Here is a 144,179-nt window from a genome sequence, read left to right on the forward strand (position 1 = left end):
CTCACAGTATAAGGTCTCACGCACATGAATTTTTAAGCATAAAATGTCCGGCACTTTCCTGTGCCCAGGGAGCCAAGTTGCTACGTACAGTCGCTTATACAAGTGATGGCTGTATGCCACCAGCTGCTTGTAAACACCAATGGGAAGAGCCTGAGTCACCAGGCAGTGACTTGGATAAACAAAGAAGGTTCCGAAATGGAAAAGCACAGGATCTGGTGCATCATATGACCATAGATTTAGGCAAGTATTGTGACACAGAGGGATTGACTTACTAAGGCAAATAGCAGTTCATTTTGCAAGAGAATTTCTCCTTAGCTTAGTGAATGAGGTGAAGTTCTGCTGACTTCTATCATCCAATCATCCAATAATGTGCAAGCAAAAATATATATATATTGTTTTTCCTAGCAAATGAATAGATATGCTTTGCAAAATAAATTTTCACCGTGTTCACTAAGCTAAAGGAAAATTCTCTTGCAAAGTAAACAGCCTGTTTGCCTTTAGTAAATCATGCCCATAATGTCACTTATTCTTTTAAATTGAGGCCTTCACACACTTCTCCTGGCTGCACTACAATATTTTTGGAAGCCCATCTTCACCCAACTACCTATGATAGGTGTTAGTGGTGTGGCAACAACAGGTCTTATTCTGCCTTGTGCATCCATATGCAATTGTAGCCAGGGTAGTGCTACAAAAGACTAGGAAGAGGTGCCTAATATTTTAAAATCCATCTAAAATCCATAAAAAAAGAAATACAATACTTATACAGCAAATGTTTTTGAGTCAAGCTATTGATTCACATTCACATAGACCGAACATGAGTAGAGTTCTGGGCCTAAAAGCTAAGAGTTAACTGAGAGATGAAATGATTTAAGTGTCTGGTCGATACTAAGTGTTTTTATATAATCCTATAATGAACTGTCTACATACTTCAGTGATTTTACAGTAATTGGCATGGCTGCTGAAATTAGTTAATAGCTCCCCCCTCCTGTACACTTTTCTTTGTGTTTTTTCTTGCAAGCAGCATTGTGCTTAGCTTTGCACCAGTTTTACAGAGAAAAAAAAAAGAGTTCTATTATAGGAAAAATACAAAACCCGTTTCTATCAAAAATTGGACATTTTTAGTTGTTATGACTTTTATGCCAATGATTGCAGGACCAGAGTAATTTATTGTTGTATAGGTATTAATTAATGTGGATACACTGGCTAGAGACACACAAAGGCCGTTCATACTTGCAGTCTTGTAAGATAAGATTTCCCAAACTGCACCAACCTTTAACCACTAGGTTTGCAAGCCAATTCCGTCATACTTGTAAAAATCTGCATTTTTTTTTTGCTTGAAAACTACTTGGAACCTCAAAACATTATACGGTATATATTTTTAAAGCCCTAGTGAATAAAATGGTTGGTGTTGCAATTTTTTATGTCACATGGTAGTTGTGCAGTGGTTTTTAAAATTTTGGGGAAAAAATACATTTTAATAAATTTTAGTGAACACAAATACATCATAATACCCAATTTTCTGTCAAATATAAAATATGATGTTACACTGAATAAATAGATACTAAACATGTCACACTTTAAAATTGTGCACGCCCGTAGAACAGCAACAAACTACGGTTCTTATCCATAGGCAACACTTTAAAAGTCTTTACAGATTACAAGTTTACATAGGAGATCTGGCCCTAGAAATACTGCTTTCCTTCTGATGTTCGTGATGATATCTCACGTGTCTACTGATCGCTCTTTACATATGTGTGCGGGATAGGCGTGTGCGTTCACCTATGCATGTGAGCACAGGCAGACGTGGGCACTTTAAAAACTTTTGATTCTATATTATTATTTATTTTATCAAATTTTGTTAATTTTACAGTGTACCTTTATTTTTGTTATCACTTTTATCGCTTATTGATTTTTTTGTCATCACAAGGGATGACCATGGGCCGTGACAGGTCCTCTTTATGGAGAGATCTGAGATCTCCCCTCTGACCTCCAAAACAGCAGATCTGCTGCTTCACAAGCCAGCAACAGCTTGTAAACAAACAAACCGCAACCGGAAATGATGAAATCCTAACTTCACACAGTGGGAGGAATAACATCAGTTCCTCTCAATGTATACGGGGAAGCCAATGCCACCAGTCGCATCCCTACTGGGTTCCCTGATCAGATGGGAGAGCCCAGTAAAGGCGGCGGCAGTGGTGGGAGGGGAGTAAGACCCCCTTCCACGGCCTCTAAAAGTAATTCAGCGGCTGTATAGCCAATAGAATTATTTTTACCATATAGGGCAGGAGTAGGCAACCTCGGCCCTCCAGTTGTGGTGAAACTACAAATCCCATCATGCCTCTGCCTCTAGGAGTCATACCTGTGATTGTCAGGGTCTTGCAATGTCTCATGGGACTTGTAGTTTCACCACAGCTGGAGGGCCGAGGTTGCCTGATATAGGGAATCGTTTGGCTCTAAAATATAATACTGGGATCGTGGTTGTAGCCTCAACCCTGATCCCGGTATAACCGCTTCAATATGAGCAATAAATGTACAGTATGTACAGCGGTATAGAAGCAATTAAACTGGCTACACATTATACAAATTTTGGACAAAATTCTGGCTAATTTCAGACAATATTTGGGTCAAAATTCGCTCAGTGTTTGGCTCTGTCAGCCACCTCCCACCTATCATGCCTTGATTGAAAAAAATCAAAGGTGCCGGGCAAACAATTGTCGCCCAACAAAGTGACTGCATCCAATCAAATGCAGCCACTGTTATGATACTTTTATAGCTGCCAGGGCCAGCTGTCAAAATACAGTAGGCACAGAGGGAGATTCTTCCATCCGTGCTGTACATCAAAGAAAAGGAATGCAGACACCACATCTATGAACTGTAAGCTGTAACGTGTTACATTTTTTGTTCTTGGGTTTCAGTGGCGACCGTTCCTTTGGGGCGCAGGGGCGCAACTCCCCTAATCCATGCGCCTGGCCCCTAATCTACATGCAGGGTGCCGGACGCATGGATTTCAATGTTTTGGTTTTTTTTGAAGCACATGATTAGAGCCTGAGGCTCTAATTGGCTTCGAAAAGGGTGGGCTCGGGGCGCAGAGCACCACACCCCAAGCCTACCCAGTTGTGTGACAATAACGAATTAATATTAATATTAATATTCGCTATTGTCTCCCTGCTTCTCCCCCCCAGCCAGGAAGTGGGTCTTAAGACTAAACTGGCCGAGAGGAGAAGCGATCATATTGGCTGGCCAGAGCAGAAGCAGGGGGAAGCCGCCAATGAGATTGGGATGGATTGGGTAAGCGAGGGGCTGGTGGGCGGACGGGCCAGCGATAGGGGAGTGGGGGTCGAGTGGTTTGTTTGCTGCTCCCCCAAAAAAGGAGCACCAGCCGCCACTGTTGGGTTTAGTTATACTTAAAGGTCCTATTTACTACAGTTTTCAGATGTGCTTGTGACTCGGGTATTGTGCATTCTTCACTCACGTGCACTGCATTTTATATGCATTTTTTGGTTAACCTTGAAAAAAAAATTCAAATCAATTCCATGTTTTGAATGCATAAAAAATGATGCAAACAATTGTGATACATTTGTTACAATGTATTTCTATAGGTTTTATTTTATTTTATAGGGATTTTATGTGAAAGTGGTACATATTTGTGAAGTGGAAAGCAAATGATAAATGGTTTTCAAAATGTTTTACAAATAAATATATGAAAAGTGTGGTGTGCATTTGTTTACAGTGCCCCTCAGTCAATACTTTGTAGAACCACCTTTTTCTGCAATTACAGCTGCAAGCCTTTGCACAGCTAGAGAGTGAAATTTTTGCCCATTCTTCTTTGCAAAATAGCTCAAGCTCTGTCATATTGGATAGAGAGCGTCTGGGAACAGCAATTTTCAAGTCTTGCCACAGATTCTCAAATGGATTTAGGTCTGGACTTTGACTGGGCCATTCTAACAGATGAATGTGCTTTGATCTAAACCAATCGATTGTACAGTGCATCTGGAAAGTATTCACAGCGCTTCACTTTTTCCAAATTTTGTTGTTACCACCTTATTCCAAAAAGGATTACATTCATTATTTTCCTTAAAATTCTACAAACAATACCCCATAATGACAACATGAATTGAAATCTTTGCAAATGTATTAAGGGTCATAAGGGTGATGTATTAAGGGCCATAAGGGTGAGTGTTCACACCACCAAAGCTCCAGCAATCACTATAGGGCATCAAAAAAGCCCACATAGGATATCCATCTAGTCGTCCATGTGGAGCTGTATAGCAACAATGGAGGAGCTATAAATTGGGTTCGGTGTACATCCCCTGGAGGGCACAGAGAACACTCACCCTTTTGGCCAACTGGCAAATCTTTGATCCTCTCCTTTGCTAGGAATTAACCCATAGTTTGGAGGTATATGGTAACAGCGGAAATATGAACTACAGAGTTTTTCTAATCATTTAAGTCTATGGAAGCCTCTTCTAAGATAGTAAGACCTTTTTTCTGTATTATTTGAAACCTGGATATGTCCTGAGGAAGTCTTTTAAACGAAACGCGTTGACGCACCAGAGCTTACATCACATATATCTACATAGATGCTTTTTACATTTTTTTGTCAATGTCTTTGTCATTTATACGTTTGTATTTAATAAAATTTACTGTATTATTATTTTGTACATGATTTTCTTGATTTGCTGTGCTTTCAAAGTCCGACCAGGGGCTCTCTGAACCACCCCTCCTCCTCCCTTCCCCACTTTTTTCTGACGGCTCTCAATAAAGCCGGTTCACACAGGTCCGGGGTGGCTGCAGTCCACATTCCAAAAGGGTCCTGTGCGTGTTTGGGTCCGGTTCAGGTGCGAATTCAGGAAAAAATTTGGACCTAATTCGCACTTGAACTGGTGAACAGGGACGCACTGGACCCCATGCTTGGAACTGCGGCCGGACATATAGTATGTGAACCCCGGCCTAAAGGACAGTAAACATGCCCTTTATTTAGAAAGTTTGGAGACCCCTGGATTAGACCATACATTTGTAACAGACCAATATTGAAGTACATATGGGTATGAAGTTCTGAAAGAGATCATAACTACTTCCCTTTTTATTTCCTACACTTTCCCTGTGATGAAGGCAGTATTAAACCCAAAAGCAAACATTTATTATATTGCAGCTTACCAATTCTTAGATGTGATGGTTGTATTAGTTTCCTTTTTTTAGGCTTTCTTTATTCTTTCTTCATCTGGTGATCTGGCCTGACAGGGGGGTCTGCGCTAATAATCAGTGCATTGATCATCAGCGCAGCCCCATCAGAGGTACCCACGCCAGATGGCAATCAGTGCCCATCACGGATACCAATCAGTGCCCATCACACATTCCAATCAGTGCCCATAACAAATGTCAATCAGTGTCCATCAATAATGCCTGTCAGTGCTGCCCATCAGTGCCATCTATCAGTGTCCATCATTGCCGCCTATCACTGCCCATCAGTGCCACCTATCAGTGCCCATCAGTGCCGCCTATCAGTGCCGCCTATTAATGCTGCATATTAGTGCCTCCTCATCAGTACTACCTTCTCAGTGTCACCTCATCAGTGTCGCCTCATCAGTGTCCATCGGTGAAGGAGAAGAAGTAATTATTTACAAAATGTTATAACATAAATGAAAAAAAGGGGGGGGTTTTCAAAAATTTCAGTATTTTTTAAATTTGTTTAGCAAAAAAAAAAAAACATTGTATTGCTCTGGTCAAAGTGTGTTAAAAATAATCGTAAAGAAAAAAAAAAAAAAAAAAGAAAAAGAAAAAACAATTGAAATTTTTTAAAATTTATTTTCGTACTGTCACCAGTCAGTGTCCCTGATCACCACCACATTAGTTATATAATTACTCTGTACTGCATTGGTGACAGTATGTAAAAAAAAAAGTGATTTATTTTTTTCTAATTTCTTCATTTTCCAAAAAATGACATCTTCAAAAACCCACGATGCCTCTTAATAAATACCCTGGACTGTCTACTTTCCAAAAAGGGGTCATTTGGGGGGTATTTGTACTGTCCTGGCATTAGGACATAGGGTCTCATGAAATGAGATAGACAGTCAGTACATCAGGATTGATCAATTTTCAGATATATACCAGTTTTGGACTTTCCCAAATATTAAACACTGATTTGAATTATCTTCACCAATGAATTGTAGCAGAATATGTTATGGCTTAAATTTATGAAGAACAATTGTTTATTTGCAAAATTTTATAACAGAGACAAAGAAAAATACATTTTATCCTCAGAATTTTCAGTCTTTTTTCGTTTATTTAGCAAAAAAAAAAAAACAAAACAGTGGTGATTAAATACCACTAAAAGAAAGCTCTATTTGTGTAAACAAAATTATAAAAAATTAGTTTGGGTACAGTGTTGTATGACCGTGCAATTGTGATTCAAAGTGCGACAGCGCTGAAAGCTGGCCTGAGGAGGAAGGGGGTAAAAGTGCTGGTATCAGGACCTGGACTTAAACCTGGGACCATGGCTGTGTCTGGCAATGAATCTTCTCACTGAGCTATTTGAGATGCTGGACAGTGCTTTGTCGGATCCTTTGGACAATCCTGCCTTGTGCCTTGATTTCTGCTGAACCTTGAACTCTTTGCTCCTCCGACAAACTTCCTGATATAAGCCATGTCTCTGCACTTCCTCTTTGCCAGAATATTGTGCTATCTCCAGCCAGTATCTCGCTCCTGTCTTCCATGCTGCTGTCCATATTTGCTACCGTTCGTTATTGACCCTTGGCTTGTTCCTCGACTACGCTTCTGCCTATGGTTGCCACCTCATCCCTTTAAACCCAAGCACATAATAATTACACAGGTTCTGTGGCTGATTAAGGTGGTAATTAAACTCACTTTGTGCCTTATCTGCATTTAATTAGCCTCAGAACCTGTGTAATTCAAAGGTGTTCAGGTTTAAAGGGATGAGGTGGCAACTCTACTTCTGCCTGATCCCAACCTGCAACGACTCGTTACCAACCTTTTTGGCTTGTTTACTGACAACGCTTCTGTTTGATCCTTACCTGCATATCCGCTACTGGACCCCAGCTTGCTCACCTCCTGGTGGGGCGATCTTAAGGACCGCGACCTGGTACTAACACGCAGCAAAATCCATCTCCACCAACAGGAGCTCTGGTGAGCATGGGTTAGCACTTACACTCCACACCTCAGGTGAGCCTGCGTTATCTGCCAGGGTGACTGCCCGTGTACCTATCATGCTGGTCGGTGGTAGTCCTGCAACTGGCCTTCGAGGCTGATCCCTGATCGTGACAGCCGGTATTGAAGTGGTTAAATGACTGTGACATCTAATTGTGTCTTTTTTTATCATATGCTCAGTTTAAATTGTTTAGGTTTGTGACAGGTTTGCTTTATGTTATCTGTCAGCTCCAGGCAACAAGTGTTTTAATACAGAGACTGCTGCCTATCACTTTAAACAAGCTTTTAGTAGGCTTCAGCAATCTTCACACAGCGGTAAATTGTTTGAAAGCCTGCAGATTTTCTAAAGACTGTTGAAAAGTACTGCCAGAAGCCCCATTATAGCTATACTCCAGGCAGATATAAATGATAGCCCTGTACTCATTAATACCTTACTACAAATTTGACTTGATAGCTGCTTCTTGAAATCCGCTATACAGCATTTACAGACAGGGAGATGAAGGGGCAGAGCTGGGAGCCAATCACAGAGCTACAGAAGCCCTGCTACTCCTAGGTAATAAAGCCCTTGGCATTAAGAAGTAAACAGTGCCCACGTGGGCCCTGTAAACACAATGGTTTTAGCTGAGTTTTCATTAGGCAGGTCAGGTAAACTTTGACACTTGTAGGAAGTGGAAATCCCCATTTCTTACACGGACTTATCCATTGCCCTTATTTTTACAAGGGAACTTCTCTGATCAATTGAAAAATGTTACAGTGCAGTTTAGATGGGGTTGGTGCAAGGATTTTTGTCTACATTTTTTGTAGGTGTAGGTGGGGGTGTGTGTGTGTGGGGGGGCTCCAAAAAATTTTTTTTTACATATTTTTTTTAATGTCTCCTTTATATGCCTAAACATTTTTGGTTTGATTTTTTTTTCTTTATTTATTTTTACATAACTTTTCTTGCTATCACATAGGGGGCTATTGATCCCCTATGTGATTGCATTTAGGTGACAGGTTCTCTTTATGGAGACACCCATGATTTATTAGACCCTGATTGTCTCATCTCTAATCCACTGCAGCTGATGGAACACAGTTCTTTCCCCAGCACTGATCCTGGAGAATGACAGCTCCGGTCCAGGAAGTGACGTCATACACGTCACTTCCTGGTCCTGCATTGAGCTCCCACCACCCTTCCCATTGACACCCACCATGACAGCCCCGGGCCCACAAGTGGGACAGCGCTTCTCCCAGGGGGTTTACTGATGCGGGGAGGAGCCACAAGCGCCGTTGGGGGACCCCAGAAGACGAGGATCAGGGCCACTCTGTGCAAAACAAACTGCACAGTGGAGGTAAGTATGATTTTTTTTTTTAAATAACGAGGGTTTACAACCCCTTTGATGATGGTTTTAATTTGGCTTTTCTGTATGTAAATCCCATTTCCTTTAGGCTTACAGTTCGGTCACAGACATTGACTTCCGTTTCTGACCATTTGTTCCTCATTTGTATTGTTATGCATTTTCTGTTTTCAATATTGCCTTTAAAGGGGTTGTAAAGGGTTTTGTTTTTTTTAATAACAAACATGTTATACTTACCTCCTCTGTGCAAGGGTTTTGCACAGAATGGCCCCGATCCTCCTCTTCTGGGGCCCCTCAGCAGCGCCCCAGGCTCCCCGCATGGAGTGCCCTCTCGGAGACCCGGGTGGGAGCTCTCCCGAGTCCTGCTGCTGCGTCCATTGACACAGACAGCAGAACCCTGCCCTGCCCCCCGTGTCACTGAATTTGATTGACAACAGTGGGAGGAAATGGCTGCACTGCTATCAATCAAATGAGGACCCTGAGACAGCAGCTGGGGCTGCTGTGCTCGTCCCCTTCAATGGAACGATCTGGTTCAGGTAAGTAAAAGGGGGGTCTGGTGGGCTACTGCACTACAGAAGGTTTTTCACCTTAATGCATAGAATTTTTTAATTCATAGATTTTCTATGCAGTGTTTTTATTTCTGCCTCTAGATGTCTTTAGTCTGTTGACCAGCCTCAATCAATCCATTCCTCTGAGCCCAGGTCATGTTGTGCCTGCCCTAGTCTGTTATTGGACAGTGAAAGGACAAGGACAGTGATAAGCTCATCTTTCTGTAAACTCTGCTTTCTCCTCCAATCAAGAGGCTTCTTGTCAGCACACAAACTGATTGGCTCCTTATACTACTTCTTCCTCTCACATTCCAGCTGAGCTATACAGGGAGGCTGATACTAAGGGTTCTATTTATGAAGCATTTTTTGGATGAATGGGTAACCATTTGTCCAGGCTGCACACATTTTCCAATATTTTCTCTAATACTATGACTTCATATGATCACCAGCTCTATTTAGTGGCCAAAATGTGGTATATGTTTTTATTAAAATGTTTATAAACCTCAGACATGAAATATGAACAAAGCACATCCTTCTTTAGTGTGTACTTGTCTCTCCAAAGCTCCAGAGTGTGATTTCTTACTGCTACCTGGTTCCTCTGTAATCAGCGTGACTCAGTTCTGGCGGCTTTTCCCTACACCAAGAGTTAAAAATGTGACGGATGGAGCTCCAGCACACAGCCTGTGACTGATATCCAAAGCTGTGCTTGTTCTCTGTACTGTGGGAAGGAGGGTGTGTCCCTTACCTCCAATCAGGCTCAGAGCTGTGTGAAGACTTCAGATCTCTGCCTCCTGCTCCTAGAATGAAGAAAAAAATCCATTCCTGTTTAAGTTTTCAGATCGATCTACAGAAGAAATGACCTCAGATACACAGATACAACTTATGTAGGAGGATTTGTTTCATTTCTGTGTACCACCTGAGGCTACTCAATTCACTGGGTATATGTGAGGGTTTGCAACCAATTTTAAGGGATTTAAGAAAAGTTTTGACAAAAAGTTTGGCAAAAAGTTTTGAGAATGACACAAATATAAATTTTCACAAAGTCTGCTGCCTCAGTTTTTATGATGGCAATTTGCATATACTCCAAAATGTTATGAAGAGTGATCAGATGAATTGCAATTAATTGCAAAGTCCCTCTTTGTGATGAAAATTAACTTTTTTCCATAAAAAAAACATTTTGACTGCATTTGTGAAGACTTTGGGGAGCCCAAGAAAGTCCAGCAAGTGCCAGGACTGCCTCCTACAGTTGATTCAGCTGCGGGATTGAGGCACCACCAGTGTAGAGCTTGCTCAGGAATGGCAGCAATTAGGTGTGAGTGCATCTGCAAGCAAAGTGAGAAGACTTTTGGAGGATAGCCTGGTGTCAAGGACAGCAAAGAAGCCACTTCTCTCCAGAAAAAACATCAGGGACAGACTGATATTCTGCAAAAGGTACAGAGATTGGACTGCTGAGGACTGGGGTAAAGTCATTTTCTCTGATGAATCCCCTTTCTGATTGTTTGGGGCATCCAGAAAAAACCCTTGTCCAGAGAAGAAAAGGTGAGCGCTACCATCAGTCCTGTGTCATGCCAACAGTAAAGCATCCTGAGACCATTCATGTGTGGGGTTGCTTCTCAGCCAAGGGAGTGGGCTTACTCACAATTGCCTAAGAACACAACCATGAATAAAGAATGGTACAAAAACATCCTCTGAGAGCAACCTCTCCCAACCATTCAAGAACAGTTTGCTGACGGACAAGGCTTTTTCCAGCATGATGGCGCACCTTACCATAAGGCAAAAGCGACAACTAAGTGGCTTGGGGAACAAAATTATCGACATTTTCCGATCCATGGCCAGGAAACTCCCCAGACCTTAATTCCATTGGAGAACTTGTGGTCAATTCTCAAAATGCAGGTAAAAAAAATAATCCCACAAATTCTGACAAACTCCAAGCCTTGATTATGCAAGAATGGGCTGCCATCAGTCAGGATGTGGCCCAGAAGTTAATTGACAGCATGCCAAGAGTGAATTGTAGAGGTCTTGAAAAAGAAGGGTCAACTCGACATTGCAAATATTGACTCTTTGCATAAACTTAATGTTATTGTCAGTAAAAGCCTTTGACACTTCTGAAATGCTTGTAATTATACTTCAGTATACCATAGTAATATCTGACAAAAAGAACTAAAAACACTGAAGCAGCAAACTTTGAAAATTAATATTTGTCATTCTCAAAACTTTTGGCTACGGTTGTATATGGAGCAGAGAATCATAGGAATGCATAGTATTATTGAAAATACGGGGCAAATTGTGCAACCTGGATGAATATTTGTGACATTCTTCCAAGAAACGTTTTATACATGCACTCCTTTGTTCAGCGCTTGCATTTAAAAGAATACCAGTAATGATGTTTTAATGATTACAACACTGCTTTAATTTGTGTCTTAAAGCTGTATTAACCGCTTCCGGACCAGCCGCCACAGTTTTACTGCGGCAGGCTGGCTTCCCTGTGCGAAATCACGTTACTGTATGTGATCTTGCGAGGTTCGGATAGCAGGCGTGTGCGCCCGCTGCACTCGGGGGGTGCCGATGCTCATGGCCGACGGTCACGATGACCGCCGGCCACGAGCGATCGTGACCAGGAGACACAGAACAGGGACGAGTTGTAAACACACACTTCCCTGTTCTGACAGGAGTGACAGATCGTTTGTTCCTATTAGCTAGGAACCATGATCTGTCACTTCCTGTAGTTAGTCCCTCCCCTTTCAGTTAGAATCACCTCCCCAGTGAAGGGGTTAACACAGTTAACCCCTTCACCGCCCCCTAGTGTTAACCCCTTCACTGCCAGTGACATTTTTACAGTAATCAATGCATTTTTAATCGCACTGATTGCTGTATTAATGCCAATGGTTCCAAAAATGTGTCAAACTTGTCTGATGTGTCCGCCATAATGTCACAATCACAATAAAAATCGCCGCCATTACTAGTAGAAAAAATAAAAAAATAAAATAAAAATGCTATAAATCTAGCCCCTATTTTTTTTTTTTACCAAAAATATGTAGAAGAATACATATCGGCCTAAACTGAGGAAAAAAATAGTTTTTTTAATATATTTTTGGGGGATATTTATTATAGAAAAAGTAAAAAATAATGTGTTTTTTTCAAAATTGTTCTTTTTTTGTTTATAGCGCAAAAAATAAAAACCGCAGAGGCGATCAAATAACACCAAAAGAAAACTCTATTTGTGGGAAAAAAAGGACGTCAATTTTGTTTGGGTACAACGTCGCAAGACCGCGCAATTGTCAGTTAAAGCGACGCAGTGCCGAATCGCAAAAAGTGCTCTGGTCAGGAAGGTGGTAAATTCTTCCAGGGCTGAAGTGGTTAAACCCATAAACAAAACTGTGATATATTGTAGCTGATCAATCCTAAAATGTGATGGCTGCATTTGTTTTTTTTAGTATTTTTTTCCCTTAATTTCATCTGGTGATCCCACCAGTAATACACTTCCTGCCTTAGAGTGTCTACATTCTGTCCAAAGCAGACACCTTTGCACAGCAGGTTTGCCAGTCTAGGGAGAGGGTAGCGCAGAATAAGATGGACCTGACAAGTTGAAGCTGAACTTCAGCTTACACTTTGTAAGCAGTTACAGCAACAATTTTATTGCTTCTGGGATAAAGGTTCTACATAAATGTATAAGGGCTGAGCATTGAAAGCACCCCTGCCAGTAGTAAATGGTTTGTCTCAACCCTGTAACTGTTATATCTGCAGATTAGCTTATTCTGTGAAAAACGTCAGGTATAATGGCCAGATCTCCAGGTGAAAAAGCCTAAAAAAACCCAAATGCAGCCATCACATCCAAAGGCCCGTATACACGATACGAAAATCGCAAGTAAAATTTTGTCCGACGAACAATCTGGCGTTTTTCAGGTCGTTAATATAGTGCTTTCAAAAGCCGATTACAGTTTTTCGTCAGACAAAAGCTAGATGTGCAGACTATAACGTTTTTGTCGTACGCCTCCTCAACGTCCAATTTTCATTTTAATTAGTATGGATTTCTTATGAAAAAAAATCGTAAGAGCAAGACTACGCATGCTCAGAAACGAAAGAATACATACAAAACTAGTCAACACATTACGTCATTTCTGAAGTTGTATTCTGTCGTACGAATATTTTCGTATGGTTAGTAGCCTCTTCACTTTAGCATGCAACAAAAAACGGACGTTTGGTCGTCTAAAAATCTGATTGTGTGTATGAGGCTTAAGAATTGTTTTTTTAATAATTTCATTTAAAATTAATATTACAATTTAATAATAATAATAAAAAAAAATATATATATATATATATATATATATATATATTATTGTTTGCTTTTGGGTTTAATACTGCGTTAATCAGGCAGACCCATACACTACATATTTTCTGGTAGATCCAAAAGGAGATTGCTGCTACTTTGTCTGGACAGCTTAGTCTGTTAAAGATTGAAAAATACCAGACTTACTGTCAGGATCACTAGGTGAAAATAAAGGAAAAAAGCATAAGAAGATAACAAATGCAGCCATCGTATTGTAAAAATTGTAAGTTCCAATTTATTACATTTTTGTGTTTGAGTTTAATACCACTTTAAGTTGTGCCTAGACTTTAACTTCAATGTAGGCTTTTAAACCCCCTCCACCAGAAACTTGGACACTTCTTCTTCATAAAAGTTTATGGACAATAAATAAACAGATCTCTAACATTCAACATCATTTAATGTATACAAATCTTGAGATTGCATAGAAAGATTTTCAATTTTTTTTTTTTTTTTTTCTCAAAATTTCGATTTTCAATGTTTCTGTGAAAAATATACAGATTTTGTTATAGGAACAATGTACAGTTCAAAATTCCATTTATCGCCTATTTTTTAAAAACACCTGCAATTTGCAAAAAAGGGAAACATGCCTTGTTATCAAAGGAAACCCAGGCCTCTTACACTGGCTGTGAACGCTTTAATTGGTATATATTAAAAAAAAAAAAAAAAAAAAAAAAAGAAGAAGAAGGTAAAAACTAGGTTACATTATTGAGTGGTTTTTCACACCCTAACATCGCCAGCAAAAGATAAGGGATGAAAATAAGAAGAACAAAGTGTATTAGAAAAGGAATACAGAAGAAATCTATACTGAAAGTGTTTTGTTAGATTTTTTTTTTTTTTTTTTTTTTAAGGCCCAAACTTTAAAGAATGGGCGTAATGGAGACCGCTCTCGGTAAGAAATGATCAGAGGTCAGCTTGATAGGGACACTTGTCTTATTGAAGTCTCTTCCTCTTAGTGTTTCGGAGGTGTAGAAAGTGGAAAGCAGCTCCTGTTCAGCTTTTTTGTGTCATAACGCCCCGGAGTTTGTACTTGAAGTGGTACAAATCCTTTTTTCCCTGCATCATCCCTCTCCTCTTAGCGGAGACTAGACGAGTTCACACTGTAGAAGAGGACCGTGCGAGCATTATCGGCTTATGCTGGTAAGCTGAGCTTCTTTCCCTTCAGAACTGGAATTGAGAAAAAAAATAAGGAGAGAATTTAAAAAATCAGCCACATTCACCTTCTTCAAAAGCAACTCATCAAGGGGTGTACTTATAAAAAATTTGCATTGCAATTTGTCCAGTAAGAGTACATTTAATTATGTGTGAATGTGGAAAAGGTGTGGAAAGAATTTTAGTAGGCTGTTTTCTGTGCTGAGTGAATGTTTTTCATTGATTTCAAATGCAAAATATTGCATTTGGCCACTAGACTGTGCTAGGTATCATAAGAATTTTTTAGGATACTTTTTGACATCTAGTGTCCAAATGCAGTATTTTGCATGTTATTTTATTAAAATGTGTATCCAGTACAGGAAAAAAAAAACTTAATAACATTCTTTTACTGGGTGAATTGCTTTGCAGAATTTTTTTTTTTCTTACAAATACACCCCTTAGCATTGTAAAGAGAATGAGTTATATGAAAATGACATGTAAAGAGTGATTTCCATTCTTGATGACAAAAACAGATCCCCTCAGAAAACTACAGAGGTTTTCCAATTAAATGCTAGGTGCATTCTTCTAAAAAAAACAAAAAAACAAATGCACATGTTTTAGCAGGAAAAAAATGTGCATTTTACCCACGATCAGTGGATGTAAGGGTAGGGTTGGTGGGCATTTGCATCATGTAAAATTTTACACCCTAAATACAGGTGTAACATGGTACAAAAGGTGAACTTAGCCTTTAACCACTTCCCATCCAGGCCAATTCGGACATTTCTCTCCTACATGTAAAATTCATCATTTTTTTGCTAGAAAATTACATAGAACCCCCAAACTTTATATATTTTTTTTAGCAAACACCCTAGAGAATACAATGGCGGTCGTTGCAACTTTTTATCTCGCACTGTATTTGCACAGCAATTTTTCGAATGCTTTTTTTTGGAAAGAAAAACAGTTTCATGCTTTAAAAAAAAAAACATTAAAGTTAGCCCAATTTTTTTGCATAATGTGAAAAATAAAGTTACGCCGTGTAAATAGATACCCAACATGTCACGCTTCAAAATTGCAAACGCTCGTGGAATGTCGCCAAACTTCGGTACCTAAAAATCCCCATAGGCGACGCTTTAAATTTTTTTACTGGTTACATGTTTTGAGTTACAGAGGAGGTCTAGGTCTAGAATTATTGCTCTCGCTCTAACTTTCGCGGCAATACCTCACATGTATGGTTTTCATACGTGGGTGGGACTTACGTATGCATTTGCTTCTGCGTGCGAGCACACGGGGACAGGGGCGCTTTAAATTTTTTTTTTTATTGTTAATTTTATTTTTTTAGTTTGACACTTAAAAAAAAAAAAAATTGATCATTTTTATTCCTATTACGGGGAATGTAAATATCCCTTGTAATAGGAATATGGCATGATCTGTCCCCTTTACAGTGAGATATGGGGTCAATAAGACCCCGCATCTCACCTCTAGGCTGGGTAGCCTGAAATAAATTTAAAAAAAAAAAATAAATAATTAACGATCACGGCTTCCCAGCCGAGGCGCCGCTATTCGTTTGAATGCAGAGGCCGGGTGTGACGTCATAACATCGCACCCAGCCTCCGAACGAACATAGAGACTCCGGCGACCATCTGATCCGCCGGAAATCTCTATGATCACCATCCGGGGCCAATGGATCCTGTCTCCGACTCACCGATTGGAAGCGGTGAGTCGGTAAAAGCACCGGAGGGTGGCGGGACGGGGGGTCATCCACTCTCGCCGCCCGTAAGAACGTTCAAGTGGCGGAACTGCCGCTATGATCATTCTTATGGTGTAGGCAATCGCCGGCACTAAAAGATGATATCTGAATGATGTCAGTAGCTGCAGACATCATTCAGATATACCCCCGCAAAGTCAAGGATGTCCCTGGACGTACCTTGGGCGGGAAGTGGTTAAGGGAGACAGTACAGTTACAATACAATCCAAGATAGGAGGGTTCAGAGGTTCCTGCTCGTGAGAGCTTGCAATCTAAATGCAGGTGGGGACCACCAAAGAAACTCCTGGATCTGCCCCAAATGGAAAAAGGGGAAAAAATAAAGTCCCCAAAGTAATTCAAACGGAAAAAATCCTGTGGAAGTACAAAGAAAAGAGTCCAGCAAAAATGCATAATCCTTCAACAATCCCACAATGGCACAGAACCCAGTGCGTGAATCCACTCAAATCCACCCATGAAGAAACCATAGAAATCAGCCGCTTATCAGAAGAAACATGACCATACTTATCCAGCAAATACTTAGTCAGCGCTAGAGGTGCACCTAATGGAAATGTTGGTCCCGAAACCGAAAATGCAGGATGCACTTCGTCAAAAACCAAAACCAAAAAATAGGATTTTTTCGTCGTACTTACCTGTAAAATCCTTTTCTTTGAGTACATTATGGGACACAGAGTCAGGCTAATATTCATTACCTGCTGGGTGATACTCCATCTCCAGGTGAAAGGACACTGGTAGACCAAAGGTCTTTAGACAGGAAGTGATCCCCTATATAACCCCTCCCACACAGGAAGCACTTTAGTTTTGTAGCAAGCACTGAATCCTCAAAAAATCCTCAAAAAAGAGGGGAGGGATCTCTGTGTCCATGATGTACTCAAAGAAAAGGATTTTGCAGGTAAGTATGACGAAAAATCCTATTTTCTTTTTCATACATCATGGGACACAGAGTCAGGTTAATATTCATTACCTGCTGGGACGTCCCAGAGCAATAGCCTTGAGGGGAGGGAGACACCCTGCCAAACGATAGCCATCAGAACTTATACGGCAGCCCGCAGTACACTGCGGCCAAAAGCCGAATCCTCGGCTGCTACAACATACACTTGATAACATTTTGTGAACATATGCACTGAAGACCAGGTAGCAGCCTTACAAATCTGAGACACAGATACCCGACTGCGAAAAGCCCAGGAGGTTCCTACACACTATATTTCAGACCATAGGCCTGAATGATCAATTAACGGACCCAATTGGAAATGGAAGCCTTGGAAGCTGCCTGCCCCTTCTTGGGTCCTTGGTAAAACAAAAAAGGAATCTGATCCTCGGATCCCTGCAGAACTAGACAAATAAATCTTGACTGCATGGACAACGTCCAATGAATGCAGTCGTCTCTCTTCCACCAAGCGAGGCTGAGAGAAAAAAGAAGGCAAAATAATGTCCTGATTTAAATGAAAGGCCAACACCACTTTTGGCAAAAAGGATGGAACAGGTCGTAACACGACTCTGTCATGGTGAAGGATCAAGTATGATTCCCTGCACAAAAGGGCCGCCAATGCCGACACCCTTCTAGCCGAGGTGATGACCATCAGGAAGGCTAGCTTGCGTGACAACAAGTCTAATGGAATTTCCTTGATAGGTTCAAATGGTTGTTTCTGGAACACAGACAGCACCAAGTTCAAGTCCCAAGGACACATACTGTAGGTGACCTAATGGGGGCGGAAGGAAGCAAGCTGCCCCTGCATAAAGATTCGGATCAGTGAATGGGAGGCTAAAGGCCTTTGGAAGAATACTGATAGGGCCGAAACTTGACCTCTGATTGTACTCAAAGCCAATTTGATTTCCACAGCTGACTGTAGAAAAGAGAGAATTCTCCCAATCACTTATTTCCGAGGATGCCATTTTCTGGCTTCACACTAAGCAATAGAAGTCTTCCAGACATTATGATAAATTTTCCTAGTGACAGCTTTTCTAGCATCCACTAGGGTAGACACTACTGATCCCGAGCTGCCACGGTCCTTTAACACCCTGGTTCAATAACCATGCCATCAAATTTAGAGACTGTAAATTGGGGTGGAATATAGGACCTTGAGACAGTAGATCGGGGCGACGAGGAAGCGCCCATGGCCTGTCTATTTTCAGTCTCACAATCACCGGGAACCAGGGCCTTCTGGGCCAGGCTGGTGCCACCAGAATGACTGAACCCTCTCTTTCCGAATCCTGCCCAACAAATGTGGAAGGAGAGGGATCGGAGAGAAAGCATAAACCAGGGAGTACTGTCTCCATGGAACTATCAGAGCATCTGCTCCGATTGCCAGAGGATCCCTTCTTTGGGACTCAAATTGCTGTAGCTTGTTGTTGAACCTGGATGCCAATGGGCTGACCTCTGGCCTTTCCCAACGCTGGCAAATTTACTGGAACACTCCTGGGTGTAGGGACCCTGCCCTCGGGCAGATCTGCTGGCGGCTGAGATAATCTGCCTTCCAGTTCTCTACGCCCGGGATATGGACTGCCGATATAAATCGGCACATGTTCCTCTGCCCAGGCTAGTATGTGGTTCACCTCCTTCAGAGCTGAACGATTCCTGGTACCGCCTTGGTGGTTTATATAGGCCACTGCAGGTGGCATTGTCGGACTGAAACCCGATAGGGCAGTCCTGAAGCTCCATCGTCCAGGACCGTAGGGCCAGACGTACTGCCCGTAATTCCAGGACGTTGATGGGAAGGATCTGTTCTGTCCCTGACCATTTTCCCTAAGCTGTGAGCCCTTCTAGGGTCGCCCCCCGCCTGAGAGACTGGCATCTGTAGTCAGTACTCTCCAAGTTACCGGGAGAAAGGATTTTCCATTTTGCAGGTTCTGATCCTGCAACCACCAGTTTAGGCTTAAGCGTGCCCGGGGAGATAAGTACACTGGATAATCCAGGCCAACAAAATGTCTTGTTGTAAAGGCCTGGAATGGAACTGGGCATAGGGCACTGCCTCGAAGGAGGATACCATCCTCTATAGAAGATGCATACAGAGCCAAATGGAGGGTTGTCTGGTGCCCCTTATCTGATGCACCTGAACCTTCAGGGCACAGATCCTTACAGGTAACAAGAATACTCTTGCTTGAACCGTATCTAGGATCAGACCTAAATACTTTAGACTTTGAGCTGGTTTCAAGGCTGATTTTTCGGTATTTATGACCCAGCCTAAGCTTTTCAAATATTGCACCGTGCATATTATGCTCTGTTCTAGAGCCTGTAATGAGTGATTTCTGAGTAGGAGGTCGTCCAGATACCCGAGCACTAGGATCCCTTGAGCCAATAAAAGACCCAGTACTGATGCTAGGACCTTTTTCAGCCCGAAGGGTAGAGCCACAAACTGAAAAGAACGTTCCTCTACCCCAAAACGTAGAAACCACTGATGAGGCTGAAAGATAGGTATGTGTAAATATGCGTCTTTTATATCGATGGAGGCTAAAAAGTCTCCCCTCTGGAGTGAGGCTACTACTGAGCGGACAGACTTCATTGGAAAGGACTGTATCAGTAGATACTTGTTCAGCGATCTTAGGTCCAAAATGGACCTTGTGTCCCCGTTTGGTTTCTGAACAGTAAACAAGTTTGAGTAAAACCCTGTGCCTCTTTCGGATACCGGAACCTCTACAATCACTCCTTGATGCACTAGACGATGTAGTGCCTAAAGCAATAAGTTTCTTTTTGGAGAATCCGAAGGAACGCTGGATCTTAAAAACCTCTGAGGGGGAACCCCACACAACTCCAGCTTGTAACTGCGAGATATAATTGAGGTGACCCACTTGTACTGAATTATTGTTCTCCAAATGTCCGCAAAGTGCAGCAGACTTCCTCCCACTCGATGGAGTAGGGGCATCCCCTCAGAAGGAGAGCTTGGTGTTGGGTTTAGAGGAATCTTGGACCCAGGGCTTTTTCTGGCCCTGGCCCTGCGGCTTTCCCCTGGCCCTAGCGCCCTGTTGGCGGCGGTACCACCTTGACGCTGAGACATTGGAGGAAGCAGTCCCTGAGGTTTTAAACGAGGGACGTCTGGTGCTTTTCTTCACAGTAAGTAGTGAACTCTTCCCTCTGGAAATCTTTTGGATACATTTGTCCAAATGATCACCAAATAAACGTTCCCCATGAAAAGGGAAACCTGCCAATAACTTTTTTTTACAAGGAAGCTCGGCTGACCAGTTCTTTTTTTTTTTAATTCTTTATTTATCACTTTTTATGAATAACAATACAAAACCCCACGGGGATAAATCTTCATACATAACCATTTTAAATTCTTATGACCAGTTATCCCCTCCCTCCCCCCCCTCTCCCCTTCCTCCTCCCCTCAGGCCCACGCTCAGCGAGAAGATAATATATACACAGTTGTGTAGATTATGCTATTTATTTATGCTGGGCCAACGATCTCCTTCAGATAATCCCAGGTCCCTTTAAACTTAGTCCAGGCTGCCCATTTCCCTAAGTGCTCCTCCTCTTCGGATTCAACTCCTCCCTTATCTAAACGCTCAACGTTATATACTTCATTGAGGCTGTAGAACCAATCTCGAGTGCAGGGACTCGAGATGTTCAGCCAATTCGTTGATATCTGCCTTTTAGCTTCGTCTAGCATAATAGGGATCAGGGAGGTTTTGTAGTTCTTCACCGGGTCCGGGGTCCCATGGAAGAGGCAGACCCATGGGTCCTCTGCTATTACTTTCCCTGTGATAGCTTTTATCAAACTTAATATTTTTTTCCAGAAGACTTTTATAATAGGACACTCCCACCAAATGTGGGCCATAGTTCCTGGGGTAGCACAACCCCTCCAGCAAGTATTTGATTTAGTCCTATCCATTTTACTAACCCTGTCTGGGGTGGCATACCATCTCGCTAGACATTTAAAGTGGCTTTCTGATCTTCTAGAGTTGGCTGCTACATAGTGAGCCATCCTCAGGATCTTATCTGCCGCAGTTTCACTACATTGAGAACCCAGTTCCAGTTCCCACCTTTTGATATATGGGGGCACCTCCAGCTCCTCCGAGGCTCCCAGGATCTTGTATATTTGCGTTATTACTTTCCCTGCTTGTTCCTTTACACAGAGCTGTTCAAAAGGTCTGAGCTCCTCCATGCTCCTGAGAGGTTTCGGGAGACTTTCCACAAAGTGGGAGAGCTGGAGGTACCTCCATTCATTCATTACCCACAGGTGGGGTTCTATACATAATTCAGAGAAAGTGCGTATTTGCCCCTTATTTAGAAAATGTTTCAGTTGTACAGTGTCACCCTTCAACCAATTCCCTCCCACCTCCCTCCTCCCTGGTGCAAAAAAAACATTATCTTTCATGTGTATAAGTGGTGAGTTATATGACCATTTATTCTTATTGTGTATCCTATCCCAAAGTTTGAGCGTGTTAAGCGTTAATAAAGATGTGTGGGTGCTCAGTGTTCTAAATTTTGGAGGGTTCCAAAGTGCCTGTCCTAAATTCATGTTGCTCAGAAAGTGTTCAATGTGAACCCAACGTTTGTCCGTGTCTTTTTTATTCCATTCTGTGATCCTGGACAACACCACTGCGCTATAATATCTATTAAAGTCTGGTAAGGCAATACCACCCTTTCTCTTCCCCCTGCTTAATACTGTATAGGCGATGCGTGGTTTTTTGCCCCCCCAAATAGCCTCGCTTATAAGCTTCCTGAGAGCTTTTAAGTAATATCCTGGTAAAGGAATGGGCAGCATCTGGAATTTGAACAGGATCCTGGGCATTAAACTCATTTTTATCGCGTTGACTCGCCCGAACCACGATAAGGGTCTGACCTGAAGTCTTCTCGTTTCTCGCCTGATGTCATCTAACATGGGAATTAAATTTTTTGTGAATAGTCTATTAAAGGTATTGGCTAATTTAATCCCCAGATATTCCATCTCCTCCTTCCAAGGGAAGGGGAAGACAGCGGCCAAATGGTTTTTTTCCTGCTTACTTATATTAATATTCAGGCATTCAGATTTGCTGGAGTTAATTTTAAAATTCGAAACTTCTCCATATTTTTTGATAATCTGCAGTATATTGGGGAGAGTTATTCTAGGGTTTGTTATAAAGAACACCACGTCGTCGGCATAAGCCGCTAGTTTATGCTCCTCCGTTCCGACCCCTATGCCGCTGCAGTCCGAATTATTCCGAATGGCGGACAACAGTGGCTCGAGGGTCAGAACAAACAGGAGGGGGGAGAGAGGGCAACCCTGCCTTGTTCCGTTGAACATCCTGAAGGGCGTTGATGTCACCCCATTAACTCTCACCATCCCTGCCGGGTTGCTATATAGAACCCTGACCCAGGAGACAAACCTCTGCCCGAAGCCCATGGCCTCCAGAGTGTTAATCATGAACCCCCAGTCTACCCTGTCAAAAGCTTTTTCAGCATCAATTGACAGGAATAGAGCTGGGGGTCCACCTTGTTTGCATACTTCCGATAATAACACCGCTCGAACCCCATTGTCCCTACACTGTCTCCCGTTGACAAAACCGACCTGGTCTGGGTGTACCAAATTAGTCATTTTCTCTCTAAGCCTATTCGCTAAAACTTTTGCGTATAGTTTAACATCAGCGTTCAGAAGGGAGATTGGTCTATAGCTAGAACACAACCTAGAGTCTTTCCCCTCCTTCTGAATTAGGGTAATTGTGGCGGTTAAAGCTTCCCTGGACATTTCAGATCCTGGACCGAGGTCATTCCAAAATCGGCATAGCCTCGGGACCAGGATATGTTTCATTTTCTTTAAGTAGAGGGAGGTGAAGCCGTCCGGGCCTGGACTTTTCCCTTTCGGAGAATCCCTTAACGCTACCAGAATTTCTTCTTCTTCCAAGGGTCTGTCCAGTAGATCCCTCTCCTCAACTGACAGGCCCTCTAGTCCCGCCTCCTTCAGAAATTCCTTGCTCCTAGGCTGACCAGTTCTTAAACCACAAGAGTCTGCGCATATGTACAGACAAGTGAGCCAAAAGAGACACCTGCTGTATTGAATCCTTTAAGGTGTCAATAGCAAAACACAGTGCTCGAGAAATATCTGTCTTACTTTCAGGCAGATCATCCTCCTGGTTAGGCCTATGAGGCTGTTTGACCTGATCCTTTAGAGACTGGCAGATACCAATTGCTGCAACAGCTGGCTGAATAGCTGAACTGGCCAAAGAAAAGGAAGCCCTTAATAATGACTCCAATTTCTTGTCAACAGGGTCTTTAAAACCTTGTGCGTTATCAACCGGACAAGTTAAGTTCTTGTTTAAGGAAGAGACTGCTGCATCTACTGCTGGCATGCTCCATTTTTCAATGAGCTTTTCATCCATGGGATATAAAAGGGAAAACCTCTTAGGAAGAACTAAAATCAGGATGTTCCCAATCAGCATACACCGCCTGTTCCAACAGGGGGTGTAGAGGGAAAGCAGTGAAAACCATTTTGGTTAGAGTCAAGATCAAAAGCCTCTGCAACTGAGAGGCAGACATCAACTGGATATCTTCTTGTCCAGATTGCTTGGAAGCAGACTCATCTGCTGGGCCCTCCACAGCAACACTTGGTGACTCATGTGACCCAGGTAATGAAAAATGAACCGCTGCAAGTGTCTGCTCTGTGTCCCACAGCTGCCTTATGGAAGCACCGCATGCTTGGCCTACACAGCTTAAATAAGCTGGGTGTACGCTGGAAAGTGCGCACGTACGTACGTGGTCCTGGTGAATGGGCGTGGCTGTATTGGCGTATGACACGAATCGTTGTGCGCCCAGATATAAGGCTACTGCACATGTGCGGCGAAGCCGTGTGCGCCATGGCCACCAAACAAACTGCTAACTGAGCATAGCGCAACTCTTGCGAAGGCAGGTGCGCCCTGGTGAACCAAGGCGAAATGGCGCACCGTCGTGCGCCATCATACAGGTAAAAAAACAGCCAGACGCAAGCAAAAAAGGTACACCTTGCAAACACCCACAGCTAGCCCAAAACTCCCCTGTCTGGTCACTACACACAGGTGTCCAGCCTATAGCTAGCTTGACTGATTGTTATAATCACTGGGACACCCCACAATAAAAAGCAAAGGGGTTTCACTTACCCATCCAGGCGCAGGGCAACTTAGAAACTAAGAGCCCAATCTTTACACTTCACAGCGGTTTCCTGTCATTCAAGGACATTCAAGGACTGGGTACCCTTTTCATGTTTAGGGTCCACTCCCTTGGACCTGTACAGCACCCCGCAGGAATGCCTTAGCGCTGTGGTGTCCAGGATTCCACTTCGAGAGGTCCAGCACCCGGAGGCAGCATTACAGGCAAAACCTTGCAGGATCTTGAGTCTTCTTTGCAAGGCTCGGGTACCATTTATCTACGCATATATAGAGCCTGTGTCAAATGAATCCGATCGGTCAATCCCTTGATTCATTTAAGAACCGTTTGTGGGACTAAAGACCTGGAGCTCAGAGAGCTCAAACAAACCGTGCCATCCAACTTGCAGACACTGGTAAAAAACTGAAGTGCTTCCTGTGTGGGAGGGGTTATAAAGGGGATCACTTCCTGTCTAAAGACCTTTGGTCTACCAGTGTCCATTCACCTGGAGATGGAGTATCACCCAGCAGGTGTCCCACGATGTATGAAAAAGAAATGACAGTTTTTAAAATTAAAACATACACCGGTATATTTTTTATACATAATTGTATTATATTCAACATTTTAATTAATACCATGAATTTAAATGAATATGAATTTATTGTCGCCCATTATTTATTTATTGTCGCCCTTTAGCGCAATAAAAGCTCAAGAAAAATGTATCCCTTTAAATTCTATGTATCTCTTCACGCTGGTCACTTGCGCTTCCCTTGTTGTGTTAAGAATATTGCTTGCTGCATTTTTGGTCAGTTAAAAAAAAAAAAACGAACCTCCCTGTTGAAATGCATTAAAGACGCAGCAAGACGCATCAATAACATACCCATGTTACGTTTTTGATGCGGTTTTTGAGTCACATGACCTATGAAAAGCACACCATAAGCACAGTAAAAGTATGGTAAAATCGTGTGGGTCATTATCGGCAACATGCCGATAACAGCATTTTCAGCCGATATGTTTCGGCGGCTGAAATTTCAGTGCATCTCTACTAATCTAATGGGGTTAATTAAGGCCACCCTCCAGCCGATGGATCGCCACTGCTCCAGACCCTTGAGCACTTGAATGTCATCCAAAGAACAAAGAGAAGTGCTCCTCCAATCTGCTTTCAGCAGCAGTATTCAGTGTTTTTTTTCTGATGGCAAATCACTCCCATAAATGAAAAAAAAAGTTTTTACTCTGCTCCTAGAAGCTGAAGCTTCAAAAATGCTTCTAGACTAAAATAGTGTGCATGGACACATAGAATAACACGATTTGCTTCTAGAAATAGAAAAAAATGCTCAAAAGCTGCAGCTAGGAACATTTTTATAAGCTAGTGTGCATGGAGCCTTACCAGCCAGCCTGCAAAACCAAATTGGCCCTGTTTAACAGTTTGTGTTAAAAACAGAGGGCTTTGTTTGCACAAATTTGCAAAGATATGCGTAAGCCAAACTGACCACCCCAAGGGACCTCTAGAGGAAATCTAGAGTTAGGACCGCAGTATATACAGTGGTCCCTTGGTGTGGGCACTATGGCCTAAGCATATATTTGCAAATTTGTGCAAACAAAACCTTTTGTTTTTAGCACAAACAGGGTCAATTTGTTTTTTGTGCAGGCTTGGCTGGTAAGTGTGCTGGGAAATCTTTTGTTTGTAATACTACATATAGCCTCCTCTACACAACAGAGTGTTAAAGTGAAATTAAAGTGGTTCTAAAGCCTGGACATGTTTTTACTTTAATGCATTCCCTGCATTAAAGGCAAAAAATGTCCCAGTACTTGTATCGCCTCCTCGCTCCTCTATTTATTTACCCGAGTTCTGTCTAGATCCAGCGCTGTGCCCATTTGCAGCAGTTCTCTCCTCTTGCGCAGCGCTCACAGATGCAGCGGTGAGAGCCATTGGCTCCTATTGCTATCCTGTGAGCAGAGAGTGAGGGGGGCAGGGCAGAGCTAAACTATGTGTGCCAAAAGGTGCACACAGCCTGGCTCAGCATCCAGTCTGCAGGTGTTCCACCATAGGAAGCAGCACAGAGAAAAGGAGTAGCCTGGAGCACCAGCAGGGATACCAGAAGAGGAGGTTCAGGGCTGTTCTGTAAAAAAAACATTGCACAGAGCAGATAATTATAACAGGCTTGTTATTTCAGTGAAATAAAAAGGACCATGTCCAGAGCAAGCTAAAGAATGCTTATTATCCACTTGCCGAACCGTCCTATTGCAGTTTTACTGCTACAGGGCGGCTGCGCTGCGCAGGATCACACATAGATACGGCTCGCTCCCACTGTGATTCTACACAGAGGGAACTGATCAGAGGGAACCCGATGTCCGCTGGCACCTGCTGATCGGTACACAGGCAGAACGGCGATCTGTCTATGTAAACAAGGCAAATCGCCATTCTGTCAGAAAGAAAGGCATGGATCCTGTGTTCCTGCAAAGCAGGGACACAGATCTATGTCTTCCCATAGTAAAAGCACCTCCTACACCACAGTAAAACACCAGCTAGGCACACAGTTAACCCTTCGATCGCTCCAGATGTTAACCCCTTCCCAGCCAGTGTCATTAATATAGTGACAGTACAAATTTTTAGCACCGATCACTGCATTAGTGTCACTGGTCCCAAAAAAAGTGCTAGTGTCCGCCGCAATATCGCAGTCCCGCTATAAGTCGCTGATCGCAGCCATTACTAGTAAAAAATAAATACATAAAAATTCCCATAGTTTGTAGAGCAGCCCCATTCACTTGAATCGGTCGCATTTGTTGGCAGTACTGCCCAGTGAACATGACAGGGGGGTGTATTTTTTGCCATGGCCGGAAGCAAAGCTTTACAGCTGCATGATGTGTACAACCCCATCTGGCTGCCCTTGCAGCTTAAGTGAGGCCGTAAATACACAGCTCAACCACTTATTTCTACCAACCCTCAAACAAAAGTGTAAAGAAGCCATTAATGACCTAGCCAAGCTTAGATGAAGCATAACACTGACACATTCAATAAGTTCACAGAGTAATAATGATGTGCCATGTGCAGTAGTTTGCAGGAACCAAAATGTTTTTTACTTACTATAGTCAAATCAGAAATAGATGAGTTCTCATTTGTTTCTCATAAGCTGGCCATACATTATACAATTCTCTTGTACAATTTTCCTTTAGATTTACAAAAACCATATAATATGAGGCCAAACCTAAACATTTTAATTTGAATGCTATCAGGCAGGACCTTGCACTACATAGTTGAAGGTAAATCTAAAGGAAATTGAACAAGAAAATTGTATAATGTATGGCCAGCTCTAGTCAATGATAGCATGCCCATGCTCTGCACATCTTACCTTTGGTAATGTATAGATAAAAGAAGTCACAATACAGGATGGTCTGCACAAGTCCAGCAACAATTGCAATCAGATCAAAGAATCCCTCAAATTGGTAGCGCCAGATCCAGTTGAAGAGATACAAAGTACGGTAGATTCCCAAAGCAAAGAGATAATGGCTAGTTATGGTCTCTGCCTCCCCAGTCTTGCTGACCATGAACAGCTGTGGCAGGATAGCAACAGACTCCAGATAAATGGAGAAAGTCCACATGATCTGCAAAATAAATGACAAAAATCACAGCCTCGGTTAATAAATTTATTTAATTGAACTCCAGATTCAGATTTTATTGCATGAATACATTGGGTCCAGCTGGGGCCAATGTTGATATGAATATGCCATGCCTGTGGGACCGCTGTGGAAAAGCGGAGAATCGCGGTAGTAGTCGTCACTACTACAGTGATCCTCGCAGTTTTCCAGTTCCTGTGCCCTGCTGCTGCCCTGCTGCATGGTAACCACCGGGAACCATTGGCTTGGCACTGCCATCATTCACAGAACACCTTTTTCTCAATGAATAGAAGAAGAGGTGAAGAGGCTGGGCAGTGATGTCATGCTCTCCACTTTGTCCATTCAGAGAATTATTTGCATTCATGAAAAAAGATGCAAGCCTTTTTCTGAAAGGTGCCATTGCCAAGTGAGTGGCCTCTTGTGGTCACTATGCAGCAGGATAGTCACTCTGCACAGGACCTAGAAGACAGGGACGATTGTTGTATTATTGTTGAATACTAAAAGTGATTCTCTGCTTCCACAGCTGTCCCACAGGTATGGCACATGCATACTTATATTAGCCCAAGCTGAACCAATGTAACTTGGCAATGAAATCCATACCTGGCATTCAGCCTTAAAGTATCATGTAACAGATACATTCTTACATACAGTATAAGGGCCCTTTCACACGGGGGCGGTGTCGGCGGTAAAGCGCCGCTATTATAAGCGGCGCTTTACCATCGGTATTCGGCCACTAGCGAGGCGGTTTTACCCCCTGCTAGCGGCTGAGAAAGGGTTAAATACCACCGCAAAGCGCCTCTGCCGGCGGTATAGCCACGCTGTCCCATTGATTTCAATGGGCAGGAGCGGTGAAGGAGCGGTGTACACTCCGCTCCTTCAGCGCTCCGAAGATGCTGCTAGTAGGACTTTTTTTCCTGTCCTGCTAGCGCACCGCTCCAGTATGAAAGCCCTCGGGGATTTCACACTGGAGACAAAGCAGCAGCACTTTTGGGTCGGTTTGCAGGCACTATTATTAGCGCAATAGCGCCTGCAAACCGCCTCAGTGTGAAAGGGCCCTTAAAAAGGACTGTCTGTAATACACAGTAACCAAATTCTCCAGATACTCTGATACATAATTCCTGCACTGGTAACAGATTACAATCCTAGGCGACAAGGGACAGGTAGGGATATAGTTAGGAGCCATTAACAATTTGTAACTTATGCCCAATGTGAATCACAACTTGTTTACATGGAACTTCGCTTTAAGCACTCCTCGCCCCCTTACATGCCACATTTGGCATGTAATTTTTATTTTGGGGGGGGGGAGTGGGTACCTTCTTTTGAGAGGGACTTCCTGTCCCACTTCCTCCTTGCTTCTCTCGGCCGCCTTGACGACGACTCCTCTCCCCCTAGGTGGCCCCTCCCTTCCAGCAATCTTCTGGGACGTCACAGGTCCCAGAAGGTTGCTTGGCCAATAGCAGAGCGCAGCACGACTTGCGCATGCGCAGTGCGTGCCCAGTCGTGAAGCCGCAAGCTGTCATGGCCGGGTGCCCACAATTGCTATGACGGCACCACGGAGAGGAGGGAGGCCCCGGGCGGCCGCATCGCTGGACCGTGGGACAGGTGTCTGTTTATTAAAAGTCAGCAGCTACACATTTGGTAGCTGCTGACTTTTAATAAACTAAAAAATGGGTGGAACTCCACTTTAAGTGGCGACGACGTTTTAATTCACCACTTCCCGCCTTCCATATAACAGAATGACGTGCGCAAAGTGGTTAAGTTATCCTGACTGGACATCATATGACGTCCAGTAGGATAAGCCGCGATCGCACGCCCACGGGGGGCATGCAGCATGGCGATTGTTGGTGTGGTGTGTCAGTTTGACACACCGCATCACCTATCTTGGTAAAGAGCCTCTGACGTAGGCTCTTTACCATTTGATCAGCTGTGTCCAATCACAGCTGATCACAGCGTAAATCCGAAGAGCCATGTATCGGCTTTTCCTCACTTACGCTGACAGACATGAGTATAGGAGAGCCGAATGGCTGCTCTCCTGACGGGGGGGGGGTCTGGGCTGATTATCAGTGCAGCCCCCCCAGGATGCCCACCAGGGATGCCCACCCAGGACCAACAGGTATGCCCACCCATGACCACCATGGTTGCCAATCAGTGCCCATTGGAGGTGTCAATCAGTGTCCATCAGTGCCGCCTATCAGTGCCACCTTTAAGTGCGGCCCATCAGTGCTGCATATCATTGCCACCTATCAGTGCTGCATATTAGTGCCTTATCAATGCCACCTCATTAGTGCCACCTCATCATTGCCGCCTTATCAGTGTCCATCAGTGAAGGAGAAAACATACTTATTTACAAAATTTTATAACAGAAACAAAGAAAAACTTTTTTATTCTTCAAAATTTTCGGTCTTTTTTTATTTGTTTAGCAAAAAAAACAAAAAAACAAAAACACAGCAGTGATCAAATACCACCAAAAGAAAGCTCTATTTGTGAGAACAAAATGCAAAAAAAAAAATGTGTTTGGGTACAGTGTTGCATGACCGTGCAATTGTCATTTAAAATGCGACAGCGCTGAAAGCTGAAAATTGGCTTGGGCAGGAAGGGAGGAAAGTGCCCGGTATTGAAGTAGTTAATATAGTCTTAAAGCATTTCATGCTATTGTGACCTTATCTGTTTTCTGAATACATGTAACTGCATTATACTTGGGAGTGGAGTGTTGTGTCTCATCTGGATATCATGGTGGAATGGAGTAACCGGAAGATATATACACTTGCTTATCATGACCATTTACATATTGATGGTCATGGGATTCTGCTAATCCATTATTAAAAGCCTTTTGTGCACAGTGGGCATTGTTTAATATTCAGTTTTATTCATTTTTTTATTTGATTGAATATTGGGGGTAGAGCGCTGTCTTTTGTACATTTTTAGTACATTTGTAATAACTAAACATTAAAATTAGCTGCTTAACCCTTTTCTGAAGGTATTGCAAGCACAGTTTTTGCTATTATTTCTTACAGATTAATTAGTCTTTATGTTTTGGAGAAGAGAAGAAGAGGTATGATTAAGTAGGTTAGCAAAAGAACACTGGGCTTAGCTGACACCACTCCACCAAAATACTGTGTGTTGTCAGCCCACAATACACTTCAGATTTGAGTGCATTTATGGTAGGTCAACATTTATTCTTCTGCACTTGCAGAGTCTTTTATGGAATAAAACATAGAGAAATGTGCAAGTACTTGATTTTTTTTCATCTTCAGTTTGAGCTTCTCCGTGGAAGTTTATGTATCTTTATTTATGAGGCATGGTAGCTCACTGGTCAATGTTGTTTTCTTGCACAGCTAAAAGCCTAGTCTCAGCTCTTATCAGCCACATTGCATTTCTCTACTGTGTACACAGTCTCCCCTGAGTGACGTGACTTTCTCCCACAATCCAAAAATAAAATGAATACGATTCTTTAACTAATACTGTCATTGGCATGACTCATTTGACTGGTGTAGGGACATTGGACTGTACACAGTAGTGAGGGAAGGAGGATATTGAGGAAACGCATGACCTAAAAAATGCCACTAAAAGAGTCTGGACTCTACTTGCACTATAGAGCAATCATCCTCCATGCCAGGCCATCTTTCCTTTTTTTAGATGCCTTGCATACCAGGCCAAACTACTAGTTGGAAACATTGACCCAGCTTGCCAAGCCAATGCCTGTCCTTGCCCTCTTTTACATCCCACACCTAACTACTGTACTGGTTCTGTGATGGGCAGCCTCACCGGCCAACAGTTTGGTTAGGGAGGTGAATGGGGCTGAGCTTTAACAAGTTGAGCTGATATTGTGTTCACAGAGCATGATGAGATTCAGGGCACATGGGCCTCTGACGAGGAAAGAAGACCTTATGTGGAGGCACCACAGGATTCTGTGTACTGCTGGGTTTAGAAGCTGATGGGGCACTGAATTCATTGGCTTCCATACAACACTGAGTTACCAGATCTGGAAGGATATACAATTACTTACACATATCATTTTTACTTACCTCTAGAGGTGTAAAGTCATGGTTGACAAGAAAAGCCAAAATGGCAGTCGGGACAATGAGGAACTCCACTCGAAAGGTGTCATGGTTCCCATCATATGTGGCTTTGAATTTGCTGTAGATCATCCACACTGTGGCATAAGAACTTGCAACATATACAAGCTGAAAAAAAAACAAACAGAAAACCTTGTAATAAATATTTACTAAAGTTTCTTGTTGGGAATGTCTTCTCTAATGGAAGAGTGGATGAAATACATGGGTGGACTCCAGCAAGAGATATTCATAAATAGCAGAAGTAGGTTTTTCCAAGCCATTTAACCGAACCAAAACTTTCAAGTCAAAGCACTCCACCTCAATTTGTCTAGAGACAAACTGGCAACCAAAGGCATGAGAAATCAGCAATAGGGGTCGACAGATTATCGGTGTGGCCGATTATCGGCAGCCGATATTCACTTTTTTTGAGCATCGGTGTTGGTCACAAAACTTACAGATATTGCTTCAAGGGGTTGTACCAGGGTGATGCCTGCAGCTGCAGGCATCACCCTGGTACCGTTCTTTAGAGCAGACGATCAGCTTTCTTGTAAAAACAACCGATCTGGCTCAGCAGCCACTCAGCTGTTATTACAAGCAGTGGGAGGGGACACCCCCCCTCCCGCCGCCGCTTGGCCAGGGCTCTCCTGTCCCACCAGCCAGAACGTCCGCCGGCTGGCCGAAGACCCAATGCTTTATTTGTCTTGGCTCTAGTAACCTGGAAGCAATGTCATGACACCACTTCCGGATTACTGGCATCTTAAAGGCGCCAGTTTTAAAAAAAATAGAAAGTATTCAAAAATGCCAATCTTGACATTTTGAATACTTTCGAGTGTAGAGGAGGGGTTTGGGGTCTTATAGACCCCCGATCCCTCCATGAAGAGTACCTGCCACTGCTTATTACTGTCAGAAGGGATGTTTACATTCCTTTTGACAGCAATAAAAGTGATTTAAAAAAAAAATGTGTAAAAATCAAAAATTTTAAATGTACAGAATATCGGTATCGTGTCGGCCCTGAAAAAACTAGATCGGTCCATCCCTAATCTGCAAGCAGTGGAAGAAAAATGTGCTGGTAAATTATATTTAGAACGAAGAAGAGAAAAGGGCGTCTATGTGAGATAAGCTTTATTTGATGTCTGCCCCATCCGTGAGGGTCCGGTATGCCTTAGTTGGAGTTTCACGTCATTACAGACTGCAGAGAGTCCACTAGCAGAGCCCATGATGAAGACTTGTATTGAGATAGTAGTAGTACTACAGAGCACAAAGCAGATGTAAACAACATATTTGCATGCCCCATGTACACATACCCTTTATATTTATGAACTATACATAGTAAATTGAATTAATAAAATACCAATGTAATTTATGTGAAGGTGATCACTTTCACATGTATTTTAGAAACATTAATGGAGAAGTACAGTCAATGCTTGTGGATCACAGGAGTGCAATTCGTTCTGCACTCCCGTGACCAGTTTTCAGCTGAAGCCTGCTGTCGGCTGACGTCACAGAGCTTCTCCATGCTCGGGAAAGATCACGACCATATGGTCGGGATTCACCCATATGCCTGGACCGGCACCCGGCAGCTCTGCCCCCTCTACAGCCCAGCGCTCCAGTGAGCGCAGGGGCAGAGCAGACATCAGTGACTAATAGTCACCAGCTCTCTGCTCAGGGAGCCGTAGGAACCGAGTGATCACTACAGTTCTCTACTCGGGAAGTAACAGTTAGCACAGACGCAACTACATTCAAGTACTAGTCCAGCCAAAACTTTTTTTCAGTCTATGTCCTTATTTCAGGTTTTTCTCAATTTCTGATTTAGTGAAACATTTGTCAACATGACAGTAAAGGAAGGGAAATCTCTCCAATGGAGCCCTCAATAATAGCAAAAACTGAAATTATACCCCACTCTACACAAAACTAACATTAAAGAGGAGCTCCAGTCTCCCCTCAAAAAATTTAAAGTCAGCAGCAACAAATACTGTAGCTGCTGACTTTTATTATAAATACACTTACCTGCCTATCCAGAAATCCAGCGATGACCTCACCTGAGCCGATTCTTCAATCGGCTTCGGGTGCAGGCGATGGCATCTCAGGTTAGGGAAATTGGCAGTGAAGCCTTCCAGTTTTACAGCCAGTTCCCTACCGCGCATGACCGAGCCACACTGCGCTTTGTAAATAGGACGCACTCTTTTGGAACCTGTGTGTCCCCTAGAAGGCTGCAGATGGAAGGAGGAGGGCTGAACTTCTGCACATATTGCTGTGGCAATCTGACCGGAAGTGGGAGCAGGTACTTGGCAAAACCAGGTACCCGCTCCCCCCCACCCCCAAAAAGTGCCAAATGTTGCAGTGGTGGTTGGGGGGGGGGGGGGGGGGGGATGCAAACAAGCAGAATTTCACCTTTTGGGTGAGGTTCCACTTTAAAGAGGCTGTCTTGGGTTCTATTGATCATGAGGTTCTAACCAGCCACTGATCCGGCCCTGCCCACAGATACAGGATTAGTAGAAGCAAATAAAAACTTTTGGATGATGTCATGGGTTCTCCGGTACAACTAGACCCTCAGCTATGCCTATTGGGTCCTCCTGAATCTTTAGAATTAAACATTTATGTGTACATCTTTTTGCACCTATTGTTTGTGCGTAAAGAATCTGACAGCTAAGGTGTGGATCCAAGTTGGGAAGCCTACCTTACAATAAAAAGAAGAGATTAATAAAAGGCTCCTGTATAAGAAACTGATCTGTGATCACAGAGGTTGCCTGAAAAAAATTCTGAAAATTTGGGGGTTTGTTAAATCTTCTACTTGCTGTCTATTAGACACTGCCCCTACTTGATTCTGAACAGTGGTTCCTATCTGTGTATACTCATTTGTGATATTTTATGTCTAAGGCTACTAAGTTTCAAATATCTCTATAGATACACAAACACTTCTGATGCAGGTATTCATCATTTCTCATTTGATTATACACTAATTACTCTATATGGGCCTTGCTTTATTATTTTGCACTGATGCGAACAGTCTGTGATTAGGTCTCTCATTTCATTTGTATTCAGCAATTTGATAACTTGACAATTATTGATGTAATACATTTCTTCTGTGTATGCCTTATAGCTGAGTCCTTGTCTTTATCCATTTCTTTGACTGACTATGTACAAGCATAGATGCATGCCTTTGTCAGCATTGATGTTGCTATTTTAATATTATTGAAATGGGCATAAAGTATCTATTTTAAATAAAATAAAAAAAATAACAAAAAAAAGTTTTAGCTGGACATATATTTTAAAGAAAACCATTGTGGGGTCTGCCTATGCCAACCACCTTCTAAAATGCTAGTTGTCTAGCTATTACACTGACTAACTGGGTTCAATAAGGTTTGAATCACTCTATATACATGTAAAGCCAGATATTTTTTTGCATGCTTGTTCCAGCTAAAAGACACATAAAATTAGTCCCGGTTCACAACGGAATTGCACAGGAATGCATGTTGCGTTCCCAATGCGACTCCAGTATTTTGGGATTGGGCTACAAATCGCACCAGAATGAGGAAAAGTGCTGCATGCACTACTTTTAAAAGTTCGTGTTTTAAAGTACCCTGCGATTTGGCGCCAGCAAATGCACTGCTTTTGTGATCAACATTTAGGGTGCCATTATTATTACATTGACACCCGCATGCAGTACACAGAATACGCCTTTCCTGCACTGTGTTCTGGTGTGATCCAGCCCTTAAAGCAAGAGGGTAAACATAACAGTTAGGAAACTAGCATTTTCTGAATGGAAAGTAGCAATGGCAGCCTGCATGTAAAAATTCCCACCTTGCAGTGCCCCCCTCCCCTCCACACTGGAAAGGTTAAATGCTTGTTTAGTCTAGAGCAGTGGTCTCCAAACGGAGGCCCTTTATCCCACCTTTTGGGCACTATTCCTCCTATTGACACCAACAATGGAGAACTATTCCTCCCACTGACACCAACGATTGGGCAATATTCCTCCTACTAAGATCACCAATGGGGGCATAATTCTTGCCACTGACACCAACGATGGGGCACTATTCCTCCCACTGACACCAATGATGGAGCACTATTCCTCCCACTAAGCCAACCAATAGGCGTATTATTTTGCCATGGACACCAATGATTAGGTACTATTCCTCCCACTGGCACCAATGATGGATCACTAATCCTTCCACTGACACCAACGATGGAGCACTATTCCTCCCAATGACACCAACGATGGAGCACTATTCCTCCCAATGACACCAACGATGGAGCACTATTCCTCCCAATGACACCAACGATGGAGCACTATTCCTCCCACAAAAGATGGGGCATTGTTTACTCCCAATGACACCAGGGAACTTTCTACTCCCACTGGCCACAGTCCGACCCCCCTAAAGTCTGAAAGACAGTAAACTGGCCCCTTATTTGAAAAGTTTGGAGACCCCTGGTCTAGAGCAAGGGATTTAGTAGAAAACAATTACTTTACTCCCCACAACTGGTCCCCTCCTCTGTAAGCTGTGACCAGCTCAGGTCACACTCCACCCTTTTAAATGTACATAAAAGGGTATCAGGGTTAATGCCCTTGTGTTGTACTTGATGACCCCAAGGCTCAGTCCATAGACCAAAGCTTCAGGAGGAGGAGAGTGCACTGGGGCCGGTTAGAGTGGGGTATAGGATAAGTGATAGACCTCAGCTCTCTCCCAAACATTTAACTCTTGCAGTAGTGGTGGTGGCGGGATGGAGGCGTTAGACTTTAAAGTGCATCTAAAGCCATTTCTTTCAATGATAGTCTAGTAGGATATACTAGAGCAGTGTTTCTCAACCTAGGGTTCCGCAGGAAATCTATGTATACCGTCAATCATGACTACCCGGTGGTATCTCTGTAGTTCCGGCTCCTATAAGGTCAGGGGGCGGAGTAGGGGAGGAGTGCAGAGAACGGGAGCCGAAGGAGGAGGAGGTCTTACATGGCAGCGCTGACCGGGCAGGAACAAGTGGCTCGATCTGAATGTGAGCTTCTACATTGGCTCTCTGCCTCCCCTCTGCACTGTGCAATGTGCTATGATGGCTCTCTGTTTCTTCTGCACTACCACAGCTATAAGAATCTTATAGTTGCGGCAATGCAGAGTGCAGGAGGGACAGAGAGCAATCGGAGCACATTGCTGGAGGTTAAATATGGGGGGGGGGGGGGGGGTGATTGGACAGAGCTGTCAGGGGCACATGGGCACCAGTAGGCTGCGTGTCAGGGCTGGTACAAGAGCGGGGCCTAGCAGGTGCTGAGGGCAGTGCTGAGCTGTTCCTCACTGACAGAGTGATCATGATTTCACTCCTGTCACAAGGAGCAGCTTCCGACACTTGCTGGACAAAGGATTAGGCTTTCTCCTCCCTCCAGCCAGCATAGACAGCTGACAGCGATAGACAGCCGACAGACCTTCCTCTCTCCCATGATCACATGACTAGAGAGAGGAAGGCGAAGATACCTTCGATCCAGGAGAGCTGTGAGTAGGGGAGGTGGGGTGACAACTGATGGAATAGAGGACTCTGACTGGGACACCTGCTGTAAAGGGGGACTCTGACTGGGACACCTGCTGTAAAGGGGGACTCTGACTGGGACACCTGCTGTAAAGGGGGACTCTGACTGGGACACCTGCTGTAAAGGGGGACTCTGACTGGGACACCTGCTGTAAAGGGGGACTCTGACTGGGACACCTGCTGTAAAGGGGGACTCTGACTGGGACACCTGCTGTAAAGGGGGACTCTGACTGGGACACCTGCTGTAAAGGGGGACTCTGACTGGGACACCTGCTGTAAAGGGGGACTCTGACTGGGACACCTGCTGTAAAGGGGGACTCTGACTGGGACACCTGCTGTAAAAGGGGACTCTGACTGGGACACCTGCTGTAAAAGGGGACTCTGACTGGGACACCTGCTGTAAAAGGGGACTCTGACTGGGACACCTGCTGTAAAAGGGGGACTCTGACTGGGACACCTGCCGTAAAGGGGGACTCTGACTGGGACACCTGCCGTAAAGGGGGACTCTGACTGGGACACCTGCCGTAAAGGGGGACTCTGACTGGGACACCTGCCGTAAAGGGGGACTCTGACTGGGACACCTGCCGTAAAGGGGGACTCTGACTGGGACACCTGCCGTAAAGGGGGACTCTGACTGGGACACCTGCCGTAAAGGGGGACTCTGACTGGGACACCTGCCGTAAAGGGGGACTCTGACTGGGACACCTGCCGTAAAGGGGGACTCTGACTGGGACACCTGCTGTAAAGGGGGACTCTGACTGGGACACCTGCTGTAAAGGGGGACTCTGACTGGGACACCTGCTGTAAAGGGGGACTCTGACTGGGACACCTGCTGTAAAGGAGGGCTCTGACTGGGACACCTGCTGTAAAGGAGGGCTCTGACTGGGAGCGCGCATGCCCAATGTGAGCCTCGCGCATGCTCTGAAACGCGTTGTGGATCTCCCATACTCCGATGACGACCACTGGATTGCCGATCCGCACTATGGCTATTATGCACTGACCCAGGAGCTTCCCCTCCCCGTGGCTTGTCATCTGTTACTTTTATGCAACTGTGGATTGCTTGTTATGTGCCTTTATTAAATACCTGCATTCAGAGGTGCTTTTCTTTTGTGTTTTCTCCTGCTTCTACAATAGAGCTGACTTCGTCTATATGAAAAGCCTTGCCCTCAGCGCTGGTTATACTTCAGAGACGTTATCTCCTCCCAGCCGCACAGACAAATTTGTCATGCACTTTTATTTTTTTATCATCATTATCCCCAGCATTTTACCTTTACAGCTGTACTTATTTATATATCATTACCGATATTATACCCAGCATTTTGTTATCTCATGTCCTGTGCGCTGACATATGTATAAAAGTTTCACATTAAGGAGGTGTTTTTTCTTTTACAATATTTATTCTATTTGATACGGTTTCTTTATTGCTGTTATATCTACAGCTCGTTGATCAGATCCAATGTTCCGTGTGCTGTAGATCAGAATTTTTTTTTTTCAGGTGTTCCCCTCGAGATCTCAAACTTTTTGCCAAGGGTTCCCTGAAGGCAAAAAAGTTGAGAAACACTGTACTAGCAAGTGAATGGTTAGAGCCCCTGTCAGGTTTGTTTCTCTTGTGCAATATATGAATGAGGTAAATAAACATCCAGTAAAGTATAACACTAAAACGTTATATATAAATAAATAAAGTCCATGTGAATAAGTGAGTGAAGAAATCTTCTTAAAAACAAATTGAAAGAGATCCAACACCAACAGTGATAAAAAAATCCTTCTGTGAGGAGTTTATATCACTGTTGGTGTTGGATCTCTTTCAATGGGTTTTTAAGATTTCTTCACTCACCTATTCAAGTGGACTTTATTTAAATAACATTTTAGTGTTAGGCCCCTTTCACCCGGGTGGACCATTCAGGTCCGGCTGTCAGTTTTTTAGGCGGACCTGACGGGCGCTCCTTACAGGTCTATGGAGCAACGGATGTCAGCAGTGACATGTCCTGCTGACATCCGACCCGCTCCGATCCACTAAAATGTGACGGATGGAAACCCTATTTTTCCATCTGTCTGGCGGATCGGATGAAAATGGACTCTACGTTCCATCTTCATCCGATCCCTAATAGAGGAGAGTGGCGCTCTGACAGGTCGGTCCCTGCACAGTGGTCAGAGACAGACCTGTCATCTACCTGCTCACCGGGGATCGACGGAACGATCCCCTGCTGAGCAAAGCGGAGCCCGGAAACTGACACGTCTGTGTGAAAGGGCCCTTATACTTTACTGGATGTTTATTCAACTCATTCATATATTGCACAAGTGCAGCTTTGTTTTTCTTGTAATTACATTTACTATGGTTATATCACATGGTTGAGTTACTGCTCTGCAGAAATTATTTTGGACACAATACTGGCACTAGCACGGTTTCTGAATATGAGTTACAAGTTTGTTTCTCTGCCTATATCCAGTTGAGGAGATTTCCCTGCACTTCCTGTCCCAAAGGGACAGTGATAGAAAATTTCTCCAAAGTGAGGGGAATGGGTGACTTTCCCCACCTCCTGCTCAAGTGACAACAGTAAACTTTTACTTTCTGATTTCTCATGACTTCCTGTACAGTGGAATATGTTGACTAGCACAAATAGTGTAACCCTTCCCTGCTATATTCAAGACAAAAAGGAAAAAAAAAAAGTATGGGGTTCAAACACACTTTAATCCATTTTAAATACACACATGGAAAATGAATTGTAATAGGTGAGATATCTATTACCTTCATGGAGGTATTATAGAAGGAGATATAGTTAGTAAACAGATCTAGGTATCGAGCAGTGAATACAACAGCAAACAGGATTTGACTCTTCCCAGAGATACCTGAAATAAAAAAAAGTAAAAGATAAAAAAGTGAGGTCATTTCCAGCTCTACATATATTATCATTTTATATTGAAAGAAACACCAAATCACATATGCAAAAGTACAACAAATCCGTATTATCCTCTAACTGCAGTGATTTTGCTCAGCGTAATAAAAAGGAATAAAAATCTTTTGTACTTTATGGATCTTCCACATTAATTCTGTTTGCCCAACACAGAATATATTTTAGATCACTGTCAGGATGAAAGCTTTTATATGTGCTTTGCGGATTTCACGCAGACAAGAAAAAAAAAAAAAAAAAAAAAAAAAGCTTTACTAATGCTTTCATGTTTAAGAACATTTCTTTAATATCTGAAATAAAATGCAACAACCTGTCTGTCAATATAAATTTCAATTAAGACTCCTTGAAAATATTTCACTTTGTTAGTAGTGCGATCCTCTTTATCAAAGCATCTTTAGTGTTAATATCCCAAGAGCCTCCTCTTCTGCAGTTTCCTGCCCGAATACGGCCTGCGCATTTAATGGCTCGCAATACATCGATCATTATTCTGAGAACGTGTCACGAATGCCTGACTGTAAGGCATAACTAATTTATAACAAAGTACTTTCACTAAGGAGTGCATAGATCAGACAACCTGATATATGAAAAACCAACGGGCAACGATTAAAGGCAAACATCTAAGACATCTGTTTTACCTGTCAAACGATTTACATTTATTATCCATCTGGTCCTTAGATTTACAGCCAGGAGACGGATACCACTTCCTCTGCTGCAATGGGACAGCTAAGAAGCAGCATAAGACTGATGATGTTATCTCTCTGCTCACTCCTGCTGTAAGCTTGTTCCTTTCAGCATATCTGCATGCGGTTCCCCTGATATTGCCCCTACCTCTCCCAAGATGATAACCAAGACAAAAACCAAATACTTGCAATGTTTATTAAAAAAATAATTTATTAAAGCGTAGCTAAACCCAAAGACAAAAATTGATAGTATTTCAGCTTAGTTTTCTTTTTTTTCTCTTTATTTTAACCTGATTATCCTGCCATTAACACATTAGACATACGAAGTAGCATTGTCACCCTAGGACAGTGGTCTTCAAACTGCATCCCTTCCCTTGCCTTTATCCGGTCCTTGAGGCACTACTTACTGACACCAACAATGGGGGAATAATCCTTGCCGCTGACACCAACAATGGAGCACTATTCCCCCCATTGATACCAAACAATGGAGCACTATTCCTCCCACTGACACTAATAATGGGGCACTATTTCTCCCACTAACACCACCAAAAGGGGCAAAATTCTTTCCACTGACACCAACAATCAAGCACAGTTCCTCCCACTGACGCCAATGATGAGGCACTATTCCTTCCTCTTACACCAATGATGGGGCACTATTCCTTACACCGGTACCCAACGATGGAGCACAATTCCTCTCACTGACACCAACGATGGGGCACTATTCCTCACACTGACACCAACGATGGGGCATTATTCCTCACACTGACACCAATGATGGGGCATTATTCCTCACACTGACACCAACGATGGGGCACTATTCCTCACACTGAAACCAATGATGGGGCACTATTCTCACACTAAAGATGTGGCGCTGTTTACTCCCACACACACCAAGACATTTTCTACTCCCACAGTCAGCCCCCTAAAGTCTGAAGGACAGTAAACTGGACCCTTGTTTAGAAAGTTTGGAAACAAAGAACATAGCAACATAGTCAGGTTGAAAAAACACACAAGTCCATCCAGCTCAACCAATTTTTCAAAACTATTAACCTATTAACAGTCCAGAGGTAGAATATTAGAGGAAATTATCAGCTGAGAAGATTTCTGGCTGGCTGAGCAGCTATGTGTTTTTTTTTACACTTGTTGAACAGATATAACAAAACCCTTTCAATGGTATATGCAAACATGATGCAGCTAGTATCAAACCGGCAAAACCAGTCAGGCGGATCTCCTCACCTCCTAGAGCAACCACCTGGCAGGCCCTGGAGACTTTACAGACGACGTCACGTCCTGATATGTACATGCCTTAAGTTATCCTGTATACCGCTTACTACTGTATATATATATATATATATATATATATATATATATATATATATATATATATATATATATATATATATATATATATATATATATATATATATATAATGCATATAATGGAGGGTTCTAGAGATTGGACAAAAATGTTCATCTCTATTTGATAGTGTCATGGTGACACTGTGTGGGAACTTTACAGCTTCCACATTTTGCACTGCACAGTCTGGATAGTTAGCTGTGTGCATGCAGTCTTGTTCCCCATGGCTAAGCACTGGGGGGGGGGGGGCACATTGGGGGTGTGGCTTGGTGGGAGCCCAGGCTGAGGTTGTCTCTTCCACCATCATACCACATGCATGGATGTGCGGCATCGGGGATTCCTTCCTTCCTCTGCCCGCATGCAGAGCCAGTCCAGTCTTGCTGACCAAGCCCAAATGAAAGCCCAAGGGAGACCAAGACTGGACAGCAATGTCACCAATGCTTCGCATTGCTGTCCAGTCTTGGTCTCCCTTAGGCTTTCACTGGTTAGCGATTGAGTGTTTTCACTTTTCCAAATCATTTGTTTCACGGTTATATATAGGCATTAAAGATTGATGCTTAACATGCAAATTTTATTACCTTATTCATAGATTTTATGTTGTATTCCTCCTGAAGAAGCCTTCAGTAGCTGCGAAACATGTTGAAGATGATCGTGCACTGATGAAATTGAATACTCTTAGACCCCTTTCACACTGAGGCGTTTTTCAGGCGCTTTTGGGCTAAAAATAGCACCTGTACAGCACCTGAAAAATGCCTCCCCTGCAGTCCCAGTGTGAAAGTCCGAGTACTTTCACACTGGGGCGCTGCGCTGGCAGGACGTTAAAAAAAGTCCTGCAAACAGCATCTTTGGGGCGGTGGTGAATACACCGCTCCTCCACTGTTCCTGCCTATTGAAATGAATGGGCATTGCTGCCAAAGCGCCTGCAAATCGATTCGGCAGCGGCGCTTTACGGTCGCATTTAACCCTTTATTTGGCCGCTAGCGGGGGTTAAAAGAGCCCCGCTAACGGCTGAATAGTGCAGCTAAAACGACGGTATAGCACCGCTAAAACTAGCAGCGTTTTACCATCAACGCCCGCCCCAGTGTGAAAGCAGCCTCAATGTCCACCATGGAGTGTAATTGAGTACCAGTGTAATGCACAACTTTTTTAAATGCAATCATTGTATATGGATACTATTTTTTTAATTACCGTATGTACCAATAAAATTCTTATGTTTTACCTGATGACTAATCTGTCTAGGGTACCGAGAGTTCATTTTTTGTTCCCCTAACCGCTTTGGAGACTTCTCTTGGGGAGTTGTCTCCTTACATCCCATTATTCTCTATTGTCATTTGGATGATGGTACCCCTTAATATTTTTTAAATACTTATCCTTTTGGAGGGTTTTCTATTACGGAGACTTAAACCGCACTCCCTCGGCATATATAGCCATGTTTGCTATTCAAATCATTTACTATGGAATATGGTCTGTGTAGTTCATTTGTGGGTAGTCCCCCATGCCAGATGCAGGTGGTGATTTGTTATCATAACTCTTATACAATATTTTTCATCCTTTTTGTATTATTCAATTTATTATTATTAAAGGATTGGTACTTTTATGATTAGCCGATGCAATTTGGTGTGTTGATATACAGTACATGATTAATATTTAGTCTAGTAGGCAGGGTTAGAGTCTTGGCCAGGTTTTTACTTTCCTTTGTATTGATGTCATAGTTGAATACCGATGACTCCTCTGCCTATTTACTTCTGCATATGTTCAGGTATTATATAGAGGGACCTTGAGGACTTTTTAATTCAGAGGTTGCAAACATTTTAATTGGCTGGGCATTTTGTATTGTTTGCTTCTGCACATACTGTCCAGTAACAGCCACTACAGCACACATTATTTTTATTATGAGTATTTATATTGCACTGACAATTTACGCAGCACTTTACATATTTTGCATTCACATCAGTCCCTGCCCTCCAAGAGCTTTCTTTTTTTCTTTTAAGATGAAGGTTTTTGCATAAATTAATAACACTGACCACTGTAACGTCCAGTACACACTATAAGAAACTCAGACGAACGATCGTCCGGTTTTCCTTGATGTTTCATAGCAACAAAGGCATTTTTTTGTGGTTTCTGATCATGCGCAGTCTTTCGTATTATTCTTGTATGAAAATAGTACACATAAAACGAAAATCCTTAGTTCTGTTCATGTCCGAGAAAAATTTTGAAGTTTGTCTCTTGGGAAATTTAAAATTGGAAAGTCTGAATCGTATGTCGAAAGTTGTGTATACACTATACGAAAACCAAACAATCGCTCCTCGTACCGAATTTTTCTTCTGATTTTCTCATAGTGTGTAACCCCCACTTAAAGGTTTTTTTTTTTTTTTTTTTTTTTAAATAACAAACATGTCATGCTTACCTCCACTGTGCAGTTCGTTTTGCACAGAGTGGCCCCGATCCTCATCTTCTGGGGTCCCCCAACGGCGCTCGCGGCTCCTCCTTTCATCGGTAAACCCCCTCGGAGAAGCGCTCTTACCGCCGGGTTACCGTGCCGGCAGGCTCCCAAGTCCAGCATTTACGTGCATAGACACAGAATGCTGGACTCGCGCCCCGCCCCTCGCGTCATTGAATTTGATTGACAGCAGCAGGAGCCAATGGCTGCACTGCTATCAATCTATCCAATCAAGAGCCGAGAACCCGGGCCAGAGAGGTAGAGCACGCCTCTGGCGGGGGAACGAATGGGCTCAGGTGAGTAAAACAGGGGGGGGTTAGGAGCTGCTCAATGACAAAAGTTTTTTCACCTTTAAGGTGAAAAAACACGAGGGTTTACAACCCCTTTAAGAAATCCTTGTCAGTGGTAAATGGTAGGGTTGCACCGATACCGTTTTTTTATCAGTATACGAGTACCGATACTTTTGGTCAAGTACTCGCCGATACCGAATACTGATACTTTGTGGTGCGATTTGTGTCAACAAAAAATTGGAGCAAATCGTACTGCAAAGAATCGCATGTGAATTCAGTGTGTGTGTGTGTGTGTGTGTGTGTGTGTGTATATAGAAGCGCCATCTAGGGGGCAGTTTGGAGCTCACAAAATTCAGCAGAGAGAGCGCTGTTCCAGTAAGTAGGTAGAGACAGATTAGAAGTTCAAAGCAACAATCATTTACTGGAAAACTGAACAGATTGATGACATTAGGTAAATGGATCCAAAGCCCATGCAGGGAGATGGTAGTGTGCCATGAGGCACTGTGACTCACGGTTCTGTAGTTTACTCTGCTGACCCTGGTGAAATGAACGGCTGCCTCTAATCCTGGAGCTCCTGCGGGCAGGCAGTGAGTCCAATGGAGCCCGGATCAATGGACGGAGCCGGCAACAGCCGACACACCCGGAAATGACAGCTGCGGTCAGGGCTTGTCACCGCCGGCCAGGGGAAATGCCAGGAGCGGGTGGAAGTGCTCCACTATGGAAACAGTAATGTGCAGACAACCAACGAGGATGTACATCGATCCGGCATCCATTGGGCTCACCCCCCCAGGAGCTTCAGTTTTCCAGTAAATGATCGCCGCTTTAAACTTCTAACCTGTCTCTACCTACTTAATGGAACAGCGCTCTCTCTGCTGAATTTTAGGAGTTCTAAACTGCCCACTTATATGGCGCTTCTATACACACACACACAAACAGGAGAGGTGGGGAAAATTGCATGAGATTCGGACAGGAATCGCACCATGTTCCTATTCAAATTGCATGTGATTTCTTGCAGTGCAATTTGCACCCATTCACTTTGTATTGACGCAAATCGCACCTCAAAGTATCGGTTTCGGGAGCATTTGGGCGAATACCGATACTTGCTCAAATGCCTGGTATTAGCACCAATACCGATAAAGGTATAGGTGCATCCCAGGTAAATGGCTTATCTCAACCATCCAAATGCTAGACAGCTTGATCTCTTAAAGGAAGTAAAAGAAGAAAAAAAAAAAAGAAACAGATCTACTGGCCAAGTCACCAGGTTAAAATTCGAAAAAAAAAAAAAAAAATTAATGCAGCCACCACAAGTTTAAGTAAAGGTAATGCTTTTTTTTTGTTTTGTAGATAGATTACAATACCTGTCAGGTTTGTATTGCTGTCTTTGCCTTTGTTAAAGGAGATTTTCCCTCTTTATTAGTCCTGTATACCATTAGCAACGAAAATGAAAGTAAAAGAAAATCACAAATTTTGGGTTGTCACCTGAGATAGCCGAGGGAAAACCTTCCAATAGAGACACTAGTTCTGGTGACCAGATGACAACGAAGGATTCCCTCACTTCCTGATCTGGCTATGGGACAGGAAGTGAGGGGAAATCTCCCCAATGGGACACAAATGGCAACAATAAACCTTACGGGGGTTATATTCTCCCCTTAGCCTATACAAGGTTGAAAAAAAAAAATACACTGAATTGCTGCTATTGGGTTAGGCAGATATAAAAGGACACTAATAATACAATAATGTAATAATTAATATATCATTTAAGGTATTTTATTAAATGGAAACGATGTAGGTACCTAATTCTGACTTTTTAACACCTACAGTATGTAGGCTTCCTGACACCAAGAATGGGATCATGTAACTAAAACAAGGTGGTTCCACAACTTTTACACATCCTGTTCTTGGACAGCATCCATCTACATCAGCCCCTTTCTCAAACCAGGGTTCCTCCAGAGGTTGCTTGGGGTTTCTTTGGCAACAAGCAAATGTTGCCTCTCAGATGTGCAATTAATGATAACAATGATCTTTTCAGCTGTAAGGAACATGCTCCCTGGTCACCATTACAGTACTAATGTACCCTGAGCTTTAGATATAATTATTAGCAGGGGTTCCCTGAGACCCGAAAGTTAGTTCAAGGATTCCTCCAGGTTAAAAGGTTTAGAAAGCCTTATCTACACATCCCACATTCCATGATGTATGGATTAGAGTGGGAACCTGTCAACCACAGGCAGGTGACAGGTAAATCGCATGGACCTGCAAGTGCTCCTCCTCCCCCCATAATGATTGGCAGAGCAGCGCAGAGAAGGAATTTGTTTAGGTGTCTTGCCGCCTGATTTCTCAAGCTGGGAAACATTCAAAGCCAATTCTAGGCAGAGGGATTCCCCGCCTTACAGCATGCCCCCGTCATGTGTTGGCTGTTGAGTGGCAAATGCCTTTGCCAATTAGGATTTGCTGTTGGCTAGTTCAACCTCTTGTAGCCCTAAGTGCATTGATCCCCACTGGCCCTCCTCTCCAGTTCTTTCAAGTGGGTTACATTGTGTGATGAGAGGATGACTGGCTGGGTTTAGAGCACTAGAACAGGTAGCTGTGCCACAGCAGCCCTCCTGACCCTCCAGTACTGTGCCCTCCAGACCCCTGTAGCATTCCTCCAGACCCCCCTGTATCATGCCCTCCAGACAATCTTGCGCTGTATCCTCCAGTATCAGGCCCTCCTGACCCCCCTGTACTGTGCCTTCCTGACCCCCCTGTACCATGCCCTCCAGACCTCCTTGCCCTGTACCCTCCAGACCCCCCTGTGCAGTGCCCTCCAGATCCCCCTGTGCAGTGCCCTCCAGATCCCCCTGTGCAGTGCCCTCCAGATCCCCCTGTGCAGTGCCCTCCAGATCCCCCTGTGCAGTGCCCTCCAGATCCCCCTGTGCAGTGCCCTCCAGATCCCCCTGTGCAGTGCCCTCCAGATCCACCTGTGCAGTGCCCTCCAGATCCACCTGTGCAGTGCCCTCCAGACCCCCCCTGTACCATGTCCTCCAGACGCCCTTTAACATGCCCTCCAGACCCCCCTGTGCCCGTGCCCTCCAGACTCCCCTGTACTGTGCTTCCTGACCCCCCCCCCCTTTACATTGCCCTGCTGACCCCTTGTCCTTTGCCCTGTAGATGCCATGTTCTCTGCCTTGCTAGTCTCTCTCCTGCTCACCCCTGTCATCTGCCCTACTGATCTCTGAATACTGCCCTACATCCTACTGACCTCTGTATACTGCCCTACCCACTACTGACCTTTGGGGGCTTGATAGTTATCTTGAAAAAAAAAAAAAAGGCAGCATCACCCCGACGATTTTTGATCTCTTCTATGATGTCATGGTAGATCTCCACCTCTTAAAGGTTGTCTACCCCTTGATTAGAGTGTCTGTGCTATCTGTGTGGATATAAATGCGGAATATCTTCTCAACGCTCATTGGAACTGAAGAAGTGGCTTGGAGAAGCTACAAAACATCTTCAACATTACAGAACAAGTCCAGTTAAATGTGACTAACTACTACTAGCTATATCATGACCTTGATAAATGAGAACCTTCACAGAGATAATAAGGGATGTGCTCTGAATGTGAACACAGGATTACGGCCAAAGAGAAGACTCTGGCCAGCATAAGGATTTGGTGGCAATACAGTCACCTGCACAAGATAAATATCAGGATGAACATTAGAAGTAGTTAGCATGTAAGCCGTGTCGTCTGTGTGAATTTCAATGTCCACTTTGCATATCTGACTCTGGAGTACCATTTGTACTAGGATTCAGGCGTTGTGTATATAGGCCGAAGAACAGAAAAAACTGCTTCTTCCTGTGCAATGCAATGCAATGCTGGGATATACACACATCTGGGACTAAGGACAGACAATCGTGCTGGGCTACTAAACACATCTTAATGGATTTTGCTACAAACGAAAAATAAAAATAATGTTTACCAGCAAACTAAAATTAGCATAGCCACACTTCGTTGACATTTTCTAAAACATTGCAGTGTTGTTTCCTTTAGATTCCATTCACATTGGTAACCCATAATTTAACTGCACCTAATTATATTTTCCCAGGCACAGCCCAAAACCAACTTTCTAACCCACACGAGTCCAGGCATCTGAGTGCTTAAAGCACTGAAATTTAGTAAAATATTTTTTATTTGCTACAGCTTGCCTGGAATAAAGTGTTATGTGTTGCAGGCTGATGGTTCCTGAAGAAATCTTCTCTCCAGTGATGCCCGGTCCTCTTCACAGAGCTGCAGAGGTAATAGCTTCAGGTCTAATGCCGCGTACACACGATCGGATTTTCCGACGGGAAATGCCGGATGTGAACTTGTTGGCGATAAGTCCGACCGTGTGTATGCTCCACCGGACAATTGTTGTCGGACTTTTTGTTGGCTAGCATGTTCTCAAATTTTCCGCCAACAAATGCTTGTTGTCGGACTTTCCGAGCGTGTGTACACAAGTCCGTCAGACAAAAGTCCAAAGTACAAACAAGCATGTTCGGAAGCAGAAGCGGTCGGTCTTGTAAACTAGCGCTCGTAATGGAGAATAAACATTAGTGACGTGACAAATTATGAAATCTCCAAATGCAGTGCACATTCTCTTCTTTTTCAATGGGATAATAATGAACCTGCTTTGCTGGCGATACTGATGGAGTTATTGCAAACAAATTTTCAAAGTCTTTTTTTTTTTCTAGTGATATCAAGAATAATATTATTATGTTTTTTTTTTTTTATTATTGGAGCAAGTTACCACAACACCATTATCTACTAGTTTATAAGATCAAAGATACAACTATGTTGGTGTCCCTTGTCAATTTTACATTGTATTTTTTAAAACTGCCTACTCCCAAACTGTCATTTGTAAAACACATAGCCAAGTTATTCTACAGAATTTTTTTAATTGTGCATTATAAAAAAAAAAAAAAAGAAAAAAATAGACATGCTATATGCCAATAGAACTTAACCAAAAAGTGCATTTTATGCATCCAAAAATACAGAAAATATACCTAATAAAATCATTATTCATCCAAAAAAAAAAAAATGTCAAAGCAATAACTCCAAGGCCAATAATAAATAACACATTATCTCCTTCAATTCCGCAACATGTCTGGTTGACGAACAGCCGTTCAGAAACTAACTGAAAAGTGTTAAATAAAAGAAGAAAAGCGCGAATCAACGCTCACCAAACTTCTACTAACACGAAATTAGGAGAAGGAGCCCAAAGGGTGGACGAGTTTGAGCCAACACCCTTCTGACAAAATTCCACGGTTTTGTTGTCGGAAAGTCCGATCGTGTGTACGAGGCATAACAGTACATTGAAGAAAGTCCCAACGAGCACCTACCACTTTCTGTCCTCTCCTTCATTGACAAAAATCCTTACATTGTTTTCATAGACTGTAACATGTTCTATGAATGGAGAAGAGGATTTTGTCATTCATCTGCCCTCCTCCCCACCCAAGAATGTGTTACATTCTGTAAAAACAATGTAAAGACTTTGGGCAATGGAGGAGAAGACAACACCCATCAGAGACTTCAATATACTTCAATGATAGACCCAAAGCTATTAACCCCTGCAGCACTCAGAAACGTAGTTCTGTGAAGAGGACCAGACATCACTGGAGAGAAAATGATTACAGGATTCATCAGCCTGCAGGATGTGGGATACACTTTTACAGGTAAGTTAAAGGTGACAGCAACTGTCAAAAAACTCAACTTCAGCTTTAACAAATTCTATCTAGCCAGCATCAACTAATTTGAATCCCATCATGCTTAAGCCTTTTTCTGACACTTGTTGCTTACAAGTTAAAATCAGTGTTATTTGCTGGAAAATTACTTATAATCCCCAACACAGATATAATTTTTTTTGTAGCGACAGTAGAGAATAAAATGGCGATCGTTGCAATATTTTATGTCACACTGTATTTACGCAGCTGTCTTTCAAATGCAATTTTTTTGGAAGAAATACAATTTCATGAATTAAAAAAAAAAAAAAATCAGCCCAATTTTTTTGCATAGTGTAAAAGATGTTACGCCAAGTAAATAGATGCCCAGCATGTCATGCTTTAAAATTGCACACACTCTTGGAACGGCGACAAAATACAGTACTTAAAAATCTTCATAGGCGACGCTTTAAAAAAATTCTACAGGTTACTTGTTTAGAGTTACAGAAAAGGTCCAGTGCTAGCATTATTGCTCTCGCTCTAACGATCGCTTCGATACCTCACATGTGTGGTTTGAACACTGTTTACATTTGCAGGCGCGGCTTACGTATGCGTAGCATATGCGTGTGAGCACGGATGGATGGGGCGCTTAAAATTTATTTTATTTTTTTCTTATTTATTTTAAATTTTGTTTTATTTTTACACTGTCCCTTTAAATTTTTTTTATTTTTGATCATTTTTATTGCTGTCACAAGGAATGTAAAAAGCCGATTAAAGCCAATTCCGGAATTGTTTGGGTCCCCGGCCAGCCAGCGGATATGCTGGCTGGCCCTTCGGGCCTCCTGGTTGGGGGGGGGGGGGGTGGGGGGGAGGGTCCCCTCCCACTGCTTGTAATAACAGCCGAGTGTTATTACAAAAAAGCCGACCGTCGACTCTATAAAAAACGGTACCGGCAGCTGCAGGCATTACCCCGGTACAACACCTTGAAGGCCGCATATTTGTGTTACGTCGGCATGAAGGGGTTAAATAAGGAGCAAGATAGGGCAATAAATGACCCCCAAAAAAAATGCATAAACCTGGTTTTTAACTACTTCTTAAATGCAGTTGTATGCCCTGGAAGAAAAAAATAAAAACAAAAAAACATGTAAGGCAAAGGCATAATGAGCTAGTATGCACCGCATACTAGCTCATTATGAAACACTTACCTTAGAATGAAGCTCCCGCACTGCCTCCAGGTCACCGCTGAGGGAGCTGACATGTTCCCTTGGCGTTTCTTACGGGTTTGCGGCTCCGGCATTGTGAGTGGCCGGAGCTGCAATGATGTCACTCCCCATGCGTGCGGGAGTCCCCGTTCCGGCAAGGAGCTCTGAATTTCCAGCAGCATCCGCCGGACCTTCAGAATGCATGTGCCGCTGACGTCAGCGGCTGCATGTAAGGTGAATATCTCCTAAACCGTATAGGTTTAGGAGATATTCATTTTACCTACAGGTAAGCCTTATTATAAGCTTACCTGTAGATAAAAATGTGCAAGCGGGGTATACAACCTCTTTACAACTGTTGCTTTTTTAGAGGTAATCTCCAGGCTCAACTTTCTTTTGCTCCCAGGAATCGGCTGAGATTCGAACCATGTATGGGCAGGTTGAATGTAACAAATTGATCGATCAATCAACTTGGGTACAACTAGTATGCTGGGTTTTACTTGCGATTATTTCTAGCAGCTGCTATAGCCGCTAGAAATGAACAATTTTTTCTCTCGGTGGGGGCGGCTTGCCTCATCCCCACACCAGGAGAAGACAATGGCCCGGCAGGAGGGATTCCCACATCAACACCGTCGTTGTGTTGATGGGGGAATTGAGCAAATTTCTTTCCTGCAATCCGTGGTTGCAGGAAAGAAGTTCGCTCCATGTATCTCTGGCCTTAGTGGGTGGACATGGGTGGTGGACATGGGTGGTGACAGACCAGGGGATCCACTCAATAAGTCCACCCATCACAGAAAGTCTTCTAAAAACTATAGGAGGCAAGCACAAGACTTGTCACACTCATGGAAATAGAGCAGCCTAACAAGGGTTCTTTGTAGTTAGTTTACTGCAAAGATAAGGGAAGAAACCCACAAAGGACACGAGTAACAAATAAGAATAAACATGCTTTTTCTTCTTGCATTCTATCTGCTTAGCCTGGAGTTAAGATTTAAAATTCTTGGGAGCTGTAAACAGGAAGATGGGATGTCGTGCATGAGTGTGTTGATTAGGTGTAAGCATGCTTGTTTGTATGTGTAGTTATGGGTAATCATCAAACACAGAGGAATCATGGATAAAAAAATTAAGTGGTACATCGAGTGAGCTCATTTTTTTTAATTTTTATTTTTTACAGTGGGGACGGAAAGTATTCAGACCCCCTTACATTTTTCACTCTTTGTTATATTGCAGCCATTTGCTAAAATCATTTAAGTTCATTTTGTTCCTCATTAATGTACACACAGCACCCCATATTGACAGAAAAACACAGAATTGTTGACATTTTTGCAGATTTATTAAAAAAGAAAAACTGAAATATCACATGGTCGTAAGTATTCGGACCCTTTGCTGTGACACATATATTTAACTCAGGTGCTGTCCATTTCTTCTGATTATCCTTGAGATGGTTCTACACCTTCATTTGCGTCCAGCTGTGTTTGATTATACTGATTGGACTTGATTAGGAAAGCCACACACCTGTCTATATAAGACCTTACAGCTCACAGTGCATGTCAGAGCAAAATGAGAATCATGAGGTCAAAAGGAACTGCCTGAAGAGCTCAGAGACAGAATTGTGGCAAGGCACAGATCTGGCCAAGGTTACAAAAAAATTTCTGCTGCACTTAAGGTTCCTAAGAGCACAGTGGCCTCCATAATCCTTAAATGGAAGATGTTTGGGACGCCCAGAACCCTTCCTAGAGCTGGCCGTCTGGGGTATCGGGGGAGAAGAGCCTTGGTGAGAGAGGTAACGAAGTCGGTGCTTTATGGCAGAGTGGCCTCTCCTCAGTGCAAGACACATGAAAGCCCGCATGGAGTTTGCTAAAAAAAACACCTGAAGGACTCCAAGATGGTGAGAAATAAGATTCTTTGGTCTGATGATACCAAGATAGAACTTTTTGGCCTTAATTCTAAGCGGTATGTGTGGAGAAAACCAGGCACTGCTCATCACCTGTCCAATACAGTCCCAACAGTGAAGCACGGTGGTGGCAGCATCATGCTGTGGGGGTGTTTTTCAGCTGCAGGGACAGGACGACTGGTTGCAATCGAGGGAAAGATTAATGCGGCCAAGTACAGGGATATCCTGGACGAAAACCTTCTCCAGAGTGCTCAGGACCTCAGACTGGACTGAAGGTTTACCTTCCAACAAGACAATGACCCTAAGCACACAGCTAAAATAAAGGAGTGGCTTCACAACAACACCGTGACTGTTCTTGAATGGCCCAGCCAGAGCCCTGACTTAAACTCAATTGAGCATCTCTGGAGAGATCTAAAAATGGCTGTCTACCAACGTTTACCATTCAACCTGACAGAACTGGAGAGGATCTGCAAGGAGGAATGGCAGAGGATCCCCAAATCCAGGCGTGAAAACCTTGTTGCATCTTTCCCAAAAAGACTCATGGCTGTATTAGATCAAAGGGGTGCTTCTACTAAATACTGAGCAAAGGGTCTGAATACTTAGGACCATGTGATATTTCAGTTTTTCTGTTTTAATAAATCTGCAAAAATGTCAACAATTCTGTGTTTTTCCGTCAATATGGGGTGCCGTGTGCACATTAATGAGGAAAAAAAATGAACTTAAATGATTTTAGCAAATGGCTGCAATATAACAAAGAGTGAAAAATTTAAGGGGGTCTGAATACTTTCCATCCCCACTGTACATCTTTGGTCTCTGTTTAATAAGACGTTATCTAGAGTACCTTTAAAATTGAATTCCAGATATGTTTTTTTTCTTTTGCATAGTTACATTGGACCAGCTTTCTCCTGGTGAGGTTCCCTCTAAATAAAGATCTATATTGGGGAATCAGAACCTCCTTCCTTCTGCTGGGGTTCCTTCTGTATATAGATCTATATTAGGGAATCACAACCTCCTTTCTCCTGCTTGGGTTCCCTATATATATATATATAGATCTATGTCGGGGAATCAGAACCTCCTTCCTCCTGCGGTGGTTCCTTCAATATATAGATTTATATTGGAGAATCAGAACCTCCTTCCTCCTGTTGGGGTTCCCTCTATATATAGACCTATATTGGGGAATCAGAACCTCATTCCTCATGCTTTGGTTCCTTCTATTTATAGATCTATATTGGGGAATCAGAACCTCCTTCCTACTGCGGTGGTTCCTTCTATATATAGTTCCATATTGGAGAATCAGAACCTCCTTCCTCCTGTTGAGGTCCCTTCTATATATAGATATATATTGGGGAATCAAAACCTTCTTCCTCCTGCTGGGGTTCCTTCTATATAAAGATCTATATTGGGGAATCAGAACCTTCTTCCTCCTGCTGGTGTTCCCGCTATATAAAGATCTATATTGGGGAATCAGAACCTCAAAATGCAAAAATGTGCCACTACTGTGAAACCTTCCAGAAGTGTCAGGGGCTGCACTTGACCACCACCAATATAATTGAACCAGGACCTCATTCCTACTGCTGGAAATCCTTCTAGTGATGCGCCCCAGAATTTTACCTGCTTTCTTTGCTGTCAGGTCACACTTTTATTTTACAACTATCTGAACTGCGCACCCCAGATATTTTTTTTTTTTTACTGTAGTTCTGACCCCAGAAGGCTAAAAGAAAACACATCAATATTGTGCTATACACGGCACTGAGATATAAAATGAGCACAAAGGTTTTTAAAGCTGCACGGCAGGACCCCATAAAAAGGAAATCAATATCGGCTACAAATTGCATATGCTGAAATCATAGCACCGCTCATGTTTTCTTGAAGGTAGGCATTTGTTTTTTTCTTTCCAAGCCAGGATAACAAGGTCTTACGTTACACAATATACACATTGTAAAATTCCAAAGTCTGCATCATAATTATTTGTTCCTGTGCCAGTTTCAGTGTGCCGCTCTCTCTTCCTCACTCTGCCCATTTATAGGCACTGTTCTATATCTCATATATAAAATAAATGAGTACATTTAGCACCAAATTAAGCTCTAATAACTTGTTAAAGCGGTAGTAAACTCTGATGATGATGCAACATTTAAACAATATGTAAATCCAGCTAGTTGTTTGCAATCAACAAGCCACAAACACTATGCTCCAAAATGTTTCTTACTCTCATAAATAAGTCGTTTGTAAACGCTCCCTCTTGCTGTTAGCCGCCGCCATTGCTACTCTGGTCTTCCACGTCTGTCTAGTACTTTATTTCTGCCCTCAGTAGCTTTCCCTGGCCATAATCCCACGCATGCGCATTACTTGCCGTATCCAAGCCTGGTCTTCGTTTCCGGTTACCACGGAAACCTTGTGCAGCAAACTGGAGCCGATCCTATTGCTGCCTTACTCCAGAATGCGGAAGGAGTATCGCGGGATCTCGGGGCTGACGCAGACACTAGGAAACGACGCAGCCCAGCATAGACCGAGTATTCTACCGGTAGCATAAGCTTGCCGGAAAGTTAGGGCTAACAGCGCATGCGCTGGTGACGTAATTCAAAAGAAAAAGAAAGCTTAATCGTAAAGCAAGCAGGTAAGAAGAGATCAAACATTGGAACATAATAGTTTAACCTGCAATTGTTAATTTAAAGGAAAGTGAGCATAATGGGGCAACCGCTTTAAGCTATATATATATATACAAACACACACACACACACACACACACACACATGAAAATGTGATATGGTAATAAAAAAAAAAAAAAAAAATGGTGAAACTGATTCCATACTGTGCACAGTCAGGTGCTTTATATCCTTGATTGGTCAGCAATATTCACCAGGAAAGGGGAAGGGGATCAAATACATTCTCACTCTTCTGGGGAAAAGGATTGCTTGACTAAGCAATTTTACCTTATCAATTTCTTGTAATTCCTTGTTGTCTTCTGACCCTCAAAGTACCCAAAACAATGTGGTGACAGTTGCCCTATCCATCAACTTACGCAAGTGCTAAACATCAGGTCTGCACAGAGAAGTGTCAGATTATTACCCAAGTGCCATACGATGGTGCTGAACACAAGGTGTGAACAGAGGAGTGTTAGAGACTATTACCCAAGTGCCATACATATTTGTTGAACAAAAAGGTCTTCACAGAGATGTGTCAAAGAGCAATATCTAAGTGCTACGTTTTAATGACGAACACAAAGTTTGCATAGAGATATGTCAGAGACTATTACCCAAGTGCCATATGTTAGTGCCGAATACAAGGTCTGCTAAGAGGTTTGATAGAGCTTATTACTAGGGATGCACCGAAATTTCAGCCACCGAAACATATCGGCTGAAAATGGCCCTTTCGGCAAAAAGCCGAAAGAGAATTCTTGCCGATACTGGCGCCGAAAATCACGCATGTGCAGTAGAGGCGGCAGATCCAGCGGGTGACGTCACTCATTGTGTGGGCGGTGTGCACGTTCCTCACGGTTAAGATGCCGCAACGCCGCACTCGTAAGCACGTTCCCTGCTGAGACGCTGGCACCTTCCCCGTGGACGCTTCTTGTGCTTGTGAGATGCTGCTGGGAAGCGAGAGACGGTGCTGGGAAGCGAGAGACGGCTTCATAGAGGGCTGCACATAGCATACTCAAGTACAAGAGTGGGCACTGTCACTCCTGGATGGCTACCATTACTTTTCGCCGGTGAGCATTGCTGCTTTTGCCTTCTTAAACTGACAGAAACAAACTAGTCATTTTATTTCTTGATTATTTTATTATAATACTAGTACTGACCATTTAAAATGACTGTGTGTCTGCACTGCAGTACATCTGATCTGACTTGTAGCAAAAAAAATTATATAATTGAACTGACTGAGTGATTAAATATGATTTGAAATGTAATGTAATGGATTGCAAATTGAAAGCTATTTTTTTTTTTTAGCTATTCTGTAATATAGTATAAAATTCATGTGCTTGCTGTTATTGAATGTGTCACTTTGACATCGTAGTATAAGTTATACAGTACTGACATGACAACAAGTTTCACATATAATATATTAGGGGTGCAACGGATCAAAAAACATACGGCTCGGATCAGCAGTCACGGTTCGGATCATTTTCGGATCAACAAAAAAAAAATCTCCCCCACTGTAATATCCACGTGATCTCCCCCACTGTAATAATATATTAGCAGGGTATTGGCAGAGTATTGGCAGGGTATTGGCAGGGTATTGGCAGGGTATTGGCAGGGCATTGCAGAGTATTGGCAGGGTATTGCAGAGTATGGCAGGGTATTGGCAGAGTATTGCAGAGTATTGGCGGGGTATTGGCAGGGCATTGCAGAGTATTGGCAGGGCACTGCAGGGTATTGGCAGGGCATTGCAGAGTATTGGCACTGCTGCCATCTGATCTCTCGCCTCCACTGTACAGATCAGTACACAGAGGGGAGAGAGGAACAGGCATCATGACATGACGCTGGTTTGTGTACAAGTGATCGCTCCGTCATTTGACGGAGCGATCACGTGGTAAACGGCCGCCGGGTGTCCCAAGATGGCCGCCGCTCCAGAGCTCCTAGGCCGAAGCCGCGTCCTTTCCTAAGGCCGAGGCGGCGGCGCGCATCGCGGAGCGCATGTGTGCCGATCCCAACAGGCTGAACCGTTCGGATCACGGATTGGTGACGATCCGCTGCACCCCTAGTCTGCAGTGTGGAAATGTTTTAAAGTTTCTGATAAAGACCCCAAATTTGCAATTTGTACTCTTTGCTCAACAGAAATTTCAAGAGGGGGTACAGTGCCAAAGAATTTTTCAACAACAGGTTTGATATACCACCTGAAAACATGTCATCCAGTTCAGCATTCTGATTACAAAAAAACAGCGCCACTTTCAAAAAGTGCCTCAGGCTTAACACCATCTATGGCCACAGTGTTTGAAAAGGTTAAAAAATATGCAAGTGACAGTCCCAAAGCTCATGCCATTACAGCTAAAATTATGGAATTTATTGCATTAGACGACCAGCCATTCTCTGTTGTGGAGGACATTGGATTCCGTAGGCTCATGCAACATATTGAGCCACGTTACTCACTACCAAGCAGACGCTACTTTGCAGATACCAGTCTACATGAATTGTTTAGCAGTGTTAGAAAACACATTCAGGTGATCATGACTACCGACATCATACCAATCAGTTTTACTACGGACATTTGGAGTTCAGATGTAAGTCCAACGAGCATGCTCAGCCTGACAGCACAGTGGATAGATGACAAATTTCAACTGCAAAACATCCTACTTAACGCACGTGAGTTTGTTGGATCACATACTGCAGCAGCAATATCTGATGCTTTAAAAACCATGCTTGACACTTGGCACATTGAGAAGTCTAAAGTGCATTTGATTGTCTGAGATAATGCGCAGAACATGGCAAAGGCAACGGAGAACAGTGAAATTCAAAGCATACTGTGCATGGCACACACGCTACAATTGGCTGTGAATGAAGGATTGCTGAGTCAGCGCACCATATCTGATATCGTATCAAAAGGAAGAAAAATTGTGGGTCACTTTAAGCATTCTCCGCTTGCTTATTACAGATTACAAGCTTTGCAGATGCAGTTTGGAATGGCACCGAAAGGACTGTAGCAAGATGTAGCCACTCATTGGAACAGCAACTACTATATGCTACAAAGTCTTTTTGAACAAAAGCGTGTTTTAGCTGCATACATTGCAGATTACGAGCTGCCAGCAACACTGAGTGCACATCAGTGGACGTTAGCTGAAAATAGTTTGTCTCTTCTATCTCCATTTGAACAGTTAACAAAAGAAATAAGCTCAGCTAATGCTTCCATTGCTGAAGTTATCCCCTTGATTGCTGCACTGAAGCGTCTGCTTGGAAAAGAGGCAGAAACAGACCGTGGCGTAAAAACGGCTAAAACCACACTACTGGAGGCCGTTACCAACCCTCTGTACTGCATTGCAACAGTTCTAGATCCTCGATTAAATAGCATTACTTTAATGTGGTGAAAAAGCAGCGTGCACGGGAAATGATACTGGCACAAATGGAGGTGGTGGAAGCATCTAGTGAAGGAATTTCGAGGTGTCGCACAGAGGAAAGTGAGAAACGGTTGCATACAAGTGAAGAGGAACATACTCCCTCCATATGATATGTTTGAAGAAATTTTACACAAATGCATCCCAATCCATAGTGGTGCCACAACAAGTGCAGTTACCCAACAGCTGGACATTTATTTAGCTGAACAGCCTATTGCCAGAAGCAACAATCCCCTTGAGTACTGGTGCATCAACAAAGAACGTTTTCCCTTGCTTGCACAGATTGCACGCAGATATTTATCTGCCCCAAGCACCAGTACAGAGAGTGAGAGACTATTCAGTCTAGCATCTCATATTCTTGATGAGAAGAGAAACCGTCTCTCCTGTGAGAAAGCTGAACAGCTTTTGTTCTTAAAGCGAAAGCTGACACTTTTACTGAAATGGATTTAAAAATCCGTAGCATAGACCAATTAATTTACCATGTTGAACATAGTAAATGAATTGGCATTGGACTGTGCTATTGGACAATTGGAACATACAACATAGTATGACTGACTACCTAGTATGTTCCAATTGTCTAGTTGTGCCATTTGTTGGTTGTTCATTGTAGTTCTTCTACAGTTTTTTGCACTTCAATTTAAGAGAGAACTCCAGCTTTTGAACTACTGTACCATAGTTTGTTGCTGTTGGGCCAAACTATGTCTCTCTCTAAGCTGTCAGCCCGCTGCATGTGCAAATGCAAAACTGTATGTTCTGTATCTGTGGCTGTCTACATACTACAGTACTATACCGCACTATGTTCCGGGTATGGGCGGTGACCATTACTTGCTGTGATTGGCTGAGCACCGCTGCTGTAGACTGGTCTGTGTTCCACTTCCAGGATGTCTCCGCCCATACCCGGGGCTGGAACACAGTGTGGTCGATTGTATGACTATGTATCATTCTAACCTGCAGCTAAATACATACACTTTTACATCGCACATCCAGCCGCAGACACCTTAGGGAGAGCACTTGGGGAAAAAAACTACTAGTTCTCATTTAAAGTTGAAAGAAAATAATAAAATAAAAATGTTACTATAGCATAGCACTGTACTATGTTATATTTACAGAAACTGTGAAACAGAAAAATGGCCTTCTGCCATATTTCTGTTATGGTTAGTTGAGAGGGTTGTTCTTTAAAGTACTACTTACTTATACATAGTTTGTTCTGTTGTTGGGCCAAACTATGTCATTGTCTCTCCCTAAGCTGTCAGCCCGCTGCATGTGCAAAACTGTATCTGTGGCTGTCTACATACTACAGTACCGCACTGTGTTCCGGGTATGGGCGGTGACTTCCATACACACAGACTAGTCTACATTGCTTGCTGTGATTGGCTGAGCACCGCTGCTGTAGTCTGTGTTCCAGGATGTCTTCGCCCATACCCGGGGCCGGAACATAGTGCGGTCTACTGTATGACTATGTATGTAACCCGCAGCTACATACATACACTTATCGCAAATCCAGCCGCTGACACCTTAGGGAGTGAGAACTGAATTACTAGTTCTGATGTAAGTTGGAAATTAATAAAATATAAAAAAGTCAGTCTTCGGCATTTTTATATTATTATTATATTAATATTCATTATTATTATTAATATTATAAATTATTATTTATTTTATTTTTTTATGCCTGTTTTATTTGGTATGGTGGTGCAATGTGCACTGACTGCAGTCTTATTTTATTTTATTTTTATTTATGTCCACTGTCCAATTTTATGTGGGTTACTTTTTATTAAAGTACTTTTTGACATTACTGGATTGTAGTATTCTTTTCTTCATAAAATTAATGATTAAGTTGAATATAATTAATATAACGAATACGGATGTAACACAATTTTGTATATCCAATAATTTTTTTGGGTAATATATAAAAAAAGCCTATTTCAGTTTCGGTGCTGTTTCAGTATCAGTTTCGGTTTTCGGGATCAAGGAAGATTTATTTTCGGTATCGGTTTCGGCACCAAAAAACCCATTCAGTGCATCCCTACTTATTACCAAAGAGCCATATGTTAGTGGTGAACACAAGGTCTGCACAAAGTAAGTCAAAGACTAATACCCAAGTGCTATACATCGGTGTTATACTAAACACAAGCACTTCACAGAGGTATGTCAGAAACTACCCAAAGGCTATACATTGCTGCTGCATACAAGGTCTTCACAGAGGTGTTTCAAAGACCTATACCCAAGTGCCATACAATGGTGCTGAATGCAAGCTATTATTATTATTATACAGGATTTATATAGCGCTGACAGTTTACGCATCGCTTTACAACATTAGGGCAGACAGTACAATTACAATACAATTCAATACAGGAGGAATCAGAGGGCCCTGCTCTTTAACCTCCCTGGCGGTTTTCCCGAGTGTGGCTCGGGGTTAAAATTCAGGACCATTAGCGGTAACCCCGAGCCACACTCGGGATTACATCGCAGGATCCTGGTGTGGTATAATTACCTTGTCCCCGGGATCCTGCGATGTCCCCCGCTGTGTCCGTGGGCTCAGTCTTCCTCCGAAGCCTCTCTGTGCCAGGCTCTGTTCCCTGCGAGCGGCGTGACACACGGGGGCGGAGCCTGGCGGCAAATTCAAAAAAGTGTAAAATCATAACACATACAGTACTGTAATCTTACAGATTACAGTACTGTGTGAAATTATTTCACACCCCTTTTGTCCCCAGTGCTTTGTCCTATGCCCTACATGCAGTTTTATGTTATATATACTGTTCTTTCTGCCTGGAAACTGGAGATTGTCCATAGCAACCAAAAAGTGTCCCTTTACATCAAAAGTGGCTTTAGACCAGCTAGAAAACAGCGATAGTAAATTAGAACACTTGCAGAATTGAGCGATAGTAAATCGTGGGGAAATTTATTTTATTATTATTATTATTTTTTTTTAATTATTTATTTTTATTTATTATATTATAATTTATGTTTTTGTGTTTCAAACTTTATCATACCCGGGATATCTACTAAACTCTTGTTTGGACAGATTTAAGTGTGTTATTGTTAAGAATTACAGACCTACAATATAAAACGCCAAATTTCCATGCAAAATAATTGTACCGCTTTCAGCGCCTAAAATCCGAAATAATCATACCGCCAGGGAGGTTAAAGCTTACAATCTATAAGGGAGGGCCAAGTTATACAAAAGGGTAATAGCTGTGGGGGATGAGCTAATGGAGAAAATAGTGCAGTTGTTAGATGGAGGCAGGACAGGCTTCTCTGAAGAGGAAAGTTTTCAGGGATCACCTAAAAGTGGATAAATTTGGAGACAGTCTGACAGATTGGGGTAGGGAATTCCAGAGGATGGGCGAGGCTCGGGAGAAGTCCTGAAGGCGGATATGGGAGGAGGTGATGAGGGAGCTAGAAAGCAGGAGGTCTTGGGAGGAACGGAGAGGGCGATTAGGTTGGTATTTTTAGACTAGGCTAGTGATGTAGCTGGGGGCAGAGTTGTGGATGGCTTTGTAACTTATTGTTAGTATTTTGAATTTAATTCGTTGGGCGAGTGGCAGCCAATGGAGGGATTGGAAGAGAGGGGTAGCAGACACAGAGCGGTTTGTAAGGTGGATGAGTCTGGCAGCAGCATTCATGATGGACTGAAGGGGGATAGTCTATTTAAAAGGTAAGCCAATGAGGAGGGAGTTGCAGTAGTCAAGGCGAGAGATAACCAGGGAGTGAATCAGGAGCTTTGTGGTTTCATTGGTTAGAAAGGGACGTAGTTTAGAGATGTTGCGGAGGTTGAGGCGACAAGCTTTGGAAAGTGATTGGATGTGGGGCTGAAAGGAGAGTTCAGAATCCAGGCTAACACCCGGCACCCTGACATGTGGGGATGGGTGGATGGTTGTGCCATTGCTCTTGACAGACAAGTCAGGGGAAGAGGCACGTGGGGGAGGAAATATTATAAGCTCGGTTTTGGACAAGTTGAGTTTGAGGAAGTGGTGTGACATCCATACAGATATGTGGGTTAGTAAGTTAGTGTTGCGTGAGGAGACTGATGGAGCGAGTTGAGGGGTGGAGAGATAGATTTGTGTGTCATCAGCGCAGAAATGATATTGAAAGCCGTGAGAGGCTATCAGCTGACCCAGGGAAGAGGTGTAGATTGAAAATAAAAGAGGTCCAAGAACAGAAACTTTGGGGACCTTGACGGAGAAGGGAAGAGGAGTGGAGGAAGTAGAATTGTAAGTGACACCGAAGGTATGAGGTATGACCAGAGGTGTGTCAAAGACCACTACCCAAGTACCATACGTTGGTGCTGAACACAAGATCTGAACAAGGTAAGTCAAAGACCACCTTTAAAGGAAATTGGGATCTGCTTGCTGTCTTTGTGTATGTGTCTTTGGTATGAGGCCTTTTCTATCTGTTGCCCTGTGTGCATAACCATGACATTGTTTTTGTTGCTCTGGACTAGCTTACCAAAGTTTTATGTGTTGATCTTATCTTGGCGTCTTGCTATTCTGACTTTAGAAGCAAAAGGTCCACTTTGATTGTTAGGCATTCTTATATTCACTCATGATTAAGACACTTCCACCCCACCCTTATAACAGTATAAATTTGAGCATACTTAAAGTGGAGGGCCACCCTGAAAAAAAAAAAAAAAAAAAAAAAAAAAAAAACATTTTAAACTTACCTAAACCCTTGTTGCTAGGCAGTCTTCCTAATCTGCCTCTTCCTATTCCACGGCGTGTTCTGCTCCTCGGTGAGCAGCCCCGTTGTCTTCTGGGAACTGTGTGTGTTCCCAGAACACCACGGGGCCATTCACAGAGCGCCGCGTGCGCAGTAGGAAACTGGCAGTGAAGCTGCAAGGCTCCACTGCCTGTTTCCCTTACCTAGGATGGCGGTGCCGGGACCCGAGAGCCGAGGGACGGGTCGGCCTCAGACGGCTGACATCGTGGGCACCCAGGACAGGTAAGTACTTATTTAAAGTCAGCAGCTACAGTGTTTGTAGCTGCTGACTTTTAATTTTTTTTTTTTACGGCCGGAATCCCGCTTTAAGGGGTCAGCACATTGCTGGGGAAGCACATTGCAGGGGCTTCTATCTCTAAGTGATATGCACTTCAATCTCTGCACTTCAGCAATTGCACAAAGCAAACAAATATAGCAAACTGCACTGGAAAGCACCTAACAGACTGCAGGTGACCCTGTCTCTCTATTAAGCTCTCCTTCCACTCTGTAACATGCACTCTCTACCACTGCTTCTGACACTCATGTCCTCTCTCCTCAAACTCTCTTACCTTCACCCATCTTCTCCACCCCCTGCTTATACACATCACCCTGCCTTCTGTCCTCTCCCACTACTGCTCCTACCAACTCTTGCTCATTCGACATCCATATACTGATAAAACCTCCTGAGACATGAGTACTCTGACACATGCCCCTTCATATAAATCACATTCCCACATTACCTCCCTCACCCTCCTGTTTCTCCTAACCTCTGGTGACATATCCCCAAACCCTGGGCCACCATCGCCTGTCTTTGCCCAACGCTCCCATCCCCTACAACCTCTGGCAGGAGCCGCAACCCACAGAACTTGGTCTCTATTCCTCTTCTTTCCAAAACCAGCCCCCCCTTTTCCTGTGCCCTTTGGAATGCACGTTCTGTCTGTAACAAACTCACTGCCCTCCACGACCTCTTTATCACAAATTCCTTTAACCTACTTGCCACTACTGAAACCTGTCTTCATGAATCAGATACTACTTCTTCTGCTTCCCTCTCCCATGGGGGCCTTCTCTGGACTCACTCCCCCAGACCAAGTGGACAGAGGTGGAGTGGGAATCCTTCTAGCCCCATGCAGCACCTATCAGGTACTTCACCCACCTCCCGCTCTGACACTCTCCTTTTTTGAGGCACATTGCATTTGTCTATTCTCTCCCATTTCTCTAAGAATTGCTGTCATCTACCGGCCCCCTAGACCAGTATCAGCTTTCCTTTATGACTTCTCTGCCTGGCTACCCTACTTTCTCTCTTCTGAAATCCCCACAATTATTCTCGGTGACTTCAACATCCCTGTTAACACTAACACTACTATTACTTCTAAACTTCTCAGTCTAATCTCATCGATTGACCTGAAACAATGGATACAGGCTCCTACTCACTCCAACGGCAACACCCTTGACCTTGTCTTCTCCTATCTGTGCACTCCGTGCAACCTTTCCAACAATCCTCTCCCACTCTCTGATCACCACCTTATTAGTTTTGCTCTCTCTCTGTCTTCCACCTCCTCTCCCTCCAACCACCTAACAGTTACACGTAGAAACCTTCGCCACCTCAACCCTTCTCTTCTCTACTCTGCTACTGATCACCTCTATGACAAAATCTCACCCCTGTCCTGTCCCAACCTAGCCACTTTCATCTACAACAGCTCACTGTCTTCCTCCCTAGACAAGCTTGCCCCCCTCACTACACGCAGAATTAGGCCCCGACTGCTACAACCCTGGCAAACAGATGACACCAGAATTCTCAGGAAACGTAGCTGCGCTCTTGAGCGCCTGTGGCATAAGACTAAGTTCCAGGAAGACTTCACACAATATAAATCTGCCCTCCTAAAATACTATTCCTGCCTTCACACTGCCAAACAGACCTATTTTATCACACTCATTAACACCTTCTCATCCAGTCCACGTCAACTCTTCTCTACCTTCAACACTCTACTCTGTCCCCCACTGCCTGCACCAACTCACTCACTACCTAGGAGATCGCCAATCACTTCAAAACTAAGATTGATACAATTCATAAGGAGATCTCCAATGCGCAAAAACCTCCCCTATGCAACACCTCATGTCCACAGATACAATCATTACTTCCCTCATTCAACCCTGCTACTATTAATGAGGTTGCTAAACTTTTATCTAACACTCATCTAACCACCTGCCCCCTGGATCCTGCTCCCTCGCAAATGCTACGCTCACCCTCTGACTCAATTCTACACTCTCTAACTCACATTTTCAACCTCTCCCTCTCTAGTGGCATCTTCCCAAACTCTCTAAAACATGCACTAGTCATCCCCATATTTAAAAGGCCCTCATCTCCTTACTCGCCTTCTCCTCCAAACTTCTTGAAAGACTGGTCTACAACGACTAAGCAACCATCTGACCATGAACAAACTTCTTGATCCCCTTCAGTCCGGATTTCGCCCCCAAACACTCCACGGCATCTGCTCTCCTTAAACTCTCAAATGACCTACTAATGGCTAAAACCAGTGGACACTATTCTGTACTAATTCTCCTGGATCTCTCTGCTGCCTTTGACACAGTGGACCACCACCTCCACCTCAATAAACTCCACTCCTTTGGTCTCTGTGACTGTACTCTTCGCTGGTTCTCATCCTACCTATCCCAGCACTCCTTCAGTGTCACTTACAACTCTACTTCCTCCTCTCCCCCTCCTTTTTCTGTTGGGGTCCCCCAAGGTTCTGTTCTTGGACCTCTCCTTTTCTCAATTTACACCATCTTCCTGGGTCAGTTGATTGCCTCCCACGGCTTTAAATATCATCTCTACGCTGATGACACCCAAATCTATCTCCCCACCCCCCAGCTCTCTCCATCTGTTTCCTCACGCATTACCAACTTACTAGCAGACATATCAGCCTGGATGTCACATCACTTCCTCAAACTCAACCTATCTAAAACCGAGCTCATGATATTTCCTCCCTCAGGTGCCACTTCCCCTGATTTCTCTGTCAATATCAACAGCTCAACTATCAACCCATTCCCCAAGCCAAAGTCCTAGGTGTAATCCTGGACTCTGAACTAACCTTTCGGCCCCACATTCTATCACTATCCAAAATTTGCCACCTTAACCTGCGCAACATCTCCAAGATACGCCCCTTCCTAACCAATGTCACCACAAAGCTTCTAATCCACTCCCTGGTCATCTCCCGACTACTGCAACTCCCTCCTCATTGGCTTACCTCTAAATAGGCTATCCCCACTTTAGTCCATCATGAAAGCTGCTGCCAGGCTCATCCACCTTACAAACCGCTCAGTGTCTGCTATACCCCTCTGCCAATCCCTTCATTGGCTGCCACTCAGTCACCTAATTAAAGATACTAACTATAACTTACAAAGCCATCCACAACCTGGCCCCCAGCTACATCTCTAACCTAGTCTCAAAATACCAACCTAATCGTTATCTTCGCTCCTCCCAAGACCTCCTGCTCTCAAACTCCCTTGTCACCTCATCCCATGCTTGCCTTCAGGACTTCTCCAGTGCCTCTCCCATCCTCTGGAATGCTCTACCCCAATCCGTCCGATTTTCTCCTACTTTGTCCAGTTTCAGACGATCCCTGAAAACTCATCTCTTCAGAGAAGCCTATCTGGCCCCCACCTAACAACTGTATGTTTATCTTCTCAATCAGCACATCACCCACAGTTATTACCTCTTGTATCTCTTGACCTTCCCTCTTAGATTGTAAGCTCTAAGGAGCAGGGCCCTCTGATTCCTACTGTATTAAAGTGTATTGTATTTGTACTGTCTACCCTCAAGTTGTAAAGCGCTACGTAAACTGTTGGCGCTATATAAATCCTGTATAATAATAATAATAATAACAATAATACCCAAGTACTATACACTGGTGCTGAACACAAGATCTGCACAAGGAAAGTCAAAGACTAATACCCAAGTGATATACGTTGGTGTTAAACTAAACACAAGCTCTGCACATATATATGTCAGAGATTACCCAAAGGTTATACATTAGTGCTAAATACAAGGTCTGCACAGAGGTGTCTCAAAAGACCAATACCCAAGTGCCATACAATTGTGCTGAACACAAGGTCTGCAGAGAGATGTCAAAGACCACTACCCAAGTACCATACGTTGGTGCTATATGCTGGTGTTACACTAAACACAAGGTCTGCACAGAGGTATGTCAGAAACTACCCAAAGGCTATACATTAGTGGCAAATACAAGATCGGCACAGAGGTGTGTCAAAGATCAATACCCAAGTGCCATACGTGGGTGCTAAACACAAGGTTTGCACAGAAATGTATTGGGAACTATTACACAACTGCCATACGTTCGTACTGAACACAAGGATGTTCAGTGCATCAGATTGATATGGCACAAGCTTAGTGTTTGTTCCAACCAAATAGCTTGCCCTACATTTTGCTTTATTCTCCGGCGCAGGCAAAGTACACGGACATTTCAACAAAGTCTCTTCACAGGAAGATCCTGCATGAAGCCAATTTTGGTGCATTGTCTTTCAGCACATAGGAGGACACGCCAACACCAGCCTATGCTAACATATGTGTTATGCTAACAATAAGGCCTGTATTAGGGGCCATTCTGTACAATGACACAAGGACCACAAGCTAGAGGTGCATCACTAAAGAAGAGTCCATCGTAGCTTGAAGAGAATGACACAGTGGGGGAGATTTACTAAAACTGGTGCACTCAGAATCTGGTGCAGCTGTACATGGCAGCCAATCCGCTTCTAACTTCAGCTTGTTCAATTAAAATTCAGCAATACAACCTGGAAGCCGATTGGTTTCTATGCAGTGCTTTTGCAGATTTTGCATGCTCCTGTTTTAGTAAATAACCCCCAGTGCCTTTTTCACTTTGCAAACGAATAAACTTGCTCAACCCTAAAATAGACTGAATCTAAAAAATGCAATCCCCTCACACATCAAAGGGCTGTAAAAATGTAATGTATATATAGAATCTATTAACATTTTATTCTATATGCACCTCTTTTCATTTAGTAAGTCCATACTTGTGCATGTTATTGCATTTCAAATGAAAGCATGCTGCAACATGAACATAAACAGACTACAACAGAATAGGTGAGAATGGAAAAATCAATAAAATTATAAGGAAATACAAATTAAATTCCCAAACAATGAAAGATGGGTAGGAAATAAACAATGTAAAAATGGGAATACAATTCAGTATTTATCTATGGAAGTCGGAGTGGTGCCAAGAAAGTAATCATTGTTTCCCAGTCTCCTCTTTCTGCGGCTAATAAAAATTCAAGCTAGAGTTTGTGAAAAACAAAATTTGGAACCCTCTACAGTCCGTTTACATCCAAACACAATGTCAGTACAGCTGTTTTGATTGGAGTTCAGCTTTAAAATAATGAACCTCAGGCAAACAGCTAAATACACAGATGAAATACTTAAAAAGGATTTTGAATTTATTTCTTTCCAATTCTGAAATTTACACAGCAAAGCCTTATCTTGCATAGCAGATGATCCGTAATTCTCTGCTGCACTAAAGTAACAATTGGCCTGCCCCTTCCCTAGCCTCTGATTGGACAGCAGAAGGAAAAGAAGCAGAATGATGAGCTCAGCTCTCTGTCACTTTGCTGTCACTCTGTTCTCGCCTTCACCATGTTCTTGTTAGCCTATGAGCGCCAAATATGTAATTTACCAGCCCTTCCTTTTCTGAGTGAACACAGTAAGTGATCAGTACGATACCAATCACTCACTGTGTTCATTCATAATTGAAGCATAATAAACTGTGTTTACTCTGATTCTGATTATGAATGAACAAGGAGACTGCGCAGATCTCTTCCTGTTCATTCATTCTGTGCAGCTGAGGCTACAGAGATTGAGGTCTCAAAAGTAAGACATGAAGGGTCTGTTTAGACCACTGATATTTCACCAAAGCCCCCAACAGGGCTGCTAAATAAAATTGTAAAAAAATAAAAATAAAAAAATGTCACTGCCTTACTCACATGTCCACTGATACTGACACTGTTCACACGCCGTCCATTACTCCATTGACTGACACTGGCCACTTTTAACCACTTCAGCCCCGGAAGAATTTACCCCCTTCCTGACCAGAGCACTTTTTGCGATTCAGCACTGCGTCGCTTTAACGGACAATTGCGCGGTCGTGCGACGTTGCACCCACAAATAGAGCTTTCTTTTGGTGGTATTTGATCACCTCTGCGGTTTTTATTTTTTGCGCTATAAACAAAAAAATAAAAAAAGAAGAGCGACAATTTTGAAAAAAAAAAAGCAATTTTTTTTACTTTTTGCTATAATAAATATCCCCCAAAAATAAATATATATATATATATATATATAAAAAAAAAAAAGAATTTTTTTCTCAGTTCAGGCCGATATGTATTCTTTTACATATTTTTGGTAAAAAAAAAAAATATATATATATAATCTCACAATAAGCCTATATTGATTGGTTTGCGCAAAAGTTACAAAATAGGGGATAGATTTATGGCATTTTTATTTATTTTTTATTAGTATTGGCGGCAATCAAAGTCAGGTCACAAAATGTCAAGCACTTTTCTGCAGCAGAGAATGACATTTTGTGACCTGAATTTGGGGCCCCGTATCTCGGGGCCACTTAGTGCTAGGAACCCCAATTTTGGATATGTTGTAGTGTTAATTTCACTGTGTTAGCACACCTAATTTGGGGTTCCTGGCACCAAGTAGCCCTGAGATACGGGGCCCCAAATTTGGGTCGCAAAATGTCATCCTCTGCTCTGCAGACGCTTCTAGACGCAAACGCGGTAAAACGTCGCTAAACGCGGCATGCAAATGCGGCAAAAACGGGCATTTCTAAACGCCGGTTTCAGCTTTTAAAAACATGTGCAGCAGAGTTTGCACCGGCGTCTCGTGTGCATGAAGCCTTAAAGGGGTTGTAAAGGTATTTTTTTTATTTTTTAAAAATAACAAACATGTTATACTTACCTTCACTGTGCAGCTCGTTCTGCACAGAGTGGCCCCGAACCTGGTCTTCTGGGGTCCCTCGGCGGCTGTCTCAGCTCCTCCCCGCAATAATTAACCACCTTAATGCGAGCTCCCTCGCATGGTGGTTAGTTATTGCGGGCGCGCTCCCGTGATACAGCCGGCGGCTATAGCCGCTCGCTGTATCACTCGGCCCCGCCCCCCAGCACGCCGCGTCATTGGATGTGATTGACAGCAGCGCGAGCCAATGGCTGCGCTGCTTCCAATCCATCCACTGTAGCCAATCAGCGGCCAGGCTGAGCAGCGGAATCGAGGACGTGAACGAGCAGCCGAATTTCGAGGGGTCAGGTAAGTAAAACGGGGGGGGCTGGGGACGGCGGTATTGTTAGTAGTTTTTTCACCTTAATGCATAGAATGCATTAAGGTGAAAACATTTTTACCTTTACAACCCCTTTAAAGAAAGGATTCATTTTGAGGAATTCAATTATGATCAGGGTATTGTAATAATTCTTCTGCATATTAACTAAATATTAGGTTGTCATATATAGATATATTATTATTTGGTTGGAAATATGAAAAGCTCAATAAAGTATTGTTAACATAGATATATTTAATGCTATGTTTTGTGACTATCAATATTAATGTTAACTTCCATTAAGTAAAATGATCTGTTGTTACCAAACAATATGTGTAAAGGATTGAAAAAAAAAAAAAAAAAGAAAATAATCCATAAAAGAAAAAGGAAAATAATAAGTAATAAGAGTACATGGGAAGGCGGAACTTCAGGGTTCCAGAGGTCTGCCTGGTTTATATAAGCAGACCCCCGTTCTGCCTCTCCTGTCAATGACCGCTGATTCGCTCTTGCTGTATCCAATAACCCCCAGACCCAGAAGAAACAACAAAGTACAGGTACATTGTTTCACACAGCCGGGCCGCCCTGCCGCAGTAAATGTGCAGTGGGCTGTCGGGAAGCGGTTAATCAATAGGAGTTTACAACCACTTTAATCTCTTTCATATTGTTCAGGTAGATCGCAAAGGTTGCTGGGGGGAGCCCAAATGGCCTACAGGTATGACAATAAAATGAATGAACATTTTACAAAGCTGCAGTTTTTTTTTTCACTTGATTGCATAGGCTATTTTCTGAAAAAAAGGTGAACCTGGCCTTGAAGCATTAGGTGTGCTTATTCTTTCTCGCAGTCTGATCATATGGTATAGGCTTCTCAATTGTCCTCTCTCAATTAGGAAAAGTAAGGGGTTGAACATTCTGTTTGGCAAAAAAAAAAAAAATCACAAAATATCACCCTCCAACCAAAATGATATAAACAATTTAGTTGGATATCTTCTTTAATGCAATGCAGGACAATGGAACACTGATCAGAAACAGGTCATTGTATTTCTTTTAAAAAATCAACAATATAATACTAAAAGAATGGCTGATTTGAGCTGACAGCACCTTACTGCCCTTATATTTATGGTCCCAGTAAATCAGAGAAATACAATCAGCTAGTAGTACTGAAAACCTTTCATCTGTGAATAATGTCAAATTACAGCTCTCCTAGACAATCCTTGAATGACACCAGAGGGAACCTTTCTGGGAAAAATCTCATAAGATTCACAGCTGCCGTACTTCCGGCGTACATCTACTTCATAGTATGATGTACTACGAGTTGTTAAGATATTTTACGGTACACCAGCTAATGCAGAACATTTTTACTTTTGAATTCAAAGCACACAATGCGGAGCTGAGTCCCTCAACAATATAATGGACCAAGCTCTCCGGTCGTTGGTCAGATGTTTATTGGTCACAATTCTAAACTATACCATGTCTACATGCCAGCTGTCAGTCATGGAGGACTACAAGTATGACCTACATATACTCTAGTAATACAGTATATAATCCCGCAGGACAATATAAACCTGTTTTAATAAACTCTAGATCTTGCCATGGACTACCTGCTGTGTCATATAACACAAGGTGCAGGTTCGGTGGTCCCCGTTCTTCTAGCCGCTAAAGGATATTACAGCAATACTGGCATAGATCTTCCAATTAAGCAGTCTTCAGGGGGAGCTTCACCCTATCTAACACCCATGGTCCTACTGGTAGCTAATCTTTGGAATTTTTTTTTGTGCAAGTACCTTTTCTTTTTTCTTTTTTTTGTGTTTACATTTCCGCCACTTCTGACCCCTCGTCATCTCCCGTTGACTCCTGGGATATCAGCGACTTCAATCCCATGAGTCAACGGGCATCCGCATTAAGGCGATGGAAGGGAGAGTTTGGTGCCATTTTTGAAAGGTGGACTCGCTGTTGTAACTATACAGGGTACCAAGCAGTGGCAACAGCAGTAGGAGTGTGAGCGGGATTGGTAAACAGAGGTGGTTTTGGTGCTTTGTGGCATAGCACTGTGAATAGGGGCACTCAATGCTTCCGCCTTCCACTTTGTTGACAAGTTGCCATAGCTACATAACACCAGGGCGGGGACTTCCGCAGACACTGCCATTGCTATGGCAACTTCTCAACAACAATGTGCGCCGCACATGCGTGAGATCAGGATGTTCACGCTGGATAGCCAGTTGCACAAAATACAGAAAGAGAGGGCTGGCAGCTTCAGATGCCAGCAGATGATATGGCTGCCACCAGCTGTTCTAGAATCACAGTTCTGGAATGGAATTATATACACTATATTGTCAAAAGTATTGGGACACATGGCTTTACATGCATATGAACTTTAATGGCATTCCAGTCTTAGTCCATAGGGTTCAATATTACATAGTTAGTCAGGTTGAAAAAAGACACAAGTCCATCTAGTTCAACCATAAAATATTGAGTTAGCCCACCCTTTGCAGGTATAACAGCTTCAACGCTTCTGGGAAGGCTGTTTAGGAGTGTGTCTATGGGAATGTTTGACCATTCTCGCCAGAAGAGCATTTGTGAGGTCAGGCAGTGATGTTGGACGAGAAGGCCTGGCTCGCAGTTTCTGCTCTAATTCAGCCCAAAGGTGTTCTATCAGGTTGAAGCCAGGACACTGTGCAGGCCAGTCAAGTTCCTCCAACCCAAACTCGAACAACAGCATGAGTACGCCGTCCCTTCAGGGTGCATGCGTGATACGTCGGTATATCTCCTAAACAGTGCAGGTTTAGGAGATGTTCATTTTACCTACAGGTAAGCTTTATTATAAGCTTACCTGTAGGTAGAAGTAGCAGAAAATATGTTACTACCACTTTAAAGCAGAATTAACATCCCACTGTAAAAAAAACTACGAGCAGGCAGGCTTTTCTTGCAGAAGAGACATGCACGGTCTCTTCTGCAATAAAATGCACAGTGCTGGGCCGGTCTCCGAGTGCCGGGATGACAGCCTCCTGCGCAAGCGCAGAAGTGACGTCATCCCCCGCCGGCCAATGCAGAAGTCCAAAGACTGACACTCAGAAGAAGATGTCAGCACAGGACCGTTGAACAGGTAGGCATAGACACTTTAGTTCCACTTTAAAGCAGAACTCCGAGATTTTCAAAAAATCCCCCATTAGTACACCCCCCCACAAAACACTAAACAGTTATTACATTTGTGAAATTTATTACCGTTTAAGAGATATGACTGATTGAATTTTCAGGAAATCAGCTCTGTGATTCAAAATAACAGCCTGTATTCTGGCAAAGAGGAGGTGTTAGAAGAGTGATTGCATCATATCCTCTTCTCTCTCTCTAACTGTAATCAGACTACATTTCCCATGAATCCTTGGGAGAGGAGTGAATATGGAAGGGTACACTAGGCTTGTACATGTACACTTCAACATAAATCACACCCCTCATTCTGCAGCCAGCGCAAGCCATACATAACACACGCTGTGATAGGTTACAGCCTTATAAATGCAAACCAGTGCAACGTGTCAGGGACCACCAGAGCCGCGTATGAGTCCCACTAGTGCCTCATACCAGTCCCTTATGTCAGTTGAACCAGGGCCTCATACCAGTGCAGAACGGGGATTATTATCAGTAATCAGTTGTATGACACAGCGGAGATCTCCTGCTGTGTCAGTTATAGTATACGAGAACATAGATCGCTCCTGCCATTATGATTGACAGCGCACTGTGCCAATAATGGCACAATGGGCACAGTGTGCTGTCAATCATAACGGCGTGAGGCGGGGCATCAGCAATCCATGTTCTTGTATACTTTAACTGACACAATGGGAGATCACCGTTATTTATAATAATCCCCGTTCTGCACGGAGATAGCAGGCGGGGGGGGCAGAGTGGAGGGGCAGGCCACCAGGCAGGGAGGAGGAGGCAGGAGGAGAGAGAAGAAGGAGGACACCTCCTCTACGGGCGGCACAGACCGGGGGCTGCGAGACCCCCTCCACCCACTACAGGTAATAGAACTCCCTGCTTGGCTTTCAGAGGACTACAAGGAGGCTGAGCACAGGAGAGGGATAGAAGCCATCGGTCTTACAAACAGAATGTCAGCAGGCAATAATGGTTTTTCAGTAAGTTCATCAGCTTATTACAGAGGAACTACAGAGCTCAGAAGAACATGGATGGCAAAGTTGGTGAAGGTAAAAGATCAGCAACAAGGACATGGAAAAATAAAATTTGGGCGGAGTTCTGCTTTAACCACAGTTCTGGCGGCATCCTGTTCCTACATCCCAGATAGCAAGGATAACTTGCCACAAATTTGTTGCAGTGTTGAATCTTAAGTCTGTTAACTTGGTGCACATTTTCACTGGCAAGTTGTACACTTGCAGAGCACTTGAAGCACAAGTTCTAGTTCACACTTTTCCAAATTTGTAGCAAATTTGTGTGGCAAGTCTCTAGCAAGAGTAAAAATTGCAGTGGTGAGTCTACAACAAGAGCTCTGCAAGTCTACAGCATGAAAATTCAGCCACAGTGACCCCTGTGGTGGGATGACTATTGCACAATATAACTGAACGAGAACTTGCAGCAGACTTGTAGAATGTTTGCAAAGAAAGTTGATCTGGAGTAATGCAATGCAGACTTGCTGAAATTGTGCAACAAACTTATAAAGCCTGGCAAGTCTAACAATACCTTAGTCATTTTCAAACTTGCAGCTCAATTGCTTGCTATCTGGGATGCTGTTAGCCCCTATTCAATCCTATGGCTGGATCTACTCCCCTTGATGGCTGGGGCCACCACAAGTATAGAGCAAGCCATAGTAATAAATTAAGGGAGCAGTAACAATGTGCAGCACGTGTGGATGTAGATGAGACCTTGATGTGTAAAGGGTGAGAGTCTCCAGGCATGGATTGGGACCTTGTTGTGTAAAGGGTGAGAGTCTCCAGGCATGGATTGGGACCTTGTTGTGTAAAGGGTGAGAGTCTCCAGGCGTGGATAGGGCCTTGTTGTATAAAGGGTGAGAGTCTCCAGGTATGGATGGGACCTGGTGTAAAGGGTGAGAGGCTCCAGGTATGGATGGGACCTTGTTGTGTAAAGGGTGAGAGGCTCCAGGTATGGATGGGACCTTGTTGTGTAAAGGGTGAGAGGCTCCAGGTATGGATGGGACCTTGTTGTGTAAAGGGTGAGAGGCTCCAGGTATGGATGGGACCTTGTTGTGTAAAGGGTGAGAGGCTCCAGGTATGGATGGGACCTTGTTGTGTAAAGGGTGAGAGGCTCCAGGTATGGATGGGACCTTGTTGTGTAAAGGGTGAGAGGCTCCAGGTATGGATGGGACCTTGTTGTGTAAAGGGTGAGAGGCTCCAGGTATGGATGGGACCTTGTTGTGTAAAGGGTGAGAGGCTCCAGGTATGGATGGGACCTTGTTGTGTAAAGGGTGAGAGGCTCCAGGTATGGATGGGACCTTGTTGTGTAAAGGGTGAGAGGCTCCAGGTATGGATGGGACCTTGTTGTGTAAAGGGTGAGAGGCTCCAGGTATGGATGGGACCTTGTTGTGTAAAGAGTGAGTCTCCAGGTATGGATGGGACCTTGTTGTGTAAAGGGTGAGAGGCTCCAGGTATGGATGGGACCTTGTTGTGTAAAGGGTGAGAGGCTCCAGGTATGGATGGGACCTTGTTGTGTAAAGGGTGAGAGGCTCCAGGTATGGATGGGACCTTGTTGTGTAAAGGGTGAGAGGCTCCAGGTATGGATGGGACCTTGTTGTGTAAAGGGTGAGAGGCTCCAGGTATGGATGGGACCTTGTTGTGTAAAGGGTGAGAGGCTCCAGGTATGGATGGGACCTTGTTGTGTAAAGAGTGAGTCTCCAGGTATGGATGGGACCTTGTTGTGTAAAGGGTGAGAGGCTCCAGGTATGGATGGGACCTTGTTGTGTAAAGGGTGAGAGGCTCCAGGTATGGATGGGACCTTGTTGTGTAAAGGGTGAGAGGCTCCAGGTATGGATGGGACCTTGTTGTGTAAAGGGTGAGAGGCTCCAGGTATGGATGGGACCTTGTTGTGTAAAGGGTGAGAGGCTCCAGGTATGGATGGGACCTTGTTGTGTAAAGGGTGAGAGGCTCCAGGTATGGATGGGACCTTGTTGTGTAAAGGGTGAGAGGCTCCAGGTATGGATGGGACCTTGTTGTGTAAAGGGTGAGAGGCTCCAGGTATGGATGGGACCTTGTTGTGTAAAGAGTGAGTCTCCAGGTATGGATGGGACCTTGTTGTGTAAAGGGTGAGAGGCTCCAGGTATGGATGGGACCTTGTTGTGTAAAGGGTTAGAGGCTCCAGGTATGGATAGGACCTTGTTGTGTAAAGGGTGAGAGGCTCCAGGCGTGGATAGGACCTTGTTGTGTAAAGGGTGAGAGGCTCCAGGCGTGGATAGGGCCTTGTTGTGTAAAGGGTGAGAGGCTCCAGGCGTGGATGGGACCTTGCTGTGTAAAGCGTGAGAGGCTCCAGGCATGGATGGGACCTTGTTGTATAAAGGGTGAGAGGCTCCAGGCATGGATGGGACTTTGTTGTATAAAGGGTGAGAGGCTCCAGGCATGGATGGGACCTTGTTGTGTAAAGGGTGAGAGGCTCCAGGCATGGATGGGACCTTGTTGTGCAAAGAGTGATATGCTCCAGGCGTTGATGGGGCCTTGTTCTGGAACGGGTGAGAGGCTCCAGGCAGAGTCGCACTGTGATAAGTATTTGTGACTTCCATTGGGGGTCGGGGGGCTGGTGTACTTAAAAGCTTTTAATTCAGTCTGTGCAGAAAAGGCTAATGGAACAAAACAAAGGAGAGAAAAAGCCTCAATAGGTGCAGTTTCATTCACACCACTTGTGTAAAATTCTTGCTACCTAGCCATGTCATCTGACCTTACACCTCGACTTATCAAAGACTGACGCCATCAGTAACCAGTCAGGTATGATACCTACTATTTTCTCCTCCACTACCTCAAATTTTTACACATTAGCCCAACTGCCATTTATGTCCACTGAAATATTTTTTTGTTCTTTAAAGCTGAACTCTGGGGAAAATTCAAAACTAGCCTTACACTGGAGCTCCCTCCCACACTGAAATCGATTATTTTTGAGTCGGGTACCATCAAAATTAGGAGTCCTTACATTATCCCTCGCTCCTACATGCCTTCTCTTCTCCATATCACCGGTCCCCCAAAACTGCTGCTCTTTGACGCCCCATCGGTCGCATTCAGACATCATCATATATGATGCCAAGGGCCCACTCATAAAATGCAGCGTTGGAGGGAAGAATAGAATGCCAGTGGCAAGAGATTACATAGTACAAAAAGAAGCATTTAACTCCTACAGGTTGGGGGGGGGGGGCTGGGGGGGCACTTGCAAGGTTACCTGAAATTTCCCCGGAGTTCCCCTTTAACAAAACAAAAAACAAACTATATAAAACAATAATGATCTGGAACTCAAGAGGCTTTGTATTGCTTTTCCATCTTGTTTAATTAAAAAAGAGCAGTCAATTCTATCAGTAATTGTTTTTCTTACACAAGAATTCAATTATCCCTACCATTTTACTTGTTTGTATCCTGTCAAAACTGAACGTCTTGTAAAATAATTAGTTTGTATATAACAGCCCTAACAATAACACACATATCAGTCTGCATGTCTAATGATGCTACAACATGAAGAAGTACAAAACACAAAATAAAAGACTAACTACTTCTATTAATTCTGCTTTCATTACATGTAATGGATGGAGACCCCATTAATGTGCAAAGCTACCCCTATAATGTGAAATTGATCCAAAAAAAAAAAAAAAAGGGATTTAAAGCAGAGATGCTCTACGTTAAATTACAACCATCATGAGAAAAAAATATTTGGGTGGACGCTGCTGACCTTTCCTGGAAATTAGAGATACACCAAAATCCCCCCCCGTACTCGCTGTCACGTTTTAAACTCAGCGTGGCCGTACATCCGCGTCATTCCTTCACACAGCTCCATGTGTGTGGATGAACTACAAGCCCCAGCATCCCTTGTGGCTGTTGGCTTGTAGTTCATTGATTTCTTCCAGTCAGTGTCTCTGCCTGTCATTTATTATTTTATTTCTAAAAGGTGAATTTATCCTTTAAACCAAGGGTCGGCAACCAACAGCCTGCACCCGGCCGCACCGCTAGATGTCCGGCCTGACAGCGACCCCATCTCACCTGGCGATAGGGACCCCATCTCCCCTGGCGACAGGGACCCCCATCTCCCCTGGCGACAGGGACCCCCATCTCCCCTGGCGACAGGGACCCCCATCTCCCCTGGCGACAGGGACCCCCATCTCCCCTGGCGACAGGGACCCCCATCTCCCCTGGCGACAGGGACCCCCATCTCCCCTGGCGACAGGGACCCCCATCTCCCCTGGCGACAGGGACCCCATCTCCAGACCATGCTGGCTGGCAGGGCTGGCGTCACCCACCCTTGGGTGCCAGGATAGGGGAGGGGGCAGTAAAATCCAAATCCCCAGCCACATGCTCCCTCAGGGTGAACTGGCTTTATATTAGTGAAGCACCTTAAAGTGAGTTAAACCTGTACTGTTATTATTATTATCTTCTTTCATTAGCAGGTGAATGCGGCCCTCCATGCATTCACATCCATTGAATCCGGCCCTTAAGTGGAAAAAGGTTGCTGATTCCTGCTTTAAACAAACACAATAAACCTCCTAAAAAGCATTGTGCATTAAATTAAAACAATACCTAATATTAATCCTAAATATATCACAATATTTTATATCACAGTCCAGTAAAGTGCTTTGATTTTCAGAGTGCGTGTTCAGATCTTAACCACTTGCCCTTTTTACCCCCCTTCATGACCAGGTCATTTTTTGCCTCTGCGCTACTTTAATTGACAATTGTGCGGTCATGTAACACTGTACCCAAATGATTTTTTTTCCCCCTCAAATAGAGCTTTCTTTTGGTGGTATTTGATCATGTCTGCGGTTTTTATTTTTTTACGGTATAAACAAACAAAAGACTGAAGATTTAAAAAAAAACAAAAAAAAAAAAAACTCAATACTTTTTACTTTCTGCTAAAAAACATATTCAAAAAATAAAAAAAAAGGTAGGCCAATATGTATTCTGCTACATATTTTTTGTAAAACAAATCCCATTAACCATATATTGATTGGTTTGCGTGAAAGTTACCGCGTCTACAAACTGTGGGATATATACAGGAATTTTTATTTTATTTTTACTAGTAATGGCGGTGATCAGCGACTTATACAAGGACTGTGATATTGCGGCAGGCAATCTGACACTAACATTTTGTGGGAACCAGCGACACTAATACAGTGATCAGTGCTAAAAATATACAAGGTCACTGTACTAATGACACTGGCTGGGAAGGGGTTAACATCAGGGGCGATCAAAGGGTTAAACGTGTGCCTAACCAGTGCTTGGTGCATTCACTCTGTGAGGTTTTTACTAAGGGATGAGCTTTGCAGGGAAACAAAAATGGCACATCCTCGCCAGCAGGACAGAGCTTTGTGTTCTTTACCCAATTCAGCTCCAGAGCAATTTTTTTTTTCTTTGTTGCATACATGTAATAATCCACATTTTTGGCAATAAAATTACATACACCCCCAGAACATTATATATTTTCTGAAAGCAGAGGCCCTGTAGAAAAAGAAAAGTGACAGTTGCAAATTTTTGTTGCACGTGATATTTGCGCAACTGTTTTTTAAACGCATATTTCCCGGAAAAAATATGATTAAATGATTTTTAGTGCAAAATCACACCATATAATACCCATTTTTGGTTAAAATATAAAAGTTGAGGTTGCATCGAGTAAATAGATACCTAACATTCCATGTTCTAAAATTGCCCGCGACATTGCCAAAAACTATGGTGTCCAATAATCACCATACACGACACTTTAAAAGCTAATTTTGGCTCCGCTCACATCTGAGCGATCCGAATCGCGGACGGAATCGCCATGATTCCCGCCCACAATTTGAAATAGCGGCAAACCGCGGGATGCCCGTGCGATCCCCGTCACTGCTAATGGCACCCCGATCGCGGCCTGATTTTGCCGCAATTGTCACCCCGATGAATCGACATAAAATCACGCAAACAGAATTGTGGGAAGACTGTTGCCCAAAAGAAATACAAGAACTTCTTTTGGGCGTCCCGCGATTCTGTTTACACAATTTTACCGCGATTTGGTTTGCTCAGATGTGAACGGAGCCTTACAGTTAACTAGGAGCTCTTGTGCTAGAATTATTGTTCTCACTCTGACGTTCGGAATGTCATATGTGGTGTGACCGCGGTTTACATACACGTACGCACCCTGGTCGTGCGTTTGCGCAGGGCAACAGGGGTTTTGAGAATGTTTTTATATATATATATATATATATATATATATATATATATATATATATATATATATATATATATATATAAACAATTTATTTATTATCAGTTTCTTTTATTATTACTTTTTTCTTTATTTTTACATGATTGCTATCACAAGGGGTTAATAAACCCCTATGTGATAACATTTGGAGGTGACAGGCACCCCAACATCTCCCCTGCTCTTCACATCATCTAACCAATCACAGATCGGCTTGGTTAGAAGTGTCCCCTGGCTGTACTGGCCAAAAAAGGGTGCATAGTGGCGGGGGGTGCATAGGTGGTGCGATTTTCTTTCCTGAAACTATAGGTTGCAGGAAAGAAAAATCGACTGATCCCCCCAATCAATACTGAATCTCTCTCCTGGAGCTATTGTGTTCTCCCAGCGGGGGAGCGCACAGTAATTATTTCTAGTGGTTATAGCTGCTGGCAATAACTGCATGGAAAATCCAACAGACTGGTAGTGCCCAAGGGGAGTGTTAGATGTATTAGCAGATTTAGAGTGACTAATTAAAGCCAGGCTGCAGATAACACTTTTAGATGTCTTACAGTAACATTTTTTTTCCTTTTGGGAGAGAAAAAGTTTTACATCAATGTATAAATAAAAACTGATCATAGAAAGCACCCCTGTCAGTGGTAAATGGTTTTTCTCTTCCATAGAACGGTCACTTTTGCTGGACAGATTGGTCTGTTTAAGGATGTTAAAAAATAACAGATTGCTGGCCAGATCACCAGGGGAAAAAAAAAAAAAAAAAGGAAAAACGCCTGAAAAAGAAAACTAAGGCAGCTATCACTCTGGGAAGGTGTATGGAAATATATTACATTTCTGATTTCGGGTTTATTAGAGCTTCGCAGCGGAGCTCCAGACACAATAATAATTCAGCTCTCTAACCATTTTTACATACATTACTCCAATGTATTTTATTACATGCAAGTATCAGAATACTGCTGTGTCTGTACAGCAGAGCTCAGACTTGGGGGAGGAAGGAGCCAATCTGGTGTGCTGCACTACAAGGAACAGGCCAATGGGAGGAGAGAGCAGAGTGACAGAGCCCCCCAGTCTGCTGATTCTTTCCTGATCCACTCACCAGCCAGGGGAGGGACATGGCCTGTTAGTGTTATTTAACTGCAGCAGAAAATAAATCAGGTCCCCTGTCCTTATAGAGATGACTGAGCTGTGTGAATCTTGGAATTGGATGGACAGAAATCACAGCGCCCCCCCCCCCCCCCAGTATCCATACATTCATCTATATACCCCCCCAGTATCCATACAGTCATCTATATACCCCCCCCCCAGTATCCATACATTCATCTATATACCCCCCCAGTGTCCATACATTCATCTATATACCCCCCCCCAGTGTCCATACATTCATCTATATACCCCCCCCCCCAGTGTCCATACATTCATCTATATACCCCCCCCCCCCAGTGTCCATACATTCATCTATATACCCCCCCCCAGTGTCCATACATTCATCTATATACCCCCCCCCCCCGTGTCCATACATTCATCTATATACCCCCCCAGTGTCCATACATTCATCTATATACCCCCCCCCAGTGTCCATACATTCATCTATATACCCCCCCCAGTGTCCATACATTCATCCATATACCCCCCCCAGTGTCCATACATTCATCCATATACCCCCCCCCCCCAGTGTCCATACATTCATCTATATACCCCCCCCAGTGTCCATACATTCATCTATATACCCCCCCCAGTGTCCATACATCCATCTATATACCCCCCCAGTGTCCATACATTCATCTACATACCCCCCCAGTGTCCATACATTCATCTATATACCACCCCAGTGTCCATACATTCATCTATATACCCCCCAGTGTCCATACATTCATCTATATAGCCCCCAATGTCCATAGATTAACCTATATACCCCCCCCCCAGTGTCCATACATTCATCTATACACCCCCCCAGTGTCCATACATTCATCTTTATACCCCCCAGTGTCCATACACTCATCTATATACCCCCCAGTGTCCATACATTCACCTATATACCCCCCAGTGTCCATACATTCACCTATATACCCCCCTAGTGTCCATACATTCATCTATATACCCCCCTAGTGTCCATACATTCATCTATATACCCCCCCCAGTGTCCATACATTCATCTATATACCCCTCCCCCGTGTCCATACATTCATCTATATACCCCCCCCCCCCCCCCCCCCAGTGTCCATACATTCAAATATTCAAATATTGGGACATCAACACAATTCTAATCTTTTCGGCTCTATACACCACCACAATGGATTTGAAATGAAACAATATGTGCCTTAACTGCAGACTTTCAGCTTTAATTTGAGTGTATTTACATCCAAATCAGATGAACGGTGTAGGAATTACAACAGTTTATATATGTGCCTCCCACTTTTTAAGGGACCAAAAGTAATGGGACAGATTAACAATCATCCAAACTTTTACTTTTTAATACTTGGTTGCAAATCCTTTACAGTCAATTACAGCCTGAAGTCTGGAACTCATAGACATCACCAGACGTTGGGTTTCATTCCTGGTGATGCTCTGCCAGGCCTCTACTGCAACTGTCTTCAGTTCCTGCGTGTTCTTGGGGCATTCTCCCTTCAGTTTTGTCTTCAGCAAGTGAAATGCATGCTCAATCGGATTCAGGTCAGGTGATTGACTTGGCCATTGCATAACATTCCACTTCTTTCCCTTAAATACCTGCTTTGGTTGCTTTCGCAGTATGCTTCGGGTCATTGTCCATCTGCACTGTGAAGCGCCGTCCAATGAGTTCTGAAGCATTTTGCTGAATATGAGCAGATAATATTGCCCGAAACTTCAGAATTCATCCTGCTGCTTTTGTCAGAAGTCACATCATCAATAAATACAAAAGAACCAGTTCCATTGGCAGCCATACATGCCCACGCCATGACACTACCACTACCATGCTTCACTGATGAGGTGGCATGCTTCGGATCATGAGCAGTTCCTTTCCTTCGCCATACTCTTCTCTTCCCATCACTCTGGTACAAGTTGATTTTGGTCTCATCTGTCCATAGGATGTTGTTCCAGAACTGTGAAGGCTTTTTTAGATGTTGTTTGCCAAACTCTAATCTGGCCTTCCTGTTTTTGAGGCTCACCAATGGTTTACATCTTGTGGTGAACCCTCTGTATTCACTCTGGTGAAGTCTTCTCTTGATTGTTGACTTTGACACACATACACCTACCTCCTGGAGAGTGTTCTTGATCTGGCCAACTGTTGTGAAGGGTGTTTTCTTCACCAGGGAAAGAAATCTTCGGTCATCCACCACAGTTGTTTTCTGTGGTCTTCTGGGTGTTTTGGGGTTGCTGAGCTCACCGGTGCGTTCTTTCTTTTTAAGGATGTTCCAAACAGTGTATTTGGCCACATCTAATGTTTTTGCTATCTCTCTGATGGGTTTGTTTTGTTTTTTCAGCCTAATGATGGCTTGCTTCACTGATAGTGACAGCTCTTTGGATCTCATATTGAGAGTTGACAGCAACAGATTCCAAATGCAAATAGCACACTTGAAATGAACTCTGGACCTTTTTATCTGTTCCTTGTAAATGGGATAATGAGGGAATAACATACATCTGGGCATGGAACAGCTGAGCAGCCAATTGTCCCATTACTTTTGGTCCCTTAAAACGTGGGAGGCACATATACAAACTGTTGTAATTCCTACACTGTTCACCTGATTTGGATGTAAATACCCTCAAATTAAAGCTGAAAGTCTGCAGTTAAAGCACATTGTGTTTGTTTCATTTCAAATCCATTGTGGTGGTGTATAGAGCCAAAAAGATTAGAATTGTGTCGATGTCCCAATATTTATGGACCTGACTGTACATACCCCCCAGTGTCCATACATTCATCTATATACTCCCCCCCCCCCCAGTGTCCATACATCCATCTATATACCCCCCCCCCCAGTGTCCATACATCCATCTATATACTCCCCCCAGTGTCCATACATCCATCTATATACCCCCCCCAGTGTCCATACATCCATCTATATACCCCCCCCCCAGTGTCCATACATCCATCTATATACTCCCCCCAGTGTCCATACATCCATCTATATACTCCCCCCAGTGTCCATACATCCATCTATATACTCCCCCCAGTGTCTATACATTCATCTATATACTCCCCCCCCCCAGTGTCCATACATTCATCTATATACCCCCCAGTGTCCATACATCCATCTATATACCCCCCCCAGTGTCCATACATTCATCTATATACTCCCCCCCCCAGTGTCCATACATTCATCTATATACTCCCCCCCCCCAGTGTCCATACATTCATCTATATACTCCCCCCCAGTGTCCATACATTCATCTATATACTCCCCCCCAGTGTCCATACATTCATCTATATACCCCCCCCCCCCAGTGTCCATACATTCATCTATATACTCCCCCCAGTGTCCATACATTCATCTATATACTCCCCCCAGTGTCCATACATCCATCTATATACTCCCCCCAGTGTCCATACATTCATCTATATACTCCCCCCCAGTGTCCATACATTCATCTATATACTCCCCCCCAGTGTCCATACATTCATCTATATACTCCCCCCCAGTGTCCATACATTCATCTATATACTCCCCCCCAGTGTCCATACATTCATCTATATACTCCCCCCAGTGTCCATACATTCATCTATATACTCCCCCCCAGTGTCCATACATTCATCTATATACTCCCCCCCAGTGTCCATACATTCATCTATATACTCCCCCCCCCCCCAGAGTCCATACATTCATCTATATACTCCCCCCCCAGTGTCCATACATTCATCTATATACTCCCCCCCAGTGTCCATACATTCATCTATATACTCCCCCCCAGTGTCCATACATTCATCTATATACTCCCCCCCCCCCCCCAGTGTCCATACATTCATCTATATACTCCCCCCCCAGTGTCCATACATTCATCTATATACTCCCCCCCAGTGTCCATACATTCATCTATATACTCCCCCCCAGTGTCCATACATTCATCTATATACTCCCCCCCCCCCAGTGTCCATACATTCATCTATATACTCCCCCCCCCAGTGTCCATACATTCATCTATATACTCCCCCCCAGTGTCCATACATTCATCTATATACTCCCCCCCAGTGTCCATACATTCATCTATATACTCCCCCCCCCCCAGTGTCCATACATTCATCTATATACCCCCCCCCCCAGTGTCCATACATTCATCTATATACTCCCCCCCCAGTGTCCATACATTCATCTATATACCCCCCCCCCAGTGTCCATACATTCATCTATATACTCCCCCCAGTGTCCATACATTCATCTATATACTCCCCCCCAGTGTCCATACATTCATCTATATACTCCCCCCCAGTGTCCATACATTCATCTATATACTCCCCCCCAGTGTCCATACATTCATCTATATACTCCCCCCCAGTGTCCATACATTCATCTATATACTCCCCCCCAGTGTCCATACATTCATCTATATACTCCCCCCCAGTGTCCATACATTCATCTATATACTCCCCCCCAGTGTCCATACATTCATCTATATACTCCCCCCCAGTGTCCATACATTCATCTATATACTCCCCCCCAGTGTCCATACATTCATCTATATACTCCCCCCCAGTGTCCATACATTCATCTATATACTCCCCCCCCCCCCCAGAGTCCATACATTCATCTATATACTCCCCCCCCAGTGTCCATACATTCATCTATATACTCCCCCCCAGTGTCCATACATTCATCTATATACTCCCCCCCAGTGTCCATACATTCATCTATATACTCCCCCCCCCCCCCAGTGTCCATACATTCATCTATATACTCCCCCCCCAGTGTCCATACATTCATCTATATACTCCCCCCCAGTGTCCATACATTCATCTATATACTCCCCCCCAGTGTCCATACATTCATCTATATACTCCCCCCCCCCAGTGTCCATACATTCATCTATATACTCCCCCCCCCAGTGTCCATACATTCATCTATATACTCCCCCCCAGTGTCCATACATTCATCTATATACTCCCCCCCAGTGTCCATACATTCATCTATATACTCCCCCCCCCCCAGTGTCCATACATTCATCTATATACCCCCCCCCCCAGTGTCCATACATTCATCTATATACTCCCCCCCCCAGTGTCCATACATTCATCTATATACCCCCCCCCCCCAGTGTCCATACATTCATCTATATACTCCCCCCAGTGTCCATACATTCATCTATATACTCCCCCCCAGTGTCCATACATTCATCTATATACTCCCCCCCAGTGTCCATACATTCATCTATATACTCCCCCCCAGTGTCCATACATTCATCTATATACTCCCCCCCAGTGTCCATACATTCATCTATATACTCCCCCCCAGTGTCCATACATTCATCTATATACTCCCCCCCAGTGTCCATACATTCATCTATATACTCCCCCCCAGTGTCCATACATTCATCTATATACTCCCCCCCAGTGTCCATACATTCATCTATATACCCCCCCCCCCCCCCAGTGTCCATACATTCATCTATATACTCCCCCCCAGTGTCCATACATTCATCTATATACTCCCCCCCCCCCCCATCTGATCACAACTTCCCCCACCCCAGGGACATCAGAGCAGTGCTGGGCCGCCCCGGGCTCTCTGATGATGTGGAAGTGCTGAGCTCTGCGCGCACGGCATGCTGGGAGTTGTAGTTCCCACCGGGCGGAGCGGGTAACATTGCAGGGAGTGGGTGAGCTCTTACCAGCACAGGAGCGAGACTTCCAGATCTTCAATAGAAGGATGATGATGGCGGACAGATGGGAGATATCCCCCAGGAACCTGAAGATGTTCATTGTGGTGGGGAGAGGATGGGCCGGGGATCCGTGTGTACTGAGTGTTAGTAGGCCTCGTCTGAGGGAGGGGAGAGAGAGAGGAGGGGGAGGGGAGATCTACTACTACCGGGATAATGTCTGCACTTCCCTACAGGAACCAGGAACTCACATCACACACCCCGTACTCCCAGTATACACATACCCTGTACTCCCAGTATACACATCACACACCCCGTACTCCTAGTATACACATACCCTGTACTCCCAGTATACACATACCCTGTACTCCCAGTATACACATCACACACCCCGTACTCCCAGTATACACATACCCTGTACTCCCAGTATACACATCACACACCCCGTACTCCTAGTATACACATACCCTGTACTCCCAGTATACACATACCCTGTACTCCCAGTATACACATCACACACCCCGTACTCCCAGTATACACATACCCTGTACTCCCAGTATACACATACCCTGTACTCCCAGTATACACATACCCTGTACTCCCAGTATACACATACCCTGTACTCCCAGTATACACACACCCCGTACTCCCAGTATACACATACCCTGTACTCCCAGTATACACATACCCTGTACTCCCAGTATACACATCACATACCCTGTACTCCCAGTATACACATACCCTGTACTCCCAGTATACACATCACACACCCCGTACTCCTAGTATACACATACCCTGTACTCCCAGTATACACATACCCTGTACTCCCAGTATACACATACCCTGTACTCCCAGTATACACACACCCCGTACTCCCAGTATACACATACCCTGTACTCCCAGTATACACATACCCTGTACTCCCAGTATACACATCACATACCCTGTACTCCCAGTATACACATACCCTGTACTCCCAGTATACACATACCCTGTACTCCCAGTATACACATACCCTGTACTCCCAGTATACACATACCCTGTACTCCCAGTATACACATACCCTGTACTCCCAGTATACACATCACATACCCTGTACTCCCAGTATACACATCACATACCCTGTACTCCCAGTATACACATACCCTGTACTCCCAGTATACACATTCCCTGTACTCCCAGTATACACATACCCTGTACTCCTAGTATACACATACCCTGTACTCCCAGTATACACATACCCTGTACTCCCAGTATACACATACCCTGTACTCCCAGTATACACATCACACAGCCTGTACTCCCAGTATACACATACCCTGTACTCCCAGTATACACATACCCTGTACTCCCAGTATACACATCAAATACCCTGTACTCCCAGTATACACATCACATACCCTGTACTCCCAGTATACACATACCCTGTACTCCCAGTATACACATACCCTGTACTCCTAGTATACACATACCCTGTACTCCCAGTATACACATACCCTGTACTCCCAGTATACACATCACATACCCTGTACTCCCAGTATACACATACCCTGTACTCCCAGTATACACATACCCTGTACTCCCAGTATACACATACCCTGTACTCCCAGTATACACACACCCCGTACTCCCAGTATACACATACCCTGTACTCCCAGTATACACATCACACAGCCTGTACTCCCAGTATACACCCCACACACCCTGTACTCCCAGTATACACATACCCTGTACTCCCAGTATACACCCCACACACCCTGTACTCCCAGTATACACATACCCTGTACTCCCAGTATACACATCACACACCCTGTACTCCCAGTATACACATCACACACCCTGTACTCCCTGTATACACATCACACACCCTGTACTCCTAGTATACACATACCCTGTACTCCCAGTATACACATACCCTGTACTCCCTGTATACACATCACATACCCTGTACTCCCAGTATACACATCACACAGCCTGTACTCCCAGTATACACATACCCTGTACTCCCAGTATACACATACCCTGTACTCCCAGTATACACATCACACACCCTGTACTCCCAGTATACACATCACACAGCCTGTACTCCCAGTATACACATACCCTGTACTCCCAGTATACACATCACACACCCTGTACTCCCAGTATACACATACCCTGTACTCCCAGTATACACATCACACACCCTGTACTCCCAGTATACACATACCCTGTACTCCCAGTATACACATCACACACCCTGTACTCCCAGTATACACATCACATACCCTGTACTCCCAGTATACACATCACACACCCTGTACTCCCAGTATACACATCACATACCACGTACTCCCAGTATACACATACCCCGTACTCCCAGTATACACATCACATACCCCGTACTCCCAGTATACACATCACATACCCCGTACTCCCAGTATACACATCACACACCCTGTACTCCCAGTATACACATCACATACCCTGTACTCCCAGTATACACATCACACACCCTGTACTCCCAGTATACACATACCCCGTACTCCCAGTATACACATCACACACCCTGTACTCCTAGTATACACATCACATACCCTGTACTCCCAGTATACACATCACACACCCTGTACTCCCAGTATACACATCACACACCCTGTACTCCCAGTATACACATACCCCGTACTCCCAGTATACACATCACACACCCTGTACTCCTAGTATACACATCACATACCCTGTACTCCCAGTATACACATACCCTGTACTCCCAGTATACACATCACACACCCTGTACTCCCAGTATACACACCACACACCCTGTACTCCCAGTATACACATCACACACCCTGTACTACCAGTATTCACATCACATACCCTGTACTCCCAGTATACACATACCCTGTACTCCTAGTATACACATCACATACCCTGTACTCCCAGTATACACATCACACACCCTGTACTCCCAGTATACACATCACACACCCTGTACTCCCAGTATACACATCACACACCCTGTACTCCCAGTATACACATACCCTGTACTCCCAGTATACACATCACACACCCTGTACTCCTAGTATACACATCACACAGCCTGTACTCCTAGTATACACATCACATACCCTGTACTCCCAGTATACACACCACACACCCTGTACTCCCAGTATACACATCACACAGCCTGTACTCCTAGTATACACACACCCTGTACTCCCAGTATACACATCACACACCCTGTACTCCCAGTATACACATCACACAGCCTGTACTCCTAGTATACACATCACACACCCTGTACTCCCAGTATACACACCCTGTACTCCTAGTATACACACACCCTGTACCCCCAGTATACACACACACCCTGTACTCCCAGTATACACACCACACACCCTGTACTCCCAGTATACACACCACACACCCTGTACTCCCAGTATACACACCACACACCCTGTACTCCCAGTATACACATCACACAGCCTGTACTCCTAGTATACACACACCCTGTACTCCCAGTATACACATCACACACCCTGTACTCCCAGTATACACATCACACAGCCTGTACTCCTAGTATACACATACCCTGTACTCCCAGTATACACATCACACACCCTGTACTCCCAGTATACACACCCTGTACTCCTAGTATACACACACCCTGTACCCCCAGTATACACACACACCCTGTACTCCCAGTATACACACCACACACCCTGTACTCCCAGTATACACCCCACACACCCTGTACTCCCAGTATACACCCCACACACCCTGTACTCCCAGTATACACATCACACACCCTGTACTCCTAGTATACACATACCCTGTACTCCCAGTATACACACCACACACCCTGTACTCCCAGTATACACACCACACACCCTGTACTCCCAGTATACACATCACACACCCTGTACTCCTAGTATACACATACCCTGTACTCCCAGTATACACATACTCTGTACTCCCAGTATACACATCACACACCCTGTACTCCTAGTATACACATACCCTGTACTCCCAGTATACACATACCCTGTACTCCCAGTATACACATCACACACCCTGTACTCCCAGTATACACACCACACACCCTGTACTCCCAGTATACACCCCACACACCCTGTACTCCCAGTATACACATCACACACCCTGTACTCCCAGTATACACATACCCCGCACTCCCAGTATACACATACCCTGTACTCCCAGTATACACATCACACACCCTGTACTCCTAGTATACACATACCCTGTACTCCCAGTATACACATCACACACCCTGTACTCCCAGTATACACACCACACACCCTGTACTCCCAGTATACACATCACACACCCTGTACTCCCAGTATACACATCACACACCCTGTACTCCCAGTATACACATACCCTGTACTCCCAGTATACACATCACACACCCTGTACTCCTAGTATACACATCACACAGCCTGTACTCCTAGTATACACATCACATACCCTGTACTCCCAGTATACACACCACACACCCTGTACTCCCAGTATACACATCACACAGCCTGTACTCCTAGTATACACACACCCTGTACTCCCAGTATACACATCACACAGCCTGTACTCCCAGTATACACATCACACACCCTGTACTCCCAGTATACACACCACACACCCTGTACTCCCAGTATACACACACCCTGTACTCCCAGTATACACACCACACACCCTGTACTCCCAGTATACACACCACACACCCTGTACTCCCAGTACACACACACACACCACACACCCTGTACTCCCAGTACACACACACCACACACCCTGTACTCCCAGTATACACATCACACACCCTGTACTCCCAGTATACACATACCCCGCACTCCCAGTATACACATACCCTGTACTACCAGTATACACATCACACACCCTGTACTCCTAGTATACACATACCCTGTACTCCCAGTATACACATCACACACCCTGTACTCCCAGTATACACATACCCTGTACTCCCAGTATACACATACCCTGTACTCCCAGTATACACATCACACACCCTGTACTCCCAGTATACACACCCTGTACTCCTAGTATACACATACCCTGTACTCCCAGTATACACACACACCCTATACTCCCAGTATACACACACACCCTGTACTCCCAGTATACACACCACACACCCTGTACTCCCAGTATACACATACCCTGTACTCCCAGTATACACATCACACAGCCTGTACTCCTAGTATACACACACCCTGTACTCCCAGTATACACATCACACAGCCTGTACTCCTAGTATACACATACCCTGAACTCCCAGTATACACATCACACACCCTGTACTCCCAGTATACACATACCCTGTACTCCCAGTATACACATCACACAGCCTGTACTCCTAGTATACACACACCCTGTACTCCCAGTATACACATCACACACCCTGTACTCCCAGTATACACACCCTGTACTCCTAGTATACACACACCCTGTACTCCCAGTATACACACACACACCCTGTACTCCCAGTATACACACACACCCTGTACTCCCAGTATACACACCACACACCCTGTATTCCCAGTATACACACCACACACCCTGTACTCCCAGTATACACCCCACACACCCTGTACTCCCAGTATACACACCACACACCCTGTACTCCCAGTATACACCCCACACACCCTGTACTCCCAGTATACACACCACACACCCTGTACTCCCAGTACACACACCACACAGCCTGTACTCCCAGTATACACACCACACACCCTGTACTCCCAGTATACACACCACACACCCTGTACTCCCAGTATACACACCACACACCCTGTACTCCCAGTATACACATCACACAGCCTGTACTCCTAGTATACACACCACACAGTCTGTACTCCCAGTATACACACCACACACCCTGTACTCCTAGTATACACATACCCTGTACTCCCAGTATACACACACACCCTGTACTCCCAGTATACACACACACACCCTGTACTCCCAGTACACACACCACACAGCCTGTACTCCCAGTATACACATCACACACCCTGTACTCCCAGTATACACACCACACACCCTGTACTCCCAGTATACACACACCCTGTACTCCCAGTATACACACCACACACCCTGTACTCCCAGTATACACATCACACAGCCTGTACTCCTAGTATACACACACCCTGTACTCCCAGTATACACATCACACAGCCTGTACTCCTAGTATACACATACCCTGAACTCCCAGTATACACATCACACACCCTGTACTCCCAGTATACACACCCTGTACTCCTAGTATACACATACCCTGTACTCCCAGTATACACACACACCCTATACTCCCAGTATACACACACACCCTGTACTCCCAGTATACACACCACACACCCTGTACTCCCAGTATACACATACCCTGTACTCCCAGTATACACATCACACAGCCTGTACTCCTAGTATACACACACCCTGTACTCCCAGTATACACATCACACAGCCTGTACTCCTAGTATACACATACCCTGAACTCCCAGTATACACATCACACACCCTGTACTCCCAGTATACACACCCTGTACTCCTAGTATACACACACCCTGTACTCCCAGTATACACACACACCCTGTACTCCCAGTATACACACACACCCTGTACTCCCAGTATACACACCACACACCCTGTACTCCCAGTATACACACCACACACCCTGTACTCCCAGTATACACATCACACACCCTGTACTCCCAGTATACACCCCACACACCCTGTACTCCCAGTATACACACCACACACCCTGTACTCCCAGTATACACACCACACACCCTGTACTCCCAGTATACACCCCACACACCCTGTACTCCCAGTATACACCCCACACACCCTGTACTCCCAGTATACACACCACACACCCTGTACTCCCAGTATACACACCACACACCCTGTACTCCCAGTATACACACACCCTGTACTCCCAGTATACACACCACACACCCTGTACTCCCAGTATACACACCACACACCCTGTACTCCCAGTACACACACACACCACACACCCTGTACTCCCAGTACACACACACCACACACCCTGTACTCCCAGTATACACACCACACACCCTGTACTCCCAGTATACACATCACACACCCTGCACTCCCAGTATACACACCACACAGTCTGTACTCCCAGTATACACACCACACACCCTGTACTCCTAGTATACACATACCCTGTACTCCCAGTATACACACACACCCTGTACTCCCAGTATACACACACACCCTGTACTCCCAGTACACACACCACACAGCCTGTACTCCCAGTATACACACCACACACCCTGTACTCCCAGTATACACATCACACACCCTGTACTCCCAGTATACACACCACACAGTCTGTACTTCCAGTATACACACCACACACCCTGTACTCCTAGTATACACATACCCTGTACTCCCAGTATACACACACACCCTGTACTCCCAGTATACACACACACCCTGTACTCCCAGTACACACACCGCACAGCCTGTACTCCCAGTATACACATCACACAGCCTGTACTCCCAGTATACACACCACACACCCTGTACTCCCAGTACACACACCACACACCCTGTACTCCCAGTATACACACCACACACCCTGTACTCCCAGTATACACCCCACACAGCCTGTACTCCCAGTATACACATCACACAGCCTGTACTCCTAGTATACACATACCCTGAACTCCCAGTATACACATCACACACCCTGTACTCCCAGTATACACACCCTGTACTCCTAGTATACACATACCCTGTACTCCCAGTATACACACACACCCTGTACTCCCAGTATACACACACACCCTGTACTCCCAGTATACACACCACACACCCTGTACTCCCAGTATACACACCACACACCCTGTACTCCCAGTATACACCCCACACACCCTGTACTCCCAGTATACACACCACACACCCTGTACTCCCAGTATACACCCCACACACCCTGTACTCCCAGTATACACACCACACACCCTGTACTCCCAGTATACACACCACACACCCTGTACTCCCAGTATACACCCTTCACACCCTGTACTCCCAGTATACACCCCACACACCTTGTACTCCCAGTATACACACCACACACCCTGTACTCCCAGTATACACACCACACACCCTGTACTCCCAGTATACACCCCACACACCCTGTACTCCCAGTATACACCCCACACACCCTTTTCTCCCAGTATACACCCCACACACCCTGTACTCCCAGTACACACACACCACACACCCTGTACTCCCAGTACACACACACACCACACACCCTGTACTCCCAGTATACACACCACACACCCTGTACTCCCAGTATACACATCACACACCCTGTACTCCCAGTATACACACCACACAATCTGTACTCCCAGTATACACACCACACACCCTGTACTCCTAGTATACACATACCCTGTACTCCCAGTATACACACACACCCTGTACTCCCAGTATACACACACACCCTGTACTCCCAGTACACACACCACACAGCCTGTACTCCCAGTATACACACCACACACCCTGTACTCCCAGTATACACATCACACACCCTGTACTCCCAGTATACACACCACACAGTCTGTACTCCCAGTATACACACCACACACCCTGTACTCCTAGTATACACATACCCTGTACTCCCAGTATACACACACACCCTGTACTCCCAGTATACACACACACCCTGTACTCCCAGTACACACACCACACAGCCTGTACTCCCAGTATACACATCACACAGCCTGTACTCCCAGTATACACACCACACACCCTGTACTCCCAGTACACACACCACACACCCTGTACTCCCAGTATACACACCACACACCCTGCACTCCCAGTATACACCCCACACAGCCTGTACTCCCAGTATACACATCACACACCCTGTACTCCTAGTATACACATACCCTGTACTCCCAGTATACACCATCACACACCCTGTACTCCCAGTACACACACCGCACAGCCTGTATTCCCAGTATACACACCACACACCCTGTACACCTAGTATACACATGCCCTTTACTCCCAGTATACACATCACACACCCTGTACTCCCAGTATACACCCCACACACCCTGTACTCCCAGTATACACACACACCCTGTACTCCCAGTATACACACCACACAGCCTGTACTCCCAGTACACACACCACACAGTCTGTACTCCCAGTACACACACCACACAGCCTGTACTCCCAGTATACACACCACACAGTCTGTACTCCCAGTACACACACCACACAGCCTGTACTCCCAGTATACACACCACACAGTCTGTACTCCCAGTACACACACCACACAGCCTGTACTCCCAGTATACACACCACACAGTCTGTACTCCCAGTACACACACCACACAGCCTGTACTCCCAGTATACACACCACACAGTCTGTACTCCCAGTACACACACCACACAGCCTGTACTCCTAGTATACACACCACACAGTCTGTACTCCCAGTACACACACCACACAGCCTGTACTCCCAGTACACACACCACACAGTCTGTACTCCCAGTACACACACCACACAGCCTGTACTCCCAGTATACACACAACACAGCCTGTACTCCCAGTATACACACCACACACCCTGTACTCCCAGTATACACACCACACAGCCTGTACTCCCAGTATACACACACACCCTGTACTCCCAGTATACACATCACACACCCTGTACTCCCAGTACACACACCACACAGCCTGTACTCCCAGTACACACACCACACAGCCTGTCCTCCCAGTATACACATCACACACCCTGTACTCCCAGTATACACATCACACACCCTGTACTCCCAGTATACACATCACACACCCTGTACTCCCAGTATACACCCCACACAGCCTGTACTCCCAGTATACACCCCACACAGCCTGTACTCCCAGTATACACACCACACACCCTGTACTCCCAGTATACACACCACACACCCTGTACTCCTAGTATACACATACCCTGTACTCCCAGTATACACATCACACACCCTGTACTCCCAGTATACACATCACACACCCTGTACTCCCAGTACACACACCACACAGCCTGTACTCCCAGTATACACACCACACACCCTGTACTCCCAGTACACACACCACACACCCTGTACTCCCAGTATACACACCACACACCCTGTACTCCCAGTATACACACCACACACCCTGTACTCCCAGTATACACACCACACACCCTGTACTCCCAGTATACACACCACACACCCTGTACTCCCAGTACACACACACCACACACCCTGTACTCCCAGTACACACACCACACACCCTGTACTCCCAGTATACACACCACACAGCCTGTACTCCCAGTATACACACCACACAGCCTGTACTCCCAGTATACACACCACACACCCTGTACTCCCAGTATACACACCACACACCCTGTACTCCCAGTATACACACCACACAGCTTGTACTCCCAGTATACACACCACACAGCCTGTACTCCCAGTATACACACCCTGTGCTCCCAGTATACACACCCTGTACTCCCAGTATACACACACACACCCTGTACTCCCAGTATACACACCACACAGCCTGTACTCCCAGTATACACACCTAGTACTCCCAGTATTCACACACCCAGTATTCCCAATATACACACACCCTGTACTCCCAGTATACACACCACACACCCTGTACTCCCAGTATACACACCACACACCCTGTACTCCCAGTATACACACCACACACCCTGTACTCCCAGTATACACACCCAGTTCTTCCAGTATACACACCACACACCTTGTACTCACAGTATACACACCCTGTACTCCAAATATACACACCCTGTACTCCCAGTATACACACACCGCACACCCTGTACTCCCAGTATACACACCACACAGCCTGTACTCCCAGTATACACACCCTGTACTCCCAGTATACACACCACACAGCCTGTACTCCCAGTATACACACACCCAGTACTCCCATTATACACACCACACACCCTGTACTCCCAGTATACACACCACACCCACACACCCTGTACTCACAGTACTCCCAGTATTCACACCCTGTACTCCCAGTATACACAGCACACACACTGTGTGTGCCCAGTATAGACACGCTGCTCTCCCAGTAAACCCAGTACACACACTGCAGTACCAGTTTACCCAGTACACACACAGCACTCTCAGTATACCCAGTACACACACAGCATAGCTCCCAACTGTCCCTGATTTGGAGCAATGTCCCTCTGTCCCTCCTTCCTCCTCATTTGTCCCTCATTTTGGTCTGATCTATATAGTTGTATATAAAATGCACTTTTTATCTTTCAAATAGTGTTTCCCAGTGCTAAACCTTCATCCAATTTCTAAATTGCTGCATTTGTAAATTTTAAAAGCCAATAGAAAGGAATAGCAGTGGTAAAAAAAAGTCCTTGTGGATTTAATTAACCTTTTTATTAGGTTTATTCTCCTTTAAGAGGGGGCATGTCCTATGCCTACATACATTTGTTAGTAGGTGTCCCTCATTCCCATCTCAAAATCCTAGTCTCAGTATACATAGTACACATGCACACTGCACTCTCAGTATACGCAGTACACACACACACTGCACTTCTAGTATACCCAGTACACACACAGCATTCCCAGTATACCCAATGAATACACACTGCACTTACAGTATACCCCATACACACACTGCACTCCCAGTACACACATACACCCCACTCCCAGTATACACACTGCATTCCCAGTATACTTAGTACAGGCACACCCCACTCCCAGTATATCCAGTACACACACACTGCACTCCCAGTATACCCAGTACACACACACACACTGCACTCCCAGTACACACACTGCACCCCCAGTATATCCAGAACAGACACACTGCATTCCCAGTATATCCAGAACAGACACACTGCACTCCCAGTATACTCAGTACAGGCACACTGCACCCAGTATACTCAGTACACACACACTGCACACCCAACATACCCAGTACACACACACTGCGCTCCCAGTATACCCAGTACACACACACTGCACTCCCAGTATATCCAGCACAGACACACTGCGCTCCCAGTATACACACACTGCTCTCCCGGTATACCCAGTACACACACACAGTAATCCCAGTATACACAGTACAGACACACACTGCACTCCCAGTATACTCAGTACAGGCACACTGTGTTCCCAGTATACCCAGTACACACACACAGCACTCTCAGTATACCTAGTACACAGACTGTACTCTCAGTATACCCAGTAAACACACATTCTGCACTTCCAGTATACCCAGTAAACACACATTCTGCACTTCCAGTATACCCAGTACACACACACACACACTGCACTTCCAGTATACCCAGTACACTCACACCTCGCTCTTCCAGTATACCCAGTACACACACTGCTCTTCCAGTATACACACTGCACTTCCAGTATACCCAGTACACACACACACACTGCACTCACTGTATACCCAGTACACACACACACTGCACTCCCAGTATACCCAGTACACACAGTTCACACACACTGCACTCAGTATACCCAGTACACACACACTGCACTCCCAGTATATCCAGCACAGACACACTGCGCTCCCAGTATACACACACTGCACTCCCGGTATACCCAGTACACACACACAGTAATCCCAGTATACACAGTACAGACACACACTGCACTCCCAGTATACTCAGTACAGGCACACTGCGTTCCCAGTACACACACACACAGCACTCTCAGTATACCTAGTACACAGACTGTACTCTCAGTATACCCAGTAAACACACATTCTGCACTTCCAGTATACCCAGTAAACACACATTCTGCACTTCCAGTATACCCAGTACACACACACACACACACACACACACACACACACACACACTGCACTTCCAGTATACCCAGTACACTCACACCTCGCTCTTCCAGTATACCCAGTACACACACTGCTCTTCCAGTATACACACTGCACTTCCAGTATACCCAGTACACACACACACACACTGCACTCACTGTATACCCAGTACACACATACTGCACTCGCTGTATACCCAGTACACACACACTGCACTCGCTGTATACCCAGTACACACACACTGCACTGCCAGTATGCCCAGTACACAAACACTGCACTCCCAGTATACCCAGTACACACACACTGCACTCCGTATACCCAGTACACACACACACTGCACTCCCAGTATACCCAGTAAACACACACTGCACTCCCAGTATACCCAGTTCACACACACTGCACTCAGTATACCCAGTACACACACACTGCACTCCCAGTATACCCAGTACACACACAGCACTCTCAGCATACCTAGTACACATACATACTGCTCTCTCCGTATACCCAATAAACACACATACTGCACTTCCAGTATACCCAGTACACACACACTGCACTCCCAGTATACCCAGTACACACACTGCACTCCCAGTACACACATACACCCCACTCCCAGTATACACACTGCATTCCCAGTATACTTAGTACAGGCACACCCCACTCCCAGTATATCCAGTACACACACACTGCACTCCCAGTATACCCAGTACACACACACACACTGCACTCCCAGTACACACACTGCACCCCCAGTATATCCAGAACAGACACACTGCATTCCCAGTATATCCAGAACAGACACACTGCACTCCCAGTATACTCAGTACAGGCACACTGTGCACCCAGTATACTCAGTACACACACACTGCACACCCAACATACCCAGTACACACACACTGCACTCCCAGTATATCCAGCACAGACACACTGCGCTCCCAGTATACACACACTGCACTCCCGGTATACCCAATACACACACACAGTAATCCCAGTATACACAGTACAGACACACACTGCACTCCCAGTATACTCAGTACAGGCACACTGCGTTCCCAGTATACCCAGTACACACACACAGCACTCTCAGTATACCTAGTACACAGACTGTACTCTCAGTATACCCAGTAAACACACATTCTGCACTTCCAGTATACCCAGTAAACACACATTCTGCACTTCCAGTATACCCAGTAAACACACATTCTGCATGTCACGGACCTGGCCGGAGCAGAGGCTGTTGGAGAGGACTGTATGCAAGCCTGTTGCCCACCGATTATGGGCCCTAGCATTTGAGGTGAATGAGAAATCCAGTCTGAACTGTATTAATCGGACTCAGTCATGTATATATTGTATGGGGACTCCTTACTGTAGATTTGTGTCCCTGAAGAGGGAGGGGGGATTCCTCCAGCAGCCACCTGCTGATAAGACTGATTCATTCTGTTAGGACACATCCTGTGAGGAGATGCTGGTGTTATCAACATGTGTTTATGTTAATTGAGAGAGCTGATCACATTAGCCACCAGCACTGGCTAATAGACGAATGGTCTAGGCTGAGGAGGGGGGAGATTGTTGTTTGTATTGTTAATTGTATTAATGTGTGAAGCTCGGTGCCCACAAGACTGTCATCTGGTCTGGGTACATTTTGTAGTAAATTAGGTCATGTTAATTAGGTTAGCTTTGAGTCATCCCTGCTGTATAAAGGTCTGTGAGATCTCAAAATAAAGTTAGTTCTGATGTACTCCAAGACTGGTGTTGTCTAGTTCTTGGGGTTCCTATAGCCAGATCCATTGGACTCGTGTTCCAGAACTTAGGAAGCGGTATATGACGGAAGGACTCAAGCGGAGTGTGGGGCGTTCCGTGACACTGCACTTCCAGTATACCCAGTAAACACACATTCTGCACTTCCAGTATACCCAGTAAACACGCATTCTGCACTTCCAGTATACCCAGTACACACACACACACACACACACACACACTGCACTTCCAGTATACCCAGTACGCTCACACCTCGCTCTTCCAGTATACCCAGTACACACACTGCTCTTCCAGTATACACACTGCACTTCCAGTATACCCAGTACACACACACACTGCACTCCCAGTATACCCAGTACACACACACTGCACTCCCAGTATACCCAGTTCACACACACTGCACTCAGTATACCCAGTACACACACACTGCACTCCCAGTATATCCAGCACAGACACACTGCGCTCCCAGTATACACACACTGCACTCCCGGTATACCCAGTACACACACAGTAATCCCAGTATACACAGTACAGACACACACTGCACTCCCAGTATACTCAGTACAGGCACACTGCGTTCCCAGTATACCCAGTACACACACACAGCACTCTCAGTATACCTAGTACACAGACTGTACTCTCAGTATACCCAGTAAACACACATTCTGCACTTCCAGTATACCCAGTAAACACACATTCTGCACTTCCAGTATACCCAGTAAACACACATTCTGCACTTGCAGTATACCCAGTACACACACACACACACACTGCACTTCCAGTATACCCAGTACACTCACACCTCGCTCTTCCAGTATACCCAGTACACACACTGCTCTTCCAGTATACACACTGCACTTCCAGTATACCCAGTACACACACACACACACACTGCACTCACTGTATACCCAGTACACACACACACTGCACTCGCTGTATACCCAGTACACACACACTGCACTCACTCTATACCCAGTACACACACACTGCACTGCCAGTATGCCCAGTACACAAACACTGCACTCCGTATACCCAGTACACACACACTGCACTCCATATACCCAGTACACACACACACTGCACTCCCAGTATACCCAGTACACACACACTGCACTCCCAGTATACCCAGTTCACACACACTGCACTCAGTATACCCAGTACACACACACTGCACTCCCAGTATACCCAGTACACACACAGCACTCTCAGCATACCTAGTACACATACATACTGCTCTCTCCGTATACCCAATAAACACACATACTGCACTTCCAGTATACCCAGTACACACACACAGCACTCTCAGTATACCTAGTACACACACTGCACTTCCAGTATACCCAGTACACACACACTGCACTTACAGTATACCCAGTACACACACACTGCACTCCCAGTATACCCAGTACACACACACTGCACTCAGTATACCCAGTACACACACACTGCACTCCCAGTATACCCAGTACACACACACACTGCACTCGCAGTATACCCAGTACACACACACAGCACTCTCAGCATACCTAGTACACATACACACTGCACTCTCAGTATACCCAATAAACACACATACTGCACTTCCAGTATACCCAGTACACACACTGCACTTCCAGTATACCCAGTACACACACACTGCACTCCCAGTACACACACACTGCACTTCCAGTATACCCAGTACACACACTGCATTCCCAATACACACAGTGAACACACACTGCACTTCCAGTATACCCAGTACACACACACTGCACTCAGTATAGCCAGTACCCACACACTGCACTCCCAGTATACCCAGTACACACACACAGCACTCTCAGTATACCTAGTACACACACTGCACTTCCAGTATACCCAGTACACACACACACACTGCACTCCCAGTATACCCAGTACACACACACTGCACTCCCAGTATACCCAGTACACACACACTGCACTCCCAGTATACCCAGTACACACACACTGCACTCCCAGTATATACACACTGCACTCCCAGTATACCCAGTTCACACACAGCACTCTCAGCATACCTAGTACACATACACACTGCACTCTCAGTATACCCAATAAACACACATACTGCACTTCCAGTATACCGAGTACACACACTGCACTTCCAGCATAGCCAGTACACACACTGCACTTCCAGTATAGCCAGTACACACACTGCACTTCCAGTATACCCAGTACACACACTGCACGCAATATACCGAGTACACACACACACACTGCACTCAATATACCCAGTACACACACACTGCACTCAGTATACCCAGTACACACACACACTGCACTCCCAATATACCCAGTACACACACACACTGCACTCCCAGTATACCCAGTACACACACACTGCACTCAGTATACCCAGCACACACACACTACACTCCCAGTATACCCAATACACACACAATACTCTCAGTATAGCTAGTACACATTGCACTCTCAGTATACCCAGTAAACATACATAATGCATTTCCAGTATACCCAGTACACACATACACTGCATTCTCGGTATACCCAGTGAACTTACACTGCACGTCCAGTATACCCAGTACACACACTGCACTTCCAGTATACCCAGTACACACACACTGTGCTCCCAGTATACTAAGTACAGACACACTGCGCTCCCAATATATTCAGTAAGACAATCAGTACATATACAGCTCATCCAGTAAGGACAGACAGCATACAGGATGACCACCATGTACAGCCAGGCACAGAGCACACAGGATCAACACAGTGTAAAGCCAGGCACACTGACATCTGATGGTTCTCAACCTGTACAGGCCCTTTCACACTGGGGCGTCGTCGGCAGTAAAGCACCGCTATTGTAAGCGGCGCTTTACCGTCGGTATTCGGCCGCTAGCGGGGCGGTTTTACTCCCCGCTAGCGGACGAGAAAGGGTTAAAAACGTCTGCAGAGGGGCTTTGCCAGCAGTATAGCCGCACTGTCCCATTGATTTCAATGGGCAGGAGCGGTAAAGGAGCGGTATACACTCCGCTCCTTCACTGCTCCGAAGATGCTGCTAGCAGGACTTTTTTTTACCATCCTGCTAGCGCACCGCTCCAGTGTGAAAGCCCTCGGGGCATTCACACTGGAGACAAAGCAGCGGCACTTTCGGGCCGGTTTGCAGGCGCTATTATTAGCGCAATAGCGCCCTAAAGATTAAGAACCATGAGGAGTATAAAGTACAGTCCATTGTTGACTCCCATAGGTTCCGTGGACACATACAGTACCTGGTGCATTGGAAAGGGTACGATCCGGAAGAACGCTCTTGGGTCTCATCCTCGAGATCCTGAGATTTCACCCCTACAGAGGGGTCTGCAATCATCCCCCCAAGCTGCAATAATGCGCTGACATTTCCCCCATGCCGCTGCTCAAGGGACCTGCCACAGTTTTTCACCACTGAACTCCATGTGCAAATTCTGGAAACATACTCCCAGACATGAAGAGCGTACAGCGGTGTGGGTGCATGGATGCCTCACCCCCTGATTGCTGCCGTGCCGGACGGGTAGGTGCCTCACAACTTATTTTTTTGTTCCTCTCCTACCCTCGTGATATCCGCACCCGCTGCCCACTTGATCGCCGGTGTTTTCGCCACGATCGGCGTCCCCTACACACCGCAGAAGGAGCCTCTCCTCATGGAGGCCCGGTGGGGTGTACCAAGATGGCGCCGGAGACACTTCCGGGTTAGTGGCCATTTTCCTGGAGCCTGCTTCCAGGGACTCAGAATGGGCTACGGTTACATCACTTCCGGGGGCGGGAATTAAAAAAAGAAAAAAGGATTTTTAACAATAGCAAATATATCAATATAAATGCATACTGCAGCAGAGTCCCCCTCCCTATTGGACCCAAAAGGGAGGATACCAATTGCAGTGGCATGTGCAGGTATATCCACCAACCTGCACAGGGGCAGCTGGGGGCGGGGCCGGAGCTTAAGCAGGAAGCAGTTAAAAAAGGCCCCTCTAAGCAGAGGATCCTGGTGGGTGACCATGTCTGACGCTTCTCCACCCTGCCCTGCAGATCCTGCAAGCCAGGACAGCTCCAAGGTAAGCCAGAATACTCCAGAGTCACCTTTGTCTTAACCTTACTGTAAAACTGCCTACTTACAGGCAGCCTTTACCCGCCTACCTCACAGGGACCTTTTTTGCGCTTGATTTCAGGCGAAGACCCCTGAGGAAAGGGAAGTGGAAAGCAACAAAACGTGCTTCGTGCAGCCACCGGTTTTCCCCAGAATGGGGAAAAAACCCCTATATCAAAAATGTATAGACAAAATGGTGGCCAAAGAATCGCAAGGGTATCTGAAAGATCTGCTCAGCTCTTTCAAGAAAGAAATACAGAGCACTATGGCGCCTCTATGCTCAGCTATTAAAAAGTTAGAAACGCCATCAAGCGTCAGTCAGACCAATACCCCGTCTACCACCGGATATGCGTTCCTTCAGGTAACAGGGAACAGACAGAACAAGAAGAGGATTCAGATGAATCCGAATCGGAGAATGAACTTTGCTCAGACTCCCGACGAGGAAGATGCGGGTTCAGGGGGAAACTTTATTTCTATCAGAGGATATGAATAGCCTTTTAAAAGCATAGCGGACACGCTAGGTATTAAAGAACATAACTCCGCAGAACTCTCGTGATTTTTGCCGGTGCGGTGTTGGGGGAGATCGAGCGGTCCCGGGGCTCTGACCAAGGTCGTATGATGTCAGGAGGGTTCTGAGCATCCATTAACCATCCAGCTTTTAGCCCATCAGCTGATCTTCTGTACAAGCAAAGACCCTGGCTGGGTATAAGCCATCTGCCAGTCATTGTATGCCAGCTGGTAAGCAGGTTTTTCTTAAGGTGGCGGCACATTTGATTTGGTTCACCCTGGTGTTTGATTCATTAGATTGAACTGTCTACTGATTTACCCACAAGCAATTGTATGGACTTTCCATTTATTAGCGCAGCTTCCTTTATCTTTTTCACAATGCATGACAAGATGTATAAAGAACTGCAACCCAGGAAGCCTAGAACATTCCCTGTACACCAAACTCTTAAAGATATTTAAAAAAAAAAAAAAAAAAGAGTGGGAAGACCCAGAGAAAAAACTCTTCATGCCAGCCACAGTCAAAGCAGACCCATTTGCAGAGACAGACACCAAAACCTGGGCTAAATGCCCCAAAGTGGATGCTTCTCTGGCAAAAGTCACAAATAAATCTGACTTGGCCTTTGACGACGCGGGTACCTTAAATGACCCCATGGAAATCCAGCAATAGTTGCCACCTGCACAGCCTGGACTTTATCAACCTGGCTAACCCAGCTTCAAGAACTTCTGGAGAGTGACACACCTAGGGAACATCCTTCCACGGGAGACATTTATGGCGACAATAGACCTACAGGATGCCTACCTACATGTCCTCATAAAGGAGGGTCATCAAAAATTCCTGAGGTTCGCAGTACAAGGGCCAGCAATTACACTGCACCCACAATATACAGCTCTCCTTTTCGGCATCTCCTCTGCACCAAAAATCTTTTCAAAGATAATGGCAGAAGCGTTAAAAGGTCTAAGACAACAAGGTATTGGCATAATACCATATTTAGACGATTTACTGTTCTTTGCGGACTCAGCAGAGGCCCTAGAGAACAACCTGTGCACAAGTATGGCCTATCTGCAAAACCAGGGATGGATAATAAATGCAGAAAAGTCACAGATGACCCCAAGCCAGCGAGTGGTATTTTTGGGTTATATACTGGACTCCAGACTAACGAAAACCTTCCTAACGGAAGAAAAGAACAAAAAAATCACACAGGCAGCAACCTTCCTAATAAGGACCAACGCCATAACAATCAGAAAAGGTATGGCCGTACTAGGACTGATGACGTCTTCTATTCCAGCTATCACCTGGGCACAGATTCACACGAGATCTCTACAGAACTACATTCTGTCCCAGTGGGATGGCAGCCACTCATCCCTAGACAGGTCCATTCCTGTTCCAACCACAGTCAAACTAACACTACAATGGTGGCTAAATCTACTTCGATACATCGAAGGATGCAAATGGGCCCAATCCGAGCCAATCGGGATCACCACCGATGTCAACGCCCTAAGCTGGGGGGCACACTTGGAGGGCCTATGCTCACAGGGAAAATGGACCTCCAAATGTTCCTAAGCCTCCTCAAGCATGAGAGAGCTAAAAGCTGTGGGGGAAGCATTAAAAGCGCTTAAACCAGCAATACAGGGGAGAAACGTAAAGTTACAATCGGACAACGTCACGACTGTGGTATACCTAAACAGGCAAGGTGGGACAAAGTCCCGAAGCTTGATGAAGCTGACGGAGAAAATCCTACTATGGGCAGAATCAAAGTCAATGTCAGGTATCTATCTGAAAGGAACAGACAATGCGCTGGCAAACTTCCTGAAGACCACAAAAGACCACAAAACAGACGGAGTGGTCTCTGAACCAAGCGACCTTCGCACAAATCACTCAAAAGTGGGGAGTACCCGAGGTAGATCTATTCGCCTCCAAAGCGAATGCAAAATCACCAACATTTTTCTCTATGGACCCCACAGATGGCAACAGCGGAGTAGACGCTTTCCACCAGAGCTGGGGATGGCAACTATGCTATGCATTCCCTCCAACTGCCACAATACCAAGGGTGATTCAAAAAATAAAGGCAGAGAGAGCAATGGTGATTCTAATAGCACCGCACTGGCCACAAAGGGCATGGTTCAGCCACTTGAAAAACCTCAGCTGACACTGACGGACCGGCCAGATCTCCTATCACAGGGCCCAGTCAACCACCCGAACCACAGAATCCTGAAGCTTTCGGCCTGGGTACTGAAGGGGTGAGACTTCAGAACAAAATATTGTCAGACAATGGTATCAATACCATCCTAAACAGCAGGAAGCCCGTAACTAGGGCGATCTACGAGAAAGTGAAGAAAAAGTTTGTCTCCTGGAACAGAAACAAACCGCATTCCAAAAGAGGAATAATCCCAACAATCCTGGATTTTCTACAAGATGGAGCAGACAAAAATATATCCCCAAGTACGCTGAAGGTACATGTTGCAGCACTCTCCTCGTTCATGGACACAAGACTAGCAGAGGACCTGCTGATAAAGCGATTCCTGATGTCACCCAAAAGAGCTAGACCAGCCAAAATGAATAGAACTCCAACTTGGGACATGCTCACAGTACTTAGAGGATTTCTTTCCCCTCCATTTGAACCGATGGAAGATAGCTCAGACAAAAACCTCACCTTAAAGACTGTACTTCTTGTGGCCCTAGTATCAGCCAGAAGAGTGAGCTAAATCCAAGCACTGTCTATAATGGAACCATACTGCCTAATACATTTAGACAAAATAATGTAATTCTCCAGACCCGGCCTTCTTATCCAAGGTCCCCTCAATATTCCATAGAACCCAAAATATCATCATACCTTTGCTTCCAAAAACTATGGATAGCGGAAAAAGACACTTACAACAAACTCGACGTGGAAAACATACTTCGAAAGAACAAAGGATTGGCGAAGAACGACCTCCCTTTTTGTCCTTTATGCAGAAGTCAACAAAGGGAAACAGGCTTCCAAGAATACCATCAGTAGATGGATAAGAATGGCCATACAGACGACCTATGAGGCACAAAACCTCACTCCGCCAAGCGGGATCAGAGCACACACAACCAGAGCCCGTGCTACCTCGGTCGCAGAGGAAGCAGGGGCAACTCCGGAGCAGATCTGCAGGGCAGCGACATGGTCGAGCTACCGCATAGACCAGCTGTCTGACCAAGACCAGGCACTTGGTCGCAAGGCGCTCCAGTCTCTATCCCCACCCTAGTAAGTATTGCTTGATACATCCTCTCAGATGCTGCCCTGGAAGAAAATAGAGTTAGAGTTATTTGAGAAAATAGAGTTAGGTACCTGGTAACTCTCTTTCTGAGAAGTCTTCCAGGGCAGCACTAGTTCTCACCCTTGAAAAGACAAATACCAGGTACAACGGGGGAGCTTTTAAGATCTACTGAGATTTCCTTCGGTGCTTTAATACAACTGAGGCACGCAGGTAAGACTGTGAAATTTATAATGGTGGACTAATGTGTTTCCTGTTTCAGGGAGGAGAAGCCTATCTCTCAGATGCTGCCCTGGAAGACTTCTTAGAAAGAGAGTTACCAGGTACCTAACTCTATTTTTTCTATTCTATTCAAATCGATTCTAATTTTGGAAGACAAATTTCAGAAGACGGCTATATTCGTTCTATTTTATTCTATTCTAATCTAGTCTATTTTTTTTCTTCTATTTTATTATTTCTATTCTATTCTATGTAGGGCTGCAACTAATGATTATTTTCATAATCGATTAGTTGGCCGATTATTGTTTTGATGAATTGATTAATTGGATAATAACCTTAAAAAAAGTGTGGTGTATAATTTAGTTAATATGTAAAGTTTAAAATAAAAGGCAATTTCTTCCTAAATATCTATATGCAGTGGTAAATGTAAATAACCAACTATATGGTTCGGGAGCAAAATCTCTAATCCATTCTGAGCATAACAGACAGAAGAGATATACAGTATATTCTATTAGAGGTTGAATCTGGTAAATATCATTAGACTCAGAGATCACATTTTTAAGAAAAAAAAATTAAAGATTGTTTTGTGGATTTTCAGACAGAACTGTTATATATTATGTATGACAGACTTCCTTGTTATAGGCACGTGGCTTGATAAAAGCTCCCTCCACCTGCTGTCACTTACGCTGGCCATACAAAAACAAGGTCTTCCTTCAAAAAAAATTTGATTCTAAGAATGTTTGTTTTTTTTCTAATCGTTAGTGGGGTCAAATTGATGTTCGTTTTCGACCACAGTGATGGGAAGATTCAAAGGAGCAGAATAGAAAACTTCTTGGTCAAAGAAATTTTCAGACGGTGTATGTAGTTTTCGTTCAGAAATTACATTGATTTTAAAACTGAATGGTAAAAGCAAGTGACAGTTTCAAATGACATTCATTCATTCAGCGAACGTACAAAGATTTTCTTTATCATACATCATGGGACACAGAGCCCTAAGTAATTACTTAATGGGTTATAGGCCACTTTCAGGTGATGGACACTGGTATACCCAATCCAGGAAGTTCACTCCCTATATAACCCCTCTTCCTTCCAGGAGCACATCAGTTTTTTCGCCAGTGTCTAAGGTGTTGGTCACGAGTAAAGATGTGCTCCGAGGAGCTCCAGGAGGGATCCATGCTGTATTTAAATAACCTCCATAGACCAGATCCATCCAAAGTGCCACTGAGGCCTAAATGGATGGTACCTGGGGCCTCGTATTTGAAGCACAAGGTTTTGCCTGTAACGCCTCTCTTTGTAGGGCTTAGGTCTTGCTACATTACCTAAAGCTTTCCTGGTGGGGTGCTTTTACGGGTCCAAGGGAGTGGAACCCCGTTATAGGGACCCAGTCCTTGGAGGTTTGCTAAACACAGCCCATCGTGATAGGTGAAGGTTGGATTGTCTGTTAATTCAGCAAATCCTGTGGCGGGGATAAAGTAAGGGAAGAAACTTAGAAACTGAAAAGTCCACCTATGTATTCTTTTATTAGGGAAAAAAAATTTGTCATGCCTTAATTCTCCACTAGAGGGAGTCTATGGACATACCTTAATCTGTTGTCTTCACTGTAAAGCTCAGTCAGTCTCTGTGTGGCCGCAGCAGCGTGTGCAATAGGATTTTTTCTCTCAGGTAAAAGAAATCTGCCAAATGTTTTCTTTCTCCCCCCGGAGAGGTTATGGCAAGCCAGGGTGAGCCATTGGAACAAATTGATGGTGCAACTGCTTCTCACATCTCAGCCCCTGTATACCTGACTGAAGATGTCCTTTCCTCCACCCTGCAGGGTCTGAAAGGAAGATTAGCGGCTTTAATCGCATCCTCCATTCAAATGGATAGGAAGCGTTGCTAGATCCCCTTCTCCCACTTCAGAACCTTTGCAAGGGGAACAGTGGGCACAGGATGAGGTGTTACCCTCAGGCGATCAGGAGGAAAAACAAACCGATGATTCCTCTGTGGAGGAAACAACGGTAGATGAACCTTTTTCAGCCTCTCAATCTGAGAAATTGCTGATACAATCTCTTACGGAGACGGTTCATTCTACTTTCATGCTACCTCTAACGGAGTCTCCTGAAAGCTCGGTTTCTTCTTTGGGTTCCTTAAAACCTTCTCAGCCTTTGCATGCGTTTCCTGCACATGCATTACTAGAACAGCCTATTTTTGCTGAATGGGATCACTGGATAAGCATTTTCTCCCTCCTAATGCCCTGTACACATGATAGGATCTTCCAACAACAAATGTTGGATGTGAGCTTGTTGTCGGAAAGTCCGACTGTGTGTATGCTCCATAGAACATTTGTTCTCGGAATTTCCACCAACAAATGTTTGAGAGCAGGTTCTCAAATTTTCCGACAACAAAACTTGTTGTTGGAAATTCCCAGCTGGTGTACATTAATCCGACGCACAAAAGTCCAAGCTTGCTCGGAATCAAGCAGAAGAGCCGCACTGGCTATTGAACTTCATTTTTCTCGGCTCATCATACGTGTTGTACGTCACCGCGCTCTTGACGTTCGGAATTTCAGACAACATTTGCGTGACCGTGTGTATGCAAGACAAGTTTGAGCCAAAATCCTTCGGAAAAAAATCCACGGTTTTGTTGTCGGAAAATCCTATCGTGTGTACAGGGCATTAGAGATTTTCAATTCTCTATCCCCTGGAGGAGAAATTCTCCAAAAAATGTAAAGTACCAGCAGTTGACGCTGCGATTTCCAGTGTGAATAATGGCCTAACTTGTCCTGTATACAATGCACAAATGCTTAAGGATCCAACAGATAAAAAGTTGGAATCCCTGTTAAAATCTACTTTTTCCTTGGCAGGTGCCATTATTCAGCCTGCAGTCTCTGCAATAGTCGTCTGTCAATCCCTAAAGGACTAATTTAAAAAGGCCCTTAGAGAGGTTCCTGCACAACAAGCTCGGGAATTGGCTTAACTACCAAATTATGCTTTGCCATAGATGCCATTCAAGATTCTATTCACCAGGCGTCCCGCCTTACGCTTATGCTTGTGCATATGTGTAGAATCCTGTGATTAAAAAATTGGTCAGCTGAAGCACCATGTAAAAACCTCCAAACTGGGTTCCCTTTTCATGGGGAGCGGCTATTTGGAGAAGACTTGGACAAATATATCCAAATAATTTCTAGTGGAAAAAGTACTCTTTTGCCAGTCAAAAGAAAGTATAAATGCCCTTCATTTAAACGGCTCTTTCCCCTGCACCAGGGGCTTCCGCCTCTAGGCAGTGGCGATGGCCTCCACTGTCAGACTCTAGAGGAAAACCTCAGGGTCAGACCCAGGCTCAAAAGAAGTCCTGGGGTCAGAAACCTGCAAAGCAGAATCCTAAAGCCTCACCAAGGTGGGGGGAAGACTTCTGCAGTTTTCAGAAGTCTGATAAGAGGAAATCCAGGACAGGTGGGTCATCTCTACGGTAGCGCTGGAAATTTGGGGACTTTTCACTGTCTCGTTTCCTGAGGTCAAGCGTTCCCAAGGATCCAGATAAAGAATCTCTGTTTCAGGCACTAGACCGATTCATTTCTCAAGGGGTGATCATACAGATCCCCGCAAAAGAGCAAGGTTTGGGGTTTTATTCCAAACTTTTTATGGTACCAAAACCAAATGGAGATGTCAGACCCATTCTAGATCTAAAAAATCTAAATCAGTTCCTGAAGATCCGCTCCTTTCGCATGGAGACGATCAGGTCGCTAGTTTCTATCCTTCTAGGAGGAGAACTTCTAGCACCTATCAACATCAGGAATGCATATCTGCATGTTCCTATATTTCCCGCTCACCAAAACTTTCTGCGGTTCGAGTTAGAACAGCAGCATTTACAGTTTGTAGCTCTGCCCTTCGGGCTAGCCACAGCACAAAAGTGCTGGCCCCACCTCTAGCCAGGCTAAGGGCACAGGGCATAACAGTCGTAGTGTACCTAGATGATCTATTGCTAATAGATCAGTTGGTGGCTCGTTTGGAGCAAAGCCTACGCACTACAACCAATTATCTGGAAAGTTTGGGTTGGATTCTCAACCTAGAGAAATCTTCCTTAATACCGCTAAAAAGGCTGGAGTACTTGGGTCTGATCATAGACACAGCCCAGGAAAAGGTGTTCTTGCCTCAGGCAAAGATCAACTCCATAAGAGAGCTGGTGTGGATGGTCAGGTCAAAAGGTGATCCCTCCATTGGCCTCTGCATGAGGTGTTTGAAGCAGTTCCCTATGCCCAGTTCCATTCAAGACTGTTGCAAAACAGTATCCTGTCGACTTGGAACAAAACAATTCAAGCTTTAGACTTGCCAATGTGGCTGTCCCCAAGAGTGTCCCAAAGCCTCACTTGGTGGTTACTAACCCAGAATCTGCTGAAAGGAAAATCTTTCAGACCAGCCATCAGGAAAGTGGTAACAATGGATGCCAGCCTTTCAGGCTGGGGAGCAGTACTAGAAAAGACAACTGTCCAGGGACAGTGGTCAAGGACGCGAAAGAACCTTGCCCATCAATATCCTAGAGATTCGGGCAATGCGTCTGGCTCTAAAGGCCTGGACTTTCAGGTTACAGGATTGTCCTGTCAGGATTCAATCCGACAATGCCACAGCTGTCGCCTATATCAATCACCAAGGGGGCACCAAAAGTCTCTCAGCGCAGAGAGAGATGAACCATATTCTAACTTGGGCAGAAAGGAATGTTCTGTGCCTATAAGCAGTCTTCATTCCGGGAGTAGAGAATTGGCAGATGGACTACTTGAGTCGCCAGCAGTTATTCCCAGGGGAATGGTCCCTTCACCACAACATATTTCGGGCTGTTAGTCAAAGATGGGGAACTCCGGACGTAGATCTTCTAGCGTCCAGGTTCAACATGAAGTTAGTCAACTTTGTGGCCAGAACAAGGGATCCACTCGCATGTGGAACGGATGCATTGGTGACCCCGTGGGATCAGTTTTCTCTGACCTATGCATTCCCCCCATTCAGTTGCTGCCTCGACTTCTTTGCAGGATCAAGCTGGAAAGAAAGCCGGTAATTCTGGTGGCACCAGCATGGCCCAGAATGTCATGGTATGCAGAAATCGTAAAGATGGCAGTGGAGGGCCCATGGTCCCTCCCACTACGGCCAGATCTGCTCTCACAGCGACCGATATTCCATCCTTCCTTACGGACTCTAAATTTAACGGCTTGGCTATTGAAACCCACATTCTGAAGAAACATGGGCTTTCCGGGTCAGTTATCTCTACTTTAATAATGCAAGGAAGCCAGCCTCCAGAACGATATATTATAGAGTCTGGAGGGTTTATGTTTCCTGGTGTGAATCCAAGGGTTGGCACCCTAGGAGATATATCATAGGCAGAATTCTCGCCTTTCTACAATTAGGGGTAGAAATGAAATTGGCCTTGAGTACTATTAAAGGCCAAGTCTCAGCTTTATCGGTCTTATTTCAAAGACCACTTGCTACACATTCTTTAGTCCGGGGTTTTATGCAAGGGGTGACACAGCTTAATCCGCCCGTCAAACCTCCCTTGAACCCTTGGGACTTGAACTTAATTTTGTCTGTGTTACAAAAACAGCCATTTGAACCGATACAACATATTCCCCTAGTCTTTCTGACAAGAAAGTTGGTATTTTTGGTTGCTATATCCTCGGCAAGGAGAGTTTCGGAATTGGCTGCTCATTCTTGTAAAGAGCCATATTTGATTTTTCATGAGGACAGAGTCGTGTTGCGCCCTCGTCCAGCTTTTTTACCAAAAGTGGTCTCAGGTTTCCACCTGAACCAAGATATTGTCCTGCCATCATTTTTTCCAAAACCATGTTCCAGGGAAGAAAAGTCACTACATTGTCTTGATGTGGTGAGAGCAGTGAAAATCTATTTAAAGGCAACTGCTCATATTCATAACTGATGTCTTATTTATTCTGCCAGAGGGTCCTAAGAAAGGACAGGCAGCATCGAAATCCACCGTCGTTAAGTGGATTCGGCAAGTTATAATTCAAACTTATGATTTAAATTGTAATGCCGCGTACACACGGTCGGACTTTTCGTCTACAAAAGTCCGACAGCCTGTCCGACAGACTTCCGGCGGACTTTCGGCGGACTTGCAGCAGACTTTCTAACGAACGGACTTGCCTACACACGACCACACAAAAGTCCGACGGATTCGTACGTGATGACGTACACCGGACTAAAATAAGGAAGTTCATAGCCAGTAGCCAATAGCTGCCCTAGCATGGGTTTTTGTCCGTCGGACTAGCACACAGACGAGCGGATTTCGGGTCCGTCGTAGTTACGACGTAAAGATTTGAAGCATGTTTCAAATCTAAAGTCCGTCGGATTTGAGGCTGAAAAAGTCTGCTGAAAGTCCGGAGAAGCCCACACACGAACGGATTACCAGCCAGCTTTAGTCCGTCGGCGTCCGTTGGACTTTTGTAGACGAAAAGTCCGACCGTGTGTACGCGGCATTAGATTCCCCCTTTTCAAGTTAAGGTGCACTCTACCAGGGTGGTTAGTGCTTCTTGGGCAGCGCCTCATCAGGCCTCCATGGCTCAGATCTGTAAGGCCTTGGTCTTCAGTGCATACATTCACAAAATTTTATCAGGTGGATGTAAGGAGGTATGAGGATATCGCCTTCAGGCCCAGTGTGCTGCAGGCAGCAGTATAGGTCCTCAAGTCTGGTGGTACCCTCCGGGTTGTGTCTCCCTCCCCTCAAGTAGCATTGCTATGGGACATCCCATTAACTAATTACTTAGGGCTCTGTGTCCCATTAAGTACGATAAAGAAAATAGGATTTTTATAACAGCTTACATGTAAAATCCTTTTCTTGGAGTACAACATGGGACACAGAGGTCCCTCCCCTCTTTTTTGGGATTTAAGTATATTGCTTTGCTACAAAAACTGATGTGCTCCTGGAAGGAGGAGGGGTTATATAGGGAGTGAACTTCCTGGATTTGGTATACCAGTGTCCATCACCTGAAGGTGGCCTATAACCCATTAAGTAATTACTTAGGGCTCTGTGTCCCATGATGTACTCCAAGAAAAGGATTTTACAGGTAAGCTGTTATAAAAATCCTATTTTTCGTATAAATATACTCGTCTGAAAATCGATACGTGTATGGCCAGCATAGGGCTTGGTTCACAGCTACTTCATTGAAGTCTATTGAACCAAAAAAAACAAACAAAAAAAAAAGCACCGGTTTGCGTTGAAAAAAAGTCCTTGACCCTTTCCAAATACGCAGCGGCTAAAAAAAAGCATAGATGTGAACGTGTCCCATAGGAAACCATGTTAAATGAACTTGTAACGACACCCCGAGTATGAAAGGGGTTAAAGTCGTTTAGGACATTCCATTCCCGAACACAAAGGCAGCTACTGAACACTTCAATCAGCCGAACAAGGAACCCATACAAATCATTTTCCCCCAAGTACGAGACAAGGCTCTGTCTTGAGGTTCAAGCAGGACTGAATCTTTATTCAAACACATGTTATACAGATCCCACTTCAAAACACTTCCCCCCCACCCTTGGAAAACAAGGCGGGTTAAACTGTCCAATGACAATGGACATACAGGTCAGGTGTGTTTTTAACTTCTCATCAGTAAACAGTCTTAACAGCGGGGCTGCTGGAGGAATCCCCCGTCCCTCTTTCCTCACAGCAAGACACTTAGACATCCCATAATAGTTGAGGCAGACAGCCACAATAGACAATAGAATACAGTCACACCCCAACCATCACAGAAAATAGTACACAACATAATGAGACAGCACACATTATATATACATATATACAGCATTGTGTCTGACTAGCACAGATCATAGTGGGGTTCTCATTCACCCTGTGCCTCTATTAGTGACTCCCATCACAATGGCATATCCAGGGTGCCCAGAGTCTGTGTGTCTTGGGGGACATGGACCTGAATCTAAAGTAACACCACCTCCAGGGTCCCCAGGCATACAGCTCACAACGAGCACCGTTCCCCCAAATGCCAGGGCCCATAATCGGTAGGCAAGAGGCCGGCATTCAGTCTCCTCCAAAAGCCTCTGTCTCGGCTAGGTCTGTCAAAGAACTGTAGTGCGTTTCTTCAAAAAGCACCAAAAAATGCACAGATGTAAACCAGACCTAAGACGTTTAGTAGCAGCAGCATGCTTTTTTTTTATAATGGGGTTAAAGAAACTAAAATTAGCTCTTTATAGTACAAAAAGAGCAGAAAATCGCTACCATAAGGGGTTCATTTATACCGTGAAACAGTGAAAGTAATAATATACAGTCAGGTCCATAAATATTGGGACATTGACACAATTCTAATCTTTTTGGCTCTATACACCACCACAATGGATTTGAAATGAAACACACAAGATGTGCTTTAACTGCAGACTTTCAGCTTTAATTTGAGGGTATGTACATCCAAATCAGGTGAAGTTTGTAGGAATTACAACAGTTTGTATATGTGCCTCCCACTTTTTAAGGGACCAAAAGTAATGGGACAATTGGCTACTCAGCTGTTCCATGGCCAGGTCTGTGTTATTCCCTCATTATTAGCAAATAAAAGGTCTAGAGTTAATTTCAAGTGTGCTATTTGCATTTGGAATCTGTTGCTGTCAACTCTCAATATGAGATCCAAAGAGCTGTCACTATCAGTGAAGCAAGCCATCATTAGGCTGAAAAAACAAAACAAACCCATCAGAGAGATAGCAAAAACATTAGGTGTGGCCAAATCAACTGTTTAGAACATCCTTAAAAAGAAAGAATGCACCGGTGAGCTCAGCACTCAACACCAAAAGACCCGGAAGACCACGGAAAACAACTGTGGTGGATGACCGAAGAATTCTTTCCCTGGTGAAGAAAACACCCTTCACAACAGTTGGCCAGATCAAGAACACTCTCCAGGAGGTAGGTGTATTTATGTCAAAGTCAACAATCAAGAGAAGACTTCACCAAAATGAATACAGAGGGTTTACCACAAGATGTAAACCATTGGTGAGCCTCAAAAACAGGAAGGCCAGATTAGAGTTTGCCAAACAACATCTAAAAAAGCCTTCACAGTTCTGGAATAACATCCTATAAACAGATGAAACCAAGATCAACTTGTACCAGAGTGATGGGAAGGCAAGTATATGGAGAAGGAAAGGAACTGCTCATGCTCCAAAGCATACCACCTCATCAGTGAAGCATGGTGGTGGTAGTGTCATGGCGTGGCCATGTATGGCTGTCAATGGAATTGGTTCTCTTGTATTTATTGATGATGGGACTGCTGACAAAAGCAGCTGATGAATTCTGAAGATTTGGGCAATATTATCTGCTCATATTCAGCAAAATGCTTCAGAACTCATTTGACGGCACTTCACAGTGCAGATGGACAATGACCCGAAGCATACTGCGAAAGCAACCAAAGTGTTTTTTAAGGGAAAGAAGTGGAATGTTATGCAATGGCCAAGTTAATCACCTGACCTGAATCCGATTGAGCATGCATTTCACTTGCTGAAGACAAAAGGGAAAGGTAAAATGAAGGGAAAATGCCCCAAGAACAAGCAGGAACTGAAGACAGTTGCAGTAGAGGCCTGGCAGAGCATCACCAGGAATGAAACCCAGTGTCTGGTGATGTCTATGCATTCCAGACTTAAGGCTGTAATTGACTGTAAAGGATTTGCAACCAAGTATTAAAAAGTGAAAGTTTGATGGATGATTGTTAATCTGTCCCATTACTTTTGGTACCTTAAAAAGTGGGAGGCACATATACAAACTGTTGTAATTCCTACACCGTTCACCTGATTTGGATGTAAATACCCTCAAATTAAAGCTGAAAGTCTGTAGTTAAAGCACATCTTGTTCATTTCATTTCAAATCAATTGTGGTGGTGTATAGAGCCAAAATACTAGAATTGTGTCGATGTCCCAATATTTATGGACCTGACTGTATATTACTTAAATTATACATAATAATAAATACACCCTAAAGTAGGATATATGGACATTTTAACTAGGAGTCAGACATGAAGCTATATGAAGGGTGGAAAGGAGATTGTCACGGAACGTCCCACACTCCGCTTGAGTGTTTCCGTCAGTATACCACTTTCTCCCAGTCTGGATACAGATATCAAATATTCCAAACACTCACAAAGCACAAAACAAGGCGACACTTGCTTAGCTGCTAACTGTTTTATTAGAACCAGAATACGAGACTTTTTATACAGTAGAAGAGGAGGTTCCCCCCTCCTGCTCATATTACTCTAACAATAACCTGTAACAAATTAACATGAGCTAATTAACTAATCCCTTTAAGCAGCTGATGTTACTCTGTGCCTGTCAGGATTTCACTACAGGTCAGACTTGTTGTCACCGAGCTTCACACAGTACATTATACATTATCATAAGTACAACCACAGCATATTTTCTCACAATAGCAGGAGCTCCATTAGGAGTTGTCCAGTCTCCTACATTGTACAGAGGACAATGTGATCAGCTCTCTCAATTAACTAACATGTTGAGTTCAGAATCAAACAAACCAAGAATAGTCTCTACATAGATCCTTGGGAGATATTGTGGACAAATATCACTGTCCCATTTTAAATAGTCCAAGATATATTTTCTCACTCACCCTGTGCCAGGATAGCACAGGGTGACTTAGACATAAGAGGTGTATTGGGAGCTGAAACAAAGGCATCCCATACTTTCCAAGGGATTCTGGGTTCCACTGGCCCTCCGGTCACATCTCTCCCCTTTCGGCAGATGACAAACACAGGAGGAGACCCCAGACGGGTTGACTCCGAAGTTAGTCCATAGTTCCAGTCCTCTAATGCCTGTACCCACACAGTACCCCAAACAAATTGTTCCAAACAAAGTATTACTCACCCAGCCAACCTCTGTCTCTCTCAGAGAACATGCCCGCCACTGGGGACAGGCCTGGACTGGCACTTCTCCCTGGAGTCCTTTCAGCCGCTGGAGAGAAGACAGGGTGACTGGGCTCACTCCGTCATGCTGTTGGGGATCTGGGCCGACTGCCCAGCATCCCTGGGGTAGACAGGTGGAGACTGAAGTCCCATCCACTTTAACAGGAAATCCATCATTTGTTAGTGGAGGGCAGGGGCCAGTAGCGCTCTGTTCCATTGCCAGCAGTTTAGCTGGGCATAGGAGCTTCCCTACATCATCTGCTCCAGCTAACTGCTGGGGAGAGGGGCCGACTGCCCCAGCTCCCTGGAACTCTGCAGTTGTTGCCGGTCTGGGCAGAGGTTGGTAGCACTCTGCCCAGTTGCCAGCACTTCTGCTGGTTTTCTGTTAGTGGAAACCACAGGCCCATCCACCGACACCAGATCAAGCTGCAGTTGTGAAGTGACGACTGCATTCTCTCCTTGGATCCTGATCTGCAGTTCGCAATAGACTGCCACCTCCTCACCCTGGGCCTCCAGAATTGCTGCAGGTGTGGGGCAGAGGTCTTGGACCCTCTGTCCGGTTGCCAGCACTTCTGCTGGGGGTTTGCTAGGTGGTTCCTATTCTAAAGAAACATCTATTAAATCCCCAGTCTCTGGAATTGCTAAAAGTGTGGGACAGAGGTCTTGGACCCTCTGTTCAGTTACCAGATCTTCAGCTGGAGAAGTTTGTTGTAACTCCATAGAGGCTGCTAGCAGAAAATCACATGTCCCTATCAGTCTTGTGGGAGAAAGGCCAACTACGTCTTCTCTCAAGAAGGCCGCAGCCACTGTTGGTGCTGGGCAGAAGTTAGCAGAGCTCTGCCCTGTTGTCAGCACTTCAGGTTTGGGGACAGCAATCACCGGAGTTTCCACTGCCGATTCTCTGGCATGCTGCTGAACATGTTCTAGCAGTTTCCTGTATGCCCTTTCCAGATGCTGTTCCTTTCTTAGCAAATGGTCCAGATCAGGTTTAAGCTCTGAGACCCCTGCAAGGCCGAGCATAGCCTCTCTATAATCTCGCAGGTCCTCAAGGGTAGGTTTCCCTTCATCGCCAAACACAAAACGATCTGTAAGGCTCTCCCACAGCAATCCAGGGCCACCAAAGTCATATCCCTCCGGAGAGCATTCTGTTGTCTCCCCTAAATATCCCTGCTCTGCGTGCCATTGCAGAGCCCAATAATGATTGTCCAGCTCTATCTCCTGCTGGACCAGCCTGTCCAACTCAGTCACCCATTGCTCCTGGGGCCGCTCTCCCAGGAATGCCATCCACAATGCCCGTTGATCACTGGCCCGTTGCTCTTGGGTTGGAAAGCACTTGCCCTGTTTTATACCAGCGAGCTGGAGGGCTCCAATCCAGAGCTCCACCCAAATCTGCTGCCTGAGCTCCAGGTATTCATCCTCAGACACAGTCCTGGTGTAGGACGATCTGCTTGCCACCAATGTCATGGAATGTCCCACACTCCGCTTGAGTGTTTCCGTCAGTATACCACTTCCTCCCAGTCTGGATACAGATATCAGATATTCATACACAGTCCATACATAAATGTATGGACTGTGTACTGAGCTGTATGTGTGTTTCACAGTATTTCCTGATATGTAAACAAAAAATGCATTCTGTATGCAGGCCAACTAATCGGCTGGCCGATTAATCGATTATGAAAATAGTTGACAACTATTTTCATAATCGATTAGTTGCTGATTAATCGATTAGTTGTTTCGGCCCTAATTCTATGCTTTTCTATTCTATTCAAATCTATTAGCATTTTGGAAAACAGATATCATTGATCTATTTTATTCTATTCTAATCTATTCTATATTTTTCTATCCTTTTTTTTCTTCTTTTTCTTTCCTCCTTTTCCTTTACGTATAACTCTTTATTCAAAGATTTTTCCAAATATAATCATGTAGAAAAAGAAGACAAACAAAGAAATAAACCTATTACAAAACCAACTTCGCTAACCATATACTTCTAATAGGCCAACATTGACACTTATTACATTTATAAACTAAAGATATAAACTAGAGATAGGAGATTAATGCAGAATATAAATTAATACTCCACCTTAATGCAAATTCACTTTGACTCAAATAATAACCTCCAAAATATGTCGATATGCATCGATTACTGCAATTGTTAACCTATATGCTATACCTTAACTTAACTACTTTAAAATGAGAAACCTTTCACCTGGGGGTCCGGAGACTAAATCTACTAAAAAAACTGAGTAAAAGAGAAAAAAAAAAAAAAAGGAAGAGAAAAAAGAAGGATTAAATATAACTAACTCAAACTCAGAACCTTCGCTGCCTCCCCTCCCTCGCCCCCCCCCCCCCCCCAGAGTTCCCCCATCAGGGCCCAGCTCATCCTTATGAATCCACCCTCCCAACCTATACGGAAATGCAATCAACATATTGAGGGGTGCCCGAAAAGGTCATCCATGGCCGCCAGGTATCCCTACACTCCTCCTCTCTACCATAGAGAGACGCTGTCAAAAATTCCATTGTCCTAATTTTGTCTATCCTAGAAAACCAGTGTTTCAGAGAAGGTGTAGTCATGGACTTCCACATGTCTGGAATACAAGCCCAGGCAGCATTCAGCATTTGCGCTAACAATGTCTTTCTATAGCGGTGAAGGGGTTGTTCATTTAAATGCAAGAGATAGCCCAAAGGGTCCGAACCAAGGTCAAAAAATGTCAATTTTTTAATTATCTCCCCCACATCCTTCCAGAATGTTGTAATTAAAGGGCACTGCCAAAAAATGTGTAGTAACATCCCAGTCTCTTTATTACATCATCAGCATAACTTTGAAATTTGCGGGTAGAATTTGTTCATTAAGGCAGGAACCCTATACCACCTAACCAATGGCTTATAACCCTGTTCTTGAAAGCGGCTTGCTATGGAGGATTTATGAGCCAATAGATTAATCCTGTTAATTTGCGATCTTGTAAAAAAAGATCTGGAGGTCCTCTTCCCAGCGTCGTATATACACAGGAATCTGGCCTTCTGGAGGCTGAATAATCTGTTTATACAAAAGTGACAACATGTGTGGTACATGTTCCCCCTCCGCACATAAACGCTCAAAGGGTGTCAGTGGCCTTACATATAATTCCGCATCTGCTATAGACTTTAAAAAGTGTGACAGTTGAAAGGCAGACCACGGGATCAAGGGAGGCCGGGAAAGAGTGGAAATATCTTGCGTTGACATCCAACCCTGTTGGGTAACAAAATGTATGCATCTGGTTGTACCTATTCCTATCAACCCCTGAAGCTGTTTATTATCAAGCTCAGGCGTGAAGTCTGGATTCTGGATCACTGGTGTTAATGGGGATGGGAAGGGAGAGAGGCCTTTTGTTGAAAATATGTGAGTAAGAACTGCAATACTGGCCCCAATTGTAGGATGCCTCTTCAATCCCCGATAGTATTTATGAGAGCGACTGCAGCGCTGAGATCTCAGCGCTAGAAAAGCTTCGTATTAAGGTAAGTTTAACATAATTTGCTAGTATGCGATGCATACTAGCTCATTATGCCTTTACCTTGAAGGTACATGAAAAAAAAAATGTCCAGTGGGTTACAACCACTTTAACTATTTCCTGCCCCGACCAATTCTGACATTTCTCTCCTACATGTAAAAATCATAATTTTTTTGCTAGAAAATTACTCAGAACCCCCAAACGTTATTTATGTTTTTAAGCAAAGGCCCTAGAGAATAAAATCTTGGGTGATTTATGCCACAATTTATGTCACATGGTATTTACGCAGTGATTTTTCTAATGCAATTTTTTGGGGAAAATAACACTTTAATGAATTATAATGCAAAAAAACACAATATATAACCCAATTTTGGTAAGATATAAAAGCTGATGTTACACCGAGTAAATAGATACCTGACAAATCACAGCTGATCACAGCATTACTAGGAAGTGTCGGTTATCAGCATTCCTCCTTCAGTGCAGTTATTATCAGTGCAGCCCCATCAGTGATGCCAATCAGTGCCCCCTCATAAATGCTGCCTATCAGTGACATCTATCAGTGCTGCCCATCATTGCCGCCTATCAGTGTCCATAAAGGCTGTCCATCAGTGCCCCCTATCTTAAAGGGGGCTTCCATATTCTGATAAGCACCCTGCCTGCAGACTCCCACAACCACAGCACAGGGTGATGGGGAAGAGGCCCTTGTTCCCACGTGCCCCAAAGCACCTGCCCCCCATGTTGAGGGCATGTGGCCTGGTATGGTTCAGGAGGGGGGCACTCACTTTCTCCCCCCTTTCCTGGCCTGCTGGGCTGCATATTCAGGTAAGGTTCTGGAATGGATATGATGTAGATCCATTGTCAATCACGCTGGACCCAAAAAAAGAAAAAAAAATGCCTGCTCTGCCGTTTGACAGCTCTTAAATAGGTAATGGTAAGGGTGGAACCACTCCCTTGTGATGTCACCAACCCAGTATGCACCCTTGTTAAAGGGGGCTTCCAGATTCCAATAAGCCCCCTGCCCACAGACCCCACAACTACTGGCCAGGGTTGTCGAGAAGAGACCCTTGCCCACCCCCCGCCCCAAAGCACCCCCCCATGTTGAAGGCATGTGGCCTGGTATGGTTCAGAAGGGGGTGGGCGCTCCTTCCTCCCCCCTTTCCTTACCTGCCAGACCGTATGCTCAGATATGGGTCAGGTATGGATTTGGGGGGGGGGGGGCATTGCTTACATTTCTAAAGAATAGAGATGAGCTCAGGCATCTTCCATACTCATCTCTAGCTGAATTCCAAACTCATTATCTTCTTTTACTCCAGTAAGCTTGGGGCCGGGGGGGGCTCTGCCGCTTGTAAAAGGAATCCAGTGGCTAGTTGGCCGCTAGGATTGCTTTTACAAGAGAGACAATCACCGGCTATAAAAAACCTTACTGGGGTAATGCTTGCAGCTGAATGGCATCATCCTGCTTGAAATCCAGCATTGTATGGGTACATCGCTTGTCGGCAAATGGTTACAGTCTTGTAGGAAGGTAGAGTCTGTGTTGTCTTTACCAACCAGGAGCTTGTTTCCATTTCTCACCTGGCCTAGAAAAATGGTAGCCAAGATCTAAACATTACTAACAGCATGAACACTTGTACCTGTCTGCATTAGGATGAGCTCACCATGGTGATCACATAATCAGAAACAGTATTTTAGTTACTGAAACATTCTCTGGTCCCCAGTGCTCTCCTCAGAACATTCAGTAGCTCTGTATAAATTGATTAGTGACCCATGCTGTAGCACCATGATAACTTAGCCCCTTTGGGGTCATAAAGCATCCTCAGACAGCCCCAGTTTTCCTATAACATGGATTAGGCTGTCGATCTACATGGTGATGTCATGTGTGAAAACCCCTTGTGATGAACAATATATATGGGAGATTTTGGGGATTACACCAGCCAGTATGGATCATACCAATTAAAGGTGTACACAGGTGAATGCTGCATATTGTTCAGATAATCCATCCTACAGTTTGATGCAGCCTTTCCACAATTACATTTTCCCCCTGGAATAAACAGGGATTGGTGAGGTGAATACAGAGCTGAGATTTAAGCCCCCATCACCTGATGTCCAGGATGTGGAATACCATTTAGGCAGAGGCTTTGGGAATGGTTTTGCAAAGTACATTTATATATAGCAATTTTACACTAGCAGCTTTTCTTCTATCAAAGAGAACACTATGTTGACACAAAATGAATTGCTACATAAGTAGGATTTTTAGCTACTGTATTCACCTGTTTCTGCTGTCCATTCCCATGAGCAATTTCCATAACATTGTGAGCCTGAAGCCTGTTACATAAAACACTCTTCTTCCCTATGTTATCAACAATAAAGCGGCTATCGTACACAATGAAAATACGATACATGATAGCTCTTAGTGGAAACTGATTTGTAGTCCTCTCAACAGGCAATTTGCAGAAAAAAACAAACAAAAGCACAATCCCCGATATCATGAACGTTTAAGACTGGGTTCACATATATGCGGTGCAGGACACCGCATGTGATTCAAATAAGAATCGCACTGCATTCAAATCACTTGTGATGTCTGTGTGATGCGATTTAAGCCATTCATTTGCATGACTCAAATCACACAAAAAAAAATGTGCGGTGAAGGAAACGCACAGGATTCGCTGCGTTTCCAGCACCACCTATACAGTGCCTTGAAAAAGTATTCATATCCCTTGAAATTTTCCACATTTTCCACATTTCGTTTCAACCAAAAACGTAAATGTATTTTATTGGGATTTTATGTGATAGACCAACACAAAGTGGCACATAATTGTGAAGTGGAAGGAAAATGATAAATGTTTTTCAAAATGTTTTACAAATAAGTATGTGAAAAGTGTGGCGTGCATTTGTATTCAGCCCTTTTTACTTTGATACCCCTAACTAAAATCTAGTGGAACCAACTGCCTTCATAAGTCACCTAATTAGTAAATAGAGTCCATCTGTGTGTAATATAATCTCAATATAAATACAGCTGTTCTGTGAAGCCCTCAGAGGTTTGTTAGAGAACCTTAGTGAAGAAACAGCATCATTAAGGCCAAGGAACACACCAGACAGGTCAGGGATAAAGTTGTGGGGAAGTTTAAAGCAGGGTTATGTTATAAAAAATTATCCCAAGCTTTAAACATCTTACGGAGCACTGTTCAATCCATCATCCAAAAATGGAAAGAGTATGGCACAACTGCAAACCTACCAAGACATGGCTGTCCACCTAAACTGACAGGCCAGGCAAGGAGAGCGTTAATCAGAGAAGCAGCCAAGAGGCCCATGGTAACTCTGGAGGAGCTGCAGAGATCCACAGCTCAGGTGGGAGAATCTGTCCACATGACAACTATTAGTCGTGCACTCCACAAATCTGGCCTTTATGGAAGAGTGGCAAGAAGAAAGCCATAAGAAGTCCCGTATGCAGTTTGCGAGAAGTCATGTGGGGGACACAGCAAACATGTGGAAGAAGGCACTCTGGTCAGATGAAAACAAAATTGAACTTTTTGGCTTAAAAGCAAAATGCTATGTGTGGCGGAAAACTAACACTGCACATCACCCTGAACACACCATCCCCACCATGAAACATGGTGGTGGCAGCATCATGTTGTGGGGATTCTTTTCTTCAGCAGGGACAGGGAAGCTGGTCAGAGTTGATTGGAAGATGGATAGAGCCAAATACAGGGCAATCTTAGAAGAAACCTGTTAGAGTCTGCAAAAGACTTGAGACTGGGGTGGAGGTTCACCTTCCAGCTTGACAACGACCCTAAACATACAGCCAGAGCTACAATAGAATGGTTTAGATCAAAGCATATTCATGTGTTAGAATGGCCCAGTCAAAGTCCAGACCTAAATCCAATTGAGAATCTGTGGCAAGACTTGAAAATTGCTTTTCCCAGATGCTCCCTATCCAATCTGACAGTGCTTAAATTATTTTGCAAAGAAGAATGGGCAAAAATTTCACTCTCTAGATGTGCAAAGCTGGAAAAAGTCTGAAAAAGACTTGTAGCTGTAATTGCAGTGAAAGGTGGTTCTACAAAGTATTGACTCAGGGGGGCTGAATACAAATGCACGCCACACTTTTCAGATATTTATTTGTTAAAAATTTCCTTCTACTTCACAATTATGTGCCACTTTGTGTTGGTCTATTACATAAAAGCCCAATAAAATACATTTAAGTTTTTGGTTGTAACATGACAAAATGTGGAAAATTTCAAGGGTTATGAATACTTTTTCAAGGCACTGTATGTGAACCTGAGCCTAAAGGTGATATTAATTTATAGATGATTATGATGATCTTTAAAAGCACCCTGTCACTAAATATACACATTGGGGCCTATTTATAGTCAAGTTAGACCTGCCACACATGACTGGGATTTCTGCCGATTCCTGCTGAAATTCCAGCCGTGGGTGGTCCCATCAGCATCACCCAGCTGGACAAAACTTGATTTTTTTAATTGACTTTCATTAAAGGACCTGGGTGAAAAATTGTTGGCCGAACAGTGACAACTTCCAGTCACAATTGTTATAAATCCATTCCAAAGGAGGTTTTACGCCAGATCTGCTAAAGATCCATGCCAGTAGTAGTAGTAGGTTCATCCAAGTTCTTATTCTATTTTTCTGAAACCTGAGTATTGGCAGGTATTAGTTCCCTTTAATTGTTGCCTGTGATGTAATGGGTGGAGATAGTGCCCCTTTATTTGCCAGCTATGTGTGGGGCCCAGTGCACTTGGGGTATGTGAGCAGTACATCTTTGATCTGCAGAGATGCATTGCTGAGCTGGAGTTAATCTAAAGAGCCCTCTGCAGGGCTGAACCACCAGGGTTGTGAGTGAGGGCACTTAGCAAACAAATAAACCTTGACCCTTGTCCTGTGGCTTAGTTTAGAGTAGCCCCTGGACCTATGGAGGATCTCCTTTCCTGACAGTAGGCGAAGGCCATGAATTCAGAAGATGCAGGCAATCCACTTGTTGGTAATATTTTTTCCAGACTAGATGAGCAGGATCACCGCATGGATCAGTTTGCCATAACATTACGGACGCTCCTGAGTCACACTGCTCACCTGGATCCTCCCACTGAGCCTGCTCCGGTGCAACCTGCAACCTGTGTTGCAGGCCGTCCCTGCTGATGCTCCAGTCTCTGCAGGCACCCACCTTGAATTTTGCCTCTAAGAGGTATGTCTGGTTCCGCTCCGCTTCCCCAGCTATTTGGGGGTAATCCAGTTCAATGCAGAGGGTTTCTCAACCAGGTTGGGATATACTTTGAGATACTGCCCCAGGTGTTTCCCACGTATAGAAACAAAGTAGGCTTTGTGATTTCTTTGCATTCTGAGAGAGCCTTGGCCTGGGCAAACCATGGGAGACGCAAAACCCTGTCGTCCTGAGTTACCCTGAGTTTGTGGCTTCCTTTAAAAGGGTATTTGATGTTCCCGCATGCTCCACTTCTGCTGCCAAGAGCCTCATGTCCATCAAACAGAGTACGAAAACTGTTGCCGATTACGTCATTGAATTCTGTCTTCTGGCAGCAGAGGTTGCTTTGAACAATGAGGCCCTCGTGGCTGCTTTGTTTTTTTATAGTCTCTCGGATACCATCAAAGATGAGATAGCAGCCTGAGACATACCCACTGAGCTGGAGAGGTTGATCAAATTTTCCGTTCTCATTGACTCCAGACTCCAAGAGAGACCTTTTTTTAAGGAGCGCTTGCGGAAGCCTCTTATTTTGCTCCGAGCTTTGCAGTCCCACCCGTGCCTCCCTCACCTCCCATACCTCCTGGTACTGAGTCTGCCACTGAGGTAGAACCCATGCAATTGGGCTTCACACATCTCTCTGCAGATGAAAGGGCCTTTAGGAGCAGGGAGAGATTGTGCCTTTATGTGGCCAGGCAGGTCACTTCCTGAAGTCTTGTCCTACCCGTCCGGGAGAACGCTTGCACCTGAGGTCCTGTAGGTGTACAGACCTTAGGTGGCATTGTTTTATCCCCAGTTATCCAGAAGGATAAGCCCCTGGTTCCGGTGACCCTTTCTTGGTCTGAGTCATCCATGGAGATACAGGCTCTAATTGACTCTGGGGCTGCAGGCCTGTTCATTGGTGCCTTTGTGTCTAAGCACTCAGTTCCACTGCAGCTTCGTGCCACTCCACTTGCCATTGAGGCTATTAATGGGAGACCTCTACAGCCTGCCCATGTGACTCATGAGACTGCTTCATTGACCGTAGCCGTAGGGACTCTTCACCATGAGGTAATCCAATTCCAAGTAATTTCCTCACCTCATTTCCCGGTGGTTATTGGTTATCCTTGGTTACAGAGGCACAACCCCTCTTTTGATTGGCTTTGTGCTGAAGTTCTGAAGTGGCTAAGGTCTTGTGCACCCCTTCACTCTCAGCGAATTTAGTGATGTCTTTGACAAAGGTCAACCCAGTAGTTTGCCTCCACACCGGTCATATGATTGCGCAACTGACCTTCAACCTGGTGCCATACCCCCTTGTGGCCGGGTATACCCTTTGTCTGTCTCGGAGGACAAAGCCATGGAGGAGTATGTTGCTGATGCACTTTCTCTGGGATTCATCCCTAAATCCTCGTCTCCTGCTGGTGCTGGTTTCTTCTTTGTGAAAAGGAAGAGTGGTGAACTGAGACCTTGTATTGATTTATAGGGGTCTCAATCGCTTTACAATTAAGAATGCTTATATGATTCCATTGATTACAGAGTTATTTGACCGCCTCAAGAGAGCAACGGTTTTCACGAAGCTTGAATTGAGAGGGACATACAATCTTGTGAGGATCAGGGAGGGCGATGAATGGAAAACTGTGTTTAATACTAGAACTGGCCATTATGAATACCTTATAATGCTGTTTGGTCTTTGCAACGCTTTGGCAGTTTTCCAGGAACTTATCAACGATGTCCTCCGAGATTTGTTGCAGCTATGTGTGGTGGTTTATCTCGACAATATCCTCATATTTGTAAATTCCCTAGCCACCACACAGATGTCTGTCATGTGCTTCAGAGGCCGAAAGATAACCTGTATTGTAAATTGGATAAGTGCGAGTTTCATCGTGAACAGGTTAAATTCCTGGGTTATGTCATTTCCACTGCTGGTTTTTCGATGAACCCAGAGAAACTTTCCGCAGTTCTACAGTGGCCCATTGGGGTTTATGTCCATTGCAACATTTTCTTGGCTTTGCCAATTATTATCAGAAGTTTATTTGTAACTTTTCGTCTTTGGTCAAACCCCTGATTGATATGACCAGAAAGGACAGTAACCCACAGAATTGGTCTCCGGATTCCATTAATGCCTTTGAGAGTCTCAAGGCTGCCTTTGTTTCTGCTCTTGTGTTGGTACATCCTGATTCTACGGTACCTTTCATCCTTGAGGTTGATGCATCTGAGACTGGAGTTGGTGCCCTGCTGTCTCAACGTCCTACCTCTGAGAGCGCTATGCATGCTTGTGGCTACTTTTCCAAGAAATTGTCTCCTGCGGAATGCAATTATGAGATTGGGGACAGAGAGTTGCTAGCGATCATTTTAGCCCTTAAAGAATGGAGGCATTTTCTCGAAGGTACCACTGTGCCGGTTCTTATTCTGAATGACCATAAGAATCTCACATTCTTGTCTGAGGCTAAACACCTCTCTCCCAGAAGGGCGCGATGGGCTCTTTTCTTGTCAATTCTTGCCGTTCTGATCCATTCTCCTCCTGAGAAACCTTGTGACCGCTGCTTTGTCCCTTAGAGTCTCCGCACTGCCGTGCTCCAGACTTTTTCCCAAGGCCGCTGGGCACCCAGGGAAGAATCAATTCATTTGGGCTATTTACCAACAATTCTGGTGGCCTAGTCTATGTGCTGATGTAGCTGCCTTCGTAGATGCTTGTTCTGTCTTTGCTCTGAGTAAGACACCACGACACATTCCATTGGTCCTCCTACGACCAATAACCAATGGAAAGAAGCCTTGGACCCACCTGGCTATGGATTTCAATGTGGAGTTACCCAACTCTCAGGGCAACACAGTTATCCTTATTGTGGTTGACCGGTTCTCGCCAGTTTGTGTCCAGGTTTTGGCGAGCCTTTTGTGCACAGTTGGGAATTCAGCTTTCCTTCTCCTCTGCAATTCACCTGCAAATCACCTGCACCTGCAGTCTAATGGGGCCACAGAAGGAGCCAAACAGTCCTTGGAGCAGTTTTTACGTTGCTACATTTCTGACCACCATAACAACTGGTCAGACCTTTTACCTTGGGTGGAGTCTGCTCGTCAATACCGCTTCCAGATTGTCTCCATTCATGGCGAATTATGGTTTCCAATCATCCATGTTGCCTGACTCATTTTGTTCCTTGGAGCATTCCTGCATTGGAGGAGCATCTCTGTGGTTTTAGTTGGGTACAGGTCCAAAAGTCCTTGCGACGTGCCAATGATAGGTACAGACTCCATACTGACTGCAGATGCCTACCTGCGCCTTCCTACCAAGTTGGGGACAAGGTCTGGCTGTCATCTTGCAAACTCCGAGTCCATGTTCCCTCATTTAAACTGGCACCGTGGTTTATTGGGCCTTTCTATATTCTCTGTAGGATCAACCCAGTGGCTTACGCTTTAGACCTTCCTTCTAATATGCCTATTTCAAATGTATTTCATGTCTCCTTATTAAAACCTTTGGTATGCAACCGCTTCACCACCTTAGTACCATGTCCTCACCCTGTTCAGGTCGAGAACCATGAGGAGTATGAGATACAATCTATCATTGATTCCCGTAAGTTCCATGGGCGCATACAGTACCTGGTTCATTGGAAAGGGTACGGTCCGGAGGAATGCTCTTGGGTCTCATACTTGTACGTACATGCTCCTGTCCTCCTTCGTGCTTTCCATAGTAATTTTTCCCCCAAATCTGGTGGTCCTCCGAGGGGTCGTTGAGGAGGGGGTACTGTCAGGGCTGGGCTCAGCCCTTCCTTCTCAGAGCTCTGTGCTCAGCTGTCGGTTAATTGCCAGCAATCTTCATTCCACAGCTATTTAAACTAGCTATTTAAACTGCATGGATCAGATCTTCTGTGTCTTTGCCAGTGTTAATTTTGGCAGCAAATGTCAATTTAGTTTTAGTCTTAGGACTAAAATGGCATTTTAGTTTTAGTCCCATTTTAGTCTTCTGCAATTGTTTTAGTTTTAGTCGTATTTAGTCGACTAAATCTCCAGGACATTTAGTCGACTAAAATCTCCAGTACATTTTAGTCGACTAAAATAAATTTTAGTTGACTAAAACTCATTTTAGTCATCTAAAATCTAATGGGTGTAGTTAAAATGTAATGCATTATTTAAGCATTTCTTTACAGTTTCCAAACTCATTATATACTGCTGGAGTGAAAAATCTAATGTTATTATTTATGGTATTACGGTATGAACATACAATGCAGACCAGTGTTAATTTTTACAAATTTTTACAATTTTTATCAAATTTCAGTTTAGTTTTAGTATTAGTCTTTTGACTAAAATGGCCTTTTTAGTTTTAGTCCCATTTTAGTCTTTTGACTAAAATGTCATTTTAGTTTTAGTCGTATTTTAGTCATCTCAATCGTTTTAGTTTTAGTTGTATTTTAGTTGACTAAAATGGTATTAAGTTAGTCGACTAAAATGTTTTAGTCCGTTTTAGTCAACGAAATTAACACTGGCCTTCGCCTTGGTCAACATATCTGGACTCTCTCTGCTGTGTTTTCCTGTGAAAGACTTTTGCTTGGCTGACTTTCCTTCTGGTTCCTGATTCTGTTTGCTGTACCTGACTTAGCTGATCTCTGGACTCCTGTTTCTCTGGCTTGTTCTGACTACCCGTCCTGGTTACCGATCTCTGGCTATGTTTTGACTATGTTTGCACCATTTTATTAAATAGTGTGATTTTTACTGCACTTCTGTCTCAGTCTGATCTATGGTTCCTGACACTGAGGACTTGAGGAGAGGGAGCAATGAGACCTCCAGCTATACTCTATGCCTACCAAGTATAACCTGTGTGAAGGACTAAGCCACTTCCAGTCCGTGCTGTGCTGAGGACCGGAGTCACCACAGGCAACCCAGAAATGAGTAGACATCTGACCAGAGGGACTACTGCTGCAATGTCGCTGGGGTCTGGTGAGAGGGCCTTGTGGCCATAACCTGTTGCTACTAGAGAGACTGAGCCCTTTAGGAACTGACTACACAGCTGCCTAGTAGTTTTATTGGTGCCTGCAGGTCTGAAAGGGACTGCTCTCATGTGCACCGACAGTACAACTGGGCCCCACTGCTAGCCGGCTAAAGAGTTAGGACTAAAGACTGCTGCTTTACAGTTGCTACACAGAGACCTTTGCCCATTGCTTAGTGTAAGAGTTACCACTCAGGGGACATTGCATCATACCCTAGCCATTCTCTTATGCCGCGTACACACGGTCGGACTTTTCGTCTACAAAAGTCCGACAGCCTGTCCGACATACTTCCGACGTACCTTCGGCGGACTTGCGGCAGACTTTCTTACGAACGGACTTGCCTACACACGACCACACAAAAGTACGACAGCCTAGTACGCGGTGACGTACACCAAGTCCGACGAGACTATAAAACGGAAGTTCAATAGCCCGTACGACACCCTTTGGGCTCCTTCTGCTAATCTCGTGTTTATCTCGTGTTAGTAGAAGTTTGGTGAGAGACGATTCGCGCTTGTGAGACTCGTATTTTTCAGTTCGTTTTAACTGTTGTTCAGTCTGTGCTTGTGAGGTTTGTATCTGCTTTTCAGTGCGTTTGGTCAGTTGGCATTGAGAAATCTTTGTTTTATTGGCCGCTCGTTCCTGATTTTCAGGTCGTTCTTCACAGGCCTTGCTGTTCTTCAGTGCGTTCTGTTTAGTGCGTTCTGACCAGCCGACCGTTTTGAAGCCATGTTACCTGTACGTACTCGTTGTAGAGCTCGTGCATTGTATGTGCTTGGTGCTGTAGTTTATTCTTCAGCCCAAGACCAGTCCATGAACAGGGCGAGGAGGAGTTCATGGACCAAGAATTGGTTGCTTCAGCGTGACCAGTTCTGTCACATGCCTTTGCTCCGTGAGATCCGTGAGAATAATCCTGAGGATTTCAGGAACTTTCTCCGGATGACGGACCCCGTTTTTGACCGTTTGTTGGCTTTGCTGACCCCCTATATCAGCAGGCAGGATACCTGCATGAGGCAAGCCATCACTCCGGAGCAGAGGCTGGTCGCTACCTTGCGGTATTTGGCCACAGGGAGAAGCCTGCAGGACCTTAAGTTCTCGACAGGCATCTCCCCCCAGGCTCTGGGGATCATTATCCCAGAGACCTGTTCTGCCATCATACAGGTCCTGCAGAAGGACTATATTAAGGTAAGATATTTTTCTTTTATTAGCATCACATGTTCTTTTATGTAATCTTTGATAATGTAATGTATTTCTTGCTTCAAACACTACTTACCATCATTGCAATATAGTGTGAATGTCCCCTTTTTATCCTCACACATGCTGGAATTTTTTCCTGTTATTTTTTGTCATGCATGTATATTTTCCTTCAATAACCTTCCCAGCATGAAGTGATGGGAACATATCCACCTAGTCTACTCATTTTGAATGTATTTTGTTTGAGTGTATTTAGTGTGCTTATAATTAGAAATTATCTAGATTTCACAACTCCCCCACCCCCCCCCACCTAAACTCACTCCAAATAGTGTGCTGCTAATGAGCAATTATCTAGATTTCACAACCCCCCCCCCCACCTAAACTCACTCCAAATAGTGTGCTGCTAATGAGCAATTATCTAGATTTCACAACCCCCCCACCCCCCCACCTAAACTCACTCCAAATAGTGTGCTGCTAATGAGCAATTATCTAGATTTCACAACCCCCCCACCACCCCCACCTAAACTCACTCCAAATAGTGTGCTGCTAATGAGCAATTATCTAGATTTCACAACCCCCCCACCCCCCCCACCTAAACTCACTCCAAATAGTGTGCTGCTAATGAGCAATTATCTAGATTTCACAACCCCCCCACCCCCCCACCTAAACTCACTCCAAATAGTGTGCTGCTAATGAGCAATTATCTAGATTTCACAACCCCCCCACCCCCCCCACCTAAACTCACTCCAAATAGTGTGCTGCTAATGAGCAATTATCTAGATTTCACAACCCCCCCACCCCCCCACCTAAACTCACTCCAAATAGTGTGCTGCTAATGAGCAATTATCTAGATTTCACAACCCCCCCCCCCCACCCTCGTTAAAATTTGCTTGAATGTTCTGTGGTGTTGATTTGTCTAAAGCAAATATATGTTGCAGTTTGCAAAATGCATGTGCACTCTACAAGTGCATTTGTTCCAGTGCTTTAGTAAATGAGCAGAAGCTCTGCTGATTTCCATCATCAAATCATATGCAAGCCTCAAAGTGTTTTCATTAATTGCCCTTGCCTGTGATTGTGTACTCCTTGCAACATGAATGCCTTTTTACATTACCTCATTTACTGTAAGCTGGTTAGCAACTGCACCTGCAGAGTGCGACAACTGCAGTCTTGTAGCCTTTTTAGTCCCTAAATTCCTGCGTGTCCTAAAAGTAATCTTTTTTAGGGATTTCACAACCCCCTAAAATGTAATCAATGTTCCATCAGAGGGGGTGAGCAATCTGATAAGTTTGCCTTTCCATATTAGTTATTCCAGAAGAATTAAATTATTTAATGTTATACTGATGCTGGGGAATAATGTTTTTAATTGTCTAATTTTCTTGCAATGTTAGCTTCCAAATTAATTGATTTTGGTTTTCTTGTTTGATTCCCCAGTTTCCTTCAACGCCACAGGAATGGCAGACTGTGGCATCCCATTTTGCCAGCCGTTGGGACTTTCCCAATTGTGGAGGGGCTATAGATGGGAAACATGTCCACATTGTGCCACCACCCCATTCGGGGTCATATTATTTTAATTATAAGGGGTTCCACAGTATTGTTTTAATGGCGGTGGTGTCGGCACACTATGATTTTTTATATGTGGACGTGGGGAAGAATGGCCGGATGTCGGATGGAGGAGTATTTGCCCAGACGGAGTTCTGCCAGCGTCTCCAGAGTGGTGGCCTGGGATTGCCACCTGATGAGGATAACGTGGAAGGACTCCCCTTTGTCTTCATTGCCGATGAAGCCTTCGCTCTCAGCAAGCACCTCATGAGGCCATTCCCCCAAAGAACCCTCACCCCGGAGAGGAGGGTTTTTAATTACCGGCTGGCCAGAGCTAGAAGAGTGGTTGAGAATGCGTTTGGAATTCTGGCCAGCCGGTTCCGCCTGTTTCAAACAGCCATTAATTTGGCGGAATACAAACTTAATTTTATCATTTTATCGTGCTGCATTCTGCACAACTTTTTAAACAAGCATTCTCCCAATTATATAGGCACAGTTGGGCCTGAGGCCGGACAAATAGAAGCCAACCTTACAGGCCTGGATACTGTCCGTACTGGCTTGGCCCCCCAAAGTGCCCGTCAAGTTAGACAGCAATATGTTAATTATTTTATGGGTAGGGGGGCCATTGCAATGGGCCAGGATATATAATTTTTTACAATAAAAAAAATATTGAGGAAATCTTGCATTATATTTATTGCTTGCCTTTCTTTTGGGCTGTCTCCTAGGTTATGGTCGAGCAGTTGTAGTGCCAACTGTATTTTAATTTTAAATGTCTAAATAAGCTCCATTGCCACTGTAAACAACTTTTTTACAATTATAACCAAACTGATACTGAGCCTTGAAATAACAAACCACACATTTATTTAATTCCTATAAGGAGATGTTTTTATTAATGGTTGTTATGCATTCAGTTCTGCATTTAGTATAAAATGTTCATAGACAAAAATATAATGATATCTTAATAATGTAGAAAAATATAATTATATTTAAATATTTCTACCTAATCCACAAAAAAATATTTTTGGCTTTTTGATTTTCGCAAACAGGCTTTTTTATTTTTTTTTGGGAAAATCAAGTTTTGTTGTTTTTTTTGTTTTTTTGAAAATCAAGTTTTGTTGTTTTTTTTTTTTTTGAAATCAAGTTTTTTTTATTTTTTTTTGGTTTTTTAAAATCAAGTTTTTTTAGTTTTTTTTGGTTTTTTAAAATCCAAGTTTTTTTTAGTTTTTTTTGGTTTTTTAAAATCAAGTTTTTTAGTTTTTTTTGTTTTTTTAAAATCAGGTTTTTTTAGTTTTTTTTGGTTTTTTAAAATCAAGTTTTTTTAGTTTTTTTTGGTTTTTTAAAATCAAGTTTTTTTTAGTTTTTTTTTGGTTTTTTAAAATCAATTATTTTTTTTTTTTTTTTGGGTTTTTGAGAAAATCAAGTTTTATTTTTTTGTGGATTTTTGAGGTATTTACGAGAAACAGCCCTCCTTTTTTACATTAGGTTAAACAGCCATTTATGTTCTGCCAAAAAAAGAAAGAGAAGGCCCAGAATGGGGTCAGCAAAACAGGAAATGAAGGACATGATTGATGTTTTGGGGTTTAAAAAAGGGCATTTAGATTCGACCCAAAACATCAATCATGTCCTTCATTTCCTGCTGCATACGATCCAGCCGATTACGCATTTCATCGATGTCTTTATTCCAGGCCATTATTTGACCAATTAGCCGTTGGGCACTTTCAGAGGTGAAATAGTCACTTTTTGTTGTACCTAAAGTGGAATGAAACCAAAAAATGTCTTTAGAAATATGCACACATACATAGTTTACCTTACCATAAATAAAGCTGTTGTCTCAGACACTGACCTGGTGGGGTGCCCATGTAGCCTAATTCCTCCACATCCTCGGGGGTGGCACTGTTGCTTGAATGAAGCACAACCAGATCCCCTAAAATAGAGTAGACAAATTACATTAAACAAAAGGCAGCCATGCATAGATTAACGTAAGCTGGTGTGTCAGACACTCACCTGGTGGGGTGCCCATGTCGCCCACCTCTCCTTCCTCCACATCCTCAGTGGGACTTGGGCTGATTTCCCAATCATGTTTTGCTTGGGGTGGACTGTCTTCTTGTTGGCTGAGTGATTTTTCCCCTATGTGAAACAAAAAATTATTAATCTACTTAGCACACAGATATTTTAGTACATAGTAATTTTGCAACATTTGTAGTGAAGTGGTTTGTGTAGAGTTCCTATTTTACCTCAATATTTAAAATTATAAAGACATATCGGATAGATAAATATCAATATCTCAAAATATAGTTAATAATCTTTTGATCTCTCTCTATATCTGGAACAAAATCTCTAAATATCTAACTAAATGTAAAGAAAAAAAATTAAGATAACTTAAAATATTCCAAAAGAATGTTTTACATCTCTATCTCTATATTTCTCGCTCTCTATATATTTCTCTCTCTCTCTCTCTATATCTATATCTATATCTATATCTATAGATATAGATATCTATATATATAGATCTATCTATAGATATGTAACGAGGTTTATTAAAAGATCGTTTAAAACGATGAACAAAAAATCGTATAGGAAGGAAAAGCACATGGAGCAGTATACAAGGTAATAAACACAAGAGAAAAACACGACAAGTACTTACTTTTTTTAAGAACTTTCCGGATACGTCGGTATTGATCCGGCTCCCTGAGTTTCAGGTCAGACCATCTTTTTCTCAATTGATCTTTGGAGCGCTGGACCCCAAAAGATGCCTGCAAAGTCTCCACGACCTTCGCCATTATTTTGGCCTTGCGCAAATTTGGCCGTGCGTACGGCCCATAATTCCCATCATAGTCGTCTTTGTGAAGAATGGCCACCATCTCCACCATCTCTTTAAAACTCATATTAGAGGCCTTAAATCTAGGCCTCATAGATTTAGTTGACGTTCCAGCCTCCGGGCTGTCTCCACTACCTGAGGTCGTCAACATTTCAGGTGTCTCCACCATTCTTTAACTCCACTACGCGCCGTAACAAAAAATGGGCGGAGAACATGAGTTAAAATCGAACGTCAGGGGCGGGCGACGCAGGCGGAGTTTCACACATGCGTAGTGTATAAAGAGGGGCCTTGCGCACGTGTCGTACGTACGTTCTGTGCGTCGAATTAGGGGGCGGAGAACATGAGTTAATTTCGAACGTCAGGGGCGGGCGACGCAGGCGGAGTTTCACACATGCGTAGTGTATAAAGAGCCTTGCGCACGTGTCGTACGTACGTTCTGTGCGTCGAATTAGGGGGCGGAGAACATGAGTTAATTTCGAACATCAGGGGCGGGCGACGCAGGCGGAGTTTCACACATGCGTAGTGTATAAAGAGGGGCCTTGCGCACGTGTCGTACGTACGTTCTGTGGTAGGTGATAGTGGACCAGGACGTTACAAAACGAAGGTAATTTTAGATATATATTTTTTTGGGTTTTATGGTCATGACTTTGTAGCAAGCGGCCTATATGGCTTGATAGATTGATGAGGCCTACATAGGGAGAAGATGATGAGGGGTTAGCAGAAACCTATAATAAAAGTGTTTTTTGTCTTGTGACTTCATCTTTTCCAGATATAATGAATCCCCTATTTAAGGATCCAGAGTTCCTTACAGCTTTTATTTCGAAATATCGAGAGATGAGGAATTTGTGGGAGGTGAAACACCCTCAGTATTATGCAAAGCATGTGAGGAAGTCAACGCTGGAGAGACTTCTGGCCTTTTGTCCAGGCGACCATCCCGGAAGCAACAATGGAGACATTGCTCAAGAAAATTGGGGTCTTGAGGAACATGTATAAGAGGGAGCATAAGAAGATCCAGGAATCAAGGAGATCAGGAGCATCAGCAGATGATGTTTATGTACCCAGGCTGTGGTACTACAATCAACTCCGTTTTCTGGATGACCAGAATGAAGCCAGGCCATCACTTTCAACCCTTCCCTCCACCCTTCCCTCCACCCTTCCCTCCACCCCAGCAGAGGCTGATGAGGAGCAAGCTGGGTCTTCCATCCTGGATGAACCAGATATGACCATCTGGAGTCAGGTAAATTATTTTAACAAATATTTACTGTACTAATATTAATGATGTTAACTGGATGTTATAATTGTCTAAAATAATTTTGCACTCAAAATTGTGTATACATATCAATTGACAGTAGTGGCTAAATATGTTTGGCACCTGCTTGAAATAATTAGGGTGTCTGATTAGACTCTTTTATTAAAGAGATGTATTCACATTGAATTTGCTATTCATGAGAAGCAAACTGTGTGTCATTGATGAACCCAAAAAAATATACTCAAACTATTGTCCTTTTTTTATACACAGGATGAGTCCATCCAGGAGGAATGTGGGGAAAGTGGCAGGCAGGAGGAGACCGGGCCCATGGACAGCCTGGAGGAGGCCGGATTCACCATCATCCTGGAGGAGGCTGGGCCCAGTGTCAGGCAGGAGGTGGCTGCTCCCAGTGAGGTGGCTGCTCCCAGTGAGGTGGCTGGGCCAAGTGAGGTGGCTGGGCCAAGTGAGGTGGCTGGGCCCAGTAGGAGCCTGACCGAATCCCAAGTGCCTCCCCTCCACCTTCCCAAAAAAAGGGCCAGGAAGGGGATGGTCACACAGGACGCATCCCTGCGCCTCATGCAAGAGGCCACCCGTTTTTTAAGGAGCCCCCCCGAAGCGGAAGAATCCTATGGCTGCTACTTAGCCAGCAGGCTTCTTCAGATGGATTGGGAGCAGCGCCTCATTTGTGAGCGCCTATTTGGGGAAACAATCCATAAGGGGCTGCAGGGCACGCTAACACAAAACACCCAACTACATGAGGCAGCCCCCCCTCCTCCTCCTCCTCCTCCTCCTCCTCCTGCCACAACTGAAACACCAGAGCCACAGCCTCAAAAGAAGGCTACAGGGAAGGCTACAGGGCAGCGTGGAGGAAAGGCTGCAGGGAAGAGAAGAAAGTGATGACCTGGGTTCAGTCTGGTCTGACAGAAGACGCAGGCTGTTGTAGGACCACAGTCTGGGGACATCTAGATCATCTGCTGGTGCTGTTGATCTCTGGGATTCTTGGACCAGATTGTGCTCCCTCTTATATGGACTCCGCAAGATCC

The 144,179-nt window shown here is 44.3% G+C and overlaps 1 protein-coding gene across 1 annotated transcript; it reads right to left on the reverse strand.

Annotated features, from left to right (window-relative positions):
* Positions 1 to 13,583: 13,583 nt before the first annotated feature.
* On the reverse strand, positions 13,584 to 89,352 carry KDELR1 (KDEL endoplasmic reticulum protein retention receptor 1). The gene is made up of 5 exons (XM_073602754.1): positions 89,148 to 89,352; positions 40,223 to 40,323; positions 31,936 to 32,094; positions 27,646 to 27,898; positions 13,584 to 14,537 (listed from the first exon to the last, which is right to left on the reverse strand). Exons 1-5 carry the CDS (start codon positions 89,236 to 89,238, stop codon positions 14,503 to 14,505), a joined length of 639 nt encoding a protein of 212 aa, XP_073458855.1. The 5' UTR covers positions 89,239 to 89,352; the 3' UTR covers positions 13,584 to 14,502.
* Positions 89,353 to 144,179: the final 54,827 nt, after the last annotated feature.

The sequence above is a fragment of the Aquarana catesbeiana genome, linkage group LG10 (genome assembly GCF_042186555.1).
Source record: "Aquarana catesbeiana isolate 2022-GZ linkage group LG10, ASM4218655v1, whole genome shotgun sequence".
NCBI classification, from domain to species: Eukaryota; Metazoa; Chordata; class Amphibia; order Anura; family Ranidae; genus Aquarana; species Aquarana catesbeiana.

What these genes read in the sequence shown, in the direction of transcription:
- KDELR1 (XM_073602754.1), bottom strand. Translation starts at nt 89,238, where the DNA reads ATGAACATCTTCAGGTTCCTGGGGGATATCTCCCATCTGTCCGCCATC. An exon ending in ATGACTTTACACCTCTAGAG is followed by an intron (nt 27,899 to 31,935) that starts GTAAGTAAAAAT and finishes TTTATTTTGCAG; the next exon opens with ATCATGTGGACTTTCTCCAT. An exon ending in TTATCTATACATTACCAAAG is followed by an intron (nt 14,538 to 27,645) that starts GTAAGATGTGCA and finishes TCTCAATTCCAG; the next exon opens with TTCTGAAGGGAAAGAAGCTC.